At 39.5% G+C, this 141869-nt stretch overlaps 14 protein-coding genes, 1 long non-coding RNA gene and 2 pseudogenes across 18 annotated transcripts in view; 11 read left to right on the forward strand and 6 right to left on the reverse strand.

The window, feature by feature from the left end:
* Positions 1–21773: 21773 nt before the first annotated feature.
* Positions 21774–22256, forward strand: LOC9322051. The gene has a single exon (XM_002883874.2). It carries the CDS (start codon positions 21885–21887, stop codon positions 22083–22085), a length of 201 nt encoding a protein of 66 aa, XP_002883920.1. The 5' UTR covers positions 21774–21884; the 3' UTR covers positions 22086–22256.
* Positions 22257–49407: 27151 nt separating this feature from the next.
* Positions 49408–51093, forward strand: LOC9319990 (F-box only protein 8). Its single transcript, XM_002883877.2, has one exon. It carries the CDS (start codon positions 49548–49550, stop codon positions 50832–50834), a length of 1287 nt encoding a protein of 428 aa, XP_002883923.2. The 5' UTR covers positions 49408–49547; the 3' UTR covers positions 50835–51093.
* Positions 51094–55782: 4689 nt separating this feature from the next.
* On the forward strand, positions 55783–56934 carry LOC9319991 (putative F-box/kelch-repeat protein At3g46050). The gene has a single exon (XM_002883878.2). It carries the CDS (start codon positions 55817–55819, stop codon positions 56849–56851), a length of 1035 nt encoding a protein of 344 aa, XP_002883924.1. The 5' UTR covers positions 55783–55816; the 3' UTR covers positions 56852–56934.
* Positions 56935–57868: 934 nt separating this feature from the next.
* Positions 57869–61521, reverse strand: LOC9319992. Its single transcript, XM_021032535.1, has 9 exons — positions 61122–61521; positions 60748–60948; positions 60472–60569; positions 59902–59971; positions 59640–59828; positions 59291–59547; positions 58864–58954; positions 58527–58737; positions 57869–58277 (listed from the first exon to the last, which is right to left on the reverse strand). Exons 1-9 carry the CDS (start codon positions 61308–61310, stop codon positions 58060–58062), a joined length of 1524 nt encoding a protein of 507 aa, XP_020888194.1. The 5' UTR covers positions 61311–61521; the 3' UTR covers positions 57869–58059.
* Positions 61522–62869: 1348 nt separating this feature from the next.
* On the forward strand, positions 62870–63201 carry LOC110230147 (malate dehydrogenase, chloroplastic; the record flags this gene model as incomplete). The annotated part of the gene is given in 3 exon segments (XM_021032147.1): positions 62870–62952; positions 62954–63088; positions 63177–63201. Coding segments are annotated over 3 exon segments (243 nt in total), but the record flags the coding sequence as incomplete, so codon positions are not given.
* Positions 63202–67167: 3966 nt separating this feature from the next.
* LOC9322052 (WPP domain-containing protein 1) lies at positions 67168–68455 on the forward strand. Of its 2 annotated transcripts, none has more exons than XM_021030444.1 (2): positions 67168–67599; positions 67742–68455. In XM_021030444.1, exon 2 carries the CDS (start codon positions 67936–67938, stop codon positions 68281–68283), a length of 348 nt encoding a protein of 115 aa, XP_020886103.1. In that variant the 5' UTR covers positions 67168–67599; positions 67742–67935; the 3' UTR covers positions 68284–68455. The 2 variants fall into 2 exon arrangements, with proteins under 2 accessions (XP_020886103.1, XP_002883925.2); XM_002883879.2 differs by having other exon boundaries at positions 67176–67599; positions 67962–68455.
* Positions 68456–71016: 2561 nt separating this feature from the next.
* On the reverse strand, positions 71017–72990 carry LOC110230314. The gene is made up of 2 exons (XR_002333430.1): positions 72197–72990; positions 71017–71902 (listed from the first exon to the last, which is right to left on the reverse strand). It is a non-coding gene; the product is annotated as an uncharacterized LOC110230314 (long non-coding RNA).
* An 11607-nt stretch (positions 72991–84597) lies between these two features.
* On the reverse strand, positions 84598–87247 carry LOC9319993 (pollen-specific leucine-rich repeat extensin-like protein 3). The gene has a single exon (XM_021032757.1). It carries the CDS (start codon positions 87144–87146, stop codon positions 84888–84890), a length of 2259 nt encoding a protein of 752 aa, XP_020888416.1. The 5' UTR covers positions 87147–87247; the 3' UTR covers positions 84598–84887.
* Positions 87248–87349: 102 nt separating this feature from the next.
* Positions 87350–88397, reverse strand: LOC9322053 (CCG-binding protein 1). Its single transcript, XM_002885941.2, has 3 exons — positions 88130–88397; positions 87986–88059; positions 87350–87885 (listed from the first exon to the last, which is right to left on the reverse strand). The coding sequence occupies exons 1-3, from the start codon at positions 88344–88346 to the stop codon at positions 87583–87585; spliced, it is 594 nt and encodes a 197-aa protein (XP_002885987.1). The 5' UTR covers positions 88347–88397; the 3' UTR covers positions 87350–87582.
* A 13030-nt stretch (positions 88398–101427) lies between these two features.
* Positions 101428–102169, forward strand: LOC9322054 (annotated as a pseudogene).
* A 90-nt stretch (positions 102170–102259) lies between these two features.
* LOC9319994 lies at positions 102260–102976 on the forward strand (annotated as a pseudogene).
* A 1496-nt stretch (positions 102977–104472) lies between these two features.
* LOC110229713 (S-protein homolog 27) lies at positions 104473–104983 on the forward strand. Its single transcript, XM_021030437.1, is given in 4 exon segments — positions 104473–104621; positions 104623–104728; positions 104731–104807; positions 104810–104983. Coding segments are annotated over 4 exon segments (450 nt in total). The 5' UTR covers positions 104473–104528.
* A 12704-nt stretch (positions 104984–117687) lies between these two features.
* LOC9322056 (S-protein homolog 24) lies at positions 117688–118944 on the forward strand. Its single transcript, XM_002883883.2, has one exon. It carries the CDS (start codon positions 117951–117953, stop codon positions 118401–118403), a length of 453 nt encoding a protein of 150 aa, XP_002883929.1. The 5' UTR covers positions 117688–117950; the 3' UTR covers positions 118404–118944.
* A 746-nt stretch (positions 118945–119690) lies between these two features.
* LOC9319997 lies at positions 119691–125514 on the forward strand. Its single transcript, XM_002883884.2, has 15 exons — positions 119691–120088; positions 120376–120778; positions 120892–121069; positions 121154–121293; positions 121572–122298; positions 122474–122574; positions 122728–122872; positions 122956–123024; positions 123119–123164; positions 123377–123840; positions 124064–124143; positions 124248–124383; positions 124645–124837; positions 124918–125000; positions 125137–125514. The coding sequence occupies exons 1-15, from the start codon at positions 119989–119991 to the stop codon at positions 125257–125259; spliced, it is 2988 nt and encodes a 995-aa protein (XP_002883930.1). The 5' UTR covers positions 119691–119988; the 3' UTR covers positions 125260–125514.
* A 12-nt stretch (positions 125515–125526) lies between these two features.
* Positions 125527–127122, reverse strand: LOC9319998. Its single transcript, XM_021031328.1, has 4 exons — positions 126696–127122; positions 126266–126617; positions 126049–126156; positions 125527–125957 (listed from the first exon to the last, which is right to left on the reverse strand). The coding sequence occupies exons 2-4, from the start codon at positions 126563–126565 to the stop codon at positions 125646–125648; spliced, it is 720 nt and encodes a 239-aa protein (XP_020886987.1). The 5' UTR covers positions 126566–126617; positions 126696–127122; the 3' UTR covers positions 125527–125645.
* A 108-nt stretch (positions 127123–127230) lies between these two features.
* LOC110229982 (diphthamide biosynthesis protein 3-like) lies at positions 127231–128538 on the reverse strand. Its single transcript, XM_021031329.1, has 2 exons — positions 128197–128538; positions 127231–127472 (listed from the first exon to the last, which is right to left on the reverse strand). Exon 1 carries the CDS (start codon positions 128441–128443, stop codon positions 128198–128200), a length of 246 nt encoding a protein of 81 aa, XP_020886988.1. The 5' UTR covers positions 128444–128538; the 3' UTR covers positions 127231–127472; position 128197.
* A 175-nt stretch (positions 128539–128713) lies between these two features.
* Positions 128714–141869, forward strand: part of LOC9322057 (serine/threonine-protein kinase SMG1) — a 15520-nt gene continuing 2364 nt past the window's right edge. For all 3 annotated transcript variants that reach the window (XR_002333258.1, XR_002333259.1, XM_021031327.1), the window contains exons 1-11: positions 128714–129131; positions 129227–134165; positions 134243–134431; positions 134783–134897; positions 135538–136579; positions 136993–137440; positions 137778–137831; positions 137911–140731; positions 140849–140962; positions 141153–141283; positions 141769–141861. Coding sequence is in view for 1 of the 3 variants with exons in the window: in XM_021031327.1 (XP_020886986.1) it covers positions 128812–129131; positions 129227–134165; positions 134243–134431; positions 134783–134897; positions 135538–136579; positions 136993–137440; positions 137778–137831; positions 137911–140731; positions 140849–140962; positions 141153–141283; positions 141769–141861 (10266 nt within the window). In the remaining 2 variants the exon portion in view is untranslated. The remainder of the gene's footprint in view (positions 129132–129226; positions 134166–134242; positions 134432–134782; positions 134898–135537; positions 136580–136992; positions 137441–137777; positions 137832–137910; positions 140732–140848; positions 140963–141152; positions 141284–141768; positions 141862–141869) is intronic.

The following is a 141869-nucleotide window of genomic DNA, read 5'->3' on the forward strand; positions in this document are numbered from 1 at the left end:
GTCCGAGGTAAACCTAAGACAAAATCCATCGAAATGTCGGTCCATGGTGCACTAGGAATCGGTAAAGGAGTGTACATACCTTGGCCTTGGCTTTTTGATTTAGCGAGCTTACATGTGGTGCATCGGCTGCAAATTCGTTCAACATCACGCTTCATGTGCGGCCAAAAGAAATGATCTTGCATAATGGAAAGAGTTTTGGTCACGCCAAAGTGTCCCATCAAGCCTCCTCCGTGTGCTTCCCTAACAAGAAGATCTCGCAAAGAAGAGTTGGGAATGCAAAGTCGATTTTCATAAAACAAAAACCCATCACTTCTAAAGTACTTTCCTTTAGCAAACTTTTCACAAGTAAGGAATACTTCCTGGAAGTCTGGATCGGTTGCGTATGCTCCCTTGATCATCTCAAATCCGAGAATCTTGGCATCGAGAGTCGAGATCAAAGTGTACCTCCGAGTTAGAGCATCGGCCACCACATTCTCTTTGCCTTGCTTGTATTGGATCACGTATGGAAAGGTTTCCACGAACTCCATCCAACGGGCATGTCTCTTGTTCAACTTTTGTTGGCTCTTTAGGTGCCTAAGTGATTGATGATCGGTGTGGATCACGAACTCCTTCGGCCAGAGATAGTGTTGCCACGTTTGGAGTGCACGGACTAAGGCATAGAACTCCTTATCGTACGTCGGGTAGTTGAGAGTAGCTCCTCCGAGTTTCTCACTAAAGAAAGCAATTGGCTTCTTCTCTTGCATGAGCACGGCTCCTATACCTACACCAAAAGCATCGCATTCAATCTCAAATGTTTTCATAAAATCAGGTAGAACGAGAAGAGGGGCGTGAGTAAGCTTGTGTTTTAGGAGTTGGCAAGCGTCTTCTTGAGCTTGTTCCCACTTAAAGCCCACGTCCTTCTTGATCACTTCGGTTAGTGGTGCGGCAATGGTGCTGAACCCGAACGAACCGTCTATAGAAACCGGCTAAACCGTGAAAGCTTCGGACCTCACCAACCGTCTTAGGACTCGGCCAATCTTGGATCGCCTTGATCTTGCTCTCATCGACCTGTATGCCCTGTGAACTCACAACAAAACCTAGAAACACCACGTCATTTGAACAAAAAGAACACTTTTTAAAATTGCCAAAGAGGCGTTCCTTCCTAAGCACGTTCAACACCTTTCGCAAATGCTCCACATGTTCGTCCAAGGTCTTGCTATAAACCAAGATGTCATCAAAATAAACAACAACAAAGACACCTATAAACGACCTAAGAACATGATTCATAAGACGCATGAAAGTACTAGGTGCATTCGTTAGACCAAACGGCATAACAAGCCACTCATATAATCCGTGCTTAGTTTTGAAAGCGGTTTTCCACTCATCACCTTCCTTCATCCGGATTTGGTGATATCCACTTTTCAAATCAATTTTAGAAAAGACACTAGACCCATGAAGTTCGTCCAGCATGTCATCTAGCCTAGGAATTGGATGGCGATACTTTACCGTAATATTGTTGATGGCTCGGCAATCAACACACATCCGCCAAGATCCATCCTTCTTGGGCACAAGTAATACCGGAACGGCGCATGGACTCATACTTTCTCGGATATGACCCTTCTCCAAAAGTTCACCGACTTGTCGTTGGAGCTCCTTGGTTTCAACCGGGTTGGTTCGGAAGTGTTGCTCCGGGAACAAAGTCTATTTGATGTTCTATCCCACGAATGGGAGGTAGACCACCTGGACTATCTTCCGGAAAGACATCACTATATTCCTGCAAAAGAGATATCACATTGCTCGGGAGATCCGGCTCGGGGTTAGTCATGAGAGCATCTTTAAAGACAAGCAACACAAAAGGTTGCTTAGTAACAAGAGCATGATTAATCTCACTCGGCCTCACAAAAAGAGTTTCTTGCCTCACGGGTTTACTCTCAAAGGCATTTAGCGGGGTTTTTCTCGAACTCTCACTCTCATTTTTAGTAGAAGAAGTGTTTAGGGGATCACTCACAATGTTCTTTCCTCGGTTTTGCTCAAGCTTGAGCTGGTCTAGATACACCTCATGTGGTGACATAGGTGCAAGAGTGATCTTCCGTCCTTGGTACTCAAAGGAATACTTGTTAGTGTACCCATCATGAACCGTCCTTCGATCGTACTGCCATGGTCTTCCAAGTAGAATGTGACCAGCTTCCATGGATAACATATCGCAAAGGATTTCATCCTCATATCGGCCAATAGACAAAGATACCAAAACTTGATGTGTCACCGTTTGTTTTTGGTTACTCAACCATCTTAGACTATACGGCCGTGGATGTTTCTTCATCTCCAAGTTTAGTTTCTTCACCAAAGTCATGCTAGCTACATTAGTACAACTTCCGCCATCGATAATTAGGCTACATACCTTATCTTTGATATGGCATCGCGTGTGGAACAAGTTTTCCCGTTGTTCGTCTTCTAGACTTTGCTCTTGAGAAAGAAGAACTCGTCTTGCCACAAGTAACTCTCCTTTAACCGCATGTTCCTCATCGTCATCATAGATTGGTGCGGAGTCATAGTCCTTCTCATCTTCGGTCACGATCTCGCCGCTATCTAGCATCAACATGGCGCGCTGGTTTGGGCACTTGTTCGCATAATGACCTTTGCCTTTACACCTGAAACATTCTATGTCACGGTTACGAATAGAAGTAGAAGCCTCGGTCTTACCCTTGTGGTCTTGACTTGAAACGTTAGGCTTGAGTTCCGATTTTGGCTTGGAATCGGTGCGGATTTGGTAACTTGGCTTCTCGCTTTTAGGGTAACTTGGCTTGGTTGAGACGCTCTTTCTCCTAAGTTGCTGTTCCACGAGAATGGCCTTGTGCAACATCTCCTCTATGGTGTCATAAGTTTGCATCTCCATACGATCTTGTAATTCTCGATTCATTCCGGATAGGAATCGGGCCATTGTTGCATTACGGTGTTCATCTACATCGGCTTTGAGCATGAGTTTCTCCATTTCTTGGAAATAATCTTCCACATTCCTACTTCCTTGAGATAGCCTTCGTAGTTTTTGGTGCAATTCTCGTTGGTAATGGTTCGGAATGAACCGTCTTCTCATAAGTATCATCATCTCTTCCCAAGTCTCTACAGGATTTTCTCTATTTCGCTTCCTGTTAGTCACCAATTGATCCCACCAGTCAATAGCATAATCATGAAATCCAGTGGCTGCTAACCTGACTTTCTTGCGATCGGAAAAGTGTTGACAATCGAAGAGTAGGTCGATCTTTTTTTCCCACTCAAGGAAAGCATCGGGATCGTTTTTCCCATGGAATGGTGGAATGCGTAGCTTCAAGCCGCCAAGATCATTTTCATTTCTTCCTCTGGCCGGTGGTTGCCTATCTTGTTCCCCATCGGTGAAGTCGTGAAACGGATTGTCGTATGGCTCCATTCGTTGTTGTTGTTGGTTTCGCCGGTGTTGCCTATGTCTAGGCGGTACTCGATGATGTCTTTGATGAACACTTCCGCCCGATCCTTGACTCTCCGCCGAGTTATTTCCTCTTTCATGGCCATGGTTAGTTCTTTCATCCCTTTCTCGTCCAACAGCAAGAGTAGCCATTTGGTCTCTCATTTCGTCTAGCATTGTGGACATGGCTTCCATTTGGCGGGCCATTTCGGCTTCTCTTTCCTTACGTGAAAAATTGCTTCCATTGGACATTTTTCCTCGCAAAAAGAACAAACACGTTAGTAAAAAAAATATTCCTCACAAGTGTTTCGCTCAAGTGTTTCTCACAACCCTCACAATATCCTCACACACACACAAGAAGTTCTCCCCGGTTCTTAAGAAACTAAATCGAAACAATTCGATGGTAGCGTCAAAAACCAAATCGTCAAACTAAGGTAGATAGATAGATAGTGAAGAATTTCTTTAACCAAATCGTTTTTTTTTTTTTTTTTTTTTTTTGAAAGATCTTTTGCGATTTCTCTTTTTTTTTCTTTTTTTTTTTTTTTTTTTTTTTGATCTTCGATTTCCTTTTTTTTTTTTTTTTTGAATTGGTTTCTTACAAAAGATAGAAAGAAAAGATATAGAATAAAGAAATGAAGAGATATAGATTGCTTAGAAAATACCGATATTCAAGAGCGTGGCTCTGATACCACTTGATACGAACTCCCAAAGATTGCACACTCTTGTTGGTATTGAAATGGATAGATCCTTAGATGAATAAGGCGGGGAAAGTGAATGGCTGCGTCGAGGGCTATGATCGGCACTCGGTAAACCTGGTTTGAACCGTAGGCTAACCACCTAAGGAACGGTTGTGACTCTTCGGCTAACCACCTTGGAATCGATTGAGATCAAGAGGCTAACTACCCAATGATCGAAATGATTTCGTTGGCTAACCACCAAAGAGATCGAAAAAGTTCACAAAGAACAAGAGAGAAACTTCTCAAAAAGATTTTAGATAAAAGATGATTATTGAAATGAAAGGATTACATGAGTTTATAAGAAGAAGAATGAGAAGAGGCTAGTCATCAAGACTACCTTGAAAATGAAAACAAAGACTAAGACCAAAGACTAAAATAAATTAGAGTTCGAATGACCCTTGGACTCCAAGTTGGCGAGAATGTTCCATGGGTTTGGTCATGTCCTTTTGATTTATTTCCAACCATAATATAAATGCAATTCACATGAGTTTGGACCGTCCATGGTAAGCATAAGTCATTGCCTCGTTAAAACCTCTACTCGGAAAACCCATTGGGACAAAAGCGAGTATAGGAAAAAGAGTACAACAACTTAGCTTGCGGCCAATCTCAAGATGAATCCACAAATGATATTGAGGTGAAGGTGCATTGCGTAAGTTGGTCTTCCTCCTTGTTCCTAACGTTGCCAAGTACTTTCCAAACAGCTCCGGCTAGCTTCCTTGTCTTGGATCGCGTCATGGGGCCTTCGGGAACGATCAATGCTTCCTCGGGAACCTCATCCAAAGCTTGCGTATCCATGATCATATCACTCTCCGTCTAATCCGATTACTTTCCGCCTAATCCGATTACTCCCCGCCTAATCTTACATATTCCGATTATTCTTAGATTGCAAGTATAAAAAAAAATTTATTTTTGTTATTCAATCTTTTGAATTGGGAGTTTATGATGTTTTACAATAACTTATGTTCAAATTTTTATAAAAATCATAAATTTTTAATAAAAATCATAAATTTTTAATAAAAATCATAAATTTTTAATAAAAATCATAAATTTTTAATAAAAATCATATAAATTTGTCTCAAAAATACATTGTTATATATTTACCGCAATTTTGAAAACAATATTAGATTAAAATGTTTAAAAAAGATTAAAATAACTAAAACTAGTCTCCGATTAATCTTCGATTTTAATCCGATTTTCTGATTAATCGCTAGGCCCATACCAAACGCCCGGCTAGCGCCTAGCGATTTTTCAAACAAGGTAAATTATATACATTAAAAAATTAAAAAATTTACATTTATAAAATAGTAATTTCTATTTAAACATTTTCTTTTTAGAGTGGTATGACTTTTTTTTATTCACCCTCTTCTAGTTTGTAACTTGAAATATGGTTTAACATATAAATAAAATTTAGATTAACAAATAACTAAATAATAAAAAAAGAAATAATATTTATATGATTAATTTATTTTTTAGATTGTGTTACAAGAGGTTATAAAATATAGTAAGAGCCTTAGATTTTCTGCGGGTACATATTTGTATGTAATATGTTTAAGAATATTTTTTCTCTCGCTAGAATGTAAATTATGTAGAAAAAATGGTGGAATCCCGGATGTAAAAAGTTCTATACTTTAGAGTTTAGATACGACTTTACTCAAATTCATATATATTCGGCTAACAAATAGATGTATGAGTTGTTCATATGTCGACTTCATGTAAGAAACAATCAGTCCATCCTCATCCCCAATAGTACTTTTTATGGGTGTCTTACATATTAATTAATGTTAAAATTAAAGACATTTTTTTTTTGGGATTTAAAATATCTCTAGGAAAACACAAATCTAAAACTAAAGACAATTTTCATTTTTAATTAGTTTTATGTTTAAGGACACCCATTGAAAATGGTGTTTTAGCTCAGAAACAAAATTAAGATAGTAAATTAGATAAAAGACAATAGTTTAGGACAAGGGATAAATTACATTATTATTAGGTATGAAGTTCGAAAAAATTACACAAAAATCACTCTAAAATTTTGTCATGCGCGTAAAAATATGTAGTTGACTTTTTGGGTGAAAACATTTAATTATGACAGATATTTAATGCAAGTGAACATTTAATAACAGTGAGACTAATATTAACCGTCGTTTTCTCAAATTGGAGAAGTTTTACCACGCTATAAACATATATTACACGTCTTTAACATTTGTACACATGTTAACACATATATAAAGCATTAAAAATAGTTATATATATATATATATATATATATATTTACATGTATGTATAGATCGAATAACTTAACACTATAACTTAACACTATATATATATAAAGCGTTATTAACATTGGCATATATGTAAATATGTACATAGATGGTTAAATTTATTTATATGCATATAAACACATATATAAAATTTTATTTACATTTGTATACATGTAAACACGTATATAGAGCGTTACTTAGACACCAAAATATCATTGGAATCATAAGTTTCGTCGTGAATAACATAAATGGAGCACTATTAACATAAACAGGCGCTCCATTAACATAAATAGACTACATACATAGACTACACGAAAAGAGCAAGAATCTTTTTTATCGAAAAATGGAGCACTATTAACATAAATAGATTATCCAAAATTTGAGAAAAGTAAACGAAAACAAAAGCGCGTGAAATTAAATTGGGCAAAAAAAGTGGCTAAAATTTTCATTGTTGTAGATTTTATTAAAAAACTAATTTCTCTGTATTTCCATGCCTCCAGTTAATTTGCTCTTAAAAAAATGACTGCTTTTATAGAGTAGGTTTCAGTGTTAGCCTTCTATAACACACCATTAGAACATATGAGTGAGTATTCTGAAACATGATTTTTCTCAGACTCGAACCTGCAAAAAGTTTAGACATAAAAAATATGAAAGCTTTTTACAGTATAGCGGTTTATGACATATTACTTTGGAAACTTTTGCTGATTGTTTAAATATTGATGGATAGCTACAAGGTTTTTTATAATACTTTAGGCAACCCAAAGTTTTGGACCGACACTGATTCTTCATTCTTCTAATGGACTGATGCTCGCGACTACCCGTTAATGCCAATGCTGGAAACTACTCCTTTGGATGTTCTTTTCGTGGAACCAAACACTGTACATCACATCATGACAGCTTAATTTTATAGCTAAAAATTATTCACAATAAAACATTATCAAACCAATATTTTACAAAATATATTTGATATTTACTATTTAAAATTATACAATTGTAGATAAAAGTTAGGAATTCAAATGTTATTTCTGACTTTTGATTAAAACAATTGTTAAAATATATTTTTTATGAATAATTTTTATCCTCCTTTGGAGCCTATGATTATTAATCTAGCTTCATCACATCTAACAATATATATTTTTGGTTAATGAAGTCCATGTTCGCCGCGACTACTGTCGTGAAAACAAATATCAAGGTAGTGAATGTTAGAGTAATTGATAAATGTAAATCTTCCAAATCTTGTTATGTAAATCTCTAGTGTATATCTTCTAGAATCTTCTCTTGTAAGCCTATATATAGAGGCCTCTCTATTCAATAATACACACAATTTTACCAATCTTACATGGTATCAGAGCAATCGATCAAATCACAAAAACCCTAATTTTTTTTTCTTCACGCCTCACCTAGCCACCGCCGCTACAGACCTAACGTCTCTTTTCACCGGTTCTTTCTTCAATCATCAACATGAGTGAAGAAGTCTCATCGTCAGTTGCAACGTATTCGAGAGTACCTATCTTTGACATAGATAGTGCAACCCCAACTCTCATCGCCGTGAACATGTCAAACATCACAAAGTTGACATCAATGAATTATCTCACTTGGCGTCTCCAGATCACAGCTCTCCTAGAAGGTCACGAGCTTCATGGTTTTATTAGTGAAACCGATCAAGCTCCACCCACCCACATCGTCACATTGTTGAGACGGGATTGTCACTAATGTCACACGCTAAAATACCAATAGAGTATTGGTCTTACTCACTAGCCGCAGCGGTCTTTCTCATCAACAGAATGCCTACACCGATTCTCTCCAATGTCTCTCCATATGAGGTACTTTTTCAGTCCACACCAAACTATACAAGGCTTCGTGTGTTTGGTTGTCTTTGCTATCCATGGCTTCGTCCTTATTCACAAAACAAGCTCTCACCTCGTTCCACTCCATGTATTTTTCTTGGATATTCTCTTACACAAAGTGCCTACCTATGTTATGATTTTTCCACATCCAAAATATTTGTCTCTCGTCACGTTGAATTCCATGAAAATGAATTTCCTTTATCTTCATTTTTATCTTCCACTAACACTTCCCATGAGTCCTCTTCCTCTGTTTTTCATCCTGTTTCCGCAGCTCGGGTCTATCGTGAGCCACTCATCACCCGCTCGCCCCTCAGTTTGGATCCTTCACCAACAACAACGGAACCAGCACCGTCCGACAATGATTCTTCACCAAATGAGAATGACAATTCTGACTCCCTAGAGACGTCCAATGTCGAGAACAATGCCGTGGTCGAAAATCCTACTCCTGCCGTGGTTCCAAGCAATATTCATCCAATGGTTACAAGAGCAAAGAATAATATTCAGAAACCTAACAGAAAGTTTGCAAATAATATAAAGCTTGAGGAAGTTGAACCAACGTCCCATGTTCAAGCCTTGAAAGATGAACGATGGAGACGTGCTATGGGAGAAGAGTTTGATTCTATTGTACGTAACGGTACGTTCACATTGGTAGATCCTCGTGTTGCATCAAATGTGGTAGGCAATCGATGGATTTTTGTGATCAAAAGGAAAGCCGATGGGACAATTGACCGGTTTAAGGCGAGACTTGTTGCAAAAGGTTTTCATCAATGCCCGGGAATAGATTTTCAAGAAACTTTCAGCCCTGTTATCAAACATGCTACGATACGGGTGGTACTTGGACTTGCTGCACGGAAAAATTGGGTATTACGGCAACTTGACGTCAACAATGCCTTCTTACAAGGGAAACTTACAGAGGAGGTGTATATGAGTCAACCACCGGGATTTATTGACAAAGACAAACCACATTATGTATGTCGTTTACACAAAGCGATATATGGTTTGAAGCAGGCTCCTAGAGCATGGTACAATGAGCTGCGGGATTTTCTTCTTAGCAATGGATTTGTTAATTCCTTAGCGGATGCGTCGGTGTTTGTTTTTCACATGGGAGACGTCATCATTTACATGTTAGTGTATGTTGATGATATTGTTCTTACCGGAAACAGTGCTTTGGCTATTGATCGTTTCATTCAAGTTCTCTCCAAGCGGTTCTCGTTAAAAGACATGGGTGCTCTCTCTTACTTCCTTGGTCTTGAGGTTACTCGTAGCTCTGCGGGCATTAGGCTGAACCAACGCAAGTACACCACAGATATACTCACCAAGTATTGTTGGTGTCGGATCCCGCACCAGAAGTTCGAGACCAACCAAAGATTGCCACGTAGTCAGGGTAGCGGCCCATAAAGGATAAAGCCCATCAGACCCACGAGTCAAAAGAACAATCGAAGTGGTAACCACCATAAGGAGAATTCGAAGTGACTGCATCTCGACACGAGTCCGGAGACGAGGTTATGGTTAAGTCGGTCCAAGGACATTTGGGCCGAAAGGCGAGGCCCATAAAGACCAGAGTCAACTCAAATTCAAACGTCGAGCGTTAAAGTCAAGGAATCAAAACGGACACATTTAAGAGAGAATAATTGTACTTAATTAGCCATTTAAATGTCATTTTTCTATGTATAAGTATAGGGGCCAATGGCCATGAAAAGGGGATCTTTTTTTTTGAGCAAGAAATACGATAGCAATTTTTGTATTCATAAGCCTTTTACGTTCTTATTTTTTGTCCCTCAAGAATAATCTTTCCTACTAATAAAAATACTTGAGTGTGTGAATCCGACATACACATTTTGGCGCCGTCTGTGGGGAAATAGGATTCTTGAGTGGTCAGATTTTTCTTTATTACACTTCCGAGATAAGCAACAATGTCCGGAGGAGACACCGTTGAGACATCATTGGCCGAAACCCTCAAAGCTATGCAGCAAACCATGTCGGACATATCACAAAAGTTCTCGGATGTGGAAAAGGCCGTCGATACGTTGCAAACATCCCAGGTATCTCTTAGTCAAAATGTCAGTACTATACAAACTCGTGTTCGCTCTTTAAGTGCAGGAAACCTTGTGGGAATCCGAAGAGGGATATTCAACTCGCCAAGTTCCGTTGCACGAAATGAAACCAGCGGACAAACAACTCACGGTGCTACTGATAATGTAGTTCAGACGTTGGAAGAAGAGACACAGCTCGGAGATGAAGAACAACTGGCAGCTCAATATGAGCAGGAGAACCTCGACCAGTTCGAGACCATGAGGAAGGTTAGCCAGGAATTAAAAGAAATGAAATCAAAATTTCATCAAGCTACAAGTTCGGAGCCAGACATCAATCGAGTCATTGAAGAAGCTAGGCGAACACCTTTCATCTCGCGAATTGCAAGTTTGAGGATCAAAGATTCCCGGAAACTCAAGTTGGACCCTTACAGCGGATTAGAGGATCCAAAAAGCTATCTCGCAGCTTTTCTGATCGCTGCTGGAAGAGTCGAATTGGATGAAGCTGATGAGGACGCAGGTTACTGCAAGCTTTTTTCGGAAAATCTATGTGGCCAAGCTCTAATGTGGTTCACCCAATTAGAGCCGGGTTCGATCAGCAATTTCGACGAACTATCAGCCGTATTCTTAAAGAAATATTCCATCCTTATGGATAAAAGCGTTTCGGATGCCGATCTTTGGAACTTATCGCAAGGATCAAATGAGTCACTTCGAGTTTTCATCACCAAGTTCAAAGGAGTGCTGTCAAAGCTCCCAAGAATCTCACAACAATCAACTTTATCTGCCCTACGAAAAGGATTGCGACATGATTCAAGGTTTAAAGAAGACTTAATACTTCATAAGCCAGACACAATTCAAGATGCACTCTTCCGTGCAAACAATTGGATGGAAGTAGAGGACGAGAAAGAAAGTTTTGCCAAAAGAAATAAGCAAGAAAAGCCGGCAATCACCGTCCCTACCAAGAAGTTCGAGCCTAGGGAGAGCAAAGGACCAAGAAAATTTGGGTCGCAACCCTTCAACAGTATTATCGGAAAGCAATTCCAAGGAAAAGGAAGGTCAAACACTTGGGTCCGCGATGAAAGTTTATATTGCGATATTCATAAAGTAACCGGACATTTAACCAAGGATTGTAGTGTCCTTAAAAGGCACCTTGCGGAGCTTTGGGCCAGTGGAGATCTTTCTAGATTCGATATAAAAGATTTTGTGAAGGAATACCACGAAGCAAAGGAAAACTCCAAAGATCAAGATTCCAAAAGACCAAGGTTATCCAACGAGGAAGAACCAAGGAGTTCGAAGGGTAAGATCAATGTGATTCTAGGAGGCTCCAAATTTTGTCGAGATTCGATAAGTTCCATCAAAAAACATAGACGAAATGTCTTACTCAAAGCAAGCTTGAGCGAAGAAGTTGATTTTCAAGGTGCTTCAATATCATTTAACGAAGAAGAAACGCGGCATCTCGAAAGACCGCATGATGATGCTCTAGTCATTACCCTTGATGTTGCTAACTTCGAAGTATCAAGGATCCTTATCGATACAGGCAGTTCGGTCGACTTGATCTTTTTAAGTACTTTAGAAAGAATGGGAATCAGCCGAGTAGACATAGTAGGACCTCCATCTCCATTAGTTGCGTTCACAAGCGAGTCAGCCATGTCTCTCGGAACAATCAAGCTACCGGTCCTTGCCAAAAAGGTATCGAAGATCGTGGACTTCGTTGTCTTCGATAAGCCCGCAGCTTACAACATCATCCTCGGGACTCCCTGGATTTATCGAATGAAAGCAGTCCCCTCTACATACCATCAATGTATCAAATTTCCAACATCAAATGGGGTGAAAACAATTCGGGGAGATCAAGAAGCTTCACGGACGTGTTACCTAGCTAGCCACCGTTTGAAGATCCAATAGCAATTAACAAAGCCCGCAAAAGAAGGACTAAGGCAAAAATTTCCTAGTAGGCAGGAAAAAGAGGATGTAGTAGTTGAAGTGGTATTGGAAGAAGACAAACCAGATCGGAAAGTCCGAATTGGAGCAACTTTGACTGGCCAAATAAAAGAAGCTTTGGTCGAACTTTTGAGGAGAAACAAAACATCGTTTGCGTGGTCAGCGGCGGACATGCCTGGTATAGATCCAAATATAATTTGTCACGAGCTAAACGTGGATCCGAGCTTCAAGCCGGTGAAACAGAAAAGAAGAAAGCTCGGAGTGGAGCGAGCCAAAATAGTAAATGACGAAGTGGATAAAGTTTTGAAGATAGGGTCCATAAGAGAAGTGCAATACCCGGAATGGGTAGCAAACACTGTCGTTGTCAAAAAGAAGAATGGGAAAGATAGGGTTTGCATCGATTTCACAGACCTAAATAAAGCATGTCCCAAAGATAGTTTCCCGCTCCCACATATAGATCGACTTGTAGAGTCCACCGCTGGGAACGAGCTGTTAACATTCATGGACGCCTTCTCGGGTTATAATCAAATAATGATGAACCCCGAAGATCAAGAAAAGACGTCATTTATCACAGATAGAGGTATCTATTGTTACAAGGTAATGCCTTTTGGTTTGAAAAATGCAGGAGCAACTTACCAACGGTTGGTTAACAAAATGTTCCACAATCATCTCTGAAAGACAATGGAAGTCTACATAGATGATATGTTGGTTAAATCGTTAAAGAAAGAGGATCACGTTAAGCATTTAGAGGAATGTTTTGATATTCTCAATAAATATCAAATGAAGCTAAACCCGGCGAAGTGCACATTTGGAGTCCCATCCGGAGAATTTCTTGGCTATATCGTGACAGAAAGAGGGATTGAAGCCAATCCAAATCAAATTAACGCCTTTCTAAACATGTCATCTCCAAGAAACTTCAAAGAAGTACAACGGTTGACTGGGCGGATCGCGGCTTTGAATCGTTTTATCTCAAGATCAACGGATAAGTCGTTACCTTTCTACCAAATCCTAAGAGGAAACAAAGGATTCCTTTGGGATGAGAAGTGTGAAGAAGCTTTTGGGCAGCTTAAGGCATACTTAACCACTCCACCCATATTGTCTAAGCCAGAAGTGGATGAAAAGCTTTATTTATATATATCAGTTTCAAACCATGCGATTAGTGGAGTCTTGGTTCGGGAAGACCGCGGGGAACAGAAGCCGATTTACTATGTAAGTAAGTCAATGACGGATCCAGAAACCAGATATACAATGATGGAAAAACTCGCACTCGCGGTGGTGACCTCGGCTCGGAAGCTGCGCCCGTATTTTCAATCCCATCTGATTGAAGTATTAACCAACCAGCCACTCCGAACAATACTTCATAGTCCAAGTCAGTCCGGACGTTTGGCGAAATGGGCGGTGGAATTAAGCGAGTACGACATAGAGTTCAAAAGCCGGATCAGTATGAAGGCTCAGGTCTTAGCAGACTTCCTGACCGAACTACCAATACCTGGAACGATAGAACAACCGGAGAACCAAACTTGGAAATTACACGTAGATGGGTCTTCAACAAAACAAGGATCCGGAGTGGGAATCAAGTTGGAGTCTCCAACATCAGAAATTCTAGAACAGTCATTCCGATTGTTATTCAATGCCTCCAACAACGAGGCAGAATACGAAGCCCTGATTGCCGGACTTCGATTGGCACAAGAAGTTGGTGCTAAAGAAATATTGGCTTATTGCGATTCGCAATTAGTAGTTAACCAGTTTAATGGAAACTATGAAGCCAAGGATTCAAGAATGGAAGCGTACCTCGAAGTGGTGAAGGATCTATCTAAAAATTTCTCGAAATTCGAATTAATCCGCATACCTCGGGGGGAGAATACAACTGCGGACGCACTTACCGCATTAGCGTCAACATCAGATCCTGAATTGAAAAGAGTTATTCCAGTGGAATGCATTTCGGAGCGAAGCATTCAAGACAACAAGGAAACCCTCGTCGTTACAAGGTCTCGAGCAGCGGCACGTGACCGTGGCGAACCAGAGATCGAACCTCCACCCAACAAACGGAGGAAGTCAAGGGGATCCAACACATCTGACAAGGAACCCGTTCCCTTAGCAGAAGATGTGATTCCAGAAACGATATTAGAAACCGAGCCGTTAATCGAGGAGAATGTTCTTGAACCAAACGAACATCCCGAACCGGAGCCACGAGTATTTCGCAAGGTCGACCAAATTCCGGCTAAAGACTGGGGGGCTGACCGGAGGGAGCCAATAAAGCACTACATTATGACAGGCGAGCTCCCAAAGAATAAATGGCAGGCCAGAAAAATGAGAATCGTTAGCGCGAAATTTTGTCTGTCAAAAGACACATTGTATAGACTAGGTGTCAGTGACCCTTACCTATTATGCATTTTTGGGCCCGAAGTCGAAATCGTTATGAGCGAAGTGCACGAAGGATTATGTGGGAGTCATTCATCAGGAAGGGCTATGGCTTTTAAAGTTAAAAGAATGGGATATTATTGGCCCACTATGATCACAGATTGTGTTAAGTTCGCCCAAAGATGCAAGCGCTGCCAACTCCATGCACCATTGATCCATCAACCATCGGAATTATTCTCCTCCATTTCCGCCCCATACCCGTTTATGAGGTGGTCAATGGACATCATTGGACCATTGCACAAGTCAACTCGAGGTGTACAATACCTTTTAGTCCTTACGGACTACTTTTCGAAATGGATTGAAGCTGAGGCGTATGTTGGTATCAAGGATTCGGCGGTGAAGACCTTTATTTGGAAAAACATTATATGTCGACATGGAGTTCCGTACGAAATAGTCACTGATAATGGACCACAATTCATTTCACACGAGTTTGATGCCTTTTGTGCGGACTGGGGAATCAAAGTTAGTTATTCTACTCCACGATATCCGCAAGGAAACGGTCAAGCTAAAAGCCGCGAACAAGACGATATTGAGCAATCTCAAGAAACGCTTAAATCATCTAAAGGGAGGATGGTATGAAGAACTACAACCCGTCCTGTGGGCCTATCGCACAACCCCTAGGCGACCTACAGGAGAAACTCCATTCTCTTTGGTTTATGGCATGGAGGCGGTAGTACCAGCTGAACTCAATGTGCCCGGACTTCGCCGAACAGAAGCACCGTTAAATGAGGAAGAAAATTCAGCAATGCTTAATGATTCACTAGATACCATAAATGAAAGGCGTGATCAAGCTTTGATTCGGATCCAGAATTACCAGCAGGCAGCAGCCCGGTATTACAATTCTAAGGTTAAAAGTAGGCCGTTCTTCGTGGGAAATTATGTATTAAGGCGCGTCTTTGACAACAAAAAAGAAGAAGGTGCCGGTAAACTCGGTATTAATTGGGAAGGACCTTACATTATTACCGAAGTGGTTCGGAACGGTGTTTATAGGTTGAAAGACTTAGAAGACAATCCAGTCAAGCGACCTTGGAATGTAATCAACCTAAAAAAGTTTTATGTTTAAAGCTACATGCATTGTTTATGTACATGAACTACGGTGTGGCTTAATCCCGAAATGGGTACGTAGGCAGCTCGGAAACGAGTTCAGCTATTAATAAAAATTTGTTTTATTTCTTTATTAAAGGAAAAAGGTTCGACTGTGCGAACAAGTGAAGCAAATAAAGGTTCGGCTATGCGAACATACAAGAGATTGGAAATAGAGCGTTTTATTCAAAAAACGGAATGTCCCTCATCGTACACTTCGGACTATGAAAATCTTGTTGACGAGCAGAACACTTCAACTCCTTGACCAGCAAGATCGAGGATTGGCATCATGCAGTCCGGAATTCGAGCAAAGTCAGAGATTCCAAGCTCAATCCACTCTCCGGGGTGAGATTCAAGGATGTGAAGATCTCTTGACACCGTAGTAAGCCTGCGTTGCATCCGGTTAATCCTCTTCCGGAGTCTCTTCTTTTCCAACATAAGCTTCCGGTGTTGAAGCGCGAGTGCCTCTATGAACGCCGTCGCTGTTCCTTGGTCTCTGATTGGGAGATCCCTGATCAAAGCACATGGGGCTCGGATCTGAGATCTTAAGAAGCCGCAAAGTGGAGGAGGCTGCCTGCTTGGCTCATTTGGAACATCTTCGTTTATCATTCCGATTCTGGAGAAGTCGGGCATAGATTCTGAACAGCGAAGATTGAACTCCATACCTACTAAAATGAAAAGAATGGTGAGGAGTAAAGGGAAATTGAGACTATAATTTATAGGAACGTCATATCCCTAGCAAGCTGCGGATTCTATCCTAGGAATGGAGTGATTCGCGGAGAGATTTATGCCCTCGAACAGATCCTGCATTAAAAGACGCATCTCCAAAAATATTTGAAAAGTAAGGAAAATTGCAAATGTTTCCATAAATAAAAAGGGGCCGAAGCCCATTACGAGTTCAAAATAAGTGAAGAAGTTAGAGAAAATTTATGGAAGAGGCTCAGGAACAGGCTCCTTCATCGCCGGTTTAGTCTTCGAAGTGGACGCCTTGTTCTTGGCATCCACTTCGGGATGATCCCGAACGCGTTTCCGACAGGTGCTGGCCTCCTCCCCGTCTTCTTCTTCGCTGTCAGATGGAACGGTATAGACCCGATTCACTTATAGGAGGAGATTCTGTGAAGAATTCCTCAAAGTCCTGCGGGTTGAAAGTCGAAGCGGGAAGAGCTGCCAAACGACTCCGCTTTTCAGAAAGATTGGTCGACAGTTCAGCCCTCTCTTGCACCTCGGAGAAATCTGCATCATGGATTTGGTCCAACAGAATCAAATTGCTCTCGTGCTCCTTGACGTCTGATTCCAGATCTGACCTAGCCTTCTCGGTTTGAATGAAGCGGATGGCCCCCTGGATCAACTCCATCCCGCGTCCCTTAACATCTTTTCTGGCTTTCGATGCTGACCTTGCCAACTCGGAATCACGCAACTTGGCTAACGCCTTGTACTTCGCGTTAAGCTCGATAAGTTGGTTGTTTAGGGTATCGGCGGTTGATTCGGATTCATGGAGTCTACCCTGAACACCAGAAAGTTCATCCTGGAGTTTGTAATTCCGGTCATACTGGTCTTGCAGCTCCCCCTTTATCTGCGCAAGCTCGGATGTTAAACTGTCGACCTTGCCCTCCAGATCGTGCTTGGAGCCGGCAGAAGAACTGAGTTCAGCCTCAAGAGCTGAGAATTTCTTCTTCCACATGTCAATCTCCTTCTCCCGTCCAATGACCAACCCTTCGTAATGTTCAATCATGTCGTTAAGTTCGCTGTGAGCCTGGCATTATATAAACCCGGGATGGCGAGTCAGTTTGAAGAATAGCAATACATAAAAAAAAAAAACAAAAAAACGGAACTAACCCGAGATGAATGATGAGCGTGAAGCAAATAGCGTTCACGAATCGTAGGGCACCACTTGTTGAAGTCTGGCAAGATCGAACCCGATCGGGTCTTGAAGCATCGGAAGACGCTGCCTTCTTTCTCCATAGCTGCGAAGAAGGAAGAGTTGTAAAAATTGGAATCTTAATAGAGACAAAAACGTTTAAGTATGTGTAAGTCACCAAACCTGAAAGCGATTTGACTTGAGGGACAAGAGTAGGCTGTAACCTCGAGGAAGCATCTCGAGATTCAGAATCTCCCTTTTTAGGGGATGCACTCCGAACAGTCTTTTCGCTCTCGGGCTGGGCAGAAGAAGACATGTCAACAGGTCGGGGAGGACCCATTGGTTCAGTGGGAGGGGATGATCGAGGTGAACGGTCAGTCCGGGCCCTTGATTTCTCCCTTCGTGGAGACGAGTCACTACGGGACGACTTGTCCCTCTTCCTACGAACCAAATTCTTAAGTGGTTCACTGCTGAAATCGTCTCAGGGAGGACGAGGAGAATCACGACGAGGAGACCGCTCTCTCCGAGGAGAACGTTCGTCATGACGTTCACGACGAGGTGTTAGCCTATAAGCAGCAACGGATCTGGCACCCTCGGAGCTGTTATCATCAACCAGCAGGGTCCTGCTGTAATCTTTTTTGTCAATGGCGGCCGCAAGGAACGCTTTGTTTTCATCACAAGCCTCTGCTATCGGCTTGGAGAGTTTCTTACGCTGGGCAGTAAGGGCCCGAGCTGACATTCCCTGAGTTGAGGGAGGAGGCGGAAGACGATGAAGTAGATTGGGAGGACTCATCCTGAGTTTTCGGTTGGCCTCGACAAACCGATCAAGGGTGAAAGAATTCCAAAGGGTTTCCCCTTCGAGGATTGTTTTGAAGAATTTGACAAATTCTTCAGTCGGGAGAGTTGAAGCGATGAGAGCTGTGAAGTGAAACAACGAATTTGGTCAGTAAAAAAAATAAAATGAACAGGAAAGGAATATACGACCTAGTCTCTACCAGGCTTCGTAGACCACTTCGATGGGAGTACATCGGAAAGATTCCCAATCGAAGCAGGAGTTTTCTTAATCAGGAACCAAGGATGGTGCCAGTTCTCATCCTTGTTCGGGAGGTGCGAGATGACGTTTCTATTTGCATTTGGGTATGCCGAGAAGTATCCCGTTTTCTTTGACGAACTTCTCACGCTTCGAAGTTCATTCAGCTCGGGGACTCCAATGATGTAGCCAGCCTCTGCCGCAACGGATATAATCCCGAGGATGGTTCGGAGGAGATTGGGGGTTAGTTGAGGTAAAGCAATCTCAAGAGCCGCCAAGAATCGAATTAGGGCTTCGGGAATGGGGAAGGTCAATCCGCAGCCCTTGAAGTAAATTTCGTAAACGCAAAAATACCCGTCACGGTGGTTCTCCGGGGATTCCGTAGGATCGGCTATTTGTGCCTCCGCTATGATTCCAGGTGGAATTTGACAAAGCCCCTTTAATCGCTCAAGGGATTGAAGAGTACAGGTGGATTTGTAATGAGGACCGGCGATATCGTTAGGACGAGTGCATTCGTCATTACTAGAACGCCTCGCATCGTAAGACGGAGATTCAGGTCTCTCAGAATCGGAAGTCATCGGAGGGAAATGAAAAATTCAAGGTTCGGCGAAGAAAGTTTCGGCGAAGAAAAGTAGAGAGAAGTTTTGATTAAAGCACAAAAGTAAAAGAAGAAAATGATGGTGAAAAGAAGTTACCTTACACAAACTAAATGATGAAACCGCCTCGGAAGTTGTGTGGGAAGTGGGAAGGTTTTTCCCGTTTTAATAGTAAATAATTAATATACGGTCATAATGATGACAGATGTCACTCGGATAAAAATGGCTAGTGCCGAAATTAAAGGAGTGATGAGATTTTCGGCGGGAAATCAGAAAGATTCTCGAGCGCAATCTTTGGTCATTCAAGCATTTAAAGTCCTCCGAATTGGAATGGCACTTCGAAGAACTTGGGGGGCTAATTGTTGGTGTCGGATCCCGCACCAAAAGTTCGAGACCAACCAAAGATTGCCACGTAGTCAGGGTAGCGGCCCATAAAGGATAAAGCCCATCAGACCCACGAGTCAAAAGAACAATCGAAGTGGTAACCACCATAAGGAGAATTCGAAGTGACTGCATCTCGACACGAGTCCGGAGACGAGGTTATGGTTAAGTCGGTCCAAGGACATTTGGGCCGAAAGGCGAGGCCCATAAAGACCAGAGTCAACTCAAATTCAAACGTCGAGCGTTAAAGTCAAGGAATCAAAACGGACACATTTAAGAGAGAATAATTGTACTTAATTAGCCATTTAAATGTCATTTTTCTATGTATAAGTATAGGGGCCAATGGCCATGAAAAGGGGATCTTTTTTTTTGAGCAAGAAATACGATAGCAATTTTTGTATTCATAAGCCTTTTACGTTCTTATTTTTTGTCCCTCAAGAATAATCTTTCCTACTAATAAAAATACTTGAGTGTGTGAATCCGACATCCACAAGTATCACATGATTGGAGGTAAACCGGTTCCTACACCAATGGCTTCTTCCACAACTCTCATCGTGTCTGATGGTGTTAAATTACCTGATCCGACGGAGTATCGTGCTGCGGTAGGAAGTCTTCAATATCTTGCTCTCACACGTCCTGACATTGGCTTTGCGGTCAACCATTTATCTCAGTTTATGCATTCTCCGACTACTGTTCACTGGGATGCTGTTAAGAGAGTGCTGCGCTATCTTGCCGGGACTGTTGAACATGGTTTGTGGTTTTCGGCGAATGCTTCCTTAGAACTATCTGCCTATTCTGATGCGGATTGGGGAGGAGACAAAGATGACTATTCCTCTACGGGGGCATATATCGTTTATCTTGGTTCACATCCAATTTCTTGGTCGTCTAAGAAGCAAAAAGGAGTCTCTCGTTCGTCTACTGAGGCAGAGTATAGAGCGGTTACAGAGGCAGCTTCTGAAGTGAAATGGGTTCTATCTCTTTTATCTGATCTTCGTATCCGGACTCCAACAGCTCCCAAGGTTTATTGTGACAATATTGGAGCTACATACTTATGTGCTAATCCTGTGTTTCACTCTCGTATGAAACACCTTGCTTTGGATTATCATTTTGTACGAGAACTTATTCAAGCCGGCGTTCTTCGTGTTCTCCATGTCAATTCTATTGATCAACTCGCCGACGGTCTTACTAAACCGCTACCACGGGCTCGCTTCCAAGATCTTCGGTTCAAGATTGGAGTAACCAATGGTTCTCCATCTTGAGGGGGCATGTTAGAGTAATAGATAAATGTAAATCTTCCAAATCTTGTTATGTAAATCTCTAGTGTATATCCTCTAGAATCTTCTCTTGTAAGCCTATATATAGAGGCCTCTCTATTCAATAATACACACAATTTTACCAATCTTACAGTGAAACGCTGCAAGCCGGTGCCGTTGGAATTTCCGGAGGCATAAATAATCCCTTCCTCTAAAAAAAAACTAAAGAGTCGAGTCGACATTGCAGTTAATTTAAAGTCACCAAGACTCGAGAGATAAGACGCAACGGTGTTTATCTTGTTATTCTCTGTCACATATAGTCGCGTAAACTATGCACAGAACATGACTAAAATTCACGAGAGGCATGGGTCTTGGCGTCTTGCCCTATTTAGGACGGTGCAAGTTTTAGATAAAAGAGAGAGAGAGAGGGACGTTGCTTTAAGGCAAAAATTAAAAAAAAAAAAAAAAGCAAATCAAATGGTCTTTTCTTTTTGTTAGGATTAAAGAACCACAAAAAGTGAAAAAATATAGTAATAATTAAGGAGACAGGAGATATGAAACTGGTCTCCAAGTGTGGTTTGCATCTAGACAATAAATCTTAAATCTTCAAACTTTTTAAACTTTCAACTCAAAGTCTTCTAATTAAACGTTGGACTCGATGTAATAACGTTATTTTCTTTCGAATATAATTTAACATTAGATTCAAAATAAATTAAAAAAATAAATAAAGAATGCAATTGGTAAGAATGAAACAAACGAATATAATAGGATTTTATAGTTGCGTATAATTAAAACCGGTAAAACCACAGAAACAGTAGGCCATTTATTTTAATTTTCAACTTTTTTAATTAGAATAATTTATTCAGAAAAGTCAATACACGTTATACAATAGTTTTTCTTTTAAGTTATACATATATAATTCACATGGCATGCATATGTTTGACTTTATATTAATACCAAAGAAGATGGAGTAAGAATTTGAACTTTGAAGGTAGAGAAAGAAAAGAGAGAGAGAGAGAGAAAGAGAGAAAGAGACGATGGTGATAAAGAGAATAGAGCTATGCATAGAGATTACGAAGATAGCAATGGAGTTCTTGGTAGTGGTGGCTGACGCCGTGACAATCTTTTTAAGGCAATCTTCTCCACCTCCTCCGGCTCTCCTCCGCCATGGCCTCTACTCTTACTCTGCCTCCCTTAATCGTCCTTCTTCCCATTACGTCATCGGCTTTCTTCCCTAAGTTTGTAATCGTTTCGTTTTTAATGCTTTGTAATATATTCATGTATATTCTTGCTTTTTTTATAATGAATGTCCATGTATATTGATTTCTTAATTTTGTAATACATCACCTTTCACCTCACTTTCTCTATATGTATGTATATTTTTAACAACAAGAACTAGTTTTTAGCCATTCTCATACGTTATCACACTAGAGTTTGTAATTGTTTGTCTCGTTCTCCGATTTCGTTTTTTGGGTTCCATTGTTAGAATTTGATGTGGAAAAGAAAAATGAAAACTAATGATTACAATATTAAAATATTGTTCCAACTTCCAAAATTGACATTTTTATAACAATAATAAATATTTCCAAACTGGAACATATCTAAAAAAAAAATGGGGATAACTAATGGAAGAGAGGTTGACGAATAAGACGTGCGTTAAAACTGGTCCCGGTTTCGGACAACAAGACATGTCCAGGTTCAACCGATTTATCATTCTTTATTATGTAATTATATAAGACTATCAACTAATTGACGCATAAACTTGTCAAATGTTTGTTTATTACGCGATAAGTGTTTACAAGTTATCAGAAGCCACACAAAAATTTATGTATATTTTTCTTCCTAGCTAACCCGAATAAATGTAATGTCTAAACTAAAACTACACATAAAAGCAAACTAAATCCAACACGTCATTAACCTAAACAGTTTTTTTTTTTTGTCAAGTTGTATTGTTTTAGGTTTTAATGTTTAATTGGTGTAGTTCGAGGCAGTGCCGGCCCGGTAAATTTGGGTGCCCTAAGCAAAATTAAAGCCCATAAAAAAAAATTCTTCTAAATTAGATTTTTACCAGTAAAAAGAATATTGTACTTGTCTTTAAAAGCCCACAATATTTTTAAAAGGCCCTACAAAAATTATTGTATATAAGAAAACTTAACAAATTTTTAGGTAAAAAGGCCTTCAAATTTTGAGGCCCTAATCGGTGGCTTCGGTGGCTTGCCCTCTGCGCCGGGCCTGGTTCGAGGAAAAAACGCAAAAAAGTTATGTAATGTCGTGTCCGATGCGATTACTATTAGATTGTGTAGTTATAGGCATTTTATCTCATTTATCACAATATGAAAAGCCTTATAAAATGCTTAGTTTTGAATTTTACTAAAAAAAAATGTAACATACTAGGATTTAACCAGTGGTACACTGCGAAACAATTATTATTTTATACAATCTTAAGTAAACTATGTTGATTTCATATGTCTAATATTGATGATGTTAAAAGTAATAAAATGAGGATTAAACCGATATTGAAGTAGGAGGTTAGTAATATAATTTTTATTAATGTTGATTCAAACTTGTTCCGCAATATAATTTGTCCCGTGTTATTTTAATTTTATATGTTCAAAATATTTATAATATTATAAAATTTTATTGACTTTAAATATATTTTAAGATTTTGAAAATTTACTATATCTAGTAAAATTAAATAGTTTAATTAAAAAATAAAATTAAACCGTATGCAGAAAGATGGTTAACCACAATCAAGATGCCAATCCATCCCTTTTAATCAATAAAAAGTGTATAAAATTAGTAAAAATGATGAACAATCTGCAACTCACGCATTTGTTAGATTACCGATACATTTTATGTTGGAACTTTGGAAAATAAACAAAGAGAACATGTAATCGTAGCGATACATTTTATGGTGGATCTGTTTCAAGACTTTTTGTGTTCTTTGTTCTCGTAGCGGAAGTACTTGCTATCAAGGCGACTTTAGCATTGGGTGTATCAAGGATGGCTTGTATTTCGGATTGTCAGGAGCTTGTTCTTTTGTCCAATACCGGTGGCCACGCAATCGAACTAGATAGCATATTAGCGGATTTTCTTTTTCGTTCTATGTTTTTGTCTATGTTTGCTTATGTTGTTCCAAGATCTGCAAACTATGGAGCTGATGCTTTAGCAAAAGCTAACATGTTATCATGTATTCCTTCCTCCATTAGTGGAGTTTGAGTTTTTATTAATGTTATGTTGGTTTACAAAAAAACAACATAACATAGTTTTGTGTATTAAAAACAAAAAAAAAACAAAGAGAAACATTCTCAGATTTTGTATTGCGTAGTAACGAGTATTTTGTGTATGTGTTGCTAAGATAGTTTGAGAATTTTATGTTAAATTCAGATGCTTACCGATCAGATGCAAACATTTGTTAATTATAGCCATATTATTTATGTCGTAAAGTCTTGAGCTACTTTTTAATGTATATATATATACATATACTTTTAATGCTATTTATTTGTAAGGACCGATTTTTCAGGCATTATTCTGAGGACCACTTTTTAAGCCATGATTGTTTTTCTTATTGTTATTTATTCACGGTTCGTTTATTTTAATTTTTGGATAAGATATTTCGGGGACTGGTGTAATGATTAGAAAGAAATAATGATGGAATGGTAATGACAGACGGTGAAACCAATCATGTAAAAATGGTTCAGGCGGTGAAACCAATCATGTAAAAATGGTTCAGAAATATTTGAAATCGAACAATTATAATCCTATTATAATAAATCACACGTCATTTCTCTAAAAATTACGGCTCTCTCCATCTGATACGTGTCTTAGATCTCAAATTCACTCACTTTATTTTTCTAAACATTTTATAACGAAAAAATAAGAAAAAAAACAAAAATCACTTAAATTTATCAACTACTCTATCCACTTCCCACGATCCCAATTTTATAAGAAAACCTCAACATATTTTTTTATATTCTATTTTCGTATAACTACTCTCTGACCGTGCGAAGCACGGGACACTACACTAGTGTAAGATAATAACTTTGTAATCTAATTTATATTCTTGTTAGAGTACTAGCTAGTTGCAATCACTTTCGATCTAAAAGAAAATTATGCATCCATCTCCATTTAGATTTTGCTTTTTAAGAATCCGACTTTAACCCTTAAAAGAAGCAGATTTTTGTCTTCAAAGTTTTAAGACCACTTACAAAAAAACGTTTGATAATAGATGGATTAGAAATAGGACTAGACACAAATATCCGTTACTTGTCTTATCCCTGTTATTCGCCTCGTTAAAATAAGTAAGTATTCAAAATGATCAAGTTAAGTAATAATTTTAAAATATATATATTTGGCTTGTTTGGCTACTTACCTGTTTATTTAGGCTAATTTTCGTAAACAATTATTTCTTTGATTTTCCATCGAATAATTCAAAACCACACAAAAAAAGGATGAAAAAATAAAGTTTCGATAAATTTTTTGTGTAGAGAAGCAATGTGAGACCCAAAAACATATTTTTCTCTTTTCTTATTTGTCCCACATCACATTGAATAGAAACATGAGAAACTTTTTTTTTTCGCCAATAAATAACATCACGAATGGGAAGAGCAATTGACATGGGCTTTCAAAATTAAGAAGGCCCAGCGCAATATTTTTGGTGCCATTAACCCGTTTTGACGGGTAACAAGAAAATGCATTATTTTTTGAGATTCTTATGGATTTGGGACTGATAGTCTGTAATTACGTTTTAGGCATTATTTTTGTCATAGAAGTACCATTTTACCTAGTCCTGAATAATGAGATTCTTATCATTTTGTATATTTTTTCTTTAAGAATTATAAGATAAGGTATTCGTGGACAGTGTTTTTTTAAAAAACTCTTTTTAGCAAAAGAATGTAAGTTTACATGTTGCTATTAGAATTAAGAATGGTGTTTTCTTTCCTTCTCCATGCGGATCCTGTTCTCGAATCAAGACCTCCTTATTTATATAAGGGGGTAGTCGGTCTTGGATATGTCTTCTTTCTTTATTTTTCGGACTTGAATCAGAAGAGAGTGTCATCACACGCGCCTCGAGAATATGCGAAGGAAGTTGAAACGAGAACGGCGAAATGATTGCAACCCTAACCGCGTCATCACTACGCACTAGGGTTGGGGGCTACTGTTGATGGTGGGTTTTGGGCTCGGGCCCAAACCCCTTAACGGGCCTAAACCCTTCAACGGGCCCACGCTTCCATGTGGCCTAGCAGAGGCCAAAGGAAGGCCCAGATTCATTCTTCCACCGACCAAAGGGCAAAAAGGACATTTCGCACGAACAGTGTACCCTACTTCTGCACCCTATAAATAGCAAAAAAGAATGATTGTACAGGGATCCCGAAATAACCGCTTTACAGAGAATATCGTACAACCGTCAGAGCACTTTGCGGCTCGGCTCGGACTCTAAGTTTTCAGCTCGTCTATTTTTGTAATTGTCGGCTCGTTCTTTAAATAAGAGATTCTTCTTTCGCCCTTAAAACTCCGAATACGTACTTGTGTGATTTTGAGGATCAACAGTTGGCGCGCCAGGTAGGGGAGAAGCTCGAAGATTTCTCTCAAAACTACGAACCGACGAAACAGCAAAGATGACAGACGCATTCCACAACGCACTCGGCGCAAGTGCCTCCAGCTCGGGAGGAGAAGCATGCACGCCCGCAGCCGCACCGCCTTCGCTACCCCCGACGCCGGAAGGACCTACCGCGGCAGCTACCGGACCGCACCCGGCGCCACGTCCTGATGCTCAGATAACTCCCTCGAACGGACGTAACACGACGAACCCGCAGATTAACGCCAGAGCCGGGACGAACCAAAGAAGTCAGGACCGCAGCGAACCAGACGACCTGCTTCAAAACATCCTCACGCACCTGAGCCGGCAAGAGGCCAGGACGAACGTGCGACTCGAATCTCTGGTTCTCAAGACTTAAGCCAAACTCAATCAGCAGTTATTGTGAACTGTCCGTAACGTTTCTCAAGCATTACTCGCCGCTCATACAGAACCAGACGACCAATGCCGACCTATGGTCCCTTGCGCAAGGACCCACGGAGTCCCTCCGATTATTCATTGACCGTTTCAAGGACGTCATTACCCGGATCGTCGTCCCAGACGAAGCCGCAATCGTAGCTCTACGCAACGCAGTGTGGTACGACTCTAAGTTTAGGGACGATATCACGCTCCATGTCCCAAACACGCTCGAGGACGCACTTCATAGAGCAACGAGGTACATCGAATTAGAGGAGGAGCGGCTCATTCTATCACGAAAGCACGGAGTGACAAAGGCATCGGCGCCGAAAGAAGCTCCTGTGGCAAAACTTGCGGAGCCAAGACAGCATCTCGACCGCAATACGAGCCAAGGTAGAAAGCCGGCCACGTTCGTCATAAATAGTGAAGGCACGGTGCCCAAACAATGGAACAAATGGGCGAGAGATGCCGATGCCGTTACTACAGGGCCGGCGTATTGCGAGTATCATAAAAACAAGGCCCACGCGACGGAGGACTGTCGCTACCTGCAAGGACTCCTCATGGCTAAGTATAAGAGCGGCGACATCACCATCGAATGTGACCGAGCCCAAGGGGGCAATAAAAACCAAAAACGAAACGAGGCCACTGCTCGGCAGTTCCTCCAGGATCGAGCCGACGGAGCAGCTGGAGGCGACGATCAAACAAACGATCCGGCCAAAAGACAACGCCAAGGCAAAGCTGTCGCAGACGCTCCCAACGTCGTCCGACAAATCCATATGATCATGGGCGGCCTTCAGAATTGCAACGATTCGGTCCGTTCAATCAAGCAGTATCGAAAGAAAGCCGAAATGATGGAGACGTGGCCAGTAACGCCGAGCCAACCTTCCGTGGAAATCGAACCCATATCTTTTACGAAAGACGACCTCGTCGGAGTCGATCTCCCCCACAACGATCCGCTAGTTGTCGAGCTAATCGTCAGCGATAGCCGAGTTACGCGCGTCATGATCGATACAGGCAGCTCAGTCGACCTAATCTTTAAAGATACCCTCACCGCGATGAACGTAGCTGACCGGCGTATAAAGCCGCGCTCTCGACCATTAGCCGGGTTCGACGGCGACTTCATCATGTCTCTCGACACTATCAAACTACCCACGTTTGTCGGCGGTACGATCGCCTGGGTTAAGTTCGTTGTCATCGATAAACCGACGATATACAATGTAATTTTGGGGACACCGTGGCTTCATCAAATGCAGGCCGTCGCGTCCACCTACCACCAGTGCGTCAAGTTTCCCACTCATCAGGGAATCTTCACTCTCAAAGGAAATCAGCAAGTAGCGCGGACGTGTTTCCTGATCGAACACAAGAACCGCGCCGAAAAGAAATTATAGCAATCAAAGAAAGGGGAGCCCGCGCCCAGCTCTGTAATAGTAAAGGCACCGGGCAAATCCTACGAGGAATCGGAGCTAAGTCGAACGGAGCTTGTGAATATCGACGCGTCGGATCCATTGCGTTGTGTTGGCGTCAGAGCTGAAATTAGTCCAGAAATCAAAGCGGCCCTTGTGGCCCTCCTCAAAGAGAATTCGTCAACCTTTGCTTGGAGCGTTGAGGACATGCCGGGAATCGACCCCTCGATAACGTCCCACGAGCTAGGTGTGGATCCGACATTCAAACCTGTTAAGCAGAAAAGACGCAAATTGGGTCCGGAACGAGCCAAAGCAGTAAATGACGAGGTCGAAAAGCTACTAGGCGCCGGCTCCATCATCGAAGTCCGATACCCAGAGTGGTTGGCAAATCCCGTCGTAGTCAAAAAGAAAAACGGTAAGTGGAGGGTGTACGTCGACTTCACCGATCTGAACAAGGCGTGTCCAAAAGATAGCTACCCTTTACCGCATATCGACCGGCTCGTCGAAGCCACAGCAGGGAACGAGCTCCTATCGTTCATGGACGCTTTCTCCGGATACAACCAAATCCTCATGCATAAAGACGATCAGGAAAAGACGTCCTTCATCACCGATCGCGGAACGTACTACTACAAGGTGATGCCTTTCGGTCTGAAAAACGCCGGAGCAACGTATCAGCGCCTCGTCAACAAAATGTTCGCCAAACAGCTCGGCCGAACTGTCGAAGTCTACATCGACGACATGCTCGTTAAGTCATTGAAAGCTGACGACCACGTTCAGAACCTCCGACAATGCTTCGACGTGCTAAACAAATACCAAATGAAGTTGAACCCGGCCAAATGTACGTTTGCGATAACTTCCGGTGAGTTCCTGGGCTACGTCGTCACCAAGAGAGGGATAGAAGCCAACCCAAAAAAAATTTGCGCTATACTGGAGTTACCCTCTCCCAGAAACGCCAAGGAAGTACAACGGCTGACCGGCCGGATCGCGGCCCTCAATCGATTCATCTCAAGGTCGACGGATAAATGTTTGCCGTTCTACAACCTCCTAAAGTGGAGAGACAAGTTTACCTGGGACGACGTAAGCGAGAAAGCATTCGCCGAGCTTAAGACGTATCTGATGACGCCACCGGTACTCGCAAAACCTGAGAACGGCGAAACTTTATTCTTATACATAGCTGTATCAAGTTGGGCCGTCAGCGGGGTATTAGTACGAGACGACCGCGGCGAACAGAGACCAATCTTCTACGTAAGTAAATCGCTAATCGAGGCCGAGGTCCGCTATCCTACAATGGAAAAAGCCGCGTTAGCAGTCGTTACGTCGGCGAGGAAGTTGCGTCCCTACTTCCAGTCTCATACCGTGGCCGTGCTTACAAACCAACCTATCAAAACCGCGTTACACAGTCCGAGCCTGTCTGGAAGAATGACCAAGTGGGCCGTCGAACTCAGTGAATACGACATCGACTTCCGGGCTCGACTAGCCATGAAATCTCAAGTCCTCGCCGACTTCATCATCGAATTACCAGCAGTTGACCCGGACGACACCACACTAAGCACCAATCAGACGAATGGTATTTGGACCCTCTATTCAGACGGATCGTCCTCTTCGCATGGATCAGGTGTCGGCATCAGGCTCGTCTCCCCAACCGGCGAAATGTTAGAGCAGTCCTTCCGGTTACGTTTCGCGGTAACAAATAACGTCGCCGAATACGAAGCACTCATCGCCAGACTCCGACTCGCAATTGGAATGAGTGCCCGACGACTCCGTGCCATGATCGATTCACAGCTCGTAGCAAGTCAATATAGCGGCGATTACGAAGCAAGAAATGATAGATTGGACGCATACCTCAAGGTCGTCCAGCGTCTGTCCAAACAATTCATAGAGTTCGAGCTAACCAAGATACCACGGGGAGATAACGCTCCTGCAGACGCTCTAGCAGCACTAGCCTCAACATCCGACCCAGATCTTCGCCGCGTCATACCAGTCAAAAGCATCGATCACCCCAGCATTGAAGAGATCAAATCCGTCAACCTTGTGCGCAGCCGCGCCGCACCAGATCCGATAAGCGACCCCGACGATTGGCGCCTCGATATACGTGATTTTCTGTCAGATGGGACGGTTCCGGTAGACAAATGGGAAGCACGGCGTCTGCGCGCCAAATCGTCAAAATACACTCTGTACCGCGAACACTTACTCCGGTACGACGCCTCCGGAGCAGTACTTAGCTGCCTACATAAAGCGGACGTGGCCGAAGTTATGAAAGAAACACGAGGGAGCAGGCGGAAACCATTCAAGAGGACGATCCCTCGCGATCAAAGTCAGAAAGCTCGGCTACTATTGGCCGACGATGATCTCAGATTGCAAAAACTACGTGCTAAAGTGCGAGCAATGCCAGCGGCATGCCCCCATCATCCACCAGCCAACTGAGCTAATGAAAGCCAGCGCCGCACCATATCCCTTTATGCGGTGGGCAATGGACATCGTCGGTCCACTTCCAGCTTCGCGTCAGAAACGCTTCATCCTCGTCATGACTGATTACTTCACCAAGTGGGTGGAAGCTGAATCCTATGCGACGATCAAAGCCAAAGACGTACAAAACTTCATTTGGAAATTCATCATCTGTCGGCACGGCCTACCATACGAAATAATCACGGACAACGGCTCACAGTTTATTTCGCTACAATTTGAAGATTTCTGCGCTAGCTGGAGAATTCGCTTGAATAAATCAACGCCGCGTTACCCCCAGGGCAACGGCCAGGCTGAGGCAACAAACAAAACAATCCTCGCCGGACTCAAGAAACGGCTAGAAGCCAAAAAAGGAGTCTGGGCAGACGAACTCGACGGCGTCCTATGGTCATACAGAACGACCCCGCGCAGCGCCACCGAACAAACACCATTTTCCTTAGCCTACGGAATGGAAGCGATGGCCCCGGCAGAAGTAGGGTGTACAAGCCTCCGACGTTCCATGATGGTACAGAATAATGATCTCAACGATGAAATGATGAGGCACAGTCTCGACGACCTGGAAGAAAACCGCAACACCGCGCTATGTCGAATCCAGAATTATCAACTTGCTGCAGCGAAATACTACAACAAGAAATTCCATAATCGGCATTTTAGCGAAGGTGACCTCGTCCTCAGAAAAGTGTTCGAAAACACGGCCGAACTCAACGCCGGGAAGCTCGGCGCGAATTGGGAAGGTCCCTATCAGATATCGAAGATCGTCCGACCCGGAGACTACGAGATCCTCACAATGTCCGGCGTCGAAGTCCCCCGCACATGGAATTCGATGCACCTGAAGCTCCTCACAATGTCCGGCCTTACCGACGCCTCACTATGTAATGTGAACTACGAGCGGCTTGATCCCTCCGATCAAGGGGTACGTAGGCAGCCTCGTTTACGAGGCACAGCTGCAAATATTAATAAAATTTATCTTTCCAAAGGCAGAAACGAAACAAATTACGTTAGCACCCTGGCCCGGTGACTAATCGAACGAAAGCTGAGTCCCGTACTCGCACGACTAAAACGACTGATCATGTAAGCCGAGGCCAAACTCGCAATCACGTTCATTTTAATCATTCAAACAGGATAAGCCGACCCCGGAGGTCGCACCTAAAAATGTTCTGGGCCCGACCCAAACACGATTATCGACCAAGTTATTGAGGTCGTCCTCAATAACCTGCGCGGAACGACCCCGGAGGTCGCACCTAAAAAAAAATGTTCTGGGTCCGACCCAAACACGATTATCGACCAAGTTATTGAGGTCGTCCTCAATAACCTGCGCGGAACAACCCCGGAGGTCGCACCTAAAAAATGTTCTGGGTCCGACCCAAACACGATTATCGACCAAGTTATTGAGGTCGTCCTCAATAACCTGCGCGGAACGATCTCGACAGTATACGCAAAAGATAATAAACGGAATAGATGTTCAATAAAAGAAAAGCCAACAGAAGTGGCAAGAGTCTTACAAAAGCCGACTACGCGGCAAATAACTTAAGAAAAAAAACATAAACAAAGAATCTCAAGACGCGACCTCGTCTTGAGGAGGATCCCCGACCTTGGTGTCACCATCACCAATGACTTGGTCGACGGCCTCGACGTCACCAGCAACTTCATCGTCAACACCTTCAACCGAAGGCGCAAACTCCTCAACGACGAGAGATCCCTTGAAGAGATTTCCGACGTCATTCCAACCTTCCTCTAGCTCGGCAATGTCGAACGCATTGACCTCATTCTTAAGCTCTTCCGCATCAGCTTCAAGCCTCTCGATCACGTCCTTGGAGTTCAAGACGACCTCCCCAGTTTCAGCCAGCGCCTTCAGCAGGGCAACGCTCCCGACCGCCTGATTATAATCGAGGAACTTGGGATACGCCGCGTCCCTAGTGGTGAAATGCCTCTGAATCCCGTCAAGACGTTGCTGAAATTGGTCGGCAGCCTCCTTGAGAGCCTTGGTTATGTGAATACGAGCGTATTCGGTGCGCCTCTCCCGAAGCCTTGCCTCCTCGGGTTGTGATTGCTCGGCCATTATGTGAATGTGATTTCTCCCTCCTCTCCCTCTCTACGTCGGGTCTTGCGTCCGAACGATCGACACCGACAACACCATGACCGCGTCGATCACGATGGTCACCTTCTTCTCTCCTATCCTGACGATCTGAAGATCGTCGCTCACTCTCCTTAGCCTCGTATTCGGCTAAGGAAAGACGTTTCCCTAAGGCCATAGCCTCGTCCTCTTCCCGGCTCATCCTCTTTGACGGTGTCACCGACGATTTCTTCTTATATCTTGATGAGTAATCACCCACCGCGTCGACATTCATTTTCCCCATAATCTTTGAAGGAGCTGGTATGAAAAAGAAAGGGGAGAGAAGAATATAAGAAAAATTGTACGCACTCATCGAACGAATAAAGAAATAAGGGAAAGATCAAGGCCGACCTGGAGTCTTGTTAACCTTCCTTGCTTTCGAAGGACCTCCTCTTCGGCTCGTTCTCTTTGGTTTTGAGGAAGGGCGACGAACATGATCTTCTTCGTTGGGCCAGGTATACGGGCACAAAGCTAGAATCTTCTTAACGTCGTCGCGAAGCTTCTCAGGATACGGGTCCAAGATCTTGGGACAACGAACTACAAGAGGAAAAGAAACAAGAAAAGCAAGTTAGATAAATTATCAGTTAACAAGGGATCGACCTCGGAGGGATAAGCAAACTACCGGGTGAAATAGTCTACCCATGGTAATTCGTGATGACCACGTCCCCAACGGAATCGTTGTCGACCTTAACAAAGAAGTACCAACGAAGCCAATCGTTGGTCATACTCTTCGCGCCAACAACCAACTTTGGGGTCAGCGAAGACTGAGTATACACCAAGCCCGGCTTGGATTTCCCAAAATTCTTCTTCGTCGTCAATTCCTCGTACAGGGAACAACGAGGTTTGACGCCGCACCGCTCAGCCAAACGAATCATGCCGTAAGCATTCCGAATAGCAGCCGGAGAAAGTTGCGCAAACGCCATTTTTTGCCGCGAAGCGTATTGAAGCAAGAATGCCGGAATTGGAAAAGTCAGCCCGCAGTCAGTGATGAGCTTTTCATATACACAAAGATATCCAGGCGGAGCAGTCCAGGGCCGATCCCATGGGTTCGGGATGAGCGTATTTAGGGAAGCCGGAGCATCGCAGAAATGGAGAGAAAGCTCAATCGTCTCGCTCGTCGACGTCGTCGGTTGAAGGTAATCCGGAATTCCCGGTGCTAGGCCGCCAGGCTGAACAAACCCAACCGGGGTGTGCTTCCGCTTCATCAATGGAACGATGTCCAAACGATCGGCGACATCAGACGACGGGCCGACAAAACGAGCCGCTCTAACAGTAGAAGATTTGCGTCTAATGAGCGGTACGTTATCCTCATCTATAGATGCCGCGTCACTGTCGTCATCGCGAAGACACATGGTTGTAACGGACTTAGGATTTGCACTCGGTCCGGCTGCTCCCATGCGACTTTCGAGCTCGCGACGTCGTAACTCTGTAACAACCGGAGAATCTCTGGCGACAGACGAGGCCGACGATCCGGAAGAGGTTCTAGATCTACGACCCCGGGAGTTGCTGACAGATTCGTTGAGAAAAGGATCAACAGACCGGACATTCGACTCGTCGGAAGTACGAGATTGGCGGTGGTCGGAGACGGAGTCGAAAGAACCGACACTTGAAGACATAATTGTGGAAGTCGAAACTAGCACAATCGAGATTTGTCTAGGGTTTTATCTTAGGGATACAATAAACGTGAATTCTCAAAGTACAACAGAACGGATTGAAACCAAAGATGGTGTTCTTGATTTTATTAAGAAAAAGATGACTTTGATCGTACAAGAGTTTGATCATAAAAGAAAAAGGTGTTTGTGCTGTGAGAGCTTTGCGTAGTGTAAATTCTAGAGCGATATTGCTTGCTTTCTGCGAGAGCCTTGAATCTCTTTATATAGGGGTGATAAACCGCCTCTCCCACGATATTCTCGGAAGATTTCCATTTATCTTGAAGTCGGCTTAGAATATCGCGGAATAAGGATAATTTCCTTATTCTGCGGAGTTTCTTGGAAGATATCCTGATTTGAATCGATCCTTTGAGATTCTTCCTTATCATTTCCGGGTTTATCGGAAATGATCCTTCTCTTTCGGAAATGACGACCTACTTGGAAATGGTACTTTGAAGACGAATATTTTACCAAGTCTTTGCCTCGGTGACTTGTGCAATCGGCTCGGGGACATGAGAGGCACGGCCCAGGTTCCCGAGAGAAACCGGCTCGGGTCCACGGAAGGAGCCAGCTCGGGGGTCTCGACACGAACCGGCTCGGATTCCCGGAGTGAACCGGCTCGGGCACTTGAAGGGAGCCGGCTCGGGTTCACAAGCTTGCTGACAGACCCCGAGCAGACTACGGGCGTTCCCCGAGGCAACCAATGCAGTGACCCGAGGTGAATGGCAGTTTGCACCGAGGTGAATGGCAGTTTGCACCGAGGTGAATGGCAGTTTGCACCGAGGTGAATGGCAGTTTGCACCGAGGTGAATGGCTCGCTTCACCGTGGTGAATGGCAGTTTGCACCGAGGTGAACGGCTCGCTTCACCGAGGTGTCTTCAGAAGTTCCCTGAGGCGTTCGAAGTTCGGCTCGGTGCTATGGGATGAGCTTCACGACTGTTAGTCTGAGCCGTTTTAAACTTTGTTCCGAGCCCATCCTTGTATGCCGCGAAATTTTCAATGTTTCAAAAATGGTTAGTGTCCTTCGGTGACTCTGATTCTTGACGATTCGAATCTCTTTGACGCTTCATCTTCTTCTAGCGCGTGTGACGGTTGAGATTCTACCTCGAGAAGTGGAAGAGTCCTCTGCTGATTCCCGAGACCCGTGCGGATGCGAAGCATCTTAATGTTGGTCACGCGCGCCCGACGCGCCCGAGACTTGGGCGGATGCTAAATATTATTAAACTCGTGTGTACCCGACGCGCCGAAGTGTTTTATAAATATCCGACTCCTGCTTCATTTTCACATTTCGCAATCTGCAAGGAAAATTTCTAAGGTTCGCTTCTTTTCTCTCTGATCTTGATCTCTTTAATTTCTTCTGCTTTGCTTTATTTTCCGTCGTTCCTCCGCCGTGCCAGATCTTAGATTTGGTTTTTCCGATTTCAAATCTTGTTTTTCCGATTCTTTTTGATTCACCCGAGCCGAAGATGTCACTCTCTGATTCAAGTGATTCGTCCCGAGGCAGAAACATTCCTGTTCATGAAAAGAAGATGGTTTGGAGCAGTCCCTCGGAAGGAACCGAGGCTAGTTTTTCAGATTGCTCCGAACGGCATGACGATAGTGAAGCAAAATCGTCATCCGTGGACCAAGATCCGAGCCAATTTATGGCTCGGGAGGATATAGTTGCGAATGTGGCTCGGGATGAGGATCTTCCTGATGACCCCGAGGCAGCTTTAAATACGGGGAGAACGCGTCCTCCGTCTAAGGACGAAGCTGGGGGTTCTCGTTGGCAAAAAGCGCCCGAGCCGTCTTTGCTCCCTGTAAAGGCCGAGGCGGTTCACTATGATTCCGACGCGGAGGCGAGAATGCTTCAGGCCAGGATGCAAGCGGCTAAGGCTCTACAGCAGAAGACGAAGCGAGCCAGAAAAGTGAAAAGGCCCGACCCTCCTGGTTCTACGCTATCCACCGAGGATTCCCTCAGAGAATTGAGAGTTCGGTTCGGTTTCAGTGAAGGAGTCACGATGAGGCTTCCGACCCCGAGCGAACGAGCCGATAATCCTCCCAAGGGGTTCTTCACGTTGTACGAGGGGTTTTTCAGTTTTTGTTTCCTATGGTTCCCTCTCCCGAGGCTGATCGTTGAGTATTTGTGGTCGTATAAGATTGCGTTGGCTCAGATCTCAACTCGTGGACTGCGGCATCTCATTGGGATCTTAGTAAGGAGTTTCGAGGCGGATAAAATTTTGTCCCTCGGGCATTTAAGGAATTTCCTGGAGGTTCGTCGTAGCCCGGGTCCTCTGGAAAGATACTACATCTCGCCGAGCAAAAATAAAAAGATCATTGGCGGGTTCCCGAGCAAGGATGAGAAGTACATTGATCATTTCTTCTTCGTTGCGATTGACGAGGACTCCGTCCCCGAGGGATGCCTTGATAAAATTGTTGCGAAATGGGGCAAAATCGGTAGTTTACCCGAAGCGTTTAAGTTTTCTTTCTGTCGTGATTTGATCGATTTATTCTAACCAGTTTTGTTTTCATTTTCAGATCGTAACCCGGCGTTCCTCGAGCTTATCCCCGAAGATCTTTTAGAAACTCACGAGGAGTTGGCTTCCCGGAAGTGTAACTGGACCAAGCATTTTACGCTCAAAAGAGTTGAGAAAGCGCTGAGATTACTCCGAGGCGTGTCCTGTTCATCATCATCATCCTCCTCGGATCACCGATTAAGCGGTTACATGGAGATGCAGAAGGCGAAGATGACGCTAAGGGAGAAAAAGGCTGCTGAGAAGGAAGCGGCTGAGCAGAAAAGAGCTCTCGAGGCGGTTTTCAAACCTTTGACCGAGGGGTCTAGAAGGCCCGAGGCGTCCGATCTACCCGAGGCGTCTGGCAGGCCCGAAGTGGTTAAGGGCCCCGAAGGATCCGGGGTTGATCTAGCTGTTACTTCGGATCCTCTCGAAGCGATCGACGATGTCCCTGCTGGGGACGGTGGAGTTCAAGCTCCCGAGGTCGAACACACCGAAGTTGTGGTCGGCTTGGCTGCTGGTAGACAGGCCAAGTCTAAGGGAAAACGTCCTCGGGGCGACCACTCTACCGATAGGAGGAAGAAGTCGAAGAGCGATCATAGCAGCTCTCGACCGATTTACAAGGACAAGGTGGCTTCGGCCAACCTTGTTGCTTCGTGTGCATGGCCGTTGTTGACGGCCCCTGAGACTCTGGCCGAGGCGAAAAGATTCGCCGAGACTTCGGCCAACTTTCTGAAGGTAATAATAATTTTTTTGTTGAACCTCTTGTTTCGAAGTTCTTTTTCGTTCCTAACATGTCGTTTTATCCCCAGGCCTTCTCCTCAATGAACACGCTGGTTCGTTCCTACGAATCTGCGAACCGCCAGCGCGAAGCTGCCAGCGAGCAGTTTGAGATGGCCCGAGCGGAATCGGAGAGGAGAATAACCGAGGCGACCGCAGCAAGGGAGAGGGCCGAGGCCTTGGTTGCGGCTGAGCAAGAAGCGAGGCAGAAGGATGCCGAGGAGAACGCTCGAATTCGGCAGAAAGCCGAAGCGGAGATTGAGCGCCTCAACCGCCTATTCACCGAGGAGAAGTCCCTTCGGGAGGTCGAGGTTGCTCGAGCCAGGAAGGCTGCCAAAAGGGAGGTTACTGAAGAATTCGCCAAGCAGATCAAAACGATCGAGGCGAAGCTGGAACAGTTCGACCAGGTCGCTGATCGATACATGTACTTCTCCCAGACTAAGGCTAACGCCGAGCTGATTGCCGAGCTCGAGGCGGGCAAGTCGATCGAGGACGAGAAGAAAGAGGTAGATGCATGGAAAGAAGAGTTCGGGGACGCCGAAGCGGAGTATTCTCAGCTCGCGGTCGAGCTGCTCGAAACTTTGAAGATTCCTCCGGTGTCACCCGACTCTGCTCACGATAGCCTTGGGAATAGGTCGGTGGAGTTACAGATCAAGCAGGGAAGAACCTGTGCTCCGAGGCTGCGCTTGTTCCAGACGAGGAGCAGGATAAGTGATCCCGAGGCGCCCCTTCTTTTATGTTCTGGATTTGTTTTGATTCTTCTCCTTTTTGTAAGACTTGTGCCTGGACGGCTTTATCCCTTTTGAATGCATGTTTCCTTAAACACTTGAAGTGACTTCGTTCATCAAGGAGTTAGTCTTTTCCGAGTCGTTTTAACTTCCGAACCGAATTATACACCAATGTCAATGTAATTGGGTTTTGGTAAAAATGAGCTTCGGTTCAGTAGGAGTTATCTTTCGGAATAGCGAACCAGTGTTAAGATAACTGGGTTTTTGTAAGTGATGTGAAAAAGTTAATTCTCCCGAATCGTTTCTACTTCCGAACTGAAAGTGAAATGGATCGTTCACCAGTGTTAAGGTAACTGGGTTTTGGTTATATGGGACTAATCTCTATCGGTTGCGACCCGAGCTGATATAGTCGAAGCCAGTGCTTAGAAGCGAACTGGGGTACCAGTGTCGGAGTCGACTGGGTTTTCCGAAGACAATCTCTTGGTGGTCAGATATCTCTGACCGAATTGTCTCGAATACTTATATAGCGCGCTGTAACCGAAGCGGTGAAATGAGCTCTCTGTTCGTGGACGTGGCCATCATCCGAATGAACTGTTAGCTTTGTGGGTCGATAAGAGGATAGTAAAAGTTCCCGAGATGAGTTTTGGGAAAAATGTCGAGGTGGATAAAATTGATAATCCGAAGGGTAAAAACTTAGAAAATTTGAAAAATTTAGTGGGAGTATATATGTATACGGACCCACTCCCCCCTTTTTTAATTAGGGGGGGTAGCTGAACTCGTCCGAGGACGAGCTGCCTACGTACCCTTTTCAGGGATCAAGCCACCCCGTAGTTCGAGTACATGCGTACCTTAGGTTTTTAGCGGTAATATTTCCTTAGGTTCATTGCGTTCCAGGATCTAGGTACCGCTTTGCCGTTCATGTTGACGAGTTCGTAGACGCCGGGACGGATTACCTTTGCGATCGTGTAAAGTCCCTCCCAATTCGCGCCGAGCTTACCTGCGTTCTGCTCGGCGGTATTCTGGAAAACTTTGCGTAGTACGAGATCTCCTTCGTGGAAACGGCGATGCTTAACGTGAGAATTGTAGTACCGAGCCGTTGCATTTTGATAGTTCTGCATGCGGATCAAAGCCGAATCTCTTCTTTCGTCAATTAAGTCCAGCTCGTCCAGCATCATCTGAGTGTTGGAATTTTCCTGCTCGGGGAGAAAACGTCTTCTCAGTCCCGGGATCTCGGCTTCGGTGGGAATCACACACTCCGTGCCGTAGACAAGGGCGAAAGGTGTTTCTCCCGTGGCCCGCCGCGGCGTGGTTCTGTGCGACCATAGTACTCCTTCCAATTCGTCGGTCCAGCGGCCTTTCTTCGCGTCGAGACGCTTTTTTATTCCATCGAGAATCGTCTTGTTTGCCGCTTCGGCCTGTCCGTTTCCCTGAGGGTACCGAGGCGTAGACTTGCTAAGGCGAATTCCCCATTTCTCGCAGAATCCTTCGAACCGAGCCGAAATAAACTGCGATCCGTTGTCTGTAACGATCTCGTAAGGTATTCCGTGGCGGTACACGATGTTCTTCCAGACGAAGTTCTCGACCTGCGCGTCTTTGATGCTGGCGTAAGAGTCCGCCTCGATCCATTTGGAGAAGTAGTCTGTCAGTACGAGGACGAGTTTCTTCTGCTTGGAGTTGTGTAGAGGTCCGATGATGTCCATGGACCATCGCATGAACGGATAAGGCGAAGTGATGGAAGAGAGGAGCTCGGCGGGTTGATGAATAGTTGGTGCGTGCCTCTGGCATTTATCACATCGTTGAGAAAACTTCTCGCAGTCTTTGACCATCGTCGGCCAAAAATATCCGTGGCGTTTGATCTTTATAGCCAGGGCTCTTCCGCCGGAATGGTTTCCACAAGATCCGCCGTGTACTTCTTACATGACTCTCCGAGCTTCGTTTCCTTCGACACAGATAAGGAGGGGACCGGAAAGTCGCCATTTAAAGAGTTCTCCGTCGATCAGAGTATACCGAGCCGCTTTGGCCTTAAGCTTCCGAGCTGCCCATTTTTCAGTAGGAACTTCTCCATCGGCTATGTAGCTTCGGATGGCTCCGATCCATTTGGCGTCGCTTCCGTATTCGAGCTCGGTTGTGTCCGTAGTTTGCTGGCCTAGCAGTTTGATGTCCATTTCTTCCGGTTCTTCTGTCTCCCGAGCTGTTAGAACTTGATCCTTGCTATTATCTTCAATGCTCGGCTTTTCGATGAACTCGACCGGTATGATTCTCTTCAGATTTGGGTCGGAGGTTGCAGCTAGAGCCGCTAAGGCGTCGGCTGACATGTTCTCGCCTCGCGGGATTCTGGTTAACTCGAACTCTCCGAACTGTTTCGCCAAGTCTTGCGTGAGAGCAAGATACGCTTCCATTCGTTCGTCGCGAGCCGCGTATTCTCCATTGAATTGATTAGCCACAAGCTGGGAGTCGCAAAAGGCTCGCAGCTTGTTGATCTTAAGCCCCCGAGCCAGCTTAAGTCCTGCTATCAGCGCTTCATACTCAGCCACGTTGTTAGTTGCGTCGAAATTTAGCCGAAAGGACTGTTCGAGGATTTCACCCTCTGGTGATGCTAGGCGGATTCCGACGCCAGAATCTTGTTTTGAGGATGAGCCGTCGACGTGGAGGATCCAAACAGCGTTGGGTGACTCTTCTCGGGCGTTCTCTGTGGGCAGCTCGATGATGAAATCGGCCAGGACTTGAGATTTCGCGCATGTTTTGTTCCTGTATTCGATGTCATACTCACTGAGTTCTACCGCCCACTTGGCCAGGCGTCCCGATTGGCTCGGACTGTGCAGGATGGTTCGGAGTGATACGGGCGCCATAACGACAATTGAGTGAGACTGGAAATATGGCCGTAGTTTCCGAGCTGACATTACTACGGCGAGGGCGTGCTTTTCAGTTTGCGGGTAGCGTGTTTCCGCGTCGGTGAAGGTTTGCGAGACATAAAATATCGGCTTCTGCTCTCCTCTGTCTTCCCTTACTATGACTCCACTTATCGCTGTATCCGAGACTGCGATGTACAAGAATAATGGCCCGCCCGGGACTGGTTTTGCCAACACCGGTGGATTAGCCAGATACCTCTTCAGTTCCTGGAAAGCCTCTTCGCAGCGATCGGTATATTCGAACTTTTTGTTTCCGCGCAGAGTATCGTAGAAAGCCAGGCATTTATCAGTGGATCGCGAGATGAATCGGTTCAGGGCTGCGACTCTCCCGGTGAGACGTTGGACTTCGCGCTTGTTCTGTGGTGAAGGCATGTTCAGTAGAGCATAAATTTGCTTTGGGTTTGCCTCGATGCCTCGGTGAGTTACGAGATATCCCAAGAATTCTCCCGACTTTACCGCGAAACGACATTTTGCCGGGTTGAGCTTCATGTTGTGCTTGTTGAGCTGGCGAAAACAGTCGCGTAGATGAGCTATGTGATCGCTTTCTTCGAGGGATTTGACTAACATGTCGTCGATATATACTTCCATCGTCTTCCCGAGCTGCTCGGAGAACATCCTGTTGACGAGTCGTTGGTAAGTTGCGCCAGCGTTCTTGAGTCCGAAGAGCATGACTTTGTAGCAGTAGATACCTCGGTCAGTGATGAATGCTGTCTTCTCGCGGTCGTCGGGGTGCATGAGGATCTGGTTGTATCCCGCAAAAGCATCCATGAACGATAGCAACTTATTTCCCGCAGTTGCTTCTACTAAACGATCGATATGTGGGAGCGGAAAACTGTCTTTGGGACAAGCTTTGTTCAGATTGGTGAAGTCGACGCATACTCTCCACTTCCCGTTCTTCTTTTTAACTACGACAGGATTCGCTAACCAGTCTGGATATCTTGCTTCGGAGATTGAACCGATCTTCAGGAGCTTTTCTACTTCGGCGTTCACGGCATCTGCGCGATCACGACCCAATTTTCTCCGCTTCTGCTTGATGGGCTTGAAAGATGGGTCAACATTCAGCTCGTGGCAGATTACGTCGATGCTTACCCCAGGTAGATCTTCAGCCGACCAGGCGAAGGTGTTGATGTTCTCTTTGAGGAATGAGATGAGCTCGGTCTTGATTTCCTCGGTTAAGTCGCTGCCAATTTCCACGCATCGTTCAGGCCGTTCGTCGTTGAGGCTAATGGAGATTACATGATCCGAGGTAGGCTTCTTCTCCTCGCACGCCTCCTCGATCTGTAATTGCTATAACTGTTTAGATATAGCCTTCTCTTCACTCCGGCCAAGTTTTGATTTCTTGCGATCTGTTTCGGCCTTCGCTTCAGTGACAGGGTTTCGGAGTTTGTGTGCTGCCATGAAACACATCCGAGAATTCTTCTGACTGCCCAGATCGTTTTCACGCCATTGGGGGTCGGGAATTTGACACACAGATGGTATGTTGATGCGACAGCTCGCATTAGATTTAACCACGGAGTTCCCATTATGACGTTGTAGATGGTAGGTCGATCGGTGACTGAGAAGTTGACTATCTTTGTTACCCCACCGGCTCAAACTGGTAATTGGATGGTTCCAAGCGTCATCAAAGTTTCCCCTGAAAACCCGAGGACATGTCTTGGGGTCGGAATCACCTGTGACATGTCGATGTTCATTTGTCGGAGTGTTTCGCGAAAGATTACGTCGATGGTGCTGCCGGTGTCAATTAATACTCGGTAAATATCATGGTCTCCTATCGCTAAGGTGACGACGATTGGATCGTTATGAGGCATGTCGAGCCCGTTTGTCTCGCTTTCTTCGAATGTGATCACGTCGTTAGGTCGATCGAAGCGTCTTGTCCAGTTGCTGGGCGTCTTGGCTCGGCGTTGATAAGCTTTGATTGCCGCTACGGTGTCAGAACAGTATGGCGATCCACCCATTATGGTAAGAACCTTCTGGCGTGTACCATCTCGGTCTTCGTCTTCCGACCCCCGGGTTTTTTTTGAGACTCCTGGTTTCTTGGTTCGGGGTCTCTTCCCGGGTTGGTCTGCTCGGGCTCTGGCTCTGGTTCAAGATCCTTAAGAGTGACGTTCGTCCCGAGCTCTCCAGCTAGGAATTTGGTTGCTAACTTAGCTCCGAGGCTTCGGCATCTCGAGGTATGGTGGCCGAAAATTTTATGGTGTTCGCAGTATTCTTGATCATTGCTCGGTGGCTGATCCCTTGTCCAGGTGAAGGACTCTCTTCCTCGCCCACGGCCTCGGCCTCTGCCGCGGCCACGGCCTCGGGGCGTGTCAATCTGGTAGCTATGGTATCCCGAGAAATTGCGTCCTTCGTGATGCATATACGTACCGCTCTCACGTGTCTTCTTCTGGACCGGGGGTGTCGCTTGGGCTTTCTCGGTTTTCTCGGCTCGGGGCGCCTGTTTTGTTGGCTCATGCCTCTTTGCTAGCAGCGCCATCTCTTCTTCTTGGGCGACGAAATCCGAGGCTCGATGCAGCGCGTCGCAAATTGTTGTTGGTTTAGACAGATTCAACTCTTTCATGAACTCTGACTTGTACCAGAGAGCTTTCTTTAAAGCCGAAAGAGCGGCTACATCTGTAATTCCTTCGACCTTGGCTAGCGTCGATTTGAATGTTTTGAGGAAATCTCTTAACGGCTCGGTGGGCTGTTGAGACAGGGACCACAGATCTGCGTCGGAGGTTCCGGGGTCAATGAGCACGGAGTATTACTTGAGGAACAGTGTCGACAGCTCGTCGAAACTGTCAATCGAGTTTCGTTCCAATCTCGAAAACCACTCCAATGCGGGTCCTTTGAGGTGTTCCACGAACAGTAAGCATAGACCTGCATCCTTTTCCCCGGGCTTGAACCTGGCTCGGGCCACAGATATCACGAACGATTTAATGTGGCACTTCGGATCGGTTGACCCGTTGTAAGAGTCGATTTTGAACTTTCCCAGATTGGACATCGTCGTTTCGGAAATTCTTTTGGTGAAAGGCGTATTCCAAGATTCTTCCAAAATTCGGTCGATGTTCGGTGCAGAGGACGAAACGCTATGTATCTGGGTTTTGACGAGCTTTATATCAGCTTCCGCCTTGGCTAGGGAGGCTCGGATCTTGCTTAGCTCGTCCTCTCTCTCGGATTCTTCGGCCCACCTTATGTTTTCCTCAGTTTCTTCATCGTCGGTGAGATCTAACGCTCGGCGGAGTTAGCTCCGGCTCGGGTACGCTCATCTTGCAGATCATCTGGCTCGTCTGTCAAGTCCACTGCGTCTGGCTCGGTGGGATCATCTTGGTTCTCGCGTCTGGCAGGGTCGGCTCGGGTTGCGACTCTGGTGTTGCCGGTTGGTGTCGCGAACGTGAGTCTTGTTGGGTTGATGCCAGGTAAGTCCCTCCGAGCTCGTGGCGGCCGAGTCTGGAAACGCGTGGTTTTTTGTTGCCCACGTGTTGCGATTTCGTCGACTCGCTGCGCCAAGGTTTTGTTAGCTTTCTCTTGATCGTCAGCTTTCTTCTGGAATTTAACCATCAGGTCTTTCAGCTCGACTAGAGTCGCTATGATCGTCGGATCGGCTTGAGGATTCAGAGGGTTCGGAGGGTTCGGGATCCCTCCTCCGGCTGGTGGTGTCTGACGACCATCTTCGTTCATCGTCCTTTTCGGTAATCGAGTTCTGCGTCTTAGAGTAAGAGAATTCTAAAGTAATCCCCACAGGCGGTGCCAAACTGTGGAAGTCGAAACTAGCACAATCGAGATTTGTCTAGGGTTTTATTTTAGGGATACAATAAACGTGAATTCTCAAAGAACAACAGAACGGATTGAAACCAAAGATGGTGTTCTTGATTTTATTAAGAAAAAGATGACTTTGATCGTACAAGAGTTTGATCGTAAAAGAAAAAGGTGTTTGTGCTGTGAGAGCTTTGCGTAGTGTAAATTCTAGAGCGATATTGCTTGCTTTCTACGAGAGCCTTGAATCTCTTTATATAGGGGTGATAAACCGCCTCTCCCACGATATTCTCGGAAGATTTCCATTTATCTTGAAGTCGGCTTAGAATATCGCGGAATAAGGATAATTTCCTTATTCTGCGGAGTTTCTTGGAAGATATCCTGATTTGAATCGATCCTTTGAGATTCTTCCTTATCATTTCCGGGTTTATCGGAAATGATCCTTCTCTTTCGGAAATGACGACCTACTTGGAAATGGTACTTTGAAGACGAATATTTTACCAAGTCTTTGCCTCGGGTGACTTGTGCAATCGGCTCGGGGACAAGAGAGGCACGGCCCAGGTTCCCGAGAGAAACCGGCTCGGGTCCACGGAAGGAGCCAGCTCGGGGGTCTCGACACGAACCGGCTCGAATTCCCGGAGTGAACCGGCTCAGGCACTTGAAGGGAGCCGGCTCGGGTTCACAAGCTTGCTGACAGACCCCGAGCAGACTACGGGCGTTCCCCGAGGCAACCAATGCAGTGACCCGAGGTGAATGGCAGTTTGCACCGAGGTGAATGGCAGTTTGCACCGAGGTGAATGGCAGTTTGCAGCGAGGTGAATGGCTCGCTTCACCGTGGTGAATGGCAGTTTGCACTGAGGTGAACGGCTCGCTTCACCGAGGTGTCTTCAGAAGTTCCCTGAGGCGTTCGAAGTTCGGCTCGGTGCTATGGGATGAAATCCGACCCCAACAATAATCGGAAAATAAGAAAAGACGCGCTGTGAAAAGAAGAGAGAACAGAGAGAATACCTTTGAAATTGATGCGGAGAAAGAATGAAAGGAATGATGAGGAAGCGAAGTATTTATAGAGGGAGTCGGTTGAAGAAAAACCGCGTCATCATTGCGTCTCGAAGAACGGCGTAATCATCACACCTTCGTCGCCTGCAACTCGCGAACGACCCGTTTTTCAATGCCTCGGGAGCGGCAGTAGACGAATCAGAAGAGAGCGTCCATCACACGCGGCTCGAGAATATGCGAAGGAAGTCGAAACGAGAACGGCGAAATGATTGCAACCCTAGCCGCGTCATCACTACGCACTAGGGTTGGGGGGCTACTGTTGATGGTGGATTTTGGGCTCGGGCCCAAACCCCTTAACGGGCCTAAACCCTTCAACGGGCCCACGCTTCCCTGTGGCCTAGCAGAGGCCAAAGGAAGGCCCAGATTCATTCTTCCACCGACCAAAGGGCAAAAAGAACATTTTGCACGAACAGTGTACCCTACTTTTGCACCCTATAAATAGCAAAAAATAATGATTGTACAGGGATCCCGAAATAACCGCTTTACAGAGAATATCGTACAACCGTCAGAGCACTTTGCGGCTCGGCTCGGACTCTAAGTTTTCAGCTCGTCTATTTTTGTAATTGTCGGCTCGTTCTTTAAATAAGAGATTCTTCTTTCGCCCTTAAAACTCCGAATACGTACTTGTGTGATTTTGAGGATCAACAAATAACATCACGAATGGGAAGAGCAATTGACATGGGCTTTCAAAATTAAGAAGGCCCAGCGCAATATTTTTGGTGCCATTAACCCGTTTTGACGGGTAACAAGAAAATGCATTATTTTTTGAGATTCTTATGGATTTGGGACTGATAGTCTGTATTCTGTAATTACGTTTTAGGCATTATTTTTGTCATAGAAGTACCATTTTACCTAGTCCTGAATAATGAGATTCTTATCATTTTGTATATTTTTTCTTTAAGAATTACAAGATAAGGTATTCGTGGACAGTGTATTTTTAAAAAACTCTTTTAGCAAAAGAATGTAAGTTTACACGTTGCTATTAGAATTAAGAATGGTGTTTTCTTTCCTTCTCCATGCGGATCCTGTTCTCGAATCAAGACCTCCTTATTTATATAAGGGGGTAGTCGGTCTTGGATATGTCTTCTTTCTTTATTTTTCGGACTTGAATCTTTTCTCGGATCTCCATCGTCATCAAACAAAAGGAACAATGTTTTTGTTTTGTTTACGACAGGTCAAGTGACAATCTCCATGAGTTTTTGCTCTTGGGCCAGTTACTGGTGGCGCTTGAAGGAGGGATCGAACCTCCCACCTTGTAAAGAATGAAACGAGGGAATATATTATAAATTGCCAATAACTAAAACCTGTAAACCATGAACTCTGGACTTGGTGATTTAAATCTTCAATTTTATGTGGACCTGGTGATTTAAATCTTCAATTTTATGTTGACTTTCAATTTAATCACGAAATTCTCGTTGACTAAGCCAATTGAGGCACATCGTTAACTTGCTAAATAGAGCAATCAGACGAAGAGGAAAATAGAAACCATGTTGCTGTAGAAGAAAGATTATGTGATGGCTTCGAAGTGCCAGTTATGCGATGACATCGTCTTATTGATCCGTTTAGCCAGTTAACGATGGGTCTCAAATGGTTTTGTCAATGAGAATCCATGATTAAAATGAAAATCAACATAAAATTAAGAATTTAAATCACCAGATGTAGAGTTCATGATTTAAACCAACGAAAATGATAAACCGATGATTTAAATGATATTTTTCCCATTATAATTCACATGGCATGCATGCTTGACTTTTTATAAATACCAAAGAAGATGATGGAGTAAGAATTTGAAGTTAAAGAAAGAAAAAAAAAGCGAAAGAGAAAGAAAGAGAGGATGTTGATAAAGAGAATAAAGCTATGCATAGAGATTATGAAGATAGCGAAGGAGTTCTTGGTGGTGGTGGCTAACACCGTCACAATCTTCTTGAGGCAATCTTCTCCACCTCCTCCGGCTCTCCTCCGCCATGGCCTCTACTCTTACTCCGCCTCCCCTTATCATCCTTCTTCCCTGAGTTTGTAATCTTTTGTTTTTAATGCTTTGTAATATTCTTGTTCTTTATTTTATAATGAATGCTCATGTATATTCATTACTTTTTTTTTGGTGAAAACCCATGTATATTCATTACTTAATCTTCTAATAAATCACTTTACTCTATATGGATGTAGTTTAAAAATAACAACTAGTTTTAGGCTTTTTGGCCATTCTCATACGTTATCACTTGAGTTTGTAATTTTTGTTTTGTTTTCCAGATTACTTCTTTTTTCTTTTCTGAGTTCCATTGTTGGAATTAGGCTTTGGGTTGGGTTTTCCAGGTTTTCGGTGTTGGAACTTGTTTTTGACGAAGTGGTTGTGACCACTTTTCTAGTGGATTTTTCCGTGAAGACTTTCCATCGGAATGACCGAATCTTAGGCAATAGGCACAATTGAATCGTTGTCGTGAGCCTTACATGTTGATGTATTGGGATGTCAAAAACGGAGTTTGTTTGAATGAAAAATGGAAATTCAAAGTAGCTAGCTAGGTTTTCGCGACTGTCAATACCCTCTAGTTCTTTTGTTGCCACATACCTTTGATATTAGGTAGATCTTGTAGATGAGATGAAGGAGTTGAAGCAGCATGATGTGGTCACTTGATTGGGTGGTGCTTTAGTTTTACAAAAAAAATAAAAAAAAAAATACAAAACTGTCAAATTGAGTATGAGAGAATTTTAGATGATATTACTAAGCTCTAAGACCATATATTTATTAAGGAACTGTATAACGATTTGTAATTATCAACAAAGGAAAATATACTTATTATTCCTAATAAAACAGCTAGAGACAAAAGAAGAAAAAAGACGAAACGGTAGTAAACGACGCCTTTTTTTTTGATAAACCCTATCGGCTATCCGGTCGGCCCCGGTAGGAACGCACCAAGGTGCTACATAGTGGACTGGTCCACCGTGTTAACGGTTAGGTCCTTACGGGCTACCACTCTGCCTATCCCGAGTTTGGAATGCCTTCCGACTAAGTGCCAGGGGGTAGTCAGGCCGCCTGCATTTCTAGCTACCAGGTAAACCAATTGGGCCAAGGCTCAACTGACAGACTTCCCAAACAAATGTGTTTTTGTTTCCAGGGAGAATCGAACTCAGGTTTGGGAGTTTCACCCTTTCCCAAAGCTTCCTCTGCCACTAGACCACGGATGCTTGGGCAAACGACGCCTTATTGCCGAGGAAAAGAAGAAGAAGAAGAAAAATCAAGAGTCGTCATAACTCTTGAACCCCTAAATCGTGACTTCTCCCTCAAGGAAACTTTTTAATGGTGTTTTGCTATTAAAAAAGAGGAAAATTGATGAAAATTTGGTGTGGTTTTCTTGTAGGATATTAGTTTGTGTGTTGGACGCAATATGGGTTTGTCTTTTATTCTTGCACTCAATGTACAACAGGAGAGAATGACGAGGATGAGAAGAAAAAGAAGAAGACGACATCACAGAGAGATTCATGTGGATGTCGAGGATTTAAAAACTTGGGTCGCACCAGAGATTCCTCTGGATCTCCTGATCGAGATTCTGACGAGATTGCCTGCGAAATCTGTGTTGAGATTCAAGTGTGTCTCAAACTTTTGGTCATCTCTTTTCTCCTCGAGATATTTTCGCAATCGTTTCCTTATGGTCTCATCTCAACGTCATTCTCGTCTTTACATGTCTTTTATGGACCTTTACAACGATTCTAAGTCTATGCTTCTATCATCCGCTCCAATAAGCAGCACATTTCCATCCTCCTTAGTATTCGACCAAGATCTTACCATCCGCAAGATGGGAGGGTTCATATTGCGCGTTCTCCGTGGCTTCATCTGCTTCACAGTTGACTCTAAGCCGCATATCTATAACCCCACCACCAGACAACTTGTAATCTTACCTGCCATGGAAGAATCTGTTATCATAGCTGAAGAAGAAGAAGATAATTATGAAATATTCTTCTTTATGGGCCACGACCATGTTAAAGATCAGCTCAAACTACTTTGCACAATTACGACAATGTCAAACGATATGCAAAAGATAGAATCAGAGCTTTGGGTCTTTGTACTAGAAGCTGGCGGTTCGTGGAAAAGGGTTGCAAAGGAGTTTCCTCCTCATCTTCCTAGTCCATATGAACTGAATATGAATGGAGTTTTATATTACTTGGCTTGGACTGATATGCATACTTGTGTGCTTGTGAGTTTCGACTTCAGGTCGGAAGAATTCAATATGATTCAAGTACCTCGCAAGGCCGGTGATAAGATCCTACCTAGACTTAAGAAGTGGTTGACTCAAATAGATTATGCTGGAAAAGTAGCTGTGTTTGACATGACTTATCTCAAAGTGAGGGGTACGGTGGATCTATGGGTAGTGCAAGATTGGAGGAATAAGGAATGGTTGAGGAAGACTCTGGTTTTGCAGCCTTCTCAGCTTCATCCAATCTTTGACAATCATAGATTACTAGCAAAAGGAACTCTAAAAGGCAAGGTTATCTTGGTACCGCGATATTTGGTTTCTCCCTTTTACTTTCTTTGTTACGATCTGCAACTCAATGATTTGAAAAAGGTTGAAATCAAAGGAATACCTGATCGCTGGTTTAGTAAGCCTAACACGGACATATATTGTGACATTGAGTTTATGAATCCGAGTGAGAGCATCGAGTACCTTGAAACTTGAAATCGTTTCTACTTCTTGTATCATTCAAAGTATTCTCGTTTCTACTCTTTTTGTTGGTTTAGGGAATACTATTATCGTTTTTTTTTTTTTATAATTTAAACTTATTCAGCTCAGGTGTTTCTTGTTTGGTCTTTTGTGGTTATTATTGGCTAGAGATTGGTTTTTCGTAGTTATTACTGGCAGAGAATATGTACACACCAATATTGAATCATTTTGCAGCTATGATCTGAATCAAGTATTAGAGTGACCGTTGATGGGAGGATACCATTTTTCTGGCTTTGTTTAATTGGCCATGTTGTTGTGCTGCTAAGTTTCTGTAAACTATTCTTTCTTTGGATCAGTGATTGGTTGTGAAAACTGAAAAATATCAGCTTATATCGAGAAGAAACAGGGTCTTGATAACGGTTGTTCTTGGGTTTTCCTTAGAGAACAAGTTCGAAGATGCCGTAGAAATGAACTCGAGGTTCAGCCCGATAATACTACTTTGAAGATAATGTTTGAGAAAGGGCAGCCTTTAAATAAATTTCAAGGAATGGATTGAGTGGTGTAGAAAGTATGGTTTCTGTAAGAATATGGGTTCATTGAAGAAATCATTTCAGATTGTGGAGCTAATGAAGCAAACTACCATGTTGCAGGATCTTGGCACATATATAACATGTAGATGAATGTGTTGCGTGCAATGCGGGAAGTGTCAGGGAAGCTCTTGAATCAATAGATGATATGGATTTGAAGTTGCTGCCCGATGTGGTCACGTACAATACATTGATTGATGGGTGTTGCGAACAAGGACTCATGATATATCTTTCAAGTGGCCTTGTAAGGAAGAAGTTGCCAGAAAATCAGGGTATTTTTTTCGACAAGGGCGGACAAGAACATTTGTCATGTATTAAGATTTAGACTGATATTGAATGGTAGGGGCTGCGCGAACGCAAACCCCCTCTGCCACAAATAATGACGTAGGCTCTTCCTCAAGGGAAGACCTTAAGCATAGCACCCCAACGGTATGTGCAATGCGGTCACTAGCCTAGGCCACTCGTCTTATTGATCGCGAGTCGACCCCGTCCAGGTAAGTGATTTGCTCGAGCCGTCCATTTCTTTATATATACTCCTGTTTCCCCAGTCATTGCTTTGGGTATAAGCGATGTGGGACTTTTTAATATGAACACATCGTGCTGGTTTCTTTCAACGGCATGAGTTTTTGTGTTTATTATTCACATGGGCTGGATGCTCTAGGCCCAATCAAGTGCTTGAAACGACGGTATAACGTTTTTTACAAACAGAAAAACATTGCGAGGAAACTGTAAAAACAGTTTTTATAAGACGTAGACGTACTGAATCTTCAATGAGGGACACACACAGCTATTGAGCTATAGAATAATGTGTATTTGGGATAGGAGATAGGTTTTATCAGGATTTAGGCTAATAACAAAATGACCATGCTTAATAAACATTTTTTTGATTAGAAGAGAATAATATCATGAAATTGTTTGTGATTTTATAGATCCAGAAGCAACTACATATGCTTACTAGTCACTAAATTAAAAATAGATAAAGAACTGATCTCCTTTAACTTAATTGCTGGTTTGTTTTAAATTAAGAAACTATTTATTTATGTGACTGAAAGTATTCTACATAAGTGTACAATAAAAGTTTGACTATATGTATATATTTTATCATTCAGCTAAATGTATGACCATTTATTTTAAATAATTTGAATATAATTGTTTGCTTATGTTTCTGGATATTATTTCTTGAATTCAATGTTTATGTATTGAATTGCATCTCATTGGTTCTATGTAATTTCTTTGTAAACTCTTTTAAATTAATATAATAAGTGAGAGGTTTAAAAGAAACTCTTTGATTCATCGATTTCTTTGCGTCAAATTTAGTTAATTGGTTCTTTTTTTTTTGATAAATTGTATTTTAGCAAAAAAAATATCACACAAATCCTTTAACAATATCAAAGCAACATTACACAAATCCCTTCTTCTTTTACCCCTTGCCTAAAAAGTCAAGTGGGATATTCTTTCTTCTTCTTGCCGTCATACTCTTTCTTCTTCTTGCCGCCATACTTCTTCTTGTTTGATCCTTCTGTTAGATAGTTGAGCCCTAGAAAACAGCAACAAGCAACTACTATCAGTCTTGCAATCATAAAAACTAACCCACTATGCGCTAAGCCACATATGCCTTGGTACCACAATGAAGAGACCCACAATTTCTATAGGTAAAAATCAACAAACAAAATTACATTAAAATTTCTGGAAATTGTACTTGATAAATTAATAATCAGTATAAATTATTAATTTTGTTTTGTTTCAAGTGGAGTCAGTGTAATATATACATAATTCGATAAGATAATAGTTAAATATTCCATCGAGATTTTACTGTACGATTTTCAGAATGTAAATAATGTAATCTTCAACAAAACTAAAGTAAACTGAAACACAAAGAAAACTTTGATGATATTTTGATTGAACAAACTGAATTATCGAATTGATTCAAGAATTTAAAATCTAAACCTAGAACTATAATAAGGATTTCATTAATTCCGAATAAAAAACAGACTGTAGTAAAACCTTTTTAAAATAATACTCACTAAATTAATAACCTCTATAAATTAACAAATTATTCTGGTCTCTAGTTGGGACCAGTGTAAAAAATAACTCAAAGCGATAAATTAATAAGATCATAACTTTTTTTAAAATCTATGTAAACATATGGTCCCATCAATACCATAAATTAATAATTGTATAAACTTATCAATATATATATATATATATATATATATATATGTAAAATATTTAGTAAAATATGAATATTATATTGTTTGTTTTTTCTTAAATTTGTATTAATTCTTGGTAGAGTTCAATTCTAATATTTTTACTACATCTTAAAAAGTTTTGTGCTATTTTCTAAGCTTAGTAATTTATTTTATACTTGTAATTTGTTTCGAAATATATTGATTATAAAAAAAATTGCTTTTCATATAATGTTTTTAAGGAAATTAGAAAATTAGTAAAATCTTTTTATAAATTAATAATTATTAATTTATCGATAATTTAATACTTCTTTAAATTAATAAAATTTCTCGGTCCCGACATTATTAATTTATAGAGGTTTTACTGTATATTAAAGAAACAAAAACAACAAATCCACCAAACTAAAACCAGGATTTAGTTGATGAAACGATCGTGCCTTGGTAATGTCCATGTACTTTTGATGATTAGTTTTTGTGAAGGATCATGTGTAGAATAAATAAACCAATAACTAATCATCAAAACTAAACACAAATGAATTCTTCGTTTTCTTCTTCTTGAATCACCATTAGGGAAGTTGAACTTCACTATAACTTTGTCTTCCCACATGAATACTTTGTTTTCTTCTTCTTCCCCTTACCTGAAAAGTCCAGTGGGATTTGCTATTTTTTGTTTCCGCCATATTTCTTCTTGTTTGATCATTTTGTTAGATAGTTTAGCCCTACAAAAGAGCAACAATCATCTACTATTAGTCCTTCAAAATTCACTCGAATATATTGAAAGTTTACTAGAAATATGAAGTAAAATCAAAACTAGATAACAGCCCGCACTATGTGCGGGATAAACTGATTTAAGTAAAACTATTATGATTAAAATTATTATCTGGAATCCAAGATCCCTTTGTGTAAAACGAAACATGTAATAATTTTTTTTTATTTTTTTTTAATTCAAATTTGGGACTATTTCGTATAAGAATACCTTTCACCCGTGAAATATTTAAACCTGAAATAAAGTTTCAACGCGATAAAGAAAGTATTGACGAAGATTTATATAAATGTATATATAAAAAATATAAATATAAAGATTTATTAATATAAGATAAACAAAAAGTGTACGTTTTTTAATTATTAAAAAATAAATCATTAATATAAATAAACAAAGCTCTCATGATTTCTTATTAAATATAGATATGAAGATGTGGAAGCCCCCTTGGCTCATTGGTTGACTAAGGGTTGATTAATGCTTCTACACCAAGAGGTCTGGGGTTCGAGTCTCAGGTATTGCGATTTATTAATAAATTTGCAGATTAATGGAGGCAAGTGTGCAAGAGATCTCCAGCGATGTACAATTATAGCCGTTCGCCAGGATTCTACGCAGAGAAGGAAGTATCGCCAGGTCGTGGATCATTGAAGGTATTCATCAAGATTACAAAGAAAGGAAGTGTAGTCTGTCGTGGATCTAGTAAGGGTCGGAAGGAATTGTCAGTTGTAGAATCGTCTATGTAACAGTTCTCATAATTTGCAATTAATAATAAATTTAGACGACAAAAAACAAAAAAGATATGAAGATTAGTTGTCTAATTATTTGTTTTTAGTTATAATTTCGTTTTTTATTTGTGTGATATATATATGTATTAAGACTAATGGCAAAATCAGTAAATAGTCTAATAAAATTTGGGTAATAATTTAAATAGGTGGAAAATCACTCTGAAAGCGACATGTTAGCATGACAGTTTAGTTAATAACACGTCAAAGTAAGGTTTATTTTTTAGAGTGCTTCACTATCAATATATAAGAGATTTCTCGGCATCTGATATTCGGTTCGGTTCTGTCATATTTGTCGAAAATTCAGCCAAATTTTATTCAAATTTAACCATATTTAAAATTTATTCCAATATTTCAGGTATTGATAATCGAACCGAACCGAACCCGAACAAAAACTTTAAAATATTTGAATGGGGCTTCTAAATGCTTCTATAGTTCTATCTAAAATACATCGTACCAAACGAGTCTTATCTAAAACCGAACCGAATATCGTATAGGTAGCCACTTAACGATATTCTCGAAACTATTTCCATAAAAAATCTAAAAGGTCAAAGAAAGTTTCCTAAAATTTATTTTATGCTTCCGAAATTTAGTCGAAGTGTGAATTCATCGTTAATTAAATTGAAGGGAAAAGAAAGCACAGAAACCCTAAAACTCTTAAACCTGGCAGAAACAGAACACAATGACGACAACTCTTCCGACATCGTTTTCTTCGTTACCGGAAGACATCATTCTCAGTTGCTTGGCTCGTGTCTCAAAATTCTATCGTCCGACTCTATCCTTAGTCTCCAAGTATTTCCGATCTCTCGTAGCTTCTCCTGATCTTGAGGCCACACGTTCCCGCAACGGGATAACAGAAGATTATCTCTGCGTCTGCTTAAACGTGGGGTCTAAGCCTCGCTGGTTCACACTTGCACCATTCCCACAACAACAGAAACTCAAACCAATCCCTCCTTATTATAAACATCCCAAATCCTCCACCGTTGTTTCAATCGGTTCAGAGATTTACATAATCGGAGGCTCCCTTCATCAAAAGAAAGGCAACAGAGTGTTGGTTCTTGATTGTCGATCTCATCTATGGCGTAGACTACCAAACATGCGTCTAGCTAGAGAAACTCCAGCCGCTGATGTAATCGATGGTAAGATCTACGTGAATGGAGGCTCTACGTCGTACAAAATCGAGAATTGGGGAGAGGTTTATGATCTAAAGACCCAAACTTGGGAGCCATTATTGTTTACAACACTTGATCTCACCACTCATAAGAGTGTGGTTCCAGGTAAATTGGTAATGGGTGGAAAAGTTTATTCTATGAATGATGATTTGAAGATTAGCTTGGAGAAGAATGTTTGCTTGGTAGAGATAGAGAACATGATGTGCCAAATATCGATTTCGAAGGGGATGTTAGTTTGGTATAATCCAGAGGAGAATTTGGGGTGGAGTAGGGTTGAGGGACTTGAAGGAGTACCTCGTGATCCATATTTTCCTGGTTATCTAACTTCGGTGGCAAGTTACGACCGAGGAAGGAGAGTAACGGTTTGGTGGAAGTTGATAGTGAGTCGTTGTTGGCCTGATTGGATGGAAAGTAAAACAGAGATTTGGTGTGCAGAGATTTCGTTTGAGAGACGAGATTTAGGAAAGCTTTGGGGTTTTGTTGAATGGTCTAAGAATGTGTTTATTTTCGACGGAGGCGTCTCTTCTGATTTCTTTTTGCATTAGGCTATTGTGACATACTGATCATTGTATTGTAGTTTTGATATACAGTAAAACCTCTATAAATTAATAATGTTGGGACCATGATATTTTATTAATTTATAGTGATATTAATTTATCTATAAATTAATACGTATTAATTTATAGCGTAAATTAATATTTATTAATGTATAGAAAATTTTGTTTCACTTGTGAAAACTTTTTTTTAAAAAAATACGAGTTAAAGCAATGTGATCTAAATAAATTAATGTTTTGGATTTTATAAATTTTATAGTTTTAGCCTAAAACACTTAATATTTCAAAGAAAAAATAATTTATTTTGACAATGAATAACATCGATTATAGAATTCACATATACAAACGATATACATAAATTAAAATTCACAAATAGTGACATCCATTGTTGTATTTTAAAAACCTATACGACTATTAAAATAAAAATTATGCATATTCAAAATTTGAAAACTTACAAATGGTTTTGGCTATTTTTATGAAAACACTAAAAATATTATATATATATATATATATATATATATATATATATATATATATTAGTGTGTGCAAATTTACATGATTATTAATTTATAATATTATTGGGACTATATTTTTACATTGGAATTTCAAAAAAATTTTATTATCTTATTATCTTATCAAATTTGTTTAATTTTTATACTGGCCCGACTCGGGACCGGCCAAATTTATTAATTTATCGTGGTTATTAATTTATCGAGTACTAATTTATAAAGGTTTGACTGTATTTTTAGAATTTGAAGGGATTTTTTTTTTCTTAATATTTTGAGCATTTTAAGAGATAATAAACCAAATTACATTGGTGATTTAATGTGATTTCTTAAACCAAATAACAGCGATATCACACTTAACGAGTACGCAGATCTCTACGCCAACAAATATTGAATGCTACGTTTACAGTTCAATAACACATCTAAACCACCTTCCAAGTAAAAAATTTGGAAGCAACAATATATTTCTAACAAAAGTTCGATGAAATTACTAATCTCTTCCCTGCTTTCAATCTTTGGTTTCTAGATTTAATAAAACTTTCAAGATCCAGACAACAGAGAAGCAGAGCACAAGTGTGAAAAACTTACCATAAGAGCATCTAGCGAAAGAGATATATCTACAATTACAAAGAAAACTAAATCGAATCCTGAGTCATGTAAACCACAAATAAGACCAATCTGACTCTTATTATATCAGGCAGAGGGCATTGAGGTAGATATCACGACATAAGACAGGTACTGAAGTCCTTCCTGGATCTTTGTGATAGCTGTGGTTTGGTCAGAGCGAAGACTATCGTTGAAGGTGCTTGCTTTTTCCTGCATGGTTGATGTTTTCAGAAGATCATCTTTGGAATCAGCAGCAGCAACTCCTTTAATCGCAGCTGAGTATGTTTCAGATACATCTGATATACCTGCAATGTGGAAAAGGGTATTTGGAAACTGTCACTTTTCTTCTAGTGTTCCGAGTTTCACAAATCACAAGCATATCTATCTTTTTTTTTTTTAACTGGGTTATAGTAGAAGAAATGTTGCTTCTATCTTCTACTCTTACAAATGAAATGGCATACTATCCAATAAGATGATTCTAGCAACCCAGGATACTCGGTAAGAAATGCGAAAGAGGTTATAAGTCGAAGTAAGTTGAATAATTGTGGACCAACCTGTTATAAAACTGTTGGAAACTGCTTCAACATATCCAGTCATCGATTCTGCCTTGCCTTTAATCAGCTTAGCTTTCTCAGTAGGATCCTCTGGCCACTCGATTTTCAATGCCTCGGTGTCTTCATCCTGAACTTTGTTGGCATGAGATATCATGGACTTACTGAGAATAAGCAGATGAGTGACTGCAAAACAGCACATCTCTGAAAGTCTCTGCAGAACGAGATTTTATCTTTTTAGTTAATTGAGTCATATTTCAGCCAAAAAAAGGAAAAATACTGATGGGGGTAGAAAATTCTTCAATATTTAAAATAAATAAGAAGGGACCAAGCTTCGTACATGAACTCCTTCTGAGTGAAGAGATTCAAGCCTGCCACCGGTCCGCTGGATCATATCGTTTACGTTTAGTCCCGCTAAAGCATTTGTGAACCTGATAAACATAAGTGACGAGCAAATAAAAAAGCAGGTCAAAGAAATATATTCCATACACATTTATCTTCTTATCTTAACATGAAAACTTTCATGATGCAAGGAAATCATAGAAAGTACTTCTACAAAGGTCCAAGTTTCTAATTTTCACCTTCTCTCTTATGATATAGAGTATTGCATTTGTTTATTGATATGAAGGGATAATAACAGATTCCTATAACATTGCTGGGGGCTGAAGGGACGTATTGTGGTGATTTTTAGGAGAAAATACAGACAACGGAGACTGATGGAAAAACAATGTAGAATCTGAGAGGAAAAGGGGGACAGTCATAATTACCCCGCAGCCATATCAGCAGCTTTGCTGACACTCGAGTTATGCAGATTCTTCATGTCATCATCATTGCCTTCAGTTTTGATATCTATTTTCTTCCCTTTGTCAGACTCTGCTTTACTTCCGCTCATTTCGTCAGCGAAGCTAAACAGTTGCTGGATTTGTTTGAGCTTCCCGTCATACAAGGATTTTTGATCTGGTGACAATTTCCCCTTTTTCCTGTTGAACAACAGAGTATAGTGGCTTGCCAATGCTTCCAATTCCTGTAAACACCATGCATTGAGAAACTGAGGAAAGACAAACTCGATTTTTCAAGAATGAATGTACAGGTGGTTTTCAGCAATAAGTAGGTCACCTCAAGCTGCTCAGGACCACCATAAATGTAAAAACATCGATCAAATGTCACTTCCTCAAGTACTTGATCCTTAAAGTCTACCCTATCCTTCTCAGCTCCAATACCAGTCTCTGTAATCAGTAAATCCATGGTTTCCTTGCCCACAAATTCAAGTACTTGCATTCCTTTAGCAGTTAATGCTTTTCCTGTCTGAAGATCAGAAGTATGGGCTAAATGAAATGTTAAGCTAGGAAAGACAGAAGACGACACAAACAGCACAAACCTCCAGTAGGGAAGGTGCACCAGATCCAGCTTCCCTAGGAGAAGAACCTTGCTCGACACTGTTTTCAAGCCTACAGAAAAAATAGTGGAGCATCAATAACTTGATCTTCTTCGTAGGGGAACAGGTCTGTACTCATGAAACAGACGACTTCTGGATTCAATAAGCCAGTCTCACCAGTCATCGGCAAACATTGTATTCAGGAAATGACACATAGCTTGCCCAACATTTTATTATTAATGAAACAAAAATAAGCAACCTAATTTACCAAAAGAAGAATCTATTAAAGTAAATTAACTTGAGTATTAAATGCTCAGAGCCTCAGACTCTTGTTATGTGCAGAAACGGAATGCTAAACAAATGAAGTAATTAATTTTAATGCAGACTTTCCATAAGACAATTCATGGAGCATTGATAAATCTTTGTAAACATTTAAACTGAAGGATTACTTTCCTTCTTGTCAGGATATATAAACTCAGTGGCCTAAACCATTTTCGTTCACAAAGTTTGTACTTTGTCCACAGTTAAGATCAAAGCTTTCAGTAAAACAGAGACAAATTAAAAGAAACATACTTTTGCACCAAACTTGTGCCCCCTTTTAACGCATTTCCAAATGCCTGCCAAGCTCCAGAAGTGAAACTCTCAACTGAATCATCGAAAACCTTCAAACCCTGGAAGATGAAACATCGAGATACTATATTAATTCTAACATATGAGCAAGTGAAGAAACAATGACTTGAGCCAACTGACAAACCAGCAGAAAAATCATATGGAGTAACAAAGTTCAATGCAGGAAAGAGGATTATCACATTTCCAACATTATCACCATGAGCATGAACAATGACTTGCCTGGCTAAGAAGCGACTCTTCACTTGCCCCCTCCAATCTCGCAAGAGCTGACTTCTTTAACTTTGCATTCTCATCATCACTATCCTGCTCTGTATCAGCTTCTTCAGTTTTCTCTTCTTCCTTAGCAGAAGATTCAGAGTCTTCATCCACTTCTCCCATATCTGCAATACTTTTCGCCGCTTTCTCCGCCACCGCTGCAGCCTACAGTAGTAGGAAAAATCAAGGATCATTACTCACAAATTAGTAAAGAGTTTAGATCAAAGAAGTTCCTTCAACAAACCATAAAACCTCTATCATTTGGTACCATAAGTTTCGGATCCAATATCAAAAACACAAATTGATAAAATTAGGTCAAAATTGGAGTGAGAACATACATTACGAGAAATCTCTTCCGCAGCTTTTTGAAGATCGGAAAGTACAGAGAAGCCAGAGAAACCCCAACCCCAACCACCGGTACTCTTCGGCGGCGCATCGGTATCGGCCACTGTCAATTTCTCAATCTCAGGCTCTTCTCCCTTAACCGGGGATGATTTCTCCTCGTGCATTTGCTTGTCTTCCTCCATCGTCGATAGCGATCTGGAGATCAAATTAGGGTTTCACCAAAATCGGATTTACCAGAAATGAGATTAGGATTGTGTGAAGATTTGTCGAAGGAATGAAAATGGGATTAAGAATTTCGAATCGAAAACTGTAATTCAGTTAGCTGTGAAACTCAAAAGACTTGACCGGAAAATCATGCTTATGCTTCGTCGTGCAGCAAAAGCATCTTCAACTATACGCCGTCGTTTTTAATATTACAGTCTAACTTATCTCAATCTTTTTCCAATGGCCCCAATGGCCCAATGGCCCAATGGCCAATGGCTTTGCTAAACTAAATAATGATCTCTCTTCATATGTTTTTTTCTTTAATACAAAATATGAATTTTCTTTATCCATAACATGAACGACACTAAGAAGTGTATTATTTGTTCACTTTGTTGAACAAATGTGGCAAGTGGCGGAGGTAGTGTTATACCATAGGGGTCAATTGACACCCATGGATTTTTAAAACTTAGTTTAATTTGATTAATCATTTATAAATTGACTCCATTACAAAATATAAGAGAAAACCACTAAATATTATATATCAAAAAGAATTATTATAATTAAACTCATTACAAATAAATTTTAAATATATATATATATATATATATATATATATCCATTAAAATGAGTTCAACCTAAATATCACTATTCTTTCGCTACTTATGATTTTTTTTTTCTTTTCCTCTATTTCAATTAACATTATCCATTGAAAATCATATTGGAAATAAAATTTTAAGTTAAAATTTATATATTTTTTAGTTTGACATGAAACGTCTTGATGATTTTGTTCATATATTACAAAGACAAATATGTCTCATTTTTTTATTTATCGACTTTTAAAATTATTTTTTATGTTTTAATTTGCAATTGCAACAGTTAAAAGAAATTTCTTTACTATGAATATTTTGAAAACGACTTTGTATCGTTGATACAATTTCAAATAACTTTCTAGTTTTTGAATGAAAAATACGTAACAATGTGACAAACAAAAAAATAATAAAACATTTACAAGATATAAATAATTTTATGATAGATTTCTAAAAATTATATTTTATTATATTTTATTTTTTTAATAAAATTATATATTTTCTATATTAAAAAAAAATTGACCCCTATAAACAATTTTTTTGGCTCCGTCACATCAACGAAGTTCATTTTTCAACATCGGGAGCAGAATTTATGTGCAAATCTACTAGCCAAAATGGCAAATATTTGTAGTAATCAATATTTTATGTATAATTAATGTCCTACTTTCGTACAACTCTTATATCGATGATGCTGATTATAGTGATTAATAAATTTATTGAAAGAAACAAAAAAATTATTTGTACATTCACCAGATTCACTCATTATTTAGTTATACTAAAAATGATAATTTGCTTTGTTAAAGAAGTTGAGAAATTTTATTTTTCTTCCAGAATCATTAAACATTGAAATGAGCACTTCTGTGAAAATCTAACATGTGACTCTGAACTAAAACAGACGGACAAAAAAAAAACTATTAAGAGGTTCATGATAAATCCAAACTACTCAACTCCATGGTGCTCTGGAGGGAAAGGAAGATGTCTATGAGTTTGCTTTTGTGGCGTATGCAGTCACTGAGCTCCCTTACTTTGCCTCACTGCAGACTAGGAAAAAAAAGAATGAATGAAGAGATCGAGTCAGACCTCCACGGACTCACCAAATATGAGGAGAAAGCATTGGAGACTATCAAGCCCAAACTGAAAGCTGACATCGAAAATCCCAAATTAAACTTGTATCATTTTGTTTTTGGATTTCCATAAATATAAATATGGCTGGTATGCTTTACTAGATTAATTTAGTTTATTATTTTAAATTTTTAGAATCTATTTATGGATAGAAGGTTAGCTTGGTTTACTCCATCCATTGATGTCTAGTATGCTTTACTAGATAATGATCCTTTTATATTACAAAAGATCGAGGCATCACCTTATATACACCGCTTCATGAAACATCAAATTTTAGAAAAATAGACATGGCCATGGAGTTAATGCCATCGTTAATGTTTTAACTAAATACATGAGGACTTAGACTATTCTATCTTACAATAGAGAACAATCAAGTCGAGATCTCACTAGAGCTATGTGGATGTCGGATTCTAACACTCAAATATTTATATTATTTATGGGCTAAAACTCTTAAGGTCAAAAGTACAAGACAAATACGTATAACAAAAAGTATGAAGATGTGAGTAGAAACGTAAACATAAAGTAGTATTGTATTAGTAATGTATGAAAATTTAGGTATATGGGGTCTTATATTTATACACAATGATTTACACTTATGATTTACACTTAAATGACTAATAAATGTAATAATTCTCCTTCAATGTGTTTGTTTTGATTTTGTCTTCAATGTTGTAACGTTCTTGTTTAAATTCCTTCGGACCTTTCTTTGGCTTTTAATATGCTTGGTCCACCCTCTGAATTCGAAATCCCTCTCAGTTTCACCTCTCTTATGCGAGTTCTTCCGTTTGTCGTAACGAATATTATGACTTCAGCTCGGATACTCAGTTGTGAGCCCCCTCATGATGATTTGGTGATACGTGGATATCTGCTTTTGGATCCTGAACTGAGAGCAAGCTAGTCAATTTTGATCACAATTTGATTCATCTTTGCGTCAGAGAAAATAAATTTCTCAATAATAACTGTAAACCATTTATATTTTTTTTTTAAAATAACTCCTTATGTATGAATTTTCATAATTCGACATATTCGCTATGAGGTAAGTTAATTTTCGTTGAAAAAGATTTTACTAACTTATCAGAAAATTTTGTGAGGGTGATTTGATTATGATATTATTGCGGTTAATGCAGTGTTATGAGTTAATACATTCATTCGCTATGAGGTTTTGTTTTAAATTTAAAACCTACTAGCTTAAAACCCGCGCTACGGGGTATTTTTCTTAAATTGTGTTTGAAACTATTTTTATATCTAAAAAAAGCACAAACTTATGAAATAGACCTTCTCTTTTAATGATTATTTTCTTTTCATATAACCTTGTTTAGAATTGGGATGTATAGTTGACCAAATTTTGAAGGTTTTTCTTCAGGCGGTAGTAGTGATTCTAATATGTAATAAACTATACATCCCTTGAATTCTGAATGTGTAGGGACTGAAACCAAACATGATCCACTTTGGCTCCAATAGAAGTGAAAGCTAACACCAACTTGTTAACTTTTATAGTCTCTTTAAAGACTGGTGATTCCAATAACTCTGCTACAAGTTCTGGGGGATTTCTTACGGCCGATAAAGTTACTCTTCCATTTTGGCAGCATAGGCCTGGGCATTTGGGTACCCGTTCGGGTTCGGTTCTTTTTTTTCGGATATCGGGTCTATTCGGGTAGGGGGTCAAGACCCATTCGGGTATTCTAAAAATTTGGTTCGGGTTCGGTTCGGGTTCGGGTCGGTTCGGGTATTTTAATAAAAAAAAGCAAAATACTCGAAAATAACCAAAAATACCCGAAATATTTTCGGGTTCGGGTCGGGTTCGGGTTTTTAACTCATATATACCCAAATCTAACCGAAATACTCGATTTATCGAAAATACAATGGTTACTCTTTACCCAAATATAACCAAAAATATCTAAAATACCTAATATATTCGGATTTATGATTGTAATTTTAGGTATTTCGGGTATTATAAATATAAATATAACTAATATTTATAGGTGTATATTTGTATTCGGGTACATTCGGGTACATTCGGGTATTGGATTCGGTTCGGGTTCGGTTCGGGTTTTTTTCGGGTAGGAGGTTAGGACCCATTCGGGTATTTTTAAAAATCGGGTTCGGGTTCGGTTCGGGTATTGTTCGGGTTTTTCGGTTCGGGTATTCGGTTCCGGGTATTTTGCCCAGGCCTATGGCAGCATATTGAAAACAATGGTTTTCCTTCTTTAGTTTTCTCATTGTTTTCTTTTTCCCAAACCAAGAGTTTGACATGAAGGACCTTCAAGAAGATTGATTGTATCTGAAACTTATAAAAACAAATTAGAAAATTTTGGCTTTGTAAGATATTTGTATAGCTTTTTAATATATACCTTTGTAAGACAAATATACAATCATGATACACATGCAAGCATGCGAACTTCTCTATTTACCGTAACACTCCCTAGCAACAACTTAATGCAAAACTAAACACTTAGGTTGTACTCTCACTCACAATATCAATGTTTAGTCATTACCAGATAATAATGCTGAAAACGAAGTGGATATTCACAGTAAATTTAATGCAACCGGTTAGGATCCTACTTATGAAACGAGAATGGACCTAAAGTAATAGATAAGGAACATATGTCAATCAACTCATTTGTTAATTGATTTAAAGTTTAAAGCTCTTAAAACTTACACAAATACATTTAGTACGGGCATAAGATGAACTGTACAACGACAACGGTAGTGTTGTTACGTATAACTTTTTTGTATTTGTCATATTTTTAAGAGTTGGATTTGAAATCCAAATTCCAACAATTAATAGGCTACAAGTGGCAGAGACATTCTAAACGCTTTAGAGTTTCTAAAAGTCTCTCGAATCTCTTTGTACTGATAAGCATTATCTTAAGTAATTAGGTTCATGATCTGAGACAAGGACAACTGAATTGTGGGTCTAAATTAGTTAGATTCTCAAGTTCTCACCGTCGACTCTTAACCGTATAAGTAATTTATTTCCACTTCAGCTGCAGATCATGAACCGTATCAGTTTCTCAAACAATTATCAAAGCTGAAATATATTTCCACAGAAATTAAAGTATATTAGTTTCAGCCATAGCTTTTTATCAAGACGATAGAGTTCTAATATCATTCACCGATTCAACACCACTTCAAATTTCTATCGTTCAAAAATCAAAACCTTGTCAATCTCGAGCTTATTGGAGAAGAGAAGCTTCACTGTTAGAGAAAAAGTCTCGAATCGAATTGGGCTCCAATCAAGAGATGAGCGATGTAACGTATTCGGAGACACAAAGGAATGAGAAACTCGGTCAAATCAAGTTCTTGGATGGGTAAAAAAGTAATCAGAATGTTATGTTCAGTCACGGAACCGATCAGTGAACACTCAGACGGATTCACCCTATATCGCTCATGAATTTGAAAGAGATAAAGAAAGAAGATAAAACCAGAGACGACACGAACAATTAACAAGTTCCCCTAAGCGATCCACTATCTCAACGAAATTAATGACCGGAGTTTTCTGTACAAGGTTCGGAGCTAACGCTCTCTCAGAAGAAGATGAAACGAAGCAAGAGCAATTGTAAAAAAAACATCTCACGATCCTCTCTCTAATTTATCTAACCTTCTTAATCATGTCTTACTTAACTAATCCATCGTAACAGCCTACACATGAACCAATTACTAAGCCCAACTTATCCCAAACCTAGAACTAACCCCACACACAATATGGATGATGTATAAAAAATTAAAGCTGAATCATATTAATGAAATGTTTTTATTGGAAGATAAAATGGCTGATGTGTCACTTCCAGAACATTCCAAAAACCTGAGGTGTCAGCACTGGAGAGAAACTTAGTATTTTTATTGTATTGATCACTTGGAATATGAAATTCATGTTGTTTTAAAAATTTTATTTTTTTTCATACAAAATTAACATATTGTCTTCTCTCTTTCTTGTGATTTTGTCATCTCCCTTTGAAATAAATCCAGATTCAAATTGCGAGTTGTCATATTTCTTTGCAAATCTTTGATTTTCCCCTTCTCTATATTTTCTCCTTTAACACAAAAAATCTAATTATATAATTCAAATTGGAATAATACCACAATGAGACACTTTATTCAACTTATTTCCACAATGAGGCACTTTGAAAGTTGAGAGCACTTTGGATAAGTTATTTGACCCATTTGCCCTCTAACTACATCTCGCTTTGGTTACAATATCTTTTCTCTCTCATTCTCATATCCATTCTCTCTTTCTCTCTCTCTCGGCAAAGAAGAAAGCCAAGTCCAGCTTCTTTCTTCCTTCTTCAACAAATCATCAGCTTTCTAAAGAAAGAGAGATTGAACATTCAGATGAGGCTATTTAATTTTTCCGGTTAATCGGATCTCCCGATTTCTCCGTGTCTGTTTTGAGCTAACTTCAAGGAGACTTTTTTCAGACCACCAACTGGAGCATCTGTCCGATCTGGCTGGTTTAGTTACCTGATTCGTTGAATCGGCTTTCTGTAAACTCGGGTCTCTCTTGGATGAGTTTAGTGGGAAAAGAGAGAGGATCTTTTGGAATAAAAGAACTGCCATGGTAATATCATCACAGCCTCTTCGTTTTTTCCCCATTGCTTATTGTTTTTGCTCTTAAATGTCTTATCTTTCGATTTTATCAAATTAAAGGATTGATTTTTAGACAATTGTTTTGTTTTATTTGGTTTGGTGCTCGTTAATAGAAAGATCGATTCTTGGATAATCAAAGATTATTTGGTTTGGTGCTCGTTAGACAAATCTTTTACAATAATCAAAGATTAGAAGGTTTCGCCAAAGTGTCCAGAATTAAACGCAATCCACTTCAATCCAAATCCCATACTTGAAAAAGTTTAAACACACAAAGAAATTCAATTCACGTTCTGGGTTTCTTTAAACTATGGCGGCTAATTGGACAAGGGTTAGTTTCTTCTTAGCTTTGGTAATGACGGTGGCGATTCTTTCCCCTGCTGTCGTCTCCGGTAGAAATGCTTTTTCCGATTTTAAATCAATCGAAGACGAAGCATACGCCGTCGCTTCTGCCGCCGTGATTAGTGACGAAGACGGGATCGAAATTCTTAAAACTTATTCTAAAGAGATTAGTAAAGGTATGCTTGAATTTGTGAAAGCTAAGACTAATGTGGCTTCTCCTCCACCAAAGGATGGTGATGGAATTGAATTAGCTGCAGATTCGAAGCTTGATTCAAGTGAAGATTTTAAAGAAGATGATTGCAAATCCAAAGCTTGACGAGGCTTGAACATGGTGTTGTTCTCTTATAATAGATTCGTATGAGATTATCTTTGTAGTGTGACTTGTTGATTTTTCATTTCTTAGTAATATGAATTTGTGTTTGCTTTGGTAATTGTGCTCATTTATGCTATATCTTGAGATGTTTGGTAATTAAAATCAAACTTGGACTTCTATTTAGTGTTATATATTTAAAAAAGTTAAATATCGGTTTGGGTTTAGTAGGTAGGGGTAGGGTTTAGTGTTATATATTTAAAAGGAGTTAAAATATCGGTTCAAGTGTTTTTCATGTTTAAAGAAAAATGGACGGTCTAAGTGTTTGTCATGTTTGTCATGTTTCACCATTACTCCACATGGTCAAGTCTAAGTGGACAAGTTAACATGGACCCAAACTATCATTAACTACTTGGGTTTTGAGTGTTGATATTTGAAAGCAATGTCTACATTGTTATTGGGGTTTGGAGACCTATAGGATTATTAGTTTATACATAATGAAATCATGTTGGAAGCTTTGACAGTTTGTCTCCATGAAACTTGTCCAATTAGACGTGACCATGTGGAAATAACTGATTCTCATATGCGAAGTAAAGTGCTCTTAGCTTAGAGGTTCAACGAAACATCAATTTATCAAGCTAGATTCAATTAAAAGAAGTTAAATTTCGGTTTGGATTTAATTTGTTGACGAAGTTAGATTTCGGTTTGGATTTAGTTTGTAGGGGGTAGGGTTTAGTGTTGTATATTTAAAAAAAGTTAAACATCGGTGTGAGTTTATATTGTTGACGAAGTTAGATATCGGTTTGGGTTTACTAGGTGTAGGGGATAGGGTATAGTGTTATATATTTGAAAGAAGTTAAATATCGGTTTGGGTTTAGTAGGTAGGGGGTAGGGTTTAGTGTTAAACTTTTAAACCGAATTTTCATCTCGTTTTAGGTTTATATTGTTGACGAAGTTAGATATCGGTTTGGGTTTACTAGGTAGGGGGTAGGGTTTAGTGTTAAATATTTGAAGAAGTTAAATATAGGTTTGGTTTAGTAGGTAGGGGGTAGGGTTTAGTGTTATATATATTTGAAGAAGCTCTACACATGAATCATTTGTGTTCAAGTGTTTGTCATGTTTCACCATTTACTCCAATTGGTCAAGTCTAATGGGACAAGTTAACATGGACCCAAACTATCATTAACTACTTGGGTTTTGAGTGTTGCTATTTGAGAGCAATGTCTATAGATTGTTCTTGGGGTTTGGAAACATATAGGATTATTAGTTTATACATAATGAAATCTTGTTGGAAGCTTTGACAGTTTGTCTCCATGAAAACTTGTCCAATTAGACGTGACCATCTGGAAATAACTGATTCTCATATGCAAAGTGATATATTTTTAAAAAGTTAAATATCAGTTTGGGTTTAGTAGATAGGGAGTAAGGTTTAGTGTTATATATTTAAAAGAAGTAAAATATCGGGTTGTATAAACTTGTGCATTGCTATGAAACAACCATGTGAGTTACTAGATGACCTTTTGGACTTGACTGTTTAGACACTAATAAATGGACAACTGTGTCTTTGATTTGCTGCAAATGTGTTTTATCGCTTAGTAAAATTATCACTTTTTTTATGGTTACGATATATTGGATGGTTTAGAGTTTTGGTTTACGGTTTAAGATTTAGTGGACAAGGATTAGGGTCTTGGGGTATAGGGTCGAGGGATAGGATCTAGAGTTTTAATTTAATGTTCAGGGGTTAGGGTTAAGGTTTACAAAGTGGTTTATCCATATGGACAACAATTATATGGTATGGTGCATCCAAGCACATCCATAAACAATTTTGGACATGATTACGTAAATAAAAAATTGTAATTGGTCCATACAACTCTAACTATGTGGATGGCTACTTGTAAAGTGTTAGATATCGGTTTGGGTTTAGTAGGTAAGGGGTAGGGTTTAGTGTTATACCTTTAAACCGACCTTTCATTTCGTTTTATGTTTAAATTGTTGACAAAGTTAGATATCGGTTTGAGTTTAGTAGGTAGGGGATAAGTTTTAGTGTTATATATTTAAAAAAGGTTAAATATCGGTTTGGGTTTAGTAGGTAGGGGTAGGATTTAGTGTTATATATTTAAAAGAAGTTAAATATCTGTTTGGGTTTAGTAGGTAGGGAGTAGGGTTTAGTGTTATATATTTAAAAGATATTAAATATCGGTTTGGGTTAAGTAGGTAGAGGGTAGGGTTTAGTGTTATACATTTAAAATAAGTTAAATATCGGTTTGGGTTTAGTAGGTAGGTAGTAGGGTTTAGTGTTATATATTTTAAAGAAGTTAAATATCGATTTGGGTTTATTAGATAGGGAGTAGGGTTTAGTGTTAACTATATTTAAAAGAAGTTAAATATTGGTTTGGGTTTATATTGTTAACTAAGTTAGATATCGGTTTGGGTTTAGTTGGTAGGGAGTAGGGTTTAGTGTTATATATTAAAAAGAAGTTAAATATCGGTTTGGGTTTAGTAGGTAGGGAGTAGGGTTTAGTGTTATATATTTTTTTAAAAAGTTAAATATCGGTTTGGGTTTAGCAGGTAGGGGTATGATTTAGTGTTTTAACCTTTAAACCGAACTTTCATCTCATTTTAGGTTTATATTGTTGTTGTGACTGAGACACTAAAGATGGTGAATAGGATTTAGTGTTTAACCTTATTCCACAATAATTCGTAAAATCATATGAACATAACCATAGGAATGATCTTATATTTTTTTTTTGACATCTTTGGATCGACAATGCCCGATCCATAACCAATCCCTACTATGCGGGGTAACGCGACTTACTGGAGTCAAACTCCGGTGGAGAAGGCGGAGTCAAGTGGACTTAACCACTTGACTAAAGGCACATCCCCGGAATGATCCTATATTTTACATCTCTTAAATTAAAATGTTTTAGCTCCACAAACAGAGACACGATGGCGAACATATCTAAACATTGTTCACCAAAATGAAATACAAGAACACCTTATAAGTTGGCGAACATATCTTCGAAGGATAATAGACGGATTCCTATGGTTGACAATACGCAAGTACGCGTTCATATATGACATTTAGGAGTGAAGGTGTATCCATGTAACATCGAACAAATGGATATAGTGTAAGAAATGACGGTGTATCCATCTAGCGGAGACCAAATGGATATGCATTTTAGTATTTTTTCGTAAACCAAACAATTAACGTTGAGTAGCATTAACAACAGAGCTAAATCAATAACATCATGTCCGGTTTGACGTAATATGTGGACAGCCACAAAATGGACAAAAATCATATGGTTAAAGAGGTGGGGATTGGTGCGTACCTATGGGCAAGAAATTAAACAAGGAATTCAAGGTGTCCCTAGAAAAGGGTATTGGAATTTTAACTGGAAAACCAGATGCATCTTAACAAATCAAATTTCAATGTCAATTCACAACATTCATATCACGAAAATTATGAAAATTAATTTGCTAATTATAGAATTTAACATTTTCGTTACCACAAATTTTTATTTCTTTTTCTCCAGAATGGCTACGGCTACGTTTCACCAATCAATCGTTTTCATTTGCTTCTCCTTCTTCCACAATCTCTCAATATGGATTCAAGATCGATTTTTCACTGAGTTTTATATCAAAAAAGTTAAACTTTTGCAAGATTAAAGCAATGGCATCAGTTTCTTATAACAACACTCTCTTGTCTTCTTCCAAGACCATCCCTGACAATTCTCTAAAGACATCAAGTACATGCTCTGCTTTTTGAATTCCTCAAATCTCATAAGAAACATTGGTTTATGATCATTTATCTAAACAAGTTTATGTTTTGATGTTTAGATGAAGCTGCTCTTAAAAACCAGATAAAGCAAGTAAAAATCCAATTCCAGAGAGAATCAAATTTGGTTAAAGTTGCTCTTACCTCTCCCAAACCATTTATCAATGAATTTCTTGTTATAAACAACGATTCGATTTTTCTTCTTCCCCAATTGAAACATCCCTCGTGATCTTAGTTCAGACCAATACAATCTGTATTAAATCACCGGTCCGGCGAGCCAACCTAGCTGCGCCGTAGCCTACGCCAGTGACAAAACTCCCTAACTTATCACCGTCGTTATTATTCCCAGTTTCTACTTCATCAAAAGCAAATATGTCATTGCCTCGGTGACGGCGGCGACCAATCGAAATATTTTATGAGAAGATTATATCTCTAAGATCTAGGAATTTTCATGGAAGGGGAGAAAGCAGAGCGAAGAGAGAGATAATTTTGTTTCACATCTGGGCATTTGTTTCTAACTAATATTTCTTATGGAACGAGAGAAGAGAGAAAGTGTGTAACATAGCTTTAGTTAAATGAGGGGCAAAATTGTCTATCTTTATTCCAAAAACAAGGTAAAGTGCCTCATATTTCTAAAGTGTCTAAAGTGTAAGAACTTTCATCAAAAGTGTCTTAACATGCAAATCACCCATTCAAATTTGGTCAAACTAGTTTTATATGGCTACATCTAATTGCCAAATGAAATGGAGACAAGTACCACACAAAACCAATTCAGTTTCTTCCACATCTTCCTTCTCCACATTTTTTTTAGTAGGAATTTAATTAGACGGGCAACACACAAAATCAAAATGAAGAAAGAAAGTTTATGGGTTTATGTAACTTTCTTTAAGGACCCATAACTTTCTCAGTCGGCCTAGTGGCCCATTAGCTTTGCAAAACAAAGTCAACTATTTATTTAAAGACCCGCGCTTACTCTGCTAGTCTAGAGTAAAAAAATGAGATTTTTAACCGCTCTACCCTCGAATCGTGTTTTCATTTTATTTAATACCATTTAAAAAAAGTCGTTTCGGAAACAGGTCATATTTCGATTTCGTGGCACATGGAAGATACGAGTTTGCCCTCATGGACATTGGCGCGAGACTACGTGATGGGATACCTGTCTGACTGTAAAAACAAACTAAAAAACCTAGTCTGATTGCGTAAGCTCGTAGGTCGTACAACTGCATTAATGGTGCATTAATTGTTGGTAATCAAGTGCTAAAATTTATTTACTGGATAAAAGAGTGGCTGGTTTACTTTAACAATCAGAGAGATATTGATTTAGGAGATCCCTTGATTTAGAGTTGTTGTCTACAATTTAAAAGAAAACACGATTCCATTTGTTTGAAGACGAACGGCGATTTCGATTTTGTGGAGTCGAAACAGAGAAATTTTAGTTGGTTGTCCACCAAACTTGTAAGATCTTTAAGAGTATAAATGTTTGTGTTTTTTTGTTATTGTAGACAAAATTTTAAATTTTTAAAGTTGATTTTAATGCATTTACTTCAGGTATTTTGGTAAGATCTATGTAATAAATGTTGTTTGTTAATTTTTTCGGCAATAAATGTGTGTTCTTGTTCATCATTCTTCTAATAAATGTTGTATTTAAACGCAAGTGCTGGACATTTGTTTGATGGACGAAACAGTACTCGTAATTTCTGGTGAGTGGATATGCTCGGAAGTTGGTAAGTGGGAATTCCGAGTAGCTCCAAACCGTCAGGCGAAATGTGTTTCTTTCAGCGAAGGTACACGTTACGAAGATTTATTGGCCGGAGTGGTTCGAGCATATGGTTTAAACATGAACGAGGTCCGACCAAGTCTCAGCTTCTGGTTTTTTGGCGAGACGCAAGTGTTAACTCAAGGTCATATGCCTCCGGTTTCCATAGGGTGCGAAGTTTCACTCGGCAAATTTAAAAGTAAAAGGAAGGACTGCAATGGGTTGAACATGTTCTTGACCTTGGAGAAGGTAGATAGTACTGTTCCAGTCGTAGATGTTGTTTGTAGTCTGGGCGACGACGAACTTCTTGCATGTTGTAAACAAATTGAAGACTTGTATCGCGAATCCGTTGAAGAAGAAAGCGCGTTGAAGAAGAGTGATGGATGTTTTCAAGTTGTGGATCCCGGAGTGAATATGGAGAAAGTTGTGGACAAAGTAATGGGTCTTGGTACTGTCGACAAAGGTAAAGGGTTGGTCTATGAGGGGGACTCTACTAATAATGAGCCCGTCTATGAAGATGAAATGGAAGAACCAACATATGATTTTGACAGATGGACAGATCTGATTAACAGGGAATACCCTGTGGACTGGGATCCCTATGTTGGACGCTGTGGACAGGATAGCGCCAATGCAAATAGGAAATATGGACCAAACCATATAGGTGAAACTGTGGTGGACAACAATGGTGGGGGACAAGAGCTGATTGTTTTTGGAGGGAATATCAAAGCTGTTGGTGCTGCTGATAATGTAGTTGGTCCAATCGAATCGAGTGGAGTGGATGCGGTACTATCTATAGGAACTGCTAATTGCGAAACCCGAGAACCCGATAATTTGTCCCCGATAGGTGATCATATTATGGGTATCGACGATTGTGAAATGTTGTTACTAGATGATCAGCCATTCAGAGACAATATTAGAGGTCTTGGCAACGAAGTTGGAAACATGGATTTGAAAAAGGCTGCAGATGCTATATATGTTGGAAGAGTTTTCAAAAACAAACTGGAGCTGCGAGACACTTTACGTGTGTTCGCCATGAAGAGGTTGTTTCATTTCAAAGTGAAGAGATCAGACAAGGGAAGAATGATAGCAGATTGCGTGGATCCTAAATGCAAATGGAGGGTGTTTGCAAAAAATCATGCAAATTCTAAAAACGTAGAAATAAGAAAAGTTCAGTTGAAGCATACATGCGACGTCTCATATAGGTCAAAGTTCGGGAGGAATGCATCGGCTAGGATTCTTGCCCAACTTATGAAAGCGAAATTTGCGAATGGCAAAAAGGGTCCACGTGCATGCGAACTACCAGAGATGGTTTTGGCGGAGTTGAATGTAACAATTTCATACATGAAAGCTTGGAATGTGAAGGAGATGGCAATTTGTGAGGCAAGAGGCAGTGAGGTAGGCAGTTACAAGTATTTGAACACATATTTGCATTTGTTGAGGACATCTAACCCGGGGACAATAACAGATGTTCTCACATCTGTGGACAAAAATGGTGAGAAGGTGTTCAAATATATGTTTTTTGCGCTGGGGGCATCTATAGCTGGGATAAAGTACTTGAGGAAGGTGGTTGTGATTGATGGAACTCAGTTAAAAGGTAGGTATAAAGGGTGTCTTGTAGCGGCCAGTGCACAAGACGGTAATATGCAAATTCACCCCTTAGCTTTTGGTGTGGTGGACAACGAGAATGAAGCCAGCTGGGTATGGTTTTTCAAGAAGCTAAAAGAGATAGTACTAGACGAGGAAGAGCTTGTCTTCGTGTCGGATCGACATGCGGCTATAATATCTGGACTCAAAACCGAGTATCCTTTGGCACATCACGCTGCTTGTTCGGTTCACTTATATAGGAACGTCAAGCATAACTTTAAATGTCCTTGGTTGGCTGGGATGGTCTCAAATGCTGCTAGGTCTTTCACTACTGGTGATTTGGATTTTTGGTTAGCAGAGATTGGCAATCGCAAACCAAAATGTATTGAATATCTAATGGACATAGGTCTTCCCTTTTGGACACTCGCACATTGTCCACAAAAGAGGTATAACTTGATGAGTAGCAATATTTCTGAATCTTTAAACGCGGCGTTGGTGAAAGCTGTGGATTATCCTATTGTGTCTATGGTGGAGTTTATTAGGACAATGCTGATGAGATGGTTCTACTTACGGAGGAAACTAGCTGCAAAAACTGAATCTCGATGCACCCCAGAGATTGAGGATATTCTCATGGACCACCTTGGAGATTCTATTGATTGTGCTGTTTTGTCGGCTAGCGAATGGATTTATCAAGTCAATGATGGGATGGGTTGCGTATATGAAGTCGATCTACAGAGTAAAACTTGCACATGCAAAGTGTTTGATGTTTTGATGATTCCATGTTGTCACGCATTAGCCGCAGTTGGAGTTAGGAATATAGACATTTACTCTCTTATTGGTGAATGTTACTTTGTTGGTCCATGGAGGAGGAAGTACGAAACAGTTATTCGTCCAATACCCAAGGAGGGAGATGTGATAATACCAGAAGAAGTCAAGGTTGTGGAAATGAAACCTCCGAAAACAAAAAGAGGTGGAGGAAGACCGAAGAAGAAGAGAATTCCTTCGAAAGGAGAAACCAAAGTAAGTATAATTATTTGTCTACAATTATTTTCAACGTGGACAAGAAAATAATTAAGTAATACTGCAGGGGAAAGCGAAGAAGAAAAATAATCCACACAAATGTAGCAGATGATTGGGAGTTGGTCACAACAAAGCTACTTGCAAGAACCCCATCTAGCGATGGGTCGGTGTAGCGGGGGAGCGACATGTTTATTTTGTCCATGTTGGAATATCGATGTCCACTTCTTTTGTTTAGGTAATTTGTCCGTCATTTTCGCACATTCAAGATACCCAATTTAGCGATGGGTCGGAGGATCGGAGTAGCGATTTTTTGGTGTTTAATGTTCACGAAGTTTTTTTATGGAGTGTGGATGTCCACTTCTTTTTTTTAGCTATTTTGTTTACAACATGGTATGTGCTCTTTTGGTATGTGATGGCAGCTTTAATATGTAATATTATTGGATCTTTCGAAACCTAACTTCGTAACCCTTTGTTTACTTTTATCCGAGCTTTTTGGTCTTGGTATCCGTGGTGATTGTAATGATAGACAAACATAAACTTTGTTGATATCATGGAAAAACATATAAACATTACAACATTTCTTGATGGAGACAATAAACTGGCCAAGTTTTATCATTTAGCAAAGCTCGCACAACCTCATCGAGTTCCAGTAAAAAAAACACTATGACATGGTAATTCCATGCTACAATGGAAAAAACAATCGCAGTCATCATCGCACATTCGGGCTACACATTGAGGAACCGGTTTGTAAGACCAAGTCTTCACGAATCTACCAGATTCAGCGGGGACCATAGACTTGATTTGCATAAATATCATGTTGCAAATTTTTTCGGCCTCTCCTCCCTCACCGCATGTGTACAAAGGCTGATTCGGATGCGATCTACACAGTGGAGCAAGGGTCCGGTCGGATGCGGCTTGGTTGCCTGAACAAATGTAGAACGGCGCTAGTGCGAAAATTGCATACTTCAAATGTCTGGATGCTCCTTCGAGTAAAAGAATAGCTCGATCTATTGGACCAGCTTGACAACCAAGCCTAAGACCTTCGATGTAGAGGGCTGAAGGGTTTCCTGCTCGTAGACATTTTAAGAAAAATGGTCTATAAGGAGACTGCTCGTTTATTCGGGCTGGGGTGAACAACAACTCGTCGATATCAGCCTCTTTCAACACACTTCGGTCATAGGCCGCATCTCTCCCTTCCCGACCTGCGAAAAGGAAGGGATATAGATTTCGGAAGCCCCCATGCCCTGCAGCTCGAGCAATGAAGGGTAGATAATATGAAATCTGATTTTCCATGAAAAGTTTATTAAAAAAAAACTCGTGTCGAAGATTGTTTTGGTTTTGGACTTCAGTCTTTGCGATTCGTATATATAGGCCCGATTTTCTAGTTGTAGATATTGTTGGGGGTTTGTAAATCATAAGTAGGTCATAAATGAGTATTAAATTGGATCAGAAGGAGTTAGTCTTAGTGGGTGGTGTATTGAAAAAGTATACCACAATCTTTTTTTTAAATCTTTTTTCAGATTGACATTACTTTTTTTGATAGACCAAATTACAAAACGACAACAGAGAGTATTTTTGTCCTGTTCAATCAGAAGCTTAAAGCAATTATAACCAATACTTGAACGACAATGACTACGAATAAAACACTGATAGTTATGGTTTTGTTTCTGCTTTGTGTCTTGAGTTTCTTGATAATTTCTTTGTGGACCACTTATCTCACTGTTGACCTTTTTGTCTCTTCAAGCAATTCTCCTATTTTCTTGAGTTTGTTTCGGATATCGGTCTGTGAATCTGTCCAAGCATTCCGTGGACGTGCTTCAGGGTCGTACTCGTCCACCCAACAGAAGAAATTGCACTTAGCTCCCGCCTGGTAGAAGTAAGAGGAATAAGCTCTAAATCCAGAAAAAACCTAATTAGATCTCCGAATATTTACCTTGTAACGTTCGCAGCCAAAAAAAAGTCTAGAATCGTTTCTTTCTGTCCTCGATTTCAAGATCTGAGCTGGTAGTCCACAGTAACAACAAACCCGATCTTAATAGAAGCGAGTTGCGGTAGAGTATTGTCTGAACGCCATCAACGGGGAAGATGACTAGAACCACTGGTTTGTTTAGCTGAACACTTGTCCCCGGTGTTTTATCTTAATGGAAGTGTAATGAGATTACACTACGATAAAGTAGTGAAGTGGGAGATATTTTCTAAAAAACATGTAGGGAATCGAGAGTAATTATGGACCACAAAATACAATCATTTATTTTCTTTCCTTAAAGCAGTGGACATTACATATACTCTACCCGAACATATAGAAAAACTTTATAGAACACCCCCAACTAAAACACCGGGGACAACGGTTGTCCACGTCGCATAGATAACCTGGTCCTGCGCATACTGGAACTTCCTTGAATCTCCATGTGTCGCAAAATCGACGAATTGTTACTGGTCCCATTTGAACAATTTGATTAAAGACTGCTTCAGCAACCATTTCTGTAAATGCATGGCTTGGGCAAATAGATAGGAATATTGATAATTCGCTCACACCGCCATAATACTCTCCGGAACATAATTTGAAAATTCCAAGGCAAAAATACATTTCTTTGGTTTTATAGTCAGCATTAGATAAAAGGAGTATTGCTTCTTCTATCTTCCCTTCTTTCGTAACAAGTCTTAGAGACTCTAGGTAAGTAGCATCTATGTTCCGTGAATAATAACAACGAAGGAAGAAAGATCGAACATGCGAACCAATATTAACATGGTTGGGATATTTCATTAAGTAATAGAACGAAACAAGCCTAAGTACATTCTTATCATTACATAAATACATGAGAGATTTACACGTCGACATCAGCTTCCCTAGATGTCGATATCCATCTTTAGCAACTCGGATGGCAATCTCGACGACTAGATGGCTTGGTATTGAGAGGATGTGGCACTTATTTGAGAGGGATTTTGTTGTCAAGTGGGTTGTGGACATTGTTTTTTTTTGAAAGATTAAGGGAGATTTAAGCTTATAGGGAGATAGATTTGTAGATTTGCCTTTTATAGATGAAAGTCCTTTTTGTCATTTTTGTTAGGGTTTTAATGGTTTCTTTAATGGAGTAGATAGATGTAGGTGAAATAGTTAGATTAGTATTTAATTCTAGTATCTAACAACTTTGCATTTTTCGAGTCTTTCAGATTACATAAAGGTACTTAACTAACCAATTCCTATAATCTACCCTCGAATCGTGTTTTGTATACTTAGATTAGTATTATTGTAGAATATTATTATGGTTTTTCGAGTTATTAATATTATTTAAAACTTAACTAACCAATTCGTATTGTTCAAAGTTATAGCCAAAACCAAATATAAAATGCAATAATCCAAATGTTACCAAGTTCAAAAACATACGACGAGGTTCACACATAAATAAAAGCAAACAGTTCTTAAAACAACATAAATAACACATAACCATTAGTTGCTAAATGCACCCACAAACTCCTCGTAAACGTCCATAGCATAAGTAAGCCGGAAGCTGTCCACCATTTCATCCGTGATACCATCAACGCCTAAACCCTGCCCATGAAGTTCAATTAACTTCACTGAAAATGGCCCGCAGTCACCAGTGCGTTCATTTTGAGAGATGGCAACAAGTCTTTCGAAAGTAAATGTGTCGGGCCGCGGGTACGCTGTAGGTGAAGTGACCTCATCCCTAATTAGACCGGGAAGCATCTCCACAATAGGAGTCATGATCTTTTTTACCTTTTTCAAATCGTTTCCAGAGATTAGTGGGTCTAAAATATCAATCTTACCCTCTTTTAACAGCACCACCAGGCAGACCCAATGACCCTTTCTCCAATTCATAGGCAGGTAGATTATATCGACATCTTCAAACCACATTATATTCCCTGACCGGCTTGGCACATGTCCACGGACGTAATTCTTGCACACTGAGTTCCACTGGAAAGGTACACTCTTATTCCACTTCTTGAATCGAGGGTATTCATTGCAAAGCATACTAGTAAACCAGGTATCTAGAACAGCAATCCTTGAATTGTTGAATGATTCTCCCAGCTTTCGCCAAACTAGGCTTAGCATAGCTTCCATCTCCTATTTTTTATTGATGGACAAATAAGGAGATGCCTTAGCATTGAGGGAAATTTAGATTTTCAAATAACTATTTTAAAAAAGTAGTGGACTTACAGGTGTATCAACCCAATGCTTCGGCGTCATAATCTCAGAGAAGAAAGTGTTTGGAACAGGATGTCCATCGATTATGTATTCCCTAGGAAGGGGAAAAATAAGCAAACTTTTTTTCCGTGGACAATATTTTAACTAATCACATATGTAATTGACTTACTTTTTCTTATAGCTTGACAACTTTGCAAGGAACTTCTTTTTTTTCAAAACATCAACTTTCCGGAATGGAGTGTACAGTTCAATTCCCCCAGGTTGTCGTTTGTTGTCAGGAGTGTCTCCATATCTGTTAGGAGCTTTTTTGACTCGTTTTGAAGGCAAAGTTTTGTTAATGTCCTCATGACGTTTTATCCCTCGTCGTCCTTTGACGTTGTCTACAACCTGCTTTCCAATATCATCTTCCTCAAAACATTCTTCTTTTTTGTCCACGACAGTTTCCATCTCCATCATAACCTCTTCCTAAACCACACAATATAGAAGAATGAGTCTAAGTTTCAATAACCAAGTAAGAATCTTACTACAAATTTAAAATACCTCGTTAGATTGACCTTCCTCTTTTTCTTCATCATTCCCCTCATCATTTACATCTACACGTTCCGTTGGTTCAGTGGACCTTTTTTCATCATCCTCCTAAAATAACAGCATTATAGCAGTAATATGAAAAGTTTATGCGCACAAATATTAAAAATACAAATCAGATTACCTCGACGGATTGAGTTTCCTCTACACCGTCCTTGCTTTCACTGTGGACATCTGCACCGTCAGCAGGTTCGGTGGACTTCTGTTGTTCTGAGTCTATACTATTGTCCACCACTTTCTCAGATTCAGAATTGTCTACAACTTTTTCTGAGTCTTTAATGTTGTCCACCGCCATCTCAGATTCAGAATTGTCTACAACTTTTTCTGAGTTCTCGATGGATATTTGACTGATTTTTTCTTTGTTAATGTCCATATTTTCACTGTGTGGCAGAACGTACTCGGCGTTTTCTACAAACCCTCTTTCCTTCGCTTCGATCTCGTCCCTGTCATCTTCATTTGTTTCATTGCAGTCCCCCTCCCCTGATGTTTCATCATCTTGTCCATCACCCGATCTTTCTTCCCCCTCTACGTCATCAGATTTCTCAACGTCATCGTTTTCATCTTCTTTTTCTTGTCCATTGTTTTCTTCTTCGTACTCCGTCCCAGTTACCTATTTTTAAGAAATTATTAGTCAAGAACATCAAACTTAGTAATTGAACTTAAAAAACCTATTTACCTGCTCATGAAGACCTCCCCCAGTTTCATCAATGTTTTCACTCTGTACATGATAAATGAGGGATTAGGAGCAAATATAAATAATGGACAAACAAATGGATACTTTGGAAGACATCTTTTACTCACGAATTTTAAAAAGAAATCTCCACTGTTTAATTATGAGTACCTCTTTATAAAACGTTGTATCATCTTCAATCGAATGCTCTTTTTCGGTCTTCTCTAAGCCTTCAAATCCAGATTGAATCATCGGATCATCTTCAACCTGATCATGGACAAATATTACGGACGGTTTTGTCTACTAGGGAGATGTAAAACATTTACGACTTACCTCAACTTCTCGCGCTAAATCCGACTGTCCACCATCGTTGACTTTCATACTTTTAAGTACATCATTAACCCCTAAGTAGTCGTCCACATCTACCTGCCCAGACTCATCGACGACCCCTTTCACTTTCTTAATACGAATTCCTTCACGCTTTCGCGTCAGACATGCTTGCACCTTTTTACCCTCACACTTTTCAGAATTTTTCACGCCACACTTTTTAATTCCAACCTTCCCAAGCTCTTGTCCTTTGCCCGATTTGATTTCCCTCAACAACTCAGTTCTTAAAGTCAACATTTTTTTGTCCACCATAGACATTAATTCCTTCTTATGGGCTTTTATTTTCTTGTCCACCATCGAGACGACATGTCCATCTAATTGCATATTCACTTGCTCTCCAACCACAGGTTCATCATCTCTGACGTCTTGGTTATCATCTCCGGCGTTGCCATCGTCCGCTACTTCCTCTATTACTTCTTCTTTCCTAGATCTCTTCCGAGGGATGGGCAATTTTTTTTCCTTTTTCACAATTTTCGGACCTGGTATAGACATTCTTGGTAGACCATCATATCCACCATGCCAGATTTCTTTGCCAATTGTGACACCTTTCTCTAAAAGGCTCATTATATACTCCACCCCCGGATCTACGACTTCGTCTTCCCAACCGTATTGACCTTCATCAATAGGCTCTTCGGTCTCTAAGATAGAGATTACATCCAACTGAAAAACAAAATTCGTGTTAATATTTTTTATAAATTGAGTCTATTTTCCACATATATTTATGATTTTTACCTCCGGATTGTTTTCAGCTTCCAAGATATTCGAGTTGTGGAATGATTTCAGCTTCGCCAGTTGGAACACAGAACGGTCGGTGAAGGTCTGTTCATCGTCATTGTCGGGAAGATAGGTCTCCAACAGTGGGATGCAATGGAGAATCAGAAGTTGAAGCGACAAAATGAACCCGTGTGTTGCTACGTGAGACTGTTTCATTTTCGCAACTAGTGATTCCACAGAATCTACTTTCGAGCCCACTTTAACCATCCGCATGGTCAAATTGAAAGATTCACGTCCCCACGGATACGAAAAAAAAGTCCCCAGGTTCCTCACCATTTCAACCACCTCCGATGACGCTCTCACCGGCTGGCTGTCGCATATCAGAATTCCCTCCACAATCACTACAAGTGCAAGCCTCAATTTTTTCCATCCAGGCATTTGTCCCTCTGGTGGTTTCCTACTGTCCACCTTCAACGACCTAACAATATCATCGATAGTAACCACTTTCTTATTCCCAAACAATGTCTTCCAAAACGGTTCTGAGTTCCCTGTTGCAGTTTGAGCCTTTGTTATCTCTTCGGCTGGTGGATATGGAAAACATGGAAGCCCCGTCACGAGACCAAACTCTCTAAGGGAGAAACGAAATGGATGGCCTCCGAAAACGAACCACAACTCATGTTCCTTTGCTGTAACAAGTGAACGGCATAATATGTTGTGGACCAGTTTACCCGATAGGGAGCATTTCCTAATTGGCAACTCAAACAGAGAACCCAACGGCGAATTTTGCAGATATTCCAATTCCTTGGTACCCTGCAAAACGTCTACAATGTCGAGCAAATACTCAGGTTTTGATTAGGAGTTGATTCTCCCTTTTACAGGGTATCGATCTGTCGCGAATAGCCTTTCAGGTAGAAGTTCCGGGACAATTGTAACTCCCCCGTCCCTGTCCCACTCTACCCGATTTTGATCTTTACCCGCCTGATACTCAATTAGCCCTTGCGTATCCTCGTCAAATTCCATTATTTTAAGACCTGGAAATTGTGGACATAAAATTTTTGTTAACGTGGACGTAATTGATATACATATGGACAACACAACTCACTTTTTTTCACAATAACAATGACAATGACGATTATAGAGAGATTCAGTATGATATTTACCTTTCTTTCCCTTCGGTATATCGTGGACGAAGACTACCAAATACCAGAATAAAGTTCCAGTTTTTTAAAGTTAAGTTTACAGAAGATTGAAAAGAAGTAGAGCTCCTCGATTAGGTTAAAATGGTGGAGAGAGTTTTATTGGGTAAAATTCTCGATTTCTTCCTCTGTAAAGTAATGTCGTTTCACTTTTTCAACTTTTAATCTTAAAATATTTTGTCGCTTTGGAAACGGAAACCCGGCTACTAGACCGTAATTAATAGCGCAGGCACGTCTCTCCAAACGTCACATCGTCTTCTCTTACACGGTAAAGCGAGAGCATTTTCGTCTTTCTAAGTCCCAAAAATGGCGTTGCCCACGATGAGTTTTTTAAATGTCATTCCCAAAAATTAAAACTCAAAAGAGGGCAGTATTATCAAAATTCCCTAAAAAAATCGAGTCCATATCTTTAGCTAGTTTGATCGGTAATTTGTTCACCTAAGAAAATATCTTTATTAACGAATAAGATATCGCAAATATGTAGATTCTAGGATACCATCATAAACGGCCTTAAAGCACAAGAGAAGAAGCATAACAACAACAACTCTGTTTTTTGAAGTGTTAAAATCTTTTATGGACCCAAAAGATGTTATAAACTGTTACTACACAAACTTTGTACGATTCTTTAAGGAGTTAATGCCACTACGATACATTGCCCTCCCTTTCTTTTTCTTCTTCTTCTTCTGTCTTCTTCAAATTTTGTTATCTTCTGTTTTCCTCATGACGTGATTCATATAAAGACTTCACTCTCTCTAAATTTAGTAGCCTTGGAATATTGGAGGTGGTGGTGAAGCATATTGGTGGCCGATGAATGGTGGAATGATGAATTCCTCACTTGGCGGTGGTGCTTCTACTGTCCGTGTTGGTGTTTGTGGTGGAGGAGAGTTGACCGGTGTTTGTGTTGGTGGTGAACTCATTTTTGGCGGTAAATGTGGAGGAGAGTAGACTGGTGGTGGTGGTGGTGGTGGTGAGTTTACTGGCGGCGGTGGAGGAGAATGTACTGGTGGTGGTGGGGAATATACAGGTGGTGGAGGGGAGTGGACAGGTGGTGGTGGAGAGTATACCGGTGGAGGTGGTGAATGGTCTGGCGGTGGTGGCGGTGGAGGAGAATGGACTGGTGGGGGTGGTGAATGGACTGGCGGAGGAGGAGAATGTATGGGCGGTGGTGGTGAATGGACTGGTGGTGGTGGCGGTGGAGAATAAACTGGTGGTGGAGGTGAATAGACTGGTGGCGGTGGAGAATGGACTGGAGGTGGTGGTGAATGGACTGGCGGGGGAGGAGAGTGTACCGGTGGTGGTGGTGAATGGACTGGCGGTGGAGGAGAATGTACTGGCGGTGGAGGAGAGTGCACTGGTGGTGGTGGCGGTGGAGAATAAACCGGTGGTGGTGGTGAATAGACTGGTGGTGGGGGCGGTGGAGAATATACTGGTGGTGGTGGTGGTGGAGAGTGAACCGGCGATGCAGGTGGGGGAGAGTGAACCGGAGGTGGAGGTGGACTACGCCGGAACTTCACAGGAGACTGATCATATGGGTCATTTGGTTGCGGCGACTCTTTCGGTGGTTGAGGTTTATGAACCGGTGATGGAGTTGAATGGACCGGCGGTGAGGGAGGAGGAGATAAAACTGGCGGTGTAGGCGGTGGAGAGTGAACCACAGGGTGATGTGGTTGTTGTGGTGGAGGCGGGCTTCGCCGGAACTTTACTGGAGACTGATTATATGGGTCATTTGGTTGTGGTGATTCTTTCGGTGGTTGTGGTTTATGAACTGGCCTAGTTGGCACAGGTGATGGAGACTTCGACGGTGTAACGTAGCTAGAACCACCAGCACACTTGTCCTTACTACAATCGACTGGACGGCTAATCACCACCGCACATTCCTTGGCTGATCGTTGCTTAGGTCGATCTGGCAAGCAGTTGCGTGTATCATCCAATGCAATCTCCTTCTGACTACCTGGGACACATGAATCACCTTGCCCGTTGAAGTAATTGTAGGCGTACGTCAAGTTAACTAATTTAGGCAACTTGCAGATATTCTCTGGCATGAACCCAGTGAGTTTATTCCCAGAGATATCAAACTCTTCTAGACTGGTAAGCCCGACAAAGCTTGGAGGTAGAACACCGGTGAAGGAGTTCATGCTAGCGTCAAACACGTTCACATTGGATAGCTTCCCGATCTCTGATGGGAAACAACCGCCAAGACTGTTGTCCTTAAAGATAATCTCGTTGAGATTCTTCATGTTTCCAATACTTCTAGGGATACAACCGCTGAATTTGTTGTGAGCAAAGGTCACGACGGAGGCTGAGGATTCTCCGAGAGAATCAGGAATGGTAGACGTGAATCTGTTGTTGTTCAAGAAAATGGCATCGAGATCCTTCTTGAAAAGCTCAGGAGGGACTTGACCTTCGAAATCATTGTATCTAAGGTCGATGAACTTAACGGCCGGCCATGAGAGGACTACGGAAGGGAAAGGTCCAACAAACCGGTTGTTGCTGACATCGAACTCGTGCATTAGACTCAACTTCTCGAAACTTTTAGGTATGATACCACAGAACCGGTTCGAATTCAAATGAAACATTGCAACATCTGTCATCAAACCAAGTTCAGCCGGTAAATGCCCTGCGATATCCGCACCATTCAAATCAACCCCCGCCACAACCGCAACGTTAGGATCATCAAGAGCTGGGGCGCAGAACACGCCCGTGTAGCCACACACATGAGGGCCATGCCAGTTTCCCGTGGTATTAAACGGGTCTGAATACACCGCCTTTTTCCAGGCTTGGAGAGCAATATACGCTCTCTTAAGCCTATGGTTGGCAAATGTCACCTTAAGATCAACCTCATACTCAATATCATCAGGAAGTTCGCCATTTTCAGGTAACGTCAAGAGCTGTCGTTGTGCAATAAATGAAGCTTCTGCATCGGTGAGTGCTAAAACAACAGAAGAAAAGAAGAAGAAGAAAGAAAAGAAAAAGAGGATGCAGCCAAAGGGCGAGAAAGAAAATTGGGGTTTAGTCATGGCTTAGAACAAAACCTTGGACAATACCCAAGGGCTGCTTATAGATATGGGGCATAGAAAGGTTCGATGAAAACACCAAAGGGTTATTATTAATAATGTCAAACAATTTTCATTTCGCATCACCAAACAAATCTTTTGCCTATATTTAGAAGACTCTTGTTTTCCTTTCAAAGATTTAGCTTCACATCCGGAGAACAAACATAATCAAGAATAGAAATCTCTTCGTAAACCAAAACCGCGTAGTACTATAATAGGCACACGGCATTAAACAAACTGAAAACATTCGCGAACATCAAGCAATAACAACCACATTTCTATGGCAATATGTTCACATCTTAAACAAAGAGGACACTATATGATCTAAAGCAAAACCAAGAACTATATTTACATATAAGTGTGATAAGAAAACAACTTTCTAAAGGTACCGTAATCCACTTCAGTCGGTTTCGTGATCAGGAGCGTGAGAGAACCAAGCAGGGATAGTTCCTTTAGTTCTAAGCAACCTAGTGAAAGCGGAATCCGGCATTTTCGATTTCTCTTCTTCCTCCAATTCTTGTTCAGATTTTGGTAAACCATCAGGAATATGAATATGCAACTTCATTCCTTTCTCTCTATTTAAACCATTCTTGGTTTTGTTGTCTTTCTCCATTGACGCAACTCCATGTAAACACCCGATTAGCGATTTCACACCGCCTGTTTGCAAAATCAAATTCTCAACTTCAACCTTAGGCTTCTCTCTCTGCAATCACATAGACCATAACAAAGAGTAAAAGATTGTTTAAGTGATTAAAATTCTCAAGTAAAATTCACAAATTGCAAAAATATAAAGAATTATTTACTTCGAGATCTTTGAGTTCAAAGTAAGCTCTCCAGCAACTGTAAGAATCATCACCTTCAAGCGTCGAACAGTAATCTGAAATCAAAATCAAACCCAAATCAGAACATGTTCGTCTGTGTATCGAAAGCGAATGAAATTGTTGAACCTGAGAGTTCGGTTTCGGCTTTTTCGATTAGAGGCGGATCTTGAAGAATCCGGTCGAATTTTCCGCGGCTGAAGAGTTCAAGCTTAGGGACGTCTCTGGTGCTTGAACAACGAACCACCGGGAAGGATCTCGCGGGGGGAAACGACGGTGCGGCGAATTTGGTGTCGTTAAACTCAATAGGGAGATGAAACGAGCGAAGAGTCACTGATTTTATCATCTCTGCTGAAGATATTATTATGAAACTAGGAGTGAAGTGGATAAGGATTGAGATTTTTGTATTTATAGAGAGAAGAAAAAGTTTTGATAGTGACGGAGATAGTAATAAAGTGATGATTTCAATATGGCCCATAGTATAAGCGCCGTTGATTTTTTTTTTTTTTTTTTTTTTGTGTATATTTCGGATAAGATTATAAAATATCTTAGATTGGTACACCTAGGCCTGGGCGTTCGGATATTCGGGTCGGGTTCGGATCGGATTTTTTGGGTTCGAGTTTTTCGGATATATAAAACTAAGACCCATTCGGGTATTTTAAAATTTCGGGTTCTGGTCGGGTTCGGATCGGATATTTCGGGTTCGGATTCGGGTTTACCCGAAGTATCCAAATATTAAAAATTTTGTATCCGACTCTTTGCAAAGTATTGAAAAATACTCAAAAATCTATAAAACCCAAGTATTTTTTAACCGAATCTAGCCAAAAGTAACTAAAACACCCAAAAATTCTTAACATCCAAATAATTTAGGCACTTAAGTTTTTAAAAATATAAATATTACTAATCTATATATATAATGGGAGAGTTTTCTCTCCTCTTAGGGTGTCCACATCATCACCAAATTAATATTATGGATCCTACTAATAATTATTTCAAAATATTTAATTTCATAGTTAATTACATCTCATTATCAAAGAAGTAATCATCAATTAATGCACAGTTTTAAATAAAGGTTACATGAATAATAATAACACAAGTGTAACATATTTACATATAAAACACTTAAATTAATTTTTTGTTAATATATAACTTAAAATGAACATAATACCTAAATATTTAATTAATAAATAAAAAAATAATTATGAAAATTTCATAAAAATACCAATGTTATTAAGATGGACAAAAAGCTTCTTAATGAAATTTATTATACAATTAAAAACAAATAATAACTTATTAAAAATAAAAAACGTTTAAAAACTATCATTTTTAAGAATAATAAAGAAACCTCAAATATAATATAGGATGAAAAAAGAATTGAATTGAAATGGAAAGCTATAAGAGTTTTTTTTTTTTTAATAATAAGAAGATATTCATATTTCATGGAAACATTAAATTAAAGAGATCATAATGAAGTGGAAGAAATTTATTTAAAATAATATTATTTTTAGATTAAAAAAAAGGTTAAATGTTATAGTAAATGTATGATTGTAAAAGTTTTTTTAAGATATAAGAAATAATTCATATTTAAAATTGAATATTATATTTCAAGAGAGTAATAGTATAAATTCACATTGACGAAAAAATATAAAAATTAATTGTATCTTAATATTAAATTATAGTAAAATATAACAATAAAAATAATAAAGTTATATCTATATTATTGTTTGCTTTCTAAATAAAAAGGTGAATATGTTTAAATATAGGTAAAAATCTAAATAAGTAGTGTTGAGGAAATTTTAACAAATATATATCTTTCGTAAAATTATATTACGTTGAAGCATGAAAACCATATAATTAATAAAATAAAATAAACTAAAAAGATGAAAATGAGGAAATAGTTTTCAGTTAAGAATCAATTTAAAGTTTTATTAAAGTGAGCATAGAAGATAAAAAAGAGTAGATGTTGGGAAGCGAACAAATGCATCATAGAAGATGACGAAAAATATTTGAAGAGAAATTGAGTAATGCTTGAAGCATCGGATATATGTATGCACATGACTAAACGATATTCATCAGATATATGTATGCATTATCGGATAGTTTGGTTTAGTAAACCAGACTATCATATTCAATATCAGGTTAAATCGTCGAGCCATGTAAGCGTAGTAGGATAGATAAGATTAAGACATTCATGATTTGGTCAAAACTTTCCTTAAGGTATGATGGTCTTGCTTCAATAGGTAAATTGTGCTCTTCAAACCTATTGAAGCGGCATGAATATTACGTTTATATATTTTCATAAATTGATGTTCAAACTCAGCAAATTTACTTTTAGTATGAGGTACGAATAGGTCAAAACATCAAAGACAGTTATATTTACAAGATTTGTTTATGGATATAACTCTCTTTTTGATAAAAAAAAATTCATTGATGACTACCGAGACCGATTAATCTTATATAACTTTTGTTATTACGCGGTACGTACCAAATATATTTTATAATTTTCTATGTTGTAGATTGTTTTGTAAAACAAGTATGAATATATATATATATATATATATATATAGTTTTTAAAATTCAAGTGATTATGATTATTCTTAACATTTTGTATTATACCCAGTTGAAATTTGATATTCCGCGCAATGCGCGGACGAGTAAATCTAGTATATTATAACTATGTACTTATATTTCGGGTATGTTCGGGTACTTGTTCGGGTTAGGGTTTGGGTCGGGTTCGGGTTTGGATTTTTGGGTTGTGAAGTTTAGAACCCGTTCGGGTATTTTAAAACTTCGGATTCGGATTCGGATCGGGTTTTTTGGATCGGGTTCGGTTCGGTTCTTCGGGTTCGGGTAATATGCCCAGGCCTAGGTACACCTTGGCCAGAAGAATAAAGATAGCTGCCACCACTGTTTTCATTTTCTTAAACTTTTTTTTTCTTTAAAAAAGTGATAAGATCAAGGGAACATTCAAAAACAAATACAAGATGAAAAAAAAAAAAAACCAAAACAAATACACCAAGATTGCTTGACTTGAAGAAGAAAAAGACAATCCCAAAAATATCTTTTATCTTCTCTTCTTATAAAGACATATGTACTAGCAGTGTTCAGTGCCGGCCCTGTGAAAGAAGAGGCCCGATACAAATTTTTTTTTTTTGATGGATTTTGTAGAATAAATTAAAATTTGAGACCAAATCTTAAAAGTTTAGAAAAATGGGGCCTATTTTGGCAATAACAAATAGATAAAATTTAAAAATTGAGACTAAATCTGAAAATTTCAGAAAAATAGGGTCTATTATTTGCAATGACAAATATTTTTGAGGCCTAATTTTGACACTAAAAAACTTAAAAAATATGGAGGCCCAATACCCATGTTTCATAGAAATGTGTGGTGGGCCGGGCCTGACAGTGTTGCATGGAAACGGAAACGAAAACGTGGAAGCGAAACGTTTCGAAAACGAGAAACAATTTTTTTCTAATATTAGAGATTGTAAACGTTTTGGAAACGTATACACATACATATATATAATATATGTATATATATAACATTATCATAAAACTATAAAAAAAATGGTTTAATTAAACAATACAAGTTCAAAACATCAATATTAAATAGGTTAACTAAAATTATAAAAGATAAAGATTAAAAGGATCAAGTTCAAATATTTAATTAGACCAACATTTTCATTCTTATTTTCATTAGTTTCATCATAGATCATATAAAGATGCCTCCAAATCTAGTTTGTCGATAGAAAGATCTTACATTATATATATTATAAATCTTAATATTTTCAACTTGTTGTAAACCACATAACGGATGGACTCCATAACCGTGGCCCATGTCCATGTTCTAGAAGGCCCATGTCTAGCTTCTAGAAGACTCGCCCAACCGACCAAGGCCAAAGACGGTTTATGTTAGTCTTAGTGGGCTTTAGTGTTTCCTAGTCCAATTGGGATTTGTCTCCCCTATTGTGTATATATATAAATTGTAACCTCATTCATTAATCAATAAGAATACACGAGATTCATAACACGTTATCAGCACGACTTGCTCTTAACGATCCTAAAACCTAATTCACTAAAAACTCATGATCGCCATTACCACCGTCGGAATCACCGTCGGATTGCTGTCGGATCGCTGTCGGGACATCGTCGGATCGTGGCCGTTTCGCGTCGGGCCACCGTCGGAAAACAACAAGTTCGTGATAAGTTTGAAAACCGAGGTCTTTAGCTCCCGGTTCACATCCATACAAGCCCCATAAGGTGAAAGGTAAAAACGAAACCCTAAAAGCTTAAAGACCAAAATCGAACTTGAACCTAATGCAAAGCGAAATCTTAAAAACGGATAATGATTGATTAAGTGATTGCTTTTGCTTGTATGATTCGATTGCTTGACTCGTTTAAGTTGTTAGAAAAGTTATTGCTTAAACCTAACTCTCAAACTCGAAAACACTTAACCATGGCTGAAACCTTAAAACCTAAATCAAATCAAATCCGAAATCCCTAAAATATTAATCGATTGATTGAAGTTGTTTAGGTTGTTTAGATTGATTGTTTCTATGATTGGTTGCATGCATAAATTGATAGAAATCAAAACCTAAAATCGCATGAACCCTAGACACCTAGAAAAGGAATAATCCTATTGTGAATAGGAGAATCCTAAAAACCCTAAATCTTATTCTAAATAGGAAAAGCTAAATCCTAAAGAAAACAGGAAAACCTAAATAAAAAAGAAAAATTCTAAATCCTATTGAAAATAGGAAATCCTAAATACCCTAAATCTTATTCTAAATAGGAAAAGCTAAATCCTAAAGAAAACAGGAAAACCTAAATAAAAAAAGAAAAATTCTAAATCCTATTGAAAATAGAAAATTCTAAAAAACCCTAAATCCTAATTAAATTAGGAAATTCCTAAAACCTATTCAAGATAGGAAAACCTTAAGAAATAGAAATCGATTCATGGTTCGGTCTTAAATACCGCATGACATTAACGATTACATGATTTTGACTTAAACCTCTTTGCTTGTAGATGTTGAATTACAACTTGTATTTTACTGCCCTAAATCTCTTAGGAGATAATTATTTGAAATGGGCAATGGATACTAAGATTATCCTAAAGTCAAAAGGACTTGGTGAATGTATCACATATGGCAATAATGCCAAGAGAGAAAGATAGATACAAGGCAATTTTAGCCACCATCTTATTGAGAGTCTCAGAATCTAGGACTATAAGTCTTTGGATGAGTCTATTGCTAGTTGAGCAAAATAATGACTTACTGAAGGAAAAAAAGTAAATTAAGACCTCATAGATTAACCCCATTACTTGATGCCAATAAGGCCGCAGAGGATAAGAAAAAAAATTCCAAAGAAACTAACCACGTCCAGAATGATAGACCACACGGCCGTGGCCGTGGTGGATGGAAAGGACGTGGCCGTTGCCACTATAATTCATCCGGCCGTGGGAACCACTATAACCGTGGTTGTGAGCCCAATTTTGGCCGTGGTCGAGGGCGAGGACGCTATGGTATTTCCAAACCACAACACTCGACCAAATAAGTGTGCCATAGATATGGAATGGGGAACCATTGGGCTAAGATATGTAGGACTTCCAAACATCATTGTAACCTCTATCAAGAGAGTGTGAAAGGAAGAATCCTAAAGCCCATTTGGTATATATAAAGATGGTGAAAATAATTTTGAACATGATCAAGATGATCTAATGGAGTATAAAACTTCTGATTGCCTAAAAGAATCAAGTTGGTAAATCTGATTTCGACATCAAAACCTTTGTGTGTTCTTTGCCGTTTTATGTGTTCATTAATTGTTATCTCCTTGAATTTATTTTATATTACTTTATGTTTAAAACATGATTCTTGTCCATATAAGAAATGACTAAGGACAAGAAGATACTTGTGATTGATAGTGGATCAAGCCACATGATCTTAAAAGACAAGAGATATTTTCTAAATCTCATAATGAAAAATGCCAATATTAGCACTATAGCGGGTATAGCAAGTCTTATTGAGGGCTACGGCCAAGCCCATGTTCTATTACCAAATGGCACGCATCTTGAACTAAGCGATGCCTTGTATTCACCCAGCTCAAAAAGGAGCTTATTGAGTTTTAAAGATATAAGATTAAATGGTTTCCATATTGAAACAAAGAGTGAAGGGAACAAAGAATTCCTAAATATAATTGAGATCACCAAAGGACATAAGAAAGTCCTAGAGACTATACCCGCATTATCCACTGGTCATCTACTATGCTAAAATCGATATGATCGAAGCTAATATGGCAATGAACAAAGAGTTCATTGAGAAATTCACTTTATGGCATGACCGGCTTGGCCATCCGGATCATAGTATGATGCGTAAACTAATAACTAATTCAAAGGGGCACACCCTAAGAGAGAAAAGAGTTATCCCTAAGAATCTCACGTGTGAAGCATGTTCACAAGGGAAACTCATTATAAGGCCATCACCGGCAAAAGTTAATAAAGAAACCTTAAACTTTCGAGAAAGGATACAAGGGGATATATGTGGACCAATACACCCACCATGTGGGACATTTAGATATTTCATGGTCCTCATTGATGCATCGACAAGATGGTCGCATGTGTGCTTATTATCCTCTAGAAACCAAGCGTTTGCTAGGTTGTTGGCCCAGATTATAAGACTGAGAGCCCATTTTCCAGATTTTCCGCTTAAGACTATACGTCTAGATAATGCCGGTGAATTTACGTCCCAAGCGTTTAATGACTACTGTATGTCCATGGAGGTAAGTGTGGAATATCCCGTGGCACGTGTACATACTCAGAACGGATTAGCGGAATCCTTCATTAAACGAATTCAATTGATAGCTCGACCATTACTCATGAGGTCGAAGCTTCCAGTAGCCGCTTGGGGACATGCTGTTTTACATGCATCAGAGCTTATACGCATAAGGCCATCTAGTGAACATAAATATTCACCATCCCAGTTACTAATGGGTCATGAGCTAGACATATCCCATCTTAAGACATTCGGGTGTGCCGTATATGTACCGATTACACCACCACATAGAACAAAGATGGGACCTCAAAGGAGGATGGGAATATATGTTGGATTTGATTCTCCCACCATTATTAAGTATCTAGAGCCAACTACGGGTGATCTATTTAAGGCTAGATACGCGGATTGTCATTTTAATGAATCCGAGTTTCCTACTTTAGGTGGAGAGACGAACAAGTTGGGTAAAGCAATAAAAGAAATATCATGGAATCAAACATCCTTAAATTAGCAAGATCCTCGGACTCTGGCATGAGAATCAGAGGTCCATAAGATTATACATTTGAAAAGCTAGCTAATCAATTGCCAGATTCCTTTGCTGACCCAAAGAAAGTTACAAAATCGTACATACCAGCTTGTAATGCACCAGTACGAATTGATGTCCAAAAGGGACTTAGTCAAGTTGCTACAGAGTCTAGACAACGTATGAGACGTGGTAGACCAATAAGGTTCCAATGATAAAAAAAAAAAATCCTCGGAAATTAAAGAAAGGTGCAATAGGAACCGAGGTTATTAAGGAAACCATCCCAGACATGGAGATAAGGCCGGCCGGCTCTAAGGTACAGGTACCAAACAATGTAGCTTGGGTCGCCAAGCTGTAAAGTGTTAAAGGTCTTGATAATAATTAATCTCAATCGATTATATCATGTCTGGAACATAATGGAACCCATAAGGAATGTCGACATAAGATGATTTATTTACATACAAGGTAGCACTTGAATATATGAATATAAATGAGGATCAGGAGCCCACGTCTATACTAGAGTGCACTCAAAGACTTGATTGATTAAAATGGTACAAGACCATAAAACGTGGAGCTAAGAATCATTAAGAAAAGGGATGTGTTTGGTCCGACCTTAAGGACACCATCTGATGTAAAACCAGTAGGACACAAGTGGGTCTTTGTGAGGAAGAGAAATGAGAATAATGAAATCGTGAGATATAAGGCACGGCTTGTAGCACAAGGATTCTCACAAAGACCGGGGATAGATTATGAAGAGACATACTCCCCTGTGGTGGATGCTATGACATTTAAATTTTGCTAAGTCTGCTATATAAAAGAAAATGACTTGATTTGCGGCTAATGGATGTAATGCCTGCATATTTATATAAGTCCACTGGATAATGAAATATATATGAGATTACCAGAGGGTATTGAGCTCAAAGATAAAGATAAGAAAGGGTCTCGAGACCAATACTGCATACGGCTGAACAAATCGCTTTATGGACTGAAACAAAGTGGGCGCATGTGGTACAATAGATTAAGTGAGTACCTAGTCAAAGAAGGCTATAAGAATGATACCATCAGTCCATGTATTTTCATAAAGAAGTTTGCAAACAAAGGATTTGTAATCATAGCAGTATATGTGGATGATTTAAACATCATTGGAACCTCTGGGGAAATCGCCCAAACAGTCGAATATCTAAAGAAAAAATTCGAAATGAAAGACCTAGGCAAGACAAAATTTTGTTTGGGATTGCAACTTGAGTACGTGAATAATGGAATCCTTGTGCATCAAAAGGCATATACTGAAAAAGTACTCAAGAATTTAATATGGACTAGGCCCACCCATTAACCAGCCCAATGGTGGTGAGAAGCCTTGGATTGGATAGTGATCCATTTGGTCCAAAGAAGGACGAGGAAGAAGTTCTCGGTCCTGAAGTGCCATACCTCAGTGCCAGAGGAGCGTTAATATACTTGGCTAGCCACACTAGACCAGACATATGTTTTGCCGTGAACCTCCCATCGAGATTCAGCTCATGTCCAACCCAAAGGCACTGGAACAGAATTAAACATCTTTTACGTTATTTACAAGGAACTGTTGATTTGGGTCTATTCTATACTAACCATAACAAAGAAGGTTTAGTTGGTTTTGCTGATGCAGGTTATCAATCAGATCCGCATAATGGTAAGTCACAAACAGGTTATGTGTTAACACACGGTGGAACCGCGATTTCGTGGCGTTCAATGAAGCAAACCATCTCAGCCACTTCATCCAATCACGCGGACATCTTGGCAATACATGAGGCCAGCCGTGAGTGTGTGTGGTTGAGGTCGATGACTCAACACATACGATCTAATTGTGGTATGGACGATGAGAAGGGACCAACGGTCATGTACGAGGACAATGCGACCTGCATCGCTCAGCTCAAAGAAGGTTACATCAAGGGAGATCGGACGAAGCACATCCTACCTAAGTTCTTCTTCACACATGATCTACAAAAGGATGGAGAAGTTCAAGTGGTGCAGATCCGATCCAGTGACAATTCAGCCGACCTATTCACTAAGGCATTACCAACATCGACATTGAGGAAGCTCACGCATCAAATTGGAATGCGGAGACTTAAGGACTTTCAGGGATGACCAAAACAGGAGGAGTAATACGTGCTGTACTCTTTTTCCTTCACCATTGTTTTGTCCCAATGGGTTATTCTGGTAAGGTTTTAATGAGGCAGCATCCCCAAGCGTATTACTGAGATCCTTTGGCATCTACACGGTTATGTCATCCAAGGGGGAGTGTTGTAAACCACATAACGGATGGACTCCATAACCGTGGCCCATGTCCATGTTCTAGAAGGCCCATGTCTAACTTCTAGAAGACTCGCCCAACCGACCAAGGCCAAAGACGGTATATGTTAGTCTTAGTGGGCTTTAGTGTTTCCTAGCCAATTGGGATTTGTCTCCCCTATTGTGTATATATATAAGTTGTAACCTCATTCATTAATCAATAAGAATACACGAGATTCATAACACAACTTTTATTTATTAAGTTTCCAAAGTCAATAAAAAGGATTTGACGTGTCACGTTTCCATCGTGTTTCCAAACATAGATTTTTAGGAAACGCGTTTCCGTGACATTTTTTGTATTTCTGAAGAGTTTCCGTTTCCGAAACGTTTCGGAAACGGGAAACGGACCTCGAAGAGAGTTTCCATGCAACATAGCATACTAGGTAAGAACCTATATTATGTTATTTAATTTTATAAACAATAATTAAAAAATTAACTAAAAGTTTTTATTTTAAATTGTGAATTGTCAAAACTAAATTTTGTAAATGCGCTAAAATATTTTAAATTAAAATAATGATATATATATATATATATATGTATATATATATCATGCAACAATACAGTCTTTTGGTCTATAAATAAACTTACAAATTAAATATTATATGTTATATTGGTTTCTTCATCACTAGCAGTCTTATAATTAAAAGTGTTTGACAAGATTTCTTCTCCTGGTAAATCTTCATCTTTGCATTCTGGTTTGTTAGGATTCGTTGTTATTAGGCTCTGTTTGATTTGGGTGGCTAATTAGCCAGCCACATGTTAGCCTTATGGCTATTGTTTGTGTGAATGGTCAGTAAGCACACCTAGGCCTGGGCATATGGGTAACCCGTTCGGGTTCGGGTAAAACATGTTCGGGTTCGGGTTGAATGGGTAATGAAGTTATGGCCCATTCGGGTATTTCTAAAGATTCGGTTCCGGTCCGGTTCGGGTATTGTCGGGTTCGGGTCGGTTTGGGTAATAAGCATGAGAACCGAAAAAAACCCGAAAAATTTGGTTCCCCACTGGGTTCGGGTCTAAATGGGTAAAATTACCCATAAACCCGAAATATGACTCCAATACCCGACGTTTTAAATCATTGTACATGCTCAAATGATCAAATAAAGAGAACAAAACATCAAACATGACATCTAAAGACTAAATCCAATCCAAAATCACAAAGATGACTACTTAAGTCTTAAGTGTTAAGAGTAAATCCAATCCAAAATCACATGACATCAGAATGTTTGGTGACGGTAAGGTCGCCGAGAGTGTCACGACGAGGGTTTCCAGTTTCGATAATGAGACTCAAAAGGGGATTTTAAGCAGAGATTATCGAGGGAATAGGGATTCTAGAAGGAAATTAGAAAACTCAATCGTCAAAACTCAAAAGCTAGGGCTATATGACTATATAACTATATATCTATATACATATATAAACACAAGTCTAAAAGTTTCGGATTTATGGGTACCCTAAATGGGTAACGGGTATTCCCCGACCCGAACCGATACCCACGGGTAGACCAAAACTCTACCCAATGAAGTAATTTCCTAATACCCTAACCCGCCCCAACCCGGTTTTTTCGGTCTGGGTATCTGTTCGGGTATCGGGTCCGGTTTTTTTGCCCAGGCCTAAGCACACCTATAGCAATGTCGTTGGTGGTTCGTTTCAACACTAAAACAGGATTCAACCCAGTTTTGGTTATGGATCATCAACTATATCTTTGTTTAGAGTTTCTTGTAACTATGTAACATAACAATGGTGCCCAATTAGCCGATCACATATTAGCCATATGGCTGCCACTTTCTGTGATTGGTCAGTATGTCACCAATAGCACTATCTTCTTGGTAGCCTTTTCTGATTGTGAGCAAATTTGTGTTCTCTTTTCTTGGCTATTAAATGTACAAGGTACACATTAAAGTACTCATTTTTATGAACCACATTCTCTTCAGCTAGTAAGTAGTTCCTAAGTATTTGTTTCTCTAAATAACATCACAACATTTTAATATTGAAATCTCTCTATGGGTGGACACGTTAGTTAGCCACATTCTTTTATATGCGGGTGGCCGTAATGCCCACCCAGATGTTTTGTTGGTGGCTTCTTGCAGGAAAAGAGATTTATGGTTTGACTTCCTAGCTACTAGGCCTGGGACTAAATATCCGGATTCGGCGGATATTCGGATCAGGATCCGTTATCCGATCCGGATCCGTTATCTGATCCAAAAATCCGGATATCCGGATGACCGGATCCGGATCCGGATCTCATGAAAATTTAGGAACGGATATCTGGATCCAATTATAAATTATATAATATTTAGATTTTCATCAGATCCATTAAAATGAAGCCCAATATTATACCATAAAACCAAAAATGAAATTAAAAAGCCCAATCGATTATCTCTCTCCAAGTCACGACAATATTAAATGAAAAGACCTAATTAATTATATCTCTCTTCAAGTCACGACAAACACTTCTTCTTCTACCTTTGTCTCTTTTTTTGTTCTTCCTTCGTCTCTGATTCCTTCCGAAAAGACCAAAACATAGTGTTTGATTCGTCTCTGCGAGGATTTGTTGTGGAGGAGGAAGTATAGTATTGTTCGTTGAGTGCAATTTCGGTGACGAATTGGCGGGATTGGTGTGAGATCTAGAAGATTTTGATGGCCATGGCAGATCTCTAGCGGCGGTGAATAGAGAACGGATCAGTGAAAGGAAGCGTGGTGGATCTGTTATGTAGTTGAGAGATCTGGTGGTTGAGCTCGTGAAGAATCTTAGCAATCGTGACTTGGAGAGAGATTGGGATCGGATCCGGATATCCAGCGGATATCCGGTTTTTCTTACGGATACCCGGAAACCGAATATCCGGGATTCTCGGATCCGGATCCGGATAGTAATATGACAGATCCGCCGGATCCGGATACACTCAATTTTGCTGGATATCCAGATCCGTCTCAGGGCTACTAGCTACCAACTACATTTTTGAGTTAAAAATAGTTTTTGATGGAGAAATATCTTGCTTTACCATCTTAAGTGTACTTTTATTTTGAGGTTTTGAGATCTTTATTCTTTTGGATATTTTAGGTAGCAACCTAGGCTGCATGGAATCGGAAGCGGGTACGTGGAAGCGGAAGCGTTTAGAAGCGGAGAAACGAGTTTTTTTAAAAAATTAGGAAGCGGGTACGTATTGGAAGCGTAAATATATATATATTATATATATATATAGAGATTTATTGAATATTTAATTTACTTTACACTAATCTTTCATTCGAATAATAGAAAATCAAATGATTACAGAAACTTAATTAATAAGCTTCTCAAAACCCTAACGCCACCACTACTCTGCTTCTACGGAAAAAAAGTCAATGACTTTTTGACCCAAGGATTAGAGAGAGAAAGGCACTGAGTAGAGAGAGAGAGAGAGAGTGTGTTGTGTAGTAAATGAGACGAGAGATTGGTGGTGAAAGGAGTCAGCTTTGCATTTATTATCATCATCTTCTTCTCTAAAATCTTCCCAAAAAAAAAAAAAATACAGAGCAAAAGCTTTCACAAAATTCATCTTCTTCCTTTCACAATTTTGGGATCTGACTGTTTGTTTGAAAATTCTGCTAATTCTCTTCCGTGAAAGTCGTTTACTTTTTTGTGGGTTTTGTGAAAGTTTCCGTTTTTAGTGGCTTCTCTTGATCTTCTTCAAGATCTTCACTTTTTAGGGTGTTTTTCCTCTTATGGGCTAGAGATCAACACCAGCGACGCTTCCGATCTACCGCAACGGCGCTTCCAACTCTGAATCGTCGCTTCCACGACGCTTCCAAACGCTTCATTTTGGGAATCGCGATTCCAACGCGATTCCGAGCGATTCCGATGCGCTTCCGCTTCGCTTCCGCTTCCGGAGCGAGAAACGTAGCTTCACAGACGATTCCGTGCTTCGTAGGTAGCAACGCTGAACAGTCGATAGTATGGTCGGTATCAGGAGAAAGCATGTCTCAGTTCGGAAAACTGGGTGCTGTCCTCATGGTCTACAGGTTATGCCATAAGAAAGGTGACCACTGGACATCAAGGTGCTAACAGAAGGATCTCTTAGCCTTAATGGACGAGCCTTTAACAGCACAAACTTCTACACTGACTATAGCTGGAACTGGAACTGGCAGTGCTGCTTATGTCTCACCAAGCATGAGAGAAGGTGCAGACAGAAAAGCTGGTGGTTCAGACATGAGGAGTAGAAATGAGGGGAACTGACTGTCCGTGTGACTAATTTGTCTGAAGATACCCGTGGACAGGATTTGATGGAGTTGTTTTGTCCGTTTAGTGCTGTAACCTGTTGTCATGTAGCCATTGACCAGAAGACAAGCATGAGCAGAGGATTTGGATTCGTCAATTTTGTCAGCAGGGAAGATGCACAGCGAGCAATCAACACATTGAATGGATATGGTTATGATAACCTCATTCTTAGGGTTGAATGGGCCACTCCTAAACCCAATTAGATCTTTTTCATTCTCTAATGATAATATTCTTTGTAAGATGTTAATGCATATGAATTCTTAACTATAAATTCTCGAGATAAATAGGATTCATGTTGGTCTCTGAATTTGATTTACACTTGCAGTAACCATGGGTCTAATTGCTGAATTTGCACTCGTATGAAAGTTCCTACTAAATGCATTTCTAGTGAATACGTGCAAAAAGTAATAAAACTCTCTTTAATACTGCAAGCATGTTAAAACTTAGAAAAGATTTATAAGGGTGAAGTCATTTCCATTTTCCATTGACCATTTTACCAATAACCAAGTAAAAATCATCAAATTCAAAGAGATGGGAAACAAGGATTCGAAAGGCTCTTCTACGACCGATCTGAAAGAGGTGATTGTGGCTACACCTCAGACTCAACAGCAACAACAGTCACCGCAATTGATCCGAAAGTCGCAACCACAGCAGCCACATTCATCTGAGATGCCTCTTCTCTAACCCTGTTACAAAAAAGAATACTACGAGAAAATGAGCGAAGAGAAAATCGCTATGCTCTTAGAGACTTACGGAATCATGACAGTCCCTGGTGATTTGGCTAACAAGAGAAACTTTGCTTTTGAAACCTTTCGTTGGGATCATAAGAACAATCACCCTAAAGCTTAACAACTAACTACTTGTATAGTACAATAAAACTAACGTTTTATGATTGGACCTAAACACATTCATAATTCTTTCATCGATTCACAAGAAAATATAAAGAGAATATATACAAAGTAACCATGGATTCAAAAATAATATACAAACTAACCATGAGCTACAGTAACATGTCTGTAACATGTCGGAATGCATGTGTAATTACGTAAATGTCCTTTGTAACACGCTTTCTTTTCGAATTACATGTGATAACATAATATATCTCTTTTTATCATGTATTTTTCTCGTACTACACGTTATTTATAAAGAACACATAGTATTTCTTGGAAAAAACATTCTATTCATTGTAATATCTATCTTTATCATGTTATTTTGTAATAATACACATGTTTTATTAAGATCACATGTGATTTCTTTTAAAAAAGATGATTATTTTTTAGTAATACACGATTTTTATTAAGATTACATGTGATTTCTTTTTAAAAAGATTCTATTCAGATTAATTTTTTCATAACAATATTTTTTCTTAAAAAGCCACTACATAACAATGTTTTTTCTTAAAAATTCACTATGTTTTTTGAAATATCATGTCTTTTAGTTCAATATAACATGCGAAGTTTAAATGTTACATGTTATTTTGAAAAATCTCACGAAACTGTCTCGCATATCGTTGATCTCGCAACAAACAAAGGATAGTTTTGGTATTTCACATCATCCGACAACGTGGGTCCATAACTATTTTGCAACAAAAAAGTTTCTTTCTGCTATTTTCTTAATTTAAGTGTTTTATTTGGCTATTCCCTAATATTACCCAAATATAAATCATAATGCTACTACAATAACGAATATTATAATCACTTTAGCATCTCTTGAACAAGTTTCTAAGAATCCAAGAGATGTTAAAATATTAGTTAGATAACCAGAAGCAATAATTCACATATATATATACATGAAAAATGTTACTCTTTATCTATTAAGATGAAATGTATATAATGTAAATCTATTTGTATAATATAGTAGATAGTTAAATTGTTATAGAAGATGTGGAACAAAAAAATTTGCATTACAAAATATAAAATGCATGAGGTTCAAATCCGGCTCGGGAAAAATATGAATTACCATTTAGAATTTTATATGTATTTCCAAAACCTGCATATTTATGTGAGACCTTTATATTGTGATAAACTATAAATAAAAGGCTCATACCAAAAAAAAAAAAAACTAAATTAAAAGTTTGTGTCAGACTTAAATAAGGCAGAATGTGGTGCTTACACTTGAACAAACTAAATCTTATTTAAATTAATAAAAGCAAATAAATAAACTAAGAGTGGATGTAGTTATAACCCGTTCAACACCAATGTTTATCTTTGAATATATTAGGATACAAAGATTTTTAGTTATTTTTTTTAAAAAAATGTATATCTTTATAAATCACTTTAATATGTCATGAGGTTTTGCTAATTTAGGTTATTCTAAGTAAATAAATATTTAAATTATTTTAAGCTACTATATATGTTACTATATACTCCCTGTGTTCTTTATTAATGTAGTTTGTAGGATTTTCACATATATTAAGAAAACATATTAAAAATTGATTATAAATATATTATTTATGTGATTAACAATTTTTCATAACTCTAAATCAATAGTATTCAAATAGATTGTTCTTGAAATGTACAATTCATTAATAATAACTAATAAATATTGCATAGAAAACTTAAAATATTTATTTTTTTGAAACTAATTCTTTTTTTTTTAATAATAAGGAACAAAGGGAGTATAAATTATGAATTATTGAAAGATAATGTCATCACTAACAAATCATAATGATAAACTCATCTAAAAAAAATCTCATAGCCACCATCTCTTCAATATTTACTATATGTATAGTGATGATATATGTGACATGCTATGAAACGTTTTCAACAAGATGGAGAACCATTTCCAACTAGAGGGCCTCTTACGACGATCACGGTACGAAACAATAATGACTATTTGCTTGGAATCCACCGTAAATCTAAAGATGATATCTCGGTTTCCACGTTCTCAAAAAAGGTGAATTATATGGTTGGAAATTTCATGTAAACGTACGAAATTCAACACTTTTGTTTTCTGTGGATTTAGCCAAGGACAACATAATAAAGGCGTGTCCGAGATTTACAGGGCGAAAAGAGATTTTTATAGATGTAGAAACTGTATATGGGATGCAACAAAAGATGGTCTTTATGGTTATAGCAACTTGCCTCAAAAAGTTATATGGTTTTTCAAGTGGTTAAAGTAGTATTAAATTGTATTTTTGATTCAAATATAAATAAAATAATGTTTTAAGAACTGTATAAAATTTGCATATGATGTTGTTAACCTAAAAATAAAAAATTGTTGTGAAGTATATTAGAGCAAGTTTTAGCAAGAGAGCGAATAAGATATATGTGAGCCAATAAAAGTAGAAACATCAAGAAGTGTGAATGGCGGCTGGCTGGCAAAGAAGTTGCTATGGGCTGGTTGATCAAAAGAGGGACATGCTTGAAAACATGTACTCGCATATCCAAAATAAAAATTATCTCTATCAAACCGATGAAAGTTCAGTAAAATATGGAAAGGGAGATAGTCTAAGGATATATTAATTTTAAATATTATATTATTATTATTTTATGGATAAAATTTGAGAAAATATTCAATTGTTATTTGTTTTAATTAACATGCACCTAAAATTAAAAAATCATATTAATCCATTTTAATTTTATTAGGAAGATCCTCACTTAATTTAAAAGATAACTATATCCTCAATTAATTCTATTCTTAATTATTTTTTATTTATATTTTCTTATATTTTCCTTCTGATTTTCTTATATTTTCCTTCTTGTTTTCTTATATTTTCTTTATAGAATTCATAGCCAAGCACTATATGTACTTATGTAATCTCTGATCCGCTTTCGCTTAAATAATCTAGACCTACTTACAAGAAGAAAACAAATTCAAACCGGAAAACCAAACATTACCGAATGATTACTTAAACCGGTTATCTAACTTTTAGTTACATTGGCTTTGAATGTGATTTTGGATGGTCAAAAGGATATTCAGTTGGGAGTGGACCGAGACGGCAAAAACTCTTTTTTGGTAAGGCAACCCGCTTGGCCGTTAATGGTAGCTTCCAACCTGCCCCGGCCTAATAGTATTTAGAACCCTAGGACCAAAAAAATACAAAAAATATTGGACCCTTAACTATATACACTAAATTTTATGTATATATTTAGACTTATTTAATTTAAATATATTTGTTTGGGTCGTTTTAAACTTTATTTCTGAAAAATGTATCGTAATATACATTTCAATGTTAAGAAATTGGGCTATATTTTAAAATAAAAATGAGTCTTAAACATAAGAAAATTTTTAGATGGTCCCATGGACCACTATCCATTTGCCCTACGCATTTGGACCGGACATGTTCCCACCAGATAATGTCGGCAGGGCAGTCTCTCACCCATGGCAACATAGGCATTTGCCATGGGTCCAAAATTTTTTTCTAAAAATTTTTTGAAAAAAGGGCCCAATTTTTAGAATTTTTTTTTTAGTAAGAGAACTTAATTTTTTTTAGTTTTGCTAAGGGTCCTCCCAAAGATTGAGACGACACTGAATGTCGGTGATGGTATCGAGCAGCTTAAATGAGCCTTCAAGATGTGATCTTCTTCTTGAAATTCTTTTCACAATCTTTTCTTCGATAGTTTTGAGACGGTGGCCGGAGATATTTTACTGGAGTTCTTGGAGGTAAATCAGACCCAGAAAGAAAAGGATGTGAAATTAGATGTTACCTTAAACGAGGTCCTAAATAAAAAGAAGAGACGTGTGAGATAGAGAAAGGGCCTTGATAGTAGCCCATAGATACGTCCCTTCATTGTTTTTTGCCCAATAGGAATCTGTATTTCACGGCCGACGAAACTCACTTTTGTTTGTTTTTTTTGACACGGTTATGAGCAAATAAATACTCTAATTTTTGACGTCTCATAACATTATTAAACACACAAAAGCAACGATCTCTTTGCATTTCTCCCAGATATATAAAATTGATTTGAAGTCTCAATAAATTAACACTCAAATATAAGAAGCCAATTCATTTAATGCCTCCACTCCAGCAATTCTCTTCTGCAAACATGTCGAGAAGTGAAAGTGGTAAGAATTACCTCTCATTATACTGCAAATATTTTTTACTATAGTTACTATTGTTTGATAATTAGTAACAATGTTTAACTATAAAAAAAATAGTGGTTCACAACATTGGTTTAAACCCTATTATGGAAACAGTTCATACCTGGAATTCGAAAAAATGTTAACAAGGATGACTATGATAGATATATCATATATCAACACTCAGGGTCGGCCCATAGCTAAAGCCCATGAAGCAAGGGCTTTAGGCATCAAATAATTATAAGTAGATTTAAGGGCATCAATTTTTAAAATGTTACTATGGTCTAGTGGTTAGTTTGAAGTCTTTTGTTGTGGAAAAACAGTCTATTTCTCCCCGAGAAGTATCGCATCATAACAGATAGAGCCCAATCTATGACTACATGCTAAATGTCTCCGAAACAATATTTGTCAACCTATATCTCCCCGAATCCATAGTTTTCATCTATTTTCCCATAAATCTAGGTTAAATCGGTTTACGAACTAAATCTAATAGAAAACCAATCAAACCGATACCAAACCACTTATATCAAACTTTCTTTTGATATAGAAGGTTTCAATAATTTAAAAAAAAAAAAAAAAAAAAAAACGAAAAAATTGCAGCACGTTGTTCGTCTCTTCTTCATTCTTAGTCTTCAAAGTCCAAATCTTTTTGAAAACATTGAAGCACCGTTAACAATCTCCAGTGCCTTATCCACGTCTCTATTTTTGCAAACACCATTAATTACTGTGTTGTTATTGAAGATAAACTCGTTCAATTGCAACATTGCAAATACAACAATCTAATTACCCCAAATCAACATCTCTATTATTACATTTGTTTTATTGAATTATCTCTCTGTTTGTTCGATTTCTCATCTTAAAATCAATTGGGAAACAAAGTACAAAACCCATAAAAGAATCAACACAAACCATCAAGCCGACAATGGCAGATTCAACGATGAATTTTCAATTTGGATGGGATAATGTCGGATGGTCTCGAGTCGGGTTTAATCAAAGCCGATGAAGCTCCAATAGTGAAGCAGATCAGGGCGGAGAGGAGGAACAAGAAGAAGAGGGGAGCTGCTGCAAAATAGATTTATAGCCACCATCACCGGCATCGACATCACTGTTCACCGAAGGGGAACGAAGAAGAAAGCCATCGTGTTTTTTTTTTCTTAATTATTCAATAAAAATTGCCCAAACATATTATACAATTAATTAAATTAAATGTATTCGGTTAAATCGGGTTGTCAACGGGTTTAATCTGGTTATAATTAGGTTTAGTTGGTTTGTTTATCGATTTTGAATACAGTAAACCGATTAAACCCAGTTCTGTGTGGCTTTAGCTCTCGAACTATTAAATCGGGGACATTCAGGTATTGAACTTTGAATTCATGGGAAAATAGGAATAGAACTTTCATTTCATGGATATTAGGACCGAGGTTAAAGTTTGGGCTCTATCTGTTATGATGCAATACTTCTCGGGGAGAAATAGACTGTTTTTCCCTTTTGTTGTACAGGTCACGGTTTCGAATCCCAAACATGTTAAAACTTGTATTTTTTTTTAATAACAGTTTTTCTTAATAGGCCAAATTTTTTTTTGCTTTAAGCACTCAAATAGTTTGGGCCGGCCCTGTCAACACTAGAGCTACTCTTCCGACAACAGAGAAACATCAAAACGGTGATGTATCATCAAATGGGTCAATTGGATCAAAAGAGAAAAGCAACGTGGGCCGAGTCAACAACACAAAACCCACGAAGCCCATTTGGATTCATATGGCACCTTCACCAACGGCTCTTTCACATTGAGACTCGGAAGTTTGGAGACTCAAAAAATAATCTAATTAGAAACGTGTTTGAACAAAACACAACCACTATGTTCAAAATATATTTTCAGACATAGTAAGATTTTTTTTTTTTTTTGGTAGTAGTAAGATTTTTTAATATGTTCAAAATATATAGATATATTACAATTCATAAAATTAAAAAACTTAACATTTGTCCTAGCCTAAATGGAGAGAAGACTAGCCTAAATGGAGAGAAGACTCTCCCAAAAACGAATTATTTAACATTTGTCCTAGCCTAAATGGAGAGAAGACTCTCCCAAAATTTATAGTATTATTTTTGTTATTTTAACATCTTATATATTTTAAATAATTCGTTTTTTATTTATTTAATTTTTCTATTAATTATAAGTAACATAAATATGCACTAAATGAATATTTTAAATTTATTTTAATGTAAAATAAATAGTGTTGCTTATGTGGATGATGATGTGGATAGCCTAAATGGAGAGAAGACTCTCCCATTATATATATAGATTTTCCTTATAGAATTCATAGCCAAGCACTATATGTACATATGTAATCTCTTATCCGCTTTCGCTTAGATAAAAATGAAAAATCTAGACCTAATTACCAAAAAAAAAAGAAATTTCAAACTAGAAAACCAAACATTACCGAACAATTACTTAAACCGGTTATCTTATTTTTGGTTACATTGGTTCTGAATGTGATTTTGGGTGGTTCAAAAGGATATTGAGTTGGGAGTGGACCGAGATGGCAAAAACTCTTTTTTCGTAAGGCAACCCGCTTGGCCGTTAATGGTAGCTTCCACCCTGGTCCGGCCTAATAGTATTTAGAACCCTAGCTAGGACCAAAAAAAACATATATGTATTGGACCGTTAACTATATACACTAAATTTTTTTGTATATTTAGACTTATTTAATTTAAAAATATTTGTTTAGGTCCTTATAAAGTTTATTTCTGAAAAAATGTATCGTAATATACATTTCAATGTTAAGAAATCGGGATATATTTTAAAATTTTTAAATAAAAATGATTATTAAATAGAAGTAAATTTTTAAAATTTTGATGGTCCCATGGACCACTATCCATCTGCCCTACGCATTTGAACCGGTCCTGTTCCCACCGGATAATTCTGGCGAAGGTATCGAGGACCTTACATGGGCCTTCAGGATGTGATCTTCTTCTTGAAATTCTTTCCACAATCTTTCCTCGGATAGTTTTGAGATGGTGGCCGGAGATATTTTACCAGAGTTCCTGGAGGTAAAGAATTTACAAACTTTGAAGAAACTCATCATATTGTTTTTTTCCCTCTATGTAATCTGTGTCTGAGAGAGAAAAATGGAGAGAGATAGAGAAAGTATGTTTTGCTCATACATTATTTATATTTTTTTGAGTATTTATTTTGTTTACTTATACGATGGAAATTACATATGTACATCAGTACATATAGTGCTTTCTCGAATCATTTACACAAATTTTAAGAAAACAATGTTATTATTTACATAAGCATGGTGGAATCTAACTAGAATATGTTTGTAACCTATACTGTTTACATTATCAATGAAATATTTATAATTCAGTATAAAAAAATAATAAAGGAAAAAAAAAATCTTGCTCGAAGAAAAATTCAACTTGTTTTTCATTTTGACATCAAAATTTAATAAAAATAAATAAATATTCTTTTTGATTAGTTAAAAAAAAGGTGTTAAGACTTTTTTTTCTTATTTCTTTATTTCTTATTACATATCCACAAGGATCCGTCGTGCTTTTTCTGGAAAAACACCGGTGCGCCATAAGGAGCCTTCGATGGTCTCAACATCCCAGTTGAAAGTAGTTCTTCGAGTTGTTTGCGAAGTTCTATGAGTTCGAATGGAGCCATGCGGTATGGGGTCATCACAGGTGGTTTGGCTCCTACTTCCAACTCGATCCGATGATCCACCTCTCTCCTAGGTGGTAGTTTCTCCGGCAACTTAGGCGGCAATTACGTCTTTATTCTTTTCAAAGACTTTCTCAATCACCGGCGGGATGACAAATTCTTTTCCAAACCCGTCATCCAACTTCAAAAACACAAGGAAAGATGGGTTACCTTTCTTCACGCCTCTTGAGAACTGCATTCCCGAGAGTTGCCGAACTTCACCATCCTTCTTATTTTCAGCTTCCATGGTGGGGACCATTCATGGTGAACCCTTCTCAAGGATGCTTACCGTACTAAGTGCGGGCATATTTGCCGATACTTGTCTTTCGAATTCGAGCACAAGTACCACCTTGAAGTCGTCCATAGACACCACCGAGAAATTCACCATTCCCTTCCAAGCCCCGATACTAAGCTCCACGCCTTGTGCAACACCATGGAGTGGTTGAGATTTAGCATTCACCGACTTCAACCAACCATCACCCTTTGTCCATGTTAGACCGAGCCTCCTAGCTTCTCCCTCGGACACAAATTTGTGGGTAGCACCTGTGTCCACCATCGCTTGAGTTGCCCGCCCATTGACATGGATATCCATGTACATCAAACCTTTACTCTTTGCCTTAGACGTTGGAGTAGTCTTAAGAGCATTGAATAGCTGCAAGGACCCGATCATGCCCGTCTCTTCTTGGACATCCGCCTCTGCTTGCTCAAGGAGAGCGGATAATGACCCAAGTTTCGGACAATCCCTCACAGGATGGGGTCCCTTGCACACATAGCACCCACTCCTCGGAATAAAAGAGCGTTTCTTCGCCTCATATTCTTCCATCCCCGAACTCTTCTCTTGACTCCGAGGGTAAGTTGATGTTGGCTGGTCCCTCCTCTCTCCATTGCCCTTAGGCACCACTCTCTCCTTCTTCTTGTATGTTTCAGGTTGATTTTGAGTGACAAAATCGGAAAGAGATTCCACCGCGGCTATAGCTTCATCCACCGACTTCACTCCGCGTAGCTGCAACTCTTGTTTTGCCCACCCTTGGAGTCCATCAATCAAATGGAACACCAACTCTTGATCGGACAGATTTGGAATCTGCAACATTAGGGTAGTGAAATTCTTGACATACTCTCGGATCATACTCTTCTGTCGCAATTCCCTTAACTTCCTCCGCGCTTCGTAGACAAAATTCTCGAGATAGAATTGGCTTTTAAGTTCTTTCTTGAACTCCTCCCAAGTATCCACCAGACATGTGGCCCGCTCAATATCAGCGTGACGCCTCCGCCACCACAGCATGGCCGTATCCATTAGGTAGGATGTGGCTGCCTTGCTCTTTGTAGTCTCGTCTCCAAGCCTGAGATTGTCAAAGTATTGCTCTATCTGCCATATGAAATTCTCAACTTCCTTACCATCTTTTGCTCCATCGAATCGAGATGGTCTCGGGTAATCCATCATACCCGCACCCGCATTGCCATTCCCCCCATTGGCAACCGCCCTTTTTCACAATGCAAGGTTTTCTTGCATCGCCTCGATGCTCACCTGGAATGCTTTGACCGCCCCCATCATCATCTCTTCAAGTTAAACGAATTGCTCATCAAATCCGCTCAAGTTGTTCTTAACTCCACCGATCTCGGTGAACACTGTGTTCTCGAGTTCGGTAGTCGAGTGCTCAACACGCTCGAGCCTCTCCCCCAACTCGCTTACCGCGACACCTAAGGACCCAAGCTCATCTCGAACCCTGCTCTTGTCATGCTTCCTCTTCGGCGCATTCGCATCAAAGGCCTCCTGCCCATCGATGTTGATGCTGTCAACACCATCGGTAACATCATCCTCGTTACGACCCACCATCTTTCAATATCTCGTTTGCCTTTGATCTAACATGGCTCTGATACCATGTGCCACGGACTTGAACTTTTGGGAACAAATCTGCGGCCCTATAATATTTTTTCCTCGAGCAAATAGACTAGGCAGCCTTACTCTCTAAGAAATCTGGCCCTTTGTGAGAAAAAGAACTCAGAAAGAGTGAAAAAATCAGGAAAAGACAAGAGAATACTAAATTGCTCTGATATTGATAAAAATGCTGGATGATTACAAATAAGGGATCTCATCCCTATTTATACAAAAACACCTCTTTAATGGACGGTGGAGAATAAAGCGATCTAATGGCCGATATTGAAGATATGGCCTTGATTAGCAAGATCCTAATAAATGTGACGGATTTGTAGGGATATTTCTTGGGGACAAAGTCTTGAGAAATATCCCCCAAGTCTTTCCATATCTTCCTCCAAACGTTTCTACAAGATTCTAGAGAAGATCCAGCCCATGAAATGGGGAAAAAACCCATAAAGATGTAATGTGTCCTTCTGGTCCGGCCCGGAAGTATGTTTAAGAGAATGGGCAGTGACATAAGGCTCTTGTCCCTACTTTGTTTATGAGGTAAGTCGAATGTCTCACCGCTTCTCCCCACAGATAATTTGGCATGCTCATGTGTTTCAATATACTTCTAGTCATCTCCAACAAATTAAAGTCATGTTTCTTCTTTCAACCACTTCGTTTTGCTGAGGAGTGTATGTCGCTGCTAGATGGCTGTTGATGCCTTCTCTTTCACAAAAATCTTGAAACTCATAAGACAGGAACTCTCCTCCTTTATACGTTCTAAGTGTTTTGATTTTAGCACCACTCTCTTGCTCAACTAGCATCTTGAAACCTTTGAATTTCTCAACTCCCTCACTTTTCTCCTTGAACAAAATCGACAACATGTAACAAGAGTGATCATCGATTAACACAAATATGTACCTCTTTTTGGCAGTTGTAGGAGGCGATATAGGTCCTCAGAGATCACTGTGAACAAGGTCTAGGACTTGAAATGCACGATACGAAGTTTTCTTTGGAAACATTTGTCTTGCTTGTTTTTCAAGTAAGCAGGATGCACATGTTTCTTTTACCTTTGGAGCACTAGGTATCCGTATGACTAGTTCTTTTGCAATCATTGTCTTAATGGTTTCAAAGTTAATGTGTTCAAGTTGAGCATGCCATTTTGTTGAATTGCTTGATGCCACAAGCTGCAAACAATTGGTTTCTTCTAATTCCAAATTCACTTTGAACAGCCTGTATCTTGATCGTGTTGCTTTTACTAACAAGTTTCCATCTCGGTCATGTAAGGTTAAGTAGTCTTCTTTCATTCTGACATCACATCCCGATTCAGTGGCTTGTCCTAGGCTTATGATGTTGCTTTTAAGGTCTGGTATATAATACACATCGGCTAGGATCTTTCGTCCTCCGGTTTTGCTTACAAACAAAATTGAACCCTTACCCTTTAAGTCAATACGTGAATCATCCCCAAATCTTACTTTACCTGTGACCATCTCATTTATCTTGCAAATCCAAGCACGATGTCCTGTCCTATGATTACTAGCGCCATTGTCGAGATACCAAGCTTTTCGGAGCATGTATCAAAGTCTTTTGGCATCACATTCTTCTCATTCAAATATACTACCTAATGCATCATAAGTGATTCAGCTTCATGAGTATCATCTTCTTCCTTCTCTTGCATTTCTTGAAGCTTGATTAATTTGAGAAATCGATCCGGACAGTTCGAAGCATACTGCCCTGTTTTGTCACATCGCTAACATGTTACCTTGGACTTGTCTCTCTGTTGATAGCCAAACTCCCTTAGTTGGTAACCGTAATCTCTGGATTGGTAACCAAACCTTCCACGGCCTCTTCCAAATCGGCAAATCGACCACGGCCTCGTCCTCTACCACCATCTTGGGAGTCTGAGTTAACATACATGAGCTTGCCTTGGTCTTCTGTGAATCTTCTTCATCACAAACTTGATCTTCTTATGTTTTAAGCATTCCTACAATATCTTCAAGGTTATTGTTTTGAGATCAAGAACTTGTTCTAGGGCTGCAATTATATGAATGTATTTCTTCCTTGGCAAGCTCTTGAGAAATTTCTTAACAATCTTTGTTTCTTCAATGTTCTCACCCAAAGATGCTGCTTTTGTAGTCCTGATAAAATCATCAATGGTGTCGCTCTCTTTCATCTTCAATCTATTGAATTCAGTCATAAGGGTTTACAATCTTGCTTCTTTGACTCGATCGGCACCAAGATTTCTAGCTTTGATGGCATCCCAAACGGCTTTTAAGGTTTCATGGTTGCCAACTTGTAGAATTAGCGACTCTGGTATGGATTGAAACAAGAGGGCTCAGGCCATCTCGTTTTTCTCTATGTCCTCTGAACCAGGATCGTTGTCTCCCACACCCCTTATTCACTCGGAGAGCAACCTTCATCCTCATGGTCCAAACAGTGTAGTTGGAACTGTTTAACATCGAACATTGTATGGATGATGGTCCTCCTTCCTTTGGCTTGTTATCCATCGTGACCAATTCACTCATGCTTCGGATGATCTTCGTACTTGTCAACACTTGAGAAACAAAGCTGAAGGCTCTGATACCAAATCTAGAATCGAATACTTTGATCAAGGATTTATAAAAGTACTTCTTTTATTAACATTAGAACTAACTCAAACTAAAGCTCTCCTTAATCTCTCTCTCAATTCTCTAGGTTTACCACAAACTTTGGCAACTCTTATATAGAGACCCATAAAAATTAATTTCCTAAACAAAGTATAATATGTTTTAGATAACTCCTAACATATATCAATGGATAACTTCCAAAGATTTAATAATAATCTCTTCATTTAAATAAATAACTTATTCCTCAAGTTACTTTTTCTTCAAGCTTACTCTAACAATGATGCTCTCGCAAAAGTCAGTGGGGGAAAACTCAAGAACCCAACTTCCTTACTTGCTCGAATGCTATTGGCTAAAATAATACTGCCATGACTCCATAAAAAATATATGGGTGTCGAAGAACCCATGGCTCTCTCTCTTATTCAGTCTCTTACTCCAGTTGGAGCTGTACCAGAGGATCAGTTAAATCTCCGAGTCTCAGACTCACTTGAAGCTGGTACTAAACTCTGGAATTGGCCTGCAATAAGACCATTTCTTACCAGGGAATGATCATATCGTTAAATGACTCCCACCTGGTTCTTAAAGATTTCCTCATTACCGGTTCAATAATATGATACGACCGAGAACTTGAAGTAACCAGAAATGGGGGAAAACGGAGGAAGAGTTGAGAAAGAAGAGAAACAGAGAGAAAGAAATATCAACTTGATTTCTTTATCGATGTCTCTTACAAGGTTACTAAAAATTTTTTATACTAGGATGCATAGGGCAACCCTAAACAGATGGGGTTCATAAAATAGATAGATAAAAGGACTCATTCTCAAGCCCCATAACTAGCTTCTGGCCCAGCAATGACAATTATTTATTTATGGTATAAGGATTTTCTTCTCTCGAGTCTTCATTGCTAGGATTTGACTTCTTGAAACACTTAGCCACTTTGAGACATCTTCTTCTCCAGACGGCTTGCTCTTCTCCCTGATGTCCTATGTTTCTTCCTGATGAAAGCTAAAGGTATAGCCAACCTATCATAATACCAGTTGTCTTGTTATGGAATCACTTTAGTTTCAGCGGGCCCCTACCACTCTCATTCTTCTTTTTAATTGGCAATCAAACTTATGGAGGTTACAGACAGTCCCTAAAATCAAAACTTCAAGTGCAAATTCAGCTTGCTCGTACGGGTGTTACTCCTGACTTTTGCTTGTGGCTTGCCGGAATTAACTTTCCGAAGATGGATACACTAGCGACTGTTTGAAAATCGAGCTTCTCCTTCCTCCAATCCAAATTCCAATTAGAAAAAGTTCGTCGATTTGAATGTGAATTAGTAGCTAATGTGAGTAGCGCCTCGCGCTTGGTATCAAGAACTTCGCAGTTTTCTTCTCCAAGCCGGTTTCGCAAATTCTCTCGCTGATGCCTCTCTCTTCATCTATCATCGGAACAATGCCTTTATCTATGTCTTGGTATATGTTGACGACATTATCATCGCGGGAGATACTGCTCTTGTCAAAGCTTTCAATGTTTCACTTGCAGCTCGGTTTTCACTCAAAGATCTCGGAGCCCTCAGTTACTTTTTGGGAATCGAAGCAACAAGAACCCGCCGAGGCTTACACTTGATGCAGCGCAAGTATATAAATGATCTACTTCAAAAATATAACATGCTTGACACAAAGCCTGTTTCAACACCAATGTCTCCAACACCGAAACTATCTCTCCTCTCAGGTACGGCCCTAGATGATGCAACGGAGTATAGAATGATTCTTGGGAGTCTCCAATATTTGGCTTTTACGCGACCGGATATTGCTTTTGCGGTGAATCGCCTTTCACAGTTTATGCATCATCCCACAAATGAACATTGGCAAGCGGCTAAAAGGATTTTACGATATCTTGCGGGCACCAAGTCACATGGGATATTTCTTCGCTCGGATACACCTCTTACCATACATGCCTTCTCAGATGCTGATTGGGGTTGTGATTCGGATGCTTATCTCTCCACGAATGCATATATTGTGTACTTTGGTGGCAGCCCGGTTTCGTGGTCCTCGAAGAAACAGCGGAGTGTGGCACGTTCGTCTACGGAAGCGGAATATCGCGCAGTTGCTAACACAGCTGCGGAACTGCGATGGATATGCAATCTCTTGACAGAAATGGGCATTCCTTTATCCACTGCACCGGTAATCTATTGTGATAATATAGGGGCTACTTATCTATGTGCGAATCCGGTCTTCCACTCACGTAAGAAGCATGTTGCTCTTGATTATCATTTCGTACGTGGCTATATCCAATCAGGTGCTCTCCGTGTATCCCATGTCTCAACAAAGGATCAGCTCGCATATGCATTAACAAAACCACTTCCACGGCCACGCATTACTGAACTGATTTGCAAGATTGGAGTGCAAGAAGTCCCTCCATCTTGAGGGTGTGTATAAGGAGTTGTAAATATTAAGGATCTAATTGTAATTAGTATTAGTCTAAACCATAGTCTAAGTACTATATATGTTGTAAATCATTTTCCCTAATGAATGAATTGACTCTCATCTTACAGAATCCATATTTGGTTTTGCTTGATGAGTAGACGAACAATTGGTTTCAAGGTTATTTAATGGAAACATCTATTACTCTGTTTTCCTAAACACAGGGAGTACTATTAATTATTTTATATATGAATTAATGTTATTTCAAAAATAAGAAGGATAAAATTGGGAAGTATAGTAGTTTTGGAGAAAAAAATCTTGATTATTGTGGGTTATTTAAACAACTTCCATTTATTGTAATTATGAAAATATATCTAGTGATTTTTTCCTAATTTAGGTTAATCAAGATAAATATCTATTTTCTTTAAAAGCTGATATATATCACTCTACAAAATTTTACATATCTCAAAAAAAGCTATCATTAACCAACAGTCATGATAAACTCATCCAGAAAAAATCTCAATTCTTATTTCTGCTCAATTTTCACTATGTCCATAGTTGTGATATCTTTGATATGTTCAGAAGCTTTTCCAATTCAACAAGCTAAAGAACCACCTCGAGGTCATCTTACGAGAGTCACGATTCAAAATGATAACGACTATCTTCTTGGAATCCATTGTAAATCAAGAGATGATGATTTAGGATTTCACATTCTTGCTAAAGGTGAATTATTTGGTTGGAAGTTTCATGTCAATTTTCGTTATTCAACGCTCTATTTTTGTGGTTTTAGCCAAGGAAAAATAAAGAAAGGCGTGTTCGAAATTTACAGAGCGAATAGAGATTTTTATAGATGTGCAAATTGTACATGGAAAGCTGAAAAGGATGGTGTTCATGGATATACCGATATTCCTAAGAAAAGTTATTTATTTTATAGTTGGTTAAAGTAATGTAAAATTGAGTTATTTAAGAAGAAAAAAATGTAATGCAGTTGCTTAAAATATAAATAAAAGTATAATCTATGAATATTATTATTATTATTTCTTTTGTGAGAGCAGTTTCTAAAATTCTTGTTGAACCTCGTTTAAATTTCCCTCATTCAAAAAACTTCACCAACAATTAGAACCTTGAATCGGAACTCTCAACATTTATTAATTAACTTGAAGTCTTGAAGAAAATAAAAAGGGCGAGAGAGAGGGATGCCTAAAAACAAATTTATTCAGTGGAAGCGATCACGCATGTCCCACACAAAACACAACTCATTCCAGTAGTCACAATTAGGCCTGCGCGTTCGGCTAAACCGGGTTGTTCGGATCGGGTTATTCGGTTTGAGGGAAATTCGGTTTTTTAAAAATCCCACCGAATAGACCCGAATTGAAATTCGGTTCGGGTCGGTTCGGTAATCGGTTTGTTCGGGTCAGTTATTAGCTAAAATTTTTGTTTTGAACATGAGCCGGGTTTTTTATTTCTCCGGTTTATTCGGTTTTTACTTCGGTTTACATATTAGAAAAAAAAAAACAATTACTCTATTACAAACACAGATCTTACAAAATAAACCATTACAAATAATATTAAAGCCCAACCAGTAAGAGTTGCATTAGTATAATTTTTAACACAATTTGATAAAATAATAAATTGTGTTAATAAATTGGTAGAGACAATTGTCTCTACTCCTCCTACCAAAAAAAAAAATTTGATAAAATAATAAGATAATATTTTTTTTTGAAAATTTTATAATAACATATGGTCCAACCAGTAACATAAATTAATAGTATAAATTTGTAATATAAATATATACATATATGTATGTATATATATATATATAAAAATAAAATTTAGAGAAATATGATTGTAGTACTATTTGTTTTTCTTAAATTTGCATTAATTCTTGGTAAAGTTGAATTTTATTATTTTTGCTGCATCAAAAACTTTTTGAATCGTTTCCTAGACAACATTATTATTTTTTAACTTGTAATATTGGTTCTACAAAGATGGTTATTAAAAAAAAGAGAACTTCTTTTCAAATATAAGTTTTAAAAAATTATAAATTAGTCAAATCTCACTATAATTTAATATATTGATAAACTAATACTTTGAATAGAATTTTACGGTTTTAACATTATTAGTTTATAGATATTTTACTGTACTTAAATACAATTTTGGAAAATTACAAATTGTCGAAGGTGCAAATAAAGAACTTGTAATCTCTAAAGTCTAATCGAATCCGATACCAAACGACATCGTAGTTTCGTCCAGAACAATTGTCTCCGCAGTCTAATAAGAGAAAAAAAAAAAAGCCAGATAGGTTGATGAAGAATAGAGAAGAATCCTCCATGTTTGATCATCATCATTACTCTTGATTCAATTCTCTACGATCTTGTGTCCAGCTTCACTTGAATTTCTTCAATTCCAGCATCTCGATTCCATCACAGTAGCTAGGGATTGTTTTCAAGAAATTTGAGATTGAAAAAGCTCAAATTGGATCGAATTTCGTTGGAATTAGTCTCCAATTTCGGCGTTTTTCTCAGTGGGAAGATGAAGGCGATGGAGACTATACAGGATCTGATCGAAGAAGCTAAAGTAAGGGCCGTATGGTGGGCCTTGTGCATCTTCTCCGTCACCTATTTCTTGTCCCGTATGTCACTTTTTGCTCCTTTTTTTCTCTTCGATTTTGCTGTTTCAGTTTTGGACTTCCTAATTTTAGATAACAACTTCTACAATGGTATATTGGTATTAGTCTATAGAGTAATTGGTTACTCTGTTCTTAGTTTATTTGTTTGGAATCAAAGTTTAATCTTTATATACATTGTTTCTCTATATATTATGGTGTTGGTGTTAAGATAATGTTTTTGTTCGACTATATTTATATGCTAAATCTCTGCTTTTTTTCCTTGTTTGGGATTCTTTTGTGGTTTCATGCAGATACAAGTAAGAATATGTTGATGAATTTGCCAATCGCAATCCTTGGTCTTGTCGGTGTGCGGATTTTTCTTAATCAGGTTGAATTCACATGGAAAGTTGTGTCGACTCCTAGAAAAAGTCAGTTGTCTTATCTTGAGAAGAAGCAGTTGTCTGTGAATGATGCACGTCTTTCTGGTATCCCACCTCCTCCTAGGTGGAAGAAGAAAATCGACTCTCCTGTAGTGGAAGCTGCAATTAATGATTTTATTGACAAGATCCTTAATGATTTCGTGGTGAATTTGTGGTACTCTTTGATTACGCCTGATAAAGAAGCGCCTGAACTCATACGTGCAGTAATCATGGATGCTCTTGGTGAAATTTCAGTGAGGGTAAAAGAGATCAATATCGTTGACTTGCTGACGAGGTAGCCTTCTTTATTTCTCTTCCCTTATATCAGTTAACTTTTCACCTGAAAAAGTCTCGAGTTTTGATTGGATCATTACTGCTTGATAATGAAATCAATGCCTAATTGTGTAGGGATATAGTTGATCTGATAGGTGATCATTTGGAAAGTTTTAGAAGAAACCAAGCTGCTATAGGTATTGATGTTATGAAGACATTGTCATCTGAGGAGAGAGATGAAAGATTGAAATACCATCTTATGGCTTCTGGGGAACTCTATCCTGCACTCGTGTCACCTGAGAGTGAGTACAAGGTATGAGGGATAGTTCTGATGAAAATTACGCTGCCCTCTTAATTTGGTTACTCTATACATATATGCTCTTTGTTTTTTTAACAGGTTCTTCAGAAAATAGTTGCTGGCATATTATCTGTGGTTCTCAGACCACGAGAAGCTCAGTGCCCTCTTGTTCGAACAATAGCTAGAGAGATTGTTACTTCCTTAGTAATTCAACCTCTTTTGAATTTAGCATGCCCCGAGTAAGTTCTCTACATATATCTCTGTCTTCTAGAAAATTATTTTTGGTATCAAAATCTACCTTTCAGTCTTTTCCTTGACCGATGTGTATACTGCAAACTAGCTAGGAACAAGTATTGATTCCAGAATTTCTATTGATAAAATATAATGTATAAAAAGAATAACTGCAGATAAATGTATCATTTTTCCTGGGTTCTCTTCAGTGCTTGCCATTTACTTCAAACTCTGCCTTTCATTTTTCTAAGGCAGAGATGCTAATATTTTTTTTTTCCTGCCCCAGGCGTATCAATGAGGTGATTGAGATCGTTATCAATCTTATTAAAGAGGGAAACTTTGAGCAGTTCACTGGGGAAGAGCAGAATGTCAATTCTGCCCCATTGTCAGCCTTCGATAGTCAAGCAAAAAGTATGAATTTCACAAAAGCTATTGAGCAGAAATCACCAAACATAAATGACAGACACCCAGATCTACACGTTCAACAGCACTCTGCAGATTGGGCTCGGTTGCTAGAGGTTGCGACGCAAAGGAGAACAGAAGTTCTTACTCCTGAAAACCTTGAAAACATGTGGACGAAAGGAAGGAATTATCAAAAGAAGGAGTACAAAAAATCTCTGAAAAAGGGTTCTTCTACTGGAGCAAAGGAAAATGCAGTGGCGCAGTTACCCCCTAAAGTGAGCATTGATAAGCAGTCACAAGCACAGATGACTGAGGAATTTAGTACATCATCTTTACATGATGGAGGGCACCAGATTTATGAGGCTGATGTTAGAAAGGATTCTCGTTCAGATGGGAATAAAAATAGGCTTAAAAGATCCAATAGTACATCAGATCTTAATCTACGTCCTGAAACAAGTCTAGCACTATTAGGAGTCAGTGAGGGGCCTCTAATCACAGAATTTTACACCACAGATTTTATCAAGCACAATGATAACTACATTAGTGATAATAAATCCCAAAGCATTGTTCTTCACAAAGAGGGTCAGCACTGCCTAAAGCTCAAATGTCGAGTAAGCTCCTGTCTTAATATTTACTGTTTCTTTAATTTTCTTTGTTTCTGTGACACATCCACTTGACCTTTTCCATTTGCCTGTGTATGAGTGTGTGTGTGTGTGTGTGTTTTGCAAATAATTATGCTATTATTAGCTTAAGATTATTATTTCGTATGTCTGTGTGTGGCTGCAGGTTCTTGGAGCTTATTTTGAGAAGCAAGGATCAAAATCATTTGCAGTATATTCTATTGCGGTGACAGATGTGGAAAACAAAACTTGGTTTGTTAAGAGAAGGTTATTTTCTTAGCATTCTGATTACGGGAAAATCATATCAGTACATCATTGAAATTCTTTACTCATGTCACTAGCTTTTGATATATATTTCCATCGTAAAAGGCAGAAGATAGCTGCAACTTGATTGTAAAATATTTATTTGTTTCCCTTCAGATACAGTAATTTCGAGCGATTACATCGTCAACTCAAAGAAATCCCGAATTACAATTTACAGCTGCCTCCCAAGCGTATTTTCTCATCAAGCACCGAAGATGCTTTTGTTCATCGCCGCTGTATTCAGCTGGACAAGTATCTACAAGTATTATTTATCCCCTTAGCAACTTTAAAACCATAGTTACCATCAACATTTCTCTTATAAAGACATTTTTTCCTTGGCTGCAGGATCTCTTGTGTATAGCTAATGTTGCTGAACAGCATGAAGTTTGGGATTTTCTAAGCGCAGCCTCTAAGGTGTGGATCTGATTAAATGCCGCCCACAAATTTCATTACTTTCTATTTTCATTAGGTGGATGTGTTCTAATGATTGTCTTTTTTTGTTCTGTAGAATTATTCTTTTGGAAAGTCTTCATCAGTGATGAAAACTCTTGCAGGTATTGTTCGCTGCTGTTTTAGTAACATGTATGTAGCATAAAAGTCAGCCCTCGCTTTCTATTCCATTAATAAAATATTTTTAATCCATCCTGTTTTATGCTAAAAAACTGAATTCTGGGAAAACGATCAGAATGAAGAGAGAAGTGTACATTGTGTTATGTGGTTGCTTTACTTTTCCATTTTACTTAATTTTGTTCTTGGAATTGAGCAGTTAATGTTGATGATGCCATGGACGATATTGTACGTAGTTTCAAAGGTGTCTCAGATGGCCTTATGCGCAAAGTTGTAGGATCCCCACTAGAAGAGCATGATCATGCTCCTGCCCGCCACCTCTCCTGGAGTGTAAATGAAATAAGCACTCAGCTCTCTAGGGAAAGCGCAACTGAGTCTATGCACAGCAGCATTTCTGATACTGAAGACATCGACAAACTTGGAGAGAACACCCAAGGGGAAGGCAGATTTGACTCAGAAGCCAATGGGTGGCACTCAGATAATGAATTGGACTCAAAGTATGTTCCACCGAGAGTGGTTAGGCGTCTCGGAGAGCCTGAGAGTTCGCTCTCGGAGAAGGAAAATGATTTTAAGGCAAAATCTCAAGTTAGGGGGTTCACTGATTTGCAGCATGCTGATCCATTGACAGCTTTAGTCCAAAATCCCCATGGCATGCCACCCGAGGTACACCATATACCCCTAAAGTTTTATATACATTGATTAGACTTTGTAATTAGGCTTATGTATGTTACCTGGCTAAAAACTTTCATGACTACATGCACTACTTTTCACGCACCTGAAATAGAATTATACTTATTGATACATTCTCCAAAGAGATTTTAGCCTACTTTTTTGGAATCTTCTAATTTTGATTAACGTCATTCTTATCCTCTGTTTTTCATTACAGTGGATGCCGCCCAATGTCAGTGTACCAATTTTGAACTTAGTTGATAAAGTGTTTCAGTTAAATAGAAGAGGTTGGTTAAGGTGAGACAAAGTAGTTATTCTTTCTGATTTTATTTGTCTTTGATCATGCTATTCTATTTGATTAGGTTCCGTTTTCGAATAATTTTAATATGGTGTCATTATAGGAGACAAGTCTTCTGGATATCAAAGCAAATATTACAATTAGTTATGGAAGATGCTGTGGATGACTTACTCCTGAGGGAGATATGTTGGCTGCGGAATGAAGACACTGTCGCTCAAGGAATTCGTTGGGCTCAAGATGTAAGAATTGGGGTTTCTCTGATCTTGTCCAGAAGTTAACTGAATCTTCTTCTATACTCTTAGGGACCCTGCCATCATGTTTGATCATTCGCTGAAATCTATTATAACTCATGTAGAAAAGTCGGTGATCATTAAGGGAAATCATTATGCCAGATATTTCTAGTTTACTTTGATTGTTGCAGGAAGGCAGATCAAATAATAGTACTAGTAAAGTGATCGCTCTTTTTGTTGCTTACAATCTTATTTGCATTTTCTCTCCAGATTCTATGGCCAAATGGTGTATTCTTTACCAGAGTGAATGACAGTCAAGAGGAATTGGATGAGACCGACCCTAGTGAAAAAACTTTCCAAATAGCAGGCCAACTCGGTGGCATGAAGGTGGCTAAACCCAGTTCCTTTGAGCAGCAACTCGAGGCTGCACGCAGAGCTAGTGAAATAAAAAAATTCCTTTTCGGTGAGTATCTTAGGTTCTCTCCAATTGACGTATTGAGTTAGTTTAGTCTCAGTGGAAGTAACATTTTGATGTTTGGTCAGATGGCGCCCCAACAGCCTTAGTGAGCTTGGTAGGGCACAAGCAGTACAGGAGATGTGCGAGAGACATTTTCTACTTTACTCAGGTTAGAATTGATCTGTGTCTCACATTTAAAAGCTTTTTTTTTGTTTTGTTTTTGGTGTAAAGGGTTTAACTAAGTTGTTGCATCATCATCCATCGTTATGGTCTGACTAATACTTGACATTAATCATCTACCGCAGTCAAACGTATGCATAAAGCAACTCACATTTGCAATACTAGAGCTGCTACTCCGATCGGTGTTCCCTGAGCTGCAAGATCTGTTAAGAGACATAAGGGAGAATCCGCACTGTCGGTCAGAGTAATAACACATGTTTATATGGAGGAGGTAGCCTATGATTGACTTGAACCAGTTTTATCTCTCTCTATGTTAATTTTTGATCTTTTTGTTTCTTGGGGATTTTTTGGGGTCCTTCTTAATATTCATCCATGTGTATAAAAACAAGTGCTAGTATCAATCTGGGAGGGTTTTGAATACAACAATGACAAAAGGGTTCTGTATATAAAACCTCTTGTGTGTGGAAATTAGTTCATTGAAATGTAGTTTTTGTTTGCAAACATGGAAAAATTACTTGGAGGAATGGAGGGTCAGTTATTTGCTTCATCATTGTAACTTGTTGCGAGGACATGAAGGTTCAAAACCTATTTGGGAACCTCAATTACATAGTACCTGCATTACACTTTTTCTCTCTTACAGCAGCCCACCACTCAGAGAATCTACAGCATTTGCGTAGAGGTCAGTAAGCGAGTACTGCCTCAGGTTGTTTACCTCGTACCAAGTGTTCAATGACTCGAGGTTCTTGTCTGTTCCCGAAAACGCCACCTGAATTCCAATGTTGCAGTTAGCTTCACCTCCATTAGCCTTGCACTTTGATGTTGGAACCGCGCAATCCGTCCCATTCAGACACACAGAAGAAGAAGAAGATCCTATTCCTTTGCACGAATCGCATCCGAAGCTCTTCCAGAACAGATTCTGCAACACTCCCTTCTGAAATTCCAATACCTGCAATGCAGTTGCCAATTCAGCGATTCAGTGCTCTATTGTATGCTATGTTGCTTATTTGTTTCCAAAAGGGCTTAGGGTTGTTCATTACAAGTGTGAAAGCTGTGATTGTGTTGCTTCCATCTGCGACCTTCACAGGACTAGATCTTGCTGCATACTTTGAGCCTGCGAATCCCACCATGAATCCTCCTGCTTCACTCTTCTCACAAGACACACATCCCACAAAAAGATGGCATTCATAAGCTTTACTTCTTTATTCTTTGTGATTTTGTCCCACTTGAGATTTTATATATTAGTGTAAGACTTACCGGGTTAAACTTACTTGTGTCGATGGAGAGAAGAGAGATCTCGTCAACCTTTGGTCTAAAAAGCGCGAGCTGCGCCATTTTCGCAGCTAAACCAAGACGAGAATCACAAGGAGAAAGCTGGACTTGGTCAAGAAAGAAAGCTTCTTTGCTGGAGATGGCAATACCAATGGTGAAACCATCTCCTTTGCTTATTTGAGTGTCTGAACATGGACTGTACACCGGGTTATTATCTGATGCTACAACCCAATCATCCACCATCATCATCATCACAATCATCATGATGGTTGTAAAATTCACCATTCTTAGCTAATGAGAACCTCGTACCTTTGGTTTCTTCTTCCCCAAGAAAACCCTATGAACAAATTCATCACCAATGGGTAACAACGTTATGATGGTATTATATAATAATTAGCTTTGATAGACGACGTACCTTTGAAATAAGAATTTATATATCGATTTTTGAATCCGATCTTACGAAGAACCGATCGGAATGAGGATGTTCTTTGTAGGGTGATCTTTTTCTGGGTTTAGGATCCTTCAAAAGGAAATGAAATTATGGAGTTTAGACGCGCCAAACGGTTACTTCGGCTGTAAAATTGGATCTCTGTCTCCCAAATTAGTCAATTCTTAAAAACCAAAAAAAGTAATTGGTTAACTTTATTGTCACCAATAGGGTATAGAGTGATTTGATTACATTGGTTATATGAAAATGGAAATCATGTAAGCACGACACCCAATGTCTTGAGAAATATTTGATTCCTTGTTATCATTGTGTATCAGTTTACTAATTGTAACGTTCTTTCATGATCGTGAAAGGGTGAAACTTTGTTCCTAAACAAAGATTTTATGACCTTGATGGGCTTGAAACACGTCTCTTACTTAGCTTTGGATCTGAAGAGTAGTCTTCTTGTCAAAGAACGTATTGTAGCAGTATAATCTTTTAAAAACCAAAACAGAGAGTACTCTAAATAATCAATCGGACCTAAATGGGGAAGAAAACATCAAAAATTCGGTATTAATAATCATAAACGACCACTAACACAACACATCTATTTCCTTGTTTATCTCTCTCTCTATATGTGGTTAAATGTAAAACTCTGAAAGATGGTGACACACTTTCAAAATGCTTTCCAAAACACTGCACAACAGATTAATCTCCTCTGCGGTGGTTGTTGAATAATCTTCTATAATAAATTCCATGAGTATCCTGCAAAGAATCAGCATATTCTCACATAAGTAATCCGAAAAAAGCACCAGAAGTAACCCTGCCATAGGGTTTAAGATGTATTCTTCGTGATTGCAGGTTGCCTTCTTATCATCAGTCATTGCAAATACTTCATTCTCTACATACCGTTAACAACACTAAAAGCTTATATTGTTTTGGATCTTAACTCAAGGACAAAACTAATATAGCTCTCCCAACGTTGAGTACAATTCTGATATCGGTAACATCCAACAAGTCGTATTGAGAAGAGTAACAAATATTCAAGAAAAGCAAGTAAACTTTTTCATAACATGGTCTAAATTTCAAAATCTAGGAGAAATCAAGCTTAAGAGCTCACGGCCATAACTTTAAACATAAATTTCTACTTACAGATGGATCCTCTCAATGGGTTAATATTCGGATAAACACGGTTTCTGTATTCATACAAGTAAATAGCTTACACAAGAATGACTAAGTACCAGCTCAAAAATGAAACATATGGCAATCATATATCTACCTAAAGCTTAAACAATTGACACCAAAACCAGTACCAGCTCAAGCATGACACATACGTCAACAATCCAATAAAGCTTAAGACTACTGGAACCAAAACCATGTCAAACAGAGCCAACCAGAAAGTATTTAAGAGCTTTTCATGAATTACGCTCCAATACTAGTATCATACTATCCAGTTTCTTATTGTATCCAATCAAAATCGGAGATTTACCTCAGGCGACGGCAAGAGGCTGACGAGTTTTAGGTTCGTTATTCTTCTTAGTATCGTTTTGAAAATCTTCCATATTGTAGATGACGGTGATATAAAGCGAACAACTTGGGCAATTCGCGATCTCTTCGCCGAGCCGGAGATCTTCTTTTGTAATCTGAAACAAGTCGCCACAAGGACAAGGATACGTGTACGCTTGAATCTCTTCGTTCCACTCCATATCCTCTATTTCAACATCGTCGTACGACATCGTTTACCCTCGCCGAAGTTTTTTTTTTTTTTAATTCTCCGGCTGAAATTAGGGTACAAAGTAATAAGCTCCGCCGCCGCTGCGTTAAATATGTGTACTATATGGGAAGCTGAGAGACGAGAGTTATATACATTTTATAATATTTCCATCCAGTCCCCATAGTTTGTGAAATATTAGCAAATAAGCCCAAATTAGTTGACATTTTCACAATTTTGTCCATATACTTTTCTTTTGTTCTTACATATAAGAAAACAACCAAACAGTTTTCCGAAGAAAGAAAAAAAAAAAAAAAAAGAAGTGATGCAAATCCGGTCACCGTCATTGTCGCCGTCAAAATCACCACCGTCTCCGAAGCTTCAATCGACTTGATGATGCAAAGCTTCCACCATCAGCAGCAGCAGCTGATTTCGCTGCTCTCTTCGGCTTTACCAACTGACGTCTCCGCTTCTCCTCTACCCTCCACGCTTACTCCTCCGTCCTCAGAATCCGTCTCTTCATCGGCGACTGGTAACAATGCGTCAGTTCCGACGGGACAAAGAGATAGTAAGTTAGAAAATAGCAGCGATTCTGGGCGTCTCGCTGCCTTGAAGTCGCTTCACAGAGCAATTAAGTATCCTCCGAATTCGCTTCTTATTGCTCATTCAGCTTCATATCTTTCTTCTGGTCTATGGCAGCTTCTCTCTGACAAGTAATTATCTCTGAATCACAAATTTTATTTGAGAATTGATGTGAGATATAGGGTTTTTTGGGGAGTCTGAAGTTTGATGTTTGATTTGTGTGCAGGTCTTATGATGTGAGGCAGGCTGGTGTGTCTGCATATGGTGCTCTTTGTGCTGTTGTTTGCTCTATTCCTGTAGAATCTAGTGGAAGGCAAAACCATGTGATGCTAGGGAGTCTTGTTGATCGTTTTATTAATTGGGCTTTACCGTTGCTTAGGCATGTTAGTGTTCGGGATGGTAGTACGGTACTTGCAGTTGAAGGTGTACGGGAGTTTGTTTCCGTTGGGGATGTTAATGGGATTGATAGGTATGCTTTGCCAATTCTCAACGCCTGCAAAGGACTTCTTGAAGATGAGAGAACTTCTATCCCTTTGTTGAATCAAGTTTTGGGTGTTCTTTCGTTGATCTCTTCGAAGTTTTCTAGTTTGTTTCATCCTCATTTTCTTGATATTGTTGATATGTTGCTTGGTTGGGCATTAGTACAAGACCACGCTGACTCTGACAGACAGATTGTCATGGATAGCTTCTTGCACTTTCAGAAACATTGGGTTAATAATTTAGACTTCTCAGTTGGATTGCTATCGAAGTTTCTGGGTGACATGGACGTCTTGCTTAGTGATGGTAGTCAAGGAACCCCTGAACAGTTTCACAGGTTGCTTGCTTTGCTTTCTTGTTTCTTAGCAATATTGCGGTCCACTGCTTCTGGATTACTAGAGAACAATCTGCTTGATAAGATGGACGAACCTCTGAGCAAAATGCTTCCTCGGCTATTGGGTTGCCTATCTACCATGGGGCAGAGGTTTGGATGGTCAAAATGGATTGAAGATCTATGGAAGTGCTTGACTCTTTTGGCAGAAATATTGCGCGAAAAATTTTCAACGTATTATTCTCCTTCTCTTGAAATGTTGTTCAAGAGCTTAGAACAGATTGATTCTGTGAATTCTGCAGTCCATGGGAAGATGACAACTTTTCAGATCCATGGGACCTTGAAAACTAATCTTCAGTTACTGTCCCTACAAAAGCGAGGCCTCCTATCATCATGTGTGCTGAAGTTGCTTCAGTTTGAATCTCCAATATCTCAGTTGCGATTGCACCCAAATCATTTAATTACAGCAGGCTCTTCTGCCACATATTTATTCTTGCTTCAACATGAGAGTGAAGAAGTTGTTCAACAGGCGATGGAATTATTGATGAAAGAACTTGAGTTGTTGAAGACTGTACTTGGGGAATCATCGTGCCACAAAAACATGACTTTGAATGTTACAGCCTATGAATCCTTTTCAAAAAGTGAAATTTTGGCAATCATGAACTTTGATATGAAGGTTCTTCTTTCCTGTGTTTCTCTGGGAGGGAGAAAAAGTTTGAGTGACCTACCCGAACTTGCTGTCTTGTATCTTAAGAGGTCTGAGAAGTTACTTTCCTTCGTTGTTGAAATGCTGAATCCTTTTGAGCCAGCTATTGATGCCTGTTTGGAGTTGCAAGTCAGCGTTGTGAGGATGTTAGAGTGTTTAGCTACAGTTGAGCTCCTTAGCAACTGTTCGGTGCTAATTCAGCCTAAAATGAAGACGAATCAGGGAAAGACACCATTCAAGTGTTCATTTTTTTCCATGGTAATTGAACATCTAAGAAAATACAGTTTAACCATGGTTAAAGCTCTTCGTTTTTCATCCCCTCTTGCTGTAAAGCTAGTGTCACTTGAATGGATTCAAAAGTTCTGTGAGAACCTATTTGCAATATCAAAGAGTTTGTATATGGATGCCTACTTCTGTGAAACATTTCCATATGCTGGTGCAGTTAGAGATATCACTATGGCGGTTTTAGATGCTGCATTTGATAGTGAACCGAAAGTGAGGAGTCAGTCTGTAATGGTTTTAGAGCTGCTTCTGGAGGTAAAGCTGATACACCCAATTCATTTTTACTCCCTGGCTGAAATCCTCCTTGAAAAGCTTGGAGATCCAGATACGAGTATAAAGAATGCTTTCATTAAGTTACTTTCCCATCTTTTGCCAGCTACCCAATACACTTGTGGCATGCGGAGTGAGGTAGGAAATATGGCTCTTAGGCCCCAAGTTCTTATGATAGGAAACGGTTACTTGCACTGGAAGCAAGTCTTTGCACTGAAGCAACCGGACCAACATTTTCACTCGCAGCAACTGGTTTCTGTCTTGAATTATGTTTCCCAGAGATGGAAAGTTCCTTTTGCTTCTTGGATCCAAGGGCTTATCTATGCTTTTCGGGGATCAAAGGATACTGGTGCTGGGCATCCTGATGAAAACCTGATTAAGAATGGGTGGTTGGCAATAAAAGCTGAGAAAAGCTCGATCGAGAGAATCTGCTTGGCAAATAACCTGGCAGGCGCTTGGTGGGCTGTGCATGAAGCTGCTAGGTTTTGTGTTAGTACACGTCTCCGTACTAACTTTGGTGGTCCTGCTCAAACTTTTGCAGCCCTAGAGCGAATGCTTTTGGACATCACGACTGTGCTGCAGGTTGATAGCCAGCAAACTGATGGAACCCTAAACATTTTAGGCTCCTCTGGTGCCCATCTGTTACCAATGAGGTTACTGTTGGATTTTGTGGAGGCATTGAAAAAAAACGTGTACAATGCATACGAGGGGACTGCTGTTTTATCCTCAGCGCCTCCACAAAGTGTCCTTTTTTTCCGAGCTAACCGGAAAGTTTGTGAAGAATGGTTTTCTCGTATATCTGAACCAATGATGAATGCTGGTATGTCTCTCCAGTCTCAAGATGCTACGGTTGAGTATTGTACATTGCGGCTTGAAGAACTAAAAAGTCTAGCAACTCTAGTGAAGAAAGATAAATCTAAAATGCAGGCTCTTGACAATGCTCACAATCCTGGAGCTCGGATCTCTTCAGACATCTCAAGGATTTTACGACATATGTCATTGGCTTTGTGTCAGAATCATGATACACATGCTCTTCTTGGAATTCACAAATGGGTTGCAATGAATTTAGCTCCTTTGGTCGCAGAAGAAAGCGACTTTCAGAAGAACAATGGTGAATTGGCACTGTTTCCATGGATCACAGGGTTGGTTTATCAGTCAGAAGGACGATATGAAAAAGCGGCTGCTTATTATGCTCATTTATTAGAGGAAGAGGACTGTCTCAGTTCTATGGGCTCTGATGACATACAGTTTGTGATTGAACGAATAATTGAGAGTTATACCTCTTTATCTGATTGGAAATCTCTAGAGTCCTGGCTTTTAGAGTTGCAGGCGCTTCGTGCAAGGCATGCAGGCAAAAGCTTTTCAGGTTCTTTGACTGCTGCTGGAAATGAAATAAATGCAATACAGGCCTTGGCACATTTCGATGAGGGTGATATTCAGGCTGCCTGGACATGTCTTGATTTAACGCCTAAAACTAGTGCTGAACTGTCACTTGATCCAAAGCTAGCCTTGCAAAGAAGCGAACAGATGCTTTTGCAGGCAATGCTTTTCCAAGCTGAAGGAAATGCCCAAAAGGTTCCACAGACCTTACAGAGGGCCCGAACAATGCTAGATGAAACTTCACTGGCTCTGTCATTTGATGGATTATCTGAGACAGCACCATATGCCACACAGTTGCATTGTCTTTTTGCTTTTGAAGAGGGTCATCAGCTGAGAGACAGTGAACCTAAACAGAAACACAATAATTTGATGTTAAGCTCTTGCGTCTGGTCACTGCAGTCTATGGTCAATAGAATTCATCGTGACTGCCGCCCTTGGTTAAAAGTTCTACGAATATACCGGACAATTTTGCCAACTTCCTGGGTTACTCTGAAGCTTTGTATGGACTTGTTTGGATTTGCCCGCAAGCAAGAAAATTACTTGCTTGCAAATCATCTTAAAAATTATCTGAATGATCATGTATCCAGTTGTGCTGAGGTTAAGTTGCGTGACTTTCTCATATCGAATTTGCAGTATCAGGGAGCCTTGCTGACGTATGCAGAAAACAGAGTTCAAGATGCTGTTGTGGATCTTTGGTCATTTGTACAGCCAGAGGTAACTGCTTTAGAGCCAGTATGTTTGGATGCTGGTGTGGCCTTTTTAAAGGCAAAAGCATGCTTAAAACTTGCAATTTGGCTAAAAGGGGATGATATTTCTCTGGATTTGGAAAATGTAGTCCTTAAGATGTCAGCAGATTTTAACAGAACTGAGGTTCCTTCATCTGTAAGCAGCAAGCCTCTGCTATACAAGAGCTTAAAACCAAGCATGAAGGCTATTAGTGAGGAGATGATTGGAACGGTTACAAAAGTGTCCACTCAACTTTGTTCTGCAATGGGAAAATCATGGATTTCATATGCTTCTTGGTGTTTTCGTCAGGCAACAGAGTCTTTTTACAAATCTAATGAGTCCACCCTCCACTCATTCTCCTTTTCAAGCATCCTGGCTCAAGAGCTCAAACCTGGAAGGTTTCACTTGACTGAAGATGAGGCTGAATCAGTGGAGTCTGCTGTTATGCAGGTTCTTCAGAAAGATGATTGCAAGGATCTTACAAACACTGGACAAGATGGGAACTGTCATACAATTACTACAGACCATTCTGAAGCTCGAAAGAATATAAAAACGTTGCAGCAGCAAGTAATTGAAACAATAGAAAATGCTGCAGCAGCTCCTGCTGCAGACGATTGTGGCTGGGATAGTCTCTCTGTCCATCTAGCTTCTCAATTAACTGATTTATTGCTATCCGGAAACGATTACGTGGAAGATACTGATATAGCACCTATAGTTAACAGGCTGATTGAAGTTTGGCGGTCTCTGAGAAAAAGAAGGGTATCTCTCTATGGGCATTCCGCACTTGGTTTCACACATTACCTTCGTTATTCATCAAAAGTTCTGCAAACTAGTGAGTTTACAGGTGTAGACTATGATCCACTGAATAAAAGAACCGATAGCCATACATTGAGATCAACACTGTATATTTTGCACATCCTTCTGAATTATGGAGTGGAGTTAAAAGACACACTGAGACATGCTCTTTCGATAGTTCCCTTGGAGCCTTGGCAGGTGAGAAGAACTCCCTTGTTTTTTGGTCTCTTCGATCAACTCCAACTTCTAATGTTTCTGATAACAATTTTGCACAGGAATTAACACCTCAGCTCTTTGCTCGGTTGAGCTCTCACCCTGATGAGGTAGTACGGAAAGAAATAGAAGGCTTACTGATAATGCTGGCGAAGTTGTGTCCGTCTTCCATAGTGTATCCAACACTTGTCGACGTGAATGCTTGTGACGAGAAGCCTTCCGAAGAGCTGTTGCACGTAAAAGCCTGTCTGGTAATATCTATTCCTTAAACTTCATTCAAGTATAAATTGGTCCTAGTTTTCAGTTTGAATGATGCATAAATCGAGGCACTCCTCACATGTAAGCAAGGCTAAAGCTACCAAATTTTGTATGCGTAGAATTTCCTGATCAAACACATGTCAAACGTGGTGATTTTCTACTCCTAGGGTAAAGAGATTGCATCATCCCAAATCGTTAATGTTTTTCTGATGTCATGGAGATTTTTTATTGGCTAAATGTTTGTTCTTATAATTTTATTCTCTGAGCAGACTGTCATAACCTCTGTCTAAATTGTTTCGTAGGACTGCATCAAATAATATGTGCTTTGTGATGTTTGTATGCAGACTGAACTATATCCAAGATTAATCCAGGATGTGCAGCTTATGATTAATGAGCTAGGGAATGTGACTGTTCTTTGGGAGGAACTTTGGCTCAGCACACTGCAAGATCTCCACATGGGTAACCTTAACTATCTAGCTTATGATTTTTATCTAATGGAAGTTAACTCAGTTGATTACAGTGCATTTCTTTATCATTTGATATAGACCCTTAGCTCCTCGTAGTTAAGTGGCCTTCAATATGCAATCGAATAGTTGTCTTCTTTACGTGTAACATATGTCCATTGTATCTTGAATAGGCTGAATATACTAGATCATGACTGTAGTGCCAAATCAAAAACTTATAATGAGTCGGCTATAGTGTTAGTGGTGCAATAGCGGAAGCAACATAATGTGTAGATTCGTTCTGGTAATTAGTGACGTTTTCGGTTGGGTATTAGGGTTGAGAGGCGGGAAACTCATGTAAAACTAGTTCATCCCACGGTGTACTTTTGGTTCAGTTGAAGAACTAGAGGAGGGCTTTACCACAATCATTCCTACGAACCTTAACAAATTTATGGATGCCCCTTTAAAGAGAGTTTTTTTTGGTGAACGTAGTATAAAGAACTGAATGAGTTATTTTGTTAAAAAAATTTGTGGGTTATAAGTTTGAAAGTAAATTGAACCTCTGATGTTGCGTTTTATTTAGTTTCTCATGTTGTTTCGAAATTACTTTGTTAAGAATCTGAGGGAAGTAGATTTAATTGTAACTTCTTTTGCAGATGTAATAAGGCGGATAAACCTGTTGAAAGAAGAGGCTGCTCGTGTTTCAGAAAATGTAACTCTGAGCCAGACTGAGAAGAACAAGATAAATGCTGCAAAATATTCTGCCATGATGGCCCCTATTGTTGTTGCATTGGAACGTCGCTTGGCGTCAACCTCTAGAAAGCCTGAAACACCTCATGAAGTTTGGTTCTATGAGGAGTACATAGAACGTATAAAGTCAGCAATCTTAACATTTAAAACACCTCCCTTGCCTTCTGCTCTGGGGGAAGTGTGGCGTCCATTTGATAGTATCGCTGCGTCTTTGGCTTCTCATCAAAAGAAGTCATCAATATCTTTAAAGGAAGTTGCTCCGAGTATGTCTTTCTTATCATCCTGTAACATTCCAATGCCTGGTTTGGAGAAGCAGTCCCCCTTGTCTGAATCTGACACACCACTCCATGGAATAGTCACGATTTCTTCTCTTTCAGATCATGTGACTATCCTTCCAACCAAGACACGACCTAAAAAGCTTATTATGTTTGGCTCAGATGGAAAGAAATATATATATCTCTTAAAAGGCAGGGAAGACTTGCGCCTTGACGCTAGAATTATGCAATTGCTTCAGGCAATTAACAGTTTCTTCTGCTCCTCTCGAGCAACAGATGACGGTACTATTGGCATTCGCTATTACTCGGTGACTCCTATTAGTGGTAGAGCTGGTCTAATTCAGTGGGTAGACAACGTTATAAGCATATATAGCATTTTTAGGTCTTGGCAGACACGTGTCAAGCTTGCCCAAATGCTGCCATCAGTTCCTGGTGGTGCAAAAAGTCCAGATCTACCACCTGTTCCTCGACCAAGTGATATGTTTTACGGTAAAATAATCCCAGCTCTCAAGGAGAAAGGTATAAGAAGAGTGATTTCACGAAGAGATTGGCCTCATGATGTTAAGCGTAAAGTACTATTGGATCTTATGAGTGAGGTGCCAAAACAGCTACTACACCAGGAACTTTGGTGTGCTAGTGAAGGGTTCAAAGCCTTCACAACGAAGTTTAAAAGGTACTTCAAAGATATTATATAACACTCGATTTTTTTTTACAATTTGCCTGAAGCACTCTTTTGAAAGCAGCAGCATGCCCTTTCTTAACTAGTTGAACAAGAAATAAATAAAAATTTCTCTTATTTAGAAGGGTGTGAAATGATCACTATTTTCGTTAGACCTCATAAAAAAAAAGATAAAAATGATCAGTTTGAGAAACGTTAGGAGATTATTTATGCGTTTTCTGATTGCCTTTGAACTGAACCTTGATTTTAAGGTAAGAAATTTTAGGATTAAATTGTTCAAAAGTGACTATAATAGATCAGATCTGCTGTTTCAGTTCCATGATTTTGTGGGCTGCTGTCATATATGACATCATTACATATTTACTTTGAAAACAAAGTTGATAAAACACTTCATTCCTGATTTACAGGTACTCTGGTAGTGTTGCAGCTATGAGTATAGTTGGTCACATGCTCGGCCTTGGGGACAGACATTTGGATAATATTCTCATGGATTTTTGTAGTGGGGATGTTGTACATATAGATTACAATGTCTGTTTTGATAAAGGGCAACGGCTTAAAGTTCCTGAGATAGTACCATTTCGGCTAACTCAGACAATGGAAGCTGCGTTAGGGTTGACAGGTGTTGAAGGCACATTTAGGGCAAACTGTGAAGCTGTTCTTGGTGTTCTAAGGAAAAACAAGGACATACTCCTGATGTTGATGGAAGTTTTTGTTTGGGACCCACTTGTTGAGTGGACCCGAGGAAATTTCCATGATGATGCTGCAATTGGTGGTGAAGAAAGAAAAGATATGGAGGTCGCCGTTAGCTTAAGTTTGTTTTCATCAAGAGTGCAAGAAATCCGTGTTCGGTTGCAGGTAAACATTCGTGACATTAAAGCAGACATAATACAGCCTAATTGTTTCCGTGATTATCTACAACATTCTTGGTGAACACATAATTTTCGTTGCTTGTATCTCTCCAACATTCTTGGTGAACGTGAAATTCTCATTGCTTATATCTTTTAACTATATTCATCATCGATCACTTATTTCACAGTACTTCTAACTCCATTCTCATCAATTTCATTATCTTTCCTAGAAATTTAGAATCTGACAGATGTAACATTATGTGCCATTTACTATGACAATTGAAATAGTAAAGCTTGATTTACATGCACATTCTAACCATACTGGCTTACTTTATTCTCTTCAGGAGCATCATGATCTCTTACTGGCTACATTACCAGCTGCTGAATTATCTCTGGAGGTAAGATGGTTTCTTTCAGTGTCTATGAATTGAAATTGGACTTCTTTGTCAGTTTAATGATGGTGAGATTGTATTTCAGCGGTTTTCCGAGGTTCTGAATCAATATGAGATCGCATCATCTGTTTTTCTCCAAGCTGATCAAGAAAGAGCAGAACTTATTCTGCGTGAGGCATCTGCAAAGAAAACAGTTGCAGAGGCAGCTTGCAATTCAGAAAAGATTCGCGCTTCTTTTGAGATTCAAGCTCATGAATTTTCTCAAGCAAAAGCCTTGGTCTCTGGAAAAGCTCAAGAAACAGCGGTTTGGATGGAGCAGCGTGGAAGGATCCTTGGTGCCTTACGAAGAAATATGATTCCTGAAATTACTGCCCCCACAGTTTTGACGGATATATTGGCTTCTTTATCTTTGACATCTGCTGTTCTTGTTGCTGGAGTTCCAGTTACTGTAGTTCCGGAGCCAACACAAGCACAATGCAACGATATTGACGCAGAAATTTCCCTTCTAGTTAACAACCTCAGTGACGGTCTCTCCTCTGCTTTGACTGCACTTCAAACATATTCTCTGGCTTTGCAAAGAATTTTACCTCTTAACTACCATACAACAAGTCGGGTGTATGATTGGGCGCAAGTCTTGCAGTTAGCTGCGCATGCTCTGTCTTCGGATATCTTGTCTCTTGCCAAAAGACAGGCTGGTGAACAATTTTCAAAAATACAAGGGGGTGACTTTAATTCTGTCAGGAACTGCTACAATGATCTGTGTCTTAAGGTAGAAAAGTATGCAGACGATGTAAAGAAGATGGAGGTAGAATATGCAGAGCTGTCTGCCTCTATTGGAATGGGGCCTGAATCAAAGGCCAAGGATCGTCTTTTCTATGGTTTGATTAATTATATGCAGTCTCCAGGACTTGTGGAAAACACCAATGCTGGAGTAAACCTTCAGGATTCTGGAAAGAAAACGTCGAAGGCATTAGCTGTGTTGCACACTTCGATTAGTTCACTCTATGATCAATTAAAGGAAAAAGTACATTATATCTTGAATGCTTCAATGGAAAGAAGGGAAAGAAACGAAAGCTTAGTATCTAAGTCTAGGAGTCTAAGCTCTAATTTAGAGGCGCAGGTAGAGATGTGTATGATATTGGTGGACTTTCTTAACGAGGTAAAATATTATGTTGGTCAGGAGATTCCTAATACGGAAGAAAGTTTGACTGGGTCTGCTCGCCGTGTTGAAGAGAACTGGGCTTTGGTCTTCCACAGAACCTTGCTTTCATCTAAGATATTAGTTGCACAAATGACAGAAGTTGTTGTACCAGACGTTCTAAAGACGTACTTGTTCTGTAATTCAGATCTTATGGATGCGTTTGGATTGATCTCACAAATCCGTGGATCCATAGATGCTGCATTTGAGCATCTCATAGAGATAAAGGTGGAAAGAGATTCGTTGGTTGAACTTGAGCAAAACTACTTCCAAAAGGTTAGCAATATTACTGAGGGGCAGCTAGCTCTTGAAAAAGCAGCTTTGAAAAGCAGGGAACATCTATCCTGGGAAGAGGCAGAGGAATTCGCAGCTCAAGAAGAGGCTTTCCGGACACAGCTGGACCAGCTTCATCAATCATGGGGCCAGAGAGAGTTCCGAATATCTTCTCTCATAAAGAAAGAAGCGCAAGTTAAAAATGCTCTTATCTTAGCTGAGAAACAGTTTCAGCTGCTCACTAATGCAGATGAGTGCAGGAAGCCTAATGATCTTAGAAGTTCAAGGATAATGGTTGAATTGGTTAAGCCTTTCAGTGAATTGGAACAGCTAGATAAAACATTATCCTCCTTAAGCAGCTCAGCTGTTTCTATGTCAGATTGGATCCCTGCTTTTGGGGATATCCTGAGCTGTGGGCAATCACTATCTGAGAACATATGGCGTTTCAGAAGCATACTTAAGGATCATTCCTTCTTCATCTGGAAGTTAGGCATCATAGATTCCTTCCTTGATTTATGCATACATGATGCTTCCCCGTCTGTGGATCAGACATTAGGATTTGAGCAGCTAATTCTCTTTATGAAGAAGAAGTTTGAGTTCCAACTTCAAGAAAGAGTAGATTGTTACCTGGCAGGAAGCGTTGCTCCTGCATTTTTATCTCAGCTGGATAAAGAAAATGAGCGTCTGAAACACATCTCAGAGGAAAACAGTGCCAGAAGGGATCAAGTCAAACCAGACTATAGCCATTTGAAACAAGTCCATGCAATGCTCGAGGAATATTGCAATGCTCATGAAACTGCTAGAGAAGCAAAATCAGCAGCATCTCGTATGAAAAAACAAGTTAAGGAAGTACGCGATGCTCTTCGTCGGACTAGCCTTGATATTGTCCAAATGGAATGGATGAACGATGCCACATTGACCCCTTCACAAACTGTTCGGACTGCATTGCAACAATTATTTGCCAGTGATGATAACTTACATCCTATTTTCTTAGACCTCAAAAGACCCAAATTGTTGGAAACTATACATTCCGCTATTCCCCAAATCAGTAGATCGATAGAAAGACTACAAGCTTGTGAACAAAATTCACTCGCAGCTGAAGGACAGTTAGAGAGAGCAATGGGGTGGGCTTGCGGTGGACCTAGTTCTGTTTCATCTGGAAATTCTTCAGCCAAGATGTCTGGTATTCCTACTGAATTTCATGACCATTTGTTGAGACGCCAGCAGTTGCTTTGGGATGCAAGAGAGAAGGCATCAAACATTGCCAAAATCTGCATGTCTCTTCTGGAGTTTGAAGCATCAAGAGATGGGATTTTCCGAAATGCACATGAGGCTCTTGATGGTGATGCAAGATTCAGGGGGGACTCTAGGTCATGGCAGAAAGCTTATCTGGACTTAGTTGCTCGACTGGAGGTTACTTATCAATCTTTCACACGTAAGTGCTTACATCATCTTGCTAGACAAACTAGACAAAAAGAAAAATATTTCCATACATCTTTCGTTGTAAAACAATTAGAAAGTAATAATTGCATTGCTTCTTGTACTATTTTAGATATTGAACAAGAATGGAAGCTTGCACAAAGCAGTTTGGAAGCTGCCTCGACTGGCCTATATTCTGCCACAAATGAGCTTTCTATTGCTTCCGTAAAAGCTAAGTCTGCGTCAGGTTAGATTTTCTATCCTAATAGCCTAAAGTTCTCACTTTCTACCTATTGCCTTTGCTTTACTACTATCTCTGCATTTCTCCAAGAACAAGAGGTTCTCGTACCGTTTTCTTTGTTTTGTCGATCATGGTTAGGTACTGTTGTTGCGTATAACATATATGATACCATAATTATTAACTTTAATAATTACAGGTGATCTGCAAAGTACTATTCTCTCAATGAGAGATTGCACATATGAAGTTAGTGCTGCATTATCTTCTTTTAGCCGGGTATCAAGAGGCCACACAGCTTTGACCACTGAAACTGGTGCAATGCTCGAAGAGGTAATCCTATGAAGGCATATCATAGCATCAGCTTTTTTTTTACTGTCTGGTTTATCTTAATATGTTGTTGCTAGGATACTACTGCTTTACTTGAAAATTTAGCTGTATCTCTACTTGTAGGAGATTAGAACCATATTCTATAAGTTATTCTGCTTATGAAGTGATTGCCTACAATCTATTTTTCTAGAGAACATAAATGCCACTGGCTATCAATATTCTGCAATTCTTTTTGTTTGACCCCCCCCAACTGTAGTATCAGATATTTGATGCTTTATGTGGCTCTCGGGTTTAGTGGTTAGGTCTTGAGTTTGTACCAATGATGGTCTTTGGTTCAAGCTGCGCATTCTTGACCTGGACTTGGGAATTCCATTGTTTTTATACTCGCAAGTGTAATTATGGACTTATGAATCTGATTTTCTTTGAAAGTTTCATTTGTCTGCCCGAATTTAGGTTGGGTATGTGATATTTTGTTTAATAAATTGTAGGTTCTTGCAATAACAGAGGATCTGCATGATGTTCATAGTTTGGGAAAGGAGGCAGCCACTTTTCACCGTTCTCTCATGGATGATCTTTTAAAGGTTTTTAC

Source organism: Arabidopsis lyrata (genome assembly GCF_000004255.2).
Source record: "Arabidopsis lyrata subsp. lyrata unplaced genomic scaffold ARALYscaffold_3, whole genome shotgun sequence".
Classification (NCBI taxonomy): Eukaryota; Viridiplantae; Streptophyta; class Magnoliopsida; order Brassicales; family Brassicaceae; genus Arabidopsis; species Arabidopsis lyrata.

Bases quoted from the DNA above. Each gene is read 5' to 3' on its own strand.
- LOC9322051 (XM_002883874.2), top strand. From the start codon at position 21,885: ATGGTGATAAAGAGAATAGAGCTATGCATAGAGATTACGAAGATAGCA.
- LOC9319990 (XM_002883877.2), top strand. From the start codon at position 49,548: ATGGGTTTGTCTTTTATTCTTGCACTCAATGTACAACAGGAGAGAATG.
- LOC9319991 (XM_002883878.2), top strand. From the start codon at position 55,817: ATGACGACAACTCTTCCGACATCGTTTTCTTCGTTACCGGAAGACATC.
- LOC9319992 (XM_021032535.1), bottom strand. From the start codon at position 61,310: ATGGAGGAAGACAAGCAAATGCACGAGGAGAAATCATCCCCGGTTAAG. The intron at 58,738-58,863 runs GTACGAAGCTTG...CTCGTTCTGCAG, and splicing joins TTCACTCAGAAGGAGTTCAT to AGACTTTCAGAGATGTGCTG. The intron at 58,278-58,526 runs GTTGGTCCACAA...TCCACATTGCAG, and splicing joins TTCCAACAGTTTTATAACAG to GTATATCAGATGTATCTGAA.
- LOC9322052 (XM_002883879.2), top strand. From the start codon at position 67,547: ATGAGTTTAGTGGGAAAAGAGAGAGGATCTTTTGGAATAAAAGAACTG. The intron at 67,600-67,961 runs GTAATATCATCA...GACAAGGGTTAG, and splicing joins GGAATAAAAGAACTGCCATG to TTTCTTCTTAGCTTTGGTAA.
- LOC9319993 (XM_021032757.1), bottom strand. From the start codon at position 87,146: ATGACTAAACCCCAATTTTCTTTCTCGCCCTTTGGCTGCATCCTCTTT.
- LOC9322053 (XM_002885941.2), bottom strand. From the start codon at position 88,346: ATGATAAAATCAGTGACTCTTCGCTCGTTTCATCTCCCTATTGAGTTT. The intron at 88,060-88,129 runs GTTCAACAATTT...TTTTGATTTCAG, and splicing joins AGCCGAAACCGAACTCTCAG to ATTACTGTTCGACGCTTGAA. The intron at 87,886-87,985 runs GTAAATAATTCT...ATGTGATTGCAG, and splicing joins TTGAACTCAAAGATCTCGAA to AGAGAGAAGCCTAAGGTTGA.
- LOC9322056 (XM_002883883.2), top strand. From the start codon at position 117,951: ATGATAAACTCATCCAGAAAAAATCTCAATTCTTATTTCTGCTCAATT.
- LOC9319997 (XM_002883884.2), top strand. From the start codon at position 119,989: ATGAAGGCGATGGAGACTATACAGGATCTGATCGAAGAAGCTAAAGTA. The intron at 122,575-122,727 runs GTTATTTTCTTA...GTTTCCCTTCAG, and splicing joins ACTTGGTTTGTTAAGAGAAG to ATACAGTAATTTCGAGCGAT. The intron at 123,165-123,376 runs GTATTGTTCGCT...GGAATTGAGCAG, and splicing joins AGTGATGAAAACTCTTGCAG to TTAATGTTGATGATGCCATG.
- LOC9319998 (XM_021031328.1), bottom strand. From the start codon at position 126,565: ATGGTGAATTTTACAACCATCATGATGATTGTGATGATGATGATGGTG. The intron at 126,157-126,265 runs GTAAGTCTTACA...TCTTGTGAGAAG, and splicing joins ACACAAGTAAGTTTAACCCG to AGTGAAGCAGGAGGATTCAT. The intron at 125,958-126,048 runs GTAATGAACAAC...ACTGCATTGCAG, and splicing joins CAATCACAGCTTTCACACTT to GTATTGGAATTTCAGAAGGG.
- LOC110229982 (XM_021031329.1), bottom strand. From the start codon at position 128,443: ATGTCGTACGACGATGTTGAAATAGAGGATATGGAGTGGAACGAAGAG.